At 42.3% G+C, this 113813-nt stretch overlaps 1 protein-coding gene across 1 annotated transcript; it reads left to right on the top strand.

The window, feature by feature from the left end:
• Nucleotides 1–35448: 35448 nt before the first annotated feature.
• Nucleotides 35449–95008, top strand: CYYR1 (cysteine and tyrosine rich 1). Its single transcript, XM_074928832.1, has 4 exons — nt 35449–35554; nt 37759–37861; nt 89149–89306; nt 92356–95008. The coding sequence occupies exons 1-4, from the start codon at nt 35482–35484 to the stop codon at nt 92487–92489; spliced, it is 468 nt and encodes a 155-aa protein (XP_074784933.1). The 5' UTR covers nt 35449–35481; the 3' UTR covers nt 92490–95008.
• Nucleotides 95009–113813: the final 18805 nt, after the last annotated feature.

Raw genomic sequence — 113813 nt, 5'->3', positions numbered from 1 at the left:
CACAGCTGCCTCACCGTGGGCTGCACCACGGGCTGCCGGGGAATCTCTGCTCTGGGACCTGGAGCACCTCCTCCCCATCCTTCACTGATCTTGGTGTCTGTGGGGCTGTTTCTTTCACATATTCTCACTTCTCTTTCTGGCTGAAGTAGTGCAGTTTTCTTTTCCGCCTTCTTAAATGTGTTATCCCAGAGGCACTACAACCATCACTGATGGTCTCGGCCTTGGCCAGCAGTGGGTCCATCTTGGAGCCAGCTGGCATTGGCTCTGTCAGATATGGGGGAAGCTTCTAGCAGCTTCTCACAGAAGCCAACCCTGTAGCCCCCCTGATACTAAAACCTTGTCACACAAACCCACTACACCTTCCCATGTCCATGCTCAGTATTAGCTAGTCCTCTCTTTTCACGAAGGCTATTTCTGTTCCTTAATTTGTGTGACTTTGTGAAATGTACAAATTTTTTTTTTCTTAATTTTATAAATGAGAGCTTTTTTTCAGAGTGATATTTTATATCTGGATAGTGGAAACAGAAAACGAGAAGGTGAATAAAAATAATGTTATATTTACTTTGTTTTTAAACTCTTACATACTTGTGAAGGTATGTTTATGATGCCTGAATAATTGAGTTGGCAAAAGCAAGAAAACACCAATGATTCTGTATTCTAGTCTCTTGTCTCCAGCCTCACTTTCCAGGTACTCTCTACTTTCCAGGTATAATCTGTACAACAAAAGATTGCAGGACTGAATCGTGACTTGACATGCATGGTACGATGTGTTATTTCAAAAAGAAATGTATGCAGGGGAATTATGTAGGGAGCAGGATTCTCTGGAAGGCTTTTTCTCTGTCAGTCCTATATAGGGTAGTAATTAAAAGCCAGGTTGAACTATGTTGAGTCTCCAGGCATGAGCTATCCTTTCCTGATTGCCACTAAGAAAGGTGCTAGCCTTCATTTCCTGGTTACTGACCTCCTGAGAAGTGGCTAACATTGATCCATATGAATCCTAGTGCCCCATCCAGACACTGAGTCTGCACTACTGAATATTACATCCTCTACTTCTGGCCTCATCAAGTTCTTCCATTCTCCTCTTCTCCCCAGCCCTTCCTCAGTTTTAGTCCCAGGCTCCGTCGGTCCCTGTTCTTCCCCTCCATCAGTTCTAACCTAGCTCTTTGTGGGTCATTAGGCAGACAAATGTTGCTGGGATGAGGGTGAGGAATCACTGAGAGCACAGGACAAACATTTGTGTAGCCTCCAAGCAGGGAGTTCTGTGCAGCCCTTGAAGGAACTACACTAGGGCATAATACACTAGGGCAGATGGAATGAATGAAGATTAACAACTGCCAGATGCTCTGATGAGCAATATGAACTGAAGTTTCCAAATCCACATAATTTCACCAAATTTGGGTAAGACTTTGCAGGGGACAACCCACAGTGTATGAATCCTTCTCGCCACATTTGAGCTTGTAGCTCTAAAAATACTAGAACTGTCAGATGTACTATTCTATAGGAAATTTTTAGTATAAACCAGGTAACATCTTTGTTCTTAATGTCCTTAGAAATAACTAAATGATTCTAAATGATGAGATATAGGGGACAGGCATACAGCACAGCATGTTTCAGTCCAGGAGCTTTAAATATGGCAATACTGTGATGCAATATTAACCTTTACATAAAAATCTATGTACCTCCAACAGCTGGACCACTGAATTCAAGTTCTTTACTTAATTACAAACTTCATCTATAGAGTCTTTCTGCAGATAAGAAGTATTAATGCTTAGGAAGCTGATCCAATCCCTTGGTGTTCCCTGGGGTGGGATCCATCTGTTCAACTGTCTAGGAGTTAGGCACTGAATCTCAGTTAGTCAAGAGAGAAACAGGGAGTCAGGCATCCTCCAGCAGTACGTTACGTCTCTGCAGCCAGCATCTCAGTCACATGGAGTAAATCATCCTTGATTGCTGCCTGTCTCTGACCACAGTAGGAATTTAGGCTGTGGGTACAGTTAGACATCAAATGTGTAAGTATCTGAAGTGAGGTAAGGTAAATCCTGGCAGAGGAAGCTTTCTATTAACAAGAAAGTTGGAACCGGCACTATAATACATTCTGGCTTTTCATCCAAGCTTATAATACTTCGAATCTCAGTCTTATAACAAACCACAGTAAAATCCAAAGCAGATTTTTAGAGGAGAGTGGAGGAGGCAGCCTTTCTGTACCAGAAGAAGCCTGATAACATCTTTTGTAATGATAAACCCAAGCCAAGATCTGTATCAGTCTTGACGGTTTGGCAGGGGAAAGTGTGGAGAGGATGTAGAGGCCTGTTTTTCACTCTTCCACTGAAGAAGCTAGTGTGGCTGAACCAACAGGAGGTAGTTACAGCTTTCTCCTGGTACAGGGCCAAAGCAAATTACCTTTTCCCAAGAAAGTGAGAAAGCAAGAAAAGAAGTTTAAGATTAGCTCCAAGAAGGTAGTCACCACCCTTCCCACACAATTGTCACTGTGGAAAAAATGCTGGTCTGTAGGACTCCAGGGTCCAGGCGTAATCAAGATGCTAAAAAGAAAAAGACCCGGTAGGTTGGCACATATTCTGGATGAACAGTAATACCCTATTTCTCAAAAGAGTAATTTTTTTATTTTGAGTTTTGATCTATTTTTGAAGTTCAAGGCATTATGAAAGAACATTAATTGAGTCCAGAATACTTAATCTCTGCAGGAGGGTATGTGAGTCATGTTTCTTTCCAGCTAAGAGAAGCTCAGTCTCACTATGACCAAAGATCAAGTAGCCTCAAATGTAGTGCAGGGAATATTATCTTATTCCAAGCTTTTTGAAGAGGTTAGATTAAAATTGTTTTAATATGTAATATTTTTTGAGTATTTGAACACTCCCAAAGACTATGAGGGATATTCTTGACTTCTAGTTTTCTTTATTCAGATTTCAAAAGAGATTGGACAATAAGCATAATAGATCTATCAAGGTTTGTGTTTGACCCTTCAAAAAATTCAGCCTTGCATTTACCCCTTGTATTGTAATGAGCAGTGACTCAGCTAACATTTAGCAGAACAGTTCTTTCCTTTAGATTTATTATAATTTGAGAATTACAGGTCATCAGCCATTGACTGTTCATGTGCGACAGGCTGAATGTCTTACTGATGTTTAGTGACAGACAGTATCTTCAAATAGTAAAACATGATGACATCAACATTACTGTGATACAGTTGACTGAGCTGAGTACTTGAGCTTTGAAAGCTAGAATCAAGGACACAGAGTTCTCACTGGAACAAGGTCGATTATCACTAATAATCTTTCCTAGAGGTTTAAGTGTTATAAACTGTTTCATACGGATGTTGTAAACTGTTTCCTAGGGTTTAGACCAGAAAGATCCGGTATTACCACCCTGAGATTTTTTTTTTAAGTGAGAAGCTAAGCTCAGTGCTTTGGCTATATTCTCTTCTGTGCCTCATATATATGTAGCTACTAAGTCAGTATAAATGATGACTTTGCTGCAGTAGTGATACTAAAGGTAGAGGGACTGGCTGGAATACAGGAGCTGTACACTATCCACCACTGCCTCTGGGCATAATCACTAAAGGAATGTAATACTGGCCATGCTCTGGGAGTACAACAGAGAGGAGGCTCCTCATAGCTCTTAGGATTTTTATCCTGTTCTCTTGAGGACCTCTGAGGAATACACTGAAAAGGAAAGGGCTGTTGTCGTTCCCAAGAATCTCCCATGCATTCAAGCAGAGCATTTGAATTCTTGGCTGAGAAAGAAAGAAACGGTATTTAGTAGTAGTTAAATCTCTTCCTTTGTATGTGCGTCACTGACTGGGTATGAGTAGATTATATTTTGTTTGGGTTTTTTTAATACACGTATTAAATTCTTCTAAATTCCCAAATTCTACTTTACTTTATTTTGCAGGCCAGACTGGTTCATCTTTTCCCTGCTGTGTTATTGCAGACCATGTCTGAATGGATTCTTCTGAATTTTGAACATCATTACATTTAACATGTATGAACTTAACACTTGACCATTTATTTTACCATTTGCAAGGAAATACAATTTTGAATGCAAGTGGTGTGACTCCTCCTGAATTTTTCAGTGGAATAGTATCCTACATTCACAGCATTAATACAGTAATATTACAGGTAGTTTCCAGTAAGGTAGGTCAGGTTCTGGCAGCAGTCAATCATGGTAGCATAGAGGTCCATGAGTTTCAGTTTGGTTGTTTCTTGTTTAAAAATAGCTAGTGCATCTCAATATAGTGCTGCAACTTGTTGTATCGACACTTCCTTTGACATCTGAACTCCTTGCTAGACTTCTGTATCTCAAAATTAGATACAGTAAGTCTATGTTTGTTTATATCTTTCAGAATCTATAAAATCAAGAAAAGGTTTCCATCTTAATACAAGATATAGGATGTGTTAATAAAGCAGTTAATAGGATTCTTTGTTATACAAGTTGGAATAGAGTTTTGGTTGTTTGGTGGGGGTTTTGCTTCTCAACTGAATTTTAGAAGTTGTGGGGTAAGAAACTGTATTTTTTTATAAGTTGGTTTTAAATGAAGAATTACAGGGGAAAAAAGTGCTAAAAATAATTAATCTAGAATTATATGTTTTACATATAATTCCTGGAGTTTCAGAACTGAAACCAAGAGCAGTGAGTCCAGACAAGACAATTTAATATAATGAATTCAAAATATCATTATTTTCTCTCCAGATTACAGCTCTATACTTCAGCAGATTAATAGGAAATATATAACTGAAACTAATCTCAGACTATTAAAAATGGATTATGAACTTTTCTATCCATTAAACTGTAAGGTTTCACATTGTAATCTGACTTGCATTTTGGTGAAAGCCTGAAATCTTTTGCAATTTGCTAGATGTCAAGGGATTTGTGACAATAAGTATGCAAGTAATCTTTTGGACTCTTCATCTCCCTTCTTATGACAAAAAATTTATTATGTTTTGATTTATAGTCCATGAGGGAACTTGATCATCCAAATGTATAGTCATTTTTTTCTTGTTTTCAACTAGTCAAGGAGCATTAATCAAAACTATTGAGAATCTCTTAACCTGCAGCAGCGACAAGCGCTCTATTCATAGCAAGTCAGTGGACATCAGCAGATTTCCCCATGACAGCATATGTATGGGTGTTTTGGCAGAACTGAGGGTTTCATGGTTCTAATTCTGTGAAATACACCATTCTAGGTATGGAAAAAATCTGAAACATATTCTGAACTTTCAACCCAGCAGATGGAAGGGCAGGAAAGAACATAAGCTTCCCTTCTTTCTTATTGAAATTTCTTTAGCCCCAGTGTTGTGGAGTATGTTTGCAAGGCACTGAGTCTAGTTACGAACAGAAAGACAGAACAGGTGATTTTTGTACAAAACACCTACCAGGACTTAATGTGGGGTGATGTTAACTTAGATTGCTTTTTGCTCCAAAGTTTGAAAGAGTGCTGAGCAAACAATTCCATTTTAGAGAGTATGTTGAGAAGACAAGGTTGGAAGTTACAAGCCCTGGGTTCTGTTTCTAGATCTGTTATTGATTTTGCTTATTATCTCAGTCATGTAATACTTGGTACTTCCATATTTCTGCATACTTACTTAAGATATTAATGCATAACTCAGGTAGTATGAGGTTAGAGTACTTTTAAGATCCCTGCCTAGAAGGTGCTGAAAAACTTGTAGCTATTGTTAAGGCCCATTGGCCTATTCCTGCTTGTGGTCTAACAATCTGTTATTATTTTGGAGGAACATAGTAATTCTTTTGAATCTGTAGGACTGTATTAACCATTGTGTAGTTGCTGTTTCAGTCTCTGAGTAATGAACGAGAAAAAGGATTAAAGGCATCTATACTATTTTCTACCTGTGGTCCATACACTACTGTCCACGTACTCAGATTCAAAGGCAAACAAGCCTCTCTGGCCTCCTAGGGAGGAGTTATTTGGATTCAAAATACTAGACTAGTATTTGGTTTCCACCAGTGCAACTCATCCGGCAGCTTCTCGCATGTGCATTTCAATATTTTCTCCTTGTTTATGTTTCCTGTGAAAAATTCTTTCAGAATTATTGTGTGCCTGCTACCTCCCTACCTATGAAGTCTAATGTAAAGTGCCAAGAACTAATATATAAAAGACAAGTTAACACAGTGACTTCTGGTGCTCACTTTCAATAACCAAAATAAAACCTAACTTAAGATTTGAATAAAAAAACAAAATATTTAAAAATTATTTTTAAAAAAACATAATTCAATATTGCAATTCAATATTATGGTGGTGCTTAGGATAAAGCATGTTCTGTGTGTTGGTCATTTGCAATACATCAGTGGCTTCTGGTGCCATGCACTAGCTTGCTAGTTGAAAATTCTGTCTGAACAAAGACCATAACTATATACAGAATAAATGAACAAACAGGTTTACACATTTGTCCACAAAGTTTCTGATAAGATTGTTGTGAGATTTCTTCTGGTTTTCTCTTTTGCTCACAAGGCAGACTGTCCGTCCTTATGCCAACTGCCCCAAAATCAACTGGTGCCTCCAATCCCCCTTGTTCAAACATAACTTCTTCCCATTGGCAATTTAACATCATCTTCCCTTTTGTACCTGAATAGCCCTGCATGCTTGTGTTTCTTCTCTCTTTTCCTTCAGATCTTCTTCCATCCTTGGTCATCCTTGTTGATGTTCTTCCTTTTGTAGGTATAATAGTCTGGTTCATATTATAACTATGGGAATTTATTTAATGGCTTCATGATTTTTTCTTTAATCAGTGAGGAATTGATTCCTTGTTCCCTGAAACACGGTATGTTAGGAAGAGAATAAGAAACTTACCAATGTGGAGTGGAAAAGTTGCTATCTATTTCCTCCCTGGAACCACCCCAAAAGATGGGGGGGTGATGAAGACTGGCAGTATGTGAGTGTTTCTTGTCTAACAGAAGGAATCGACCATGGGGAGAAGAGCACCATGCTGAGCTCTCAAAATAATAGGGCAGCATATGTGTTTGTAATGTGGAAGCTCTGTTAGGCGTTTCACTCTCTGAAGCAGCATGTTCCATGCCAAGCACACAATGAGTAAACAAACAAAGCGTGAGTGTGATTCCACACTAAAATCATGCAATGTTCCCACAAGTTAATTATGTTGTAGGACGAACCTGTACGGAGAAATGCACTTAGTGTAGCAAATGTTCTCCTTCTGTTTACATGTTTAGACTTTGCTTAATGATATTCTTGATTATAACATTTGTGGTTGCTTTTCTCACTCAGACATCTATGCTCCACTGTGTTTTTCATCCAGTTGAAGCTATGCATCATTGACCGCAAGTTTGCTATTAGGTCTTTTACTACATGGATGTTTGTCACTTCATTAAGAAACCCACTGTAGTATCACTTCCCGACAATACTCTGCCCACACAAAGTCTTTCCTTTAAACCGTTATCCACTTATTTGATTCATAGTAAGATTAATATATAAAGTAAGAAATTGCTGAGCTTTTGAAATGTGCCCTGTGAAAACCTTTTCCTTCTCTCCAAGGAACTATAAATCTGTGGGGAAAGGAGAAGTTATTCCAAAAAGGGTTTAGACCTCATGAAGATTAATATTCTAATAAGAGGCTGCTGTCTATATAATCACAACTGTACTGCAGGAGATTTTCCTTTCTTTATGTGTCTCTGCCTTACTGTCAAATAATTTTATTGAGAAATGCTTTTCATTGTTGGTTTTGGTTGGGGGAAACGGGATCCCTCTCGCATTGCTCTGCAGCAGCAATTCCAGGCTCCGCTCCACTGTCACCATACATGTACATGAGCACACACATCTCAGTGATGAAGCACAAACTTCTGTTTACATGTTTCATAGCTGAAACATTAGATTTCTCCTAAATGTGTCATGTTTGCATGATCTATCCATGCTTATTCTGGATAGACACTGAAAAGCAGCCTTGCTGGAAGGAATTTCCCTAGACAATTTGAAGACTTAGAGAGACTACTTCTTTTTCCATATTTATGATTTTAAGAGTTCAATGGCAATGAAAAATTTTTGCAAATCTTCCTTAACTTTGAAATCTGACACAGACCAAAACTTGTTTTTAATACAGAACTTTTATTCAGAAAGTTGACCCTCGGCCTACATTATCATGACTCTGCCTGGGTCATTGTCTCCCTGGGGAACAGCATACTGGGAATGGTGGAGGCTCCCCTGGGATGGCAGGGCCCATCCCACCACCCCAGCCAGGAGCAGGGCAGACAGGGGGCATCAGGCACTTCCCTGGCGACGGGATGAGGCTGGACCAAGGCATGGGCCTGTGGGTGGGCCCGGCTTGTGGGACCCATGGCCAGGCAGAGCAGGGCTGCGGGGAGCTGGAGACCAGCCCTGCTGGACATCACTGGGACAGGGACTGACAGCCCTTGTGGGGCTGAGATGGGGGCCTGGGCCCTGGGCAAGTGGTGGAGCCACAGGGGGGCCGGGCAGGGCCAGGCCAGACAAGCCCATTAGTGCTGTCAGGGCCCAGACATAAACTTGGTGACCACCACCATGGCTTATCCAATACCTCTTCTGGATTTGAGTTGGAGTGGTTTTAAATGGCAGAACTGTGAGTGGGATGGCTAATGGCTTCTGCCTGCAGCAGTCAAGATTTTGAATCATTAGGTAAACTAGTCCAAAAGACTCTTGTAACCAACCTATATTAAATGAACAGACATGATCACGGCAATCCCAGTTGCTTCTAAGCTTTCATCAGAAGGAGCAGTCTTTTTCTAATCATTGCAGTATGACTCAGTTTTCTGCATTTCATGTCCTTTGGAATCATTTCGAAGAGATTTTACTCCCACTAAAAATAGAATTACGGGGCTTTTTCAGTGTTGTTATTCTCACGATTCTCCTTTGACACATGCTGATACTGTATTTGATATGACAACAGCTTTGTGATAAAAGAACTTAATATTAGCCCTAAAAATTGCATTTCTTCAGCAGTGTATCTATCACACAGCTCAGGCACCACACTAAAGACGTAGTGGGCAGACCTCTCAGCTGGAGAAAATTGTTGTAGCTCCTCTGAATGGCAATTAACTCAAACTGAAAACTCAATTCTCAAATTTTAGAAAAAGTGGGGGAAAAAAATCCATCAGCTCTCTTCCTCTGTGGAAACACACTAATATCCTGTTCATGTCTGCTGGTACTTACTTACGGCCTTTTATGAATATGCTGCCTGTTCATCTTAGTATTAAAGAAAGGCTTTCAGACCTATTTGGATCCAGGTGTTACAAAAAAGCTATCTTTGGTGCATTTCCTTAATTTGGTTGTTGGTACTACAACCGGAGTTCTCTCTGCTTATCACTCTACCAACAAGAGAGAGGCAATATTTGTGTCCTACTTGCATAGCTGGGAAACCAAGGTACAGGAAGGTTCAGTAAGGTCTCCCAAGCCTCCAGAACTGGGAAAAAACAGATAGGAGATCCAAATCTGCATCCAAGACTAGTGTTTCAAGCACCCAGAGGCAAGAGAACAGCATGTTGTTACAGTAAGAACTGTGGTTTCTTCTTCCCAACCCCCTTTTTCACTATTATGGGAGAATCAAGTGAGGTAAATGATTAGGATGGCTTCTGAATTATACCAGGGTGCTGAGCAGCTGTAATAAAACAAAGCAGAAACTTTGTGGTCAGGTAGCCTAATTTAGATAGATACAGGGATTTGTCTCTGGCTGTCCTGCGCTGTCAGCATGAGACAAAGCTTTCATATATCCTAGTCTGTGACCCATAAAATACAAAAAGATAATGCGTTCGAAAAGGATAACAGCATGCTGTCAGAATTGAACTGGCTGTTAAAAGTAATTTTGAAATAAGCATTGTACAATCTTTGTGATTAATAGAAATAAGAGGAGAAGAGAGCTTAAAAAAGACTTCTCTGAGAACATTAGAAATCTAACTCTAATCCTTCTGGGCTCTGTGGATGACTTGGAACAGCCAAAACTGTACTTAGCAGTGTGTGTTTTCACTGGCTAAGCCATCCAAATAAATGATACTGAAACTCAATTAGCAATATTATTCTGTTATTGCTTTGTCATTGTCAGTGCTTTGCATGATACGGTGGCTACACCAAAAAAAATTCTTCCTTGACTCTTGAAATAAGATCTTCCCATGCCACAGGGACTTGACTCTGCTATTTGTTGGATCCAGCACTCTCATTTATCCTCAGCATCACAGACTGCACAACTGGATCAAGCAGTGGGATCAGTTACACATATTTCTGAAAACCCCTGTAATGAAAACAATCCTGTTTATTTCAGTGAGAGTATTTACCAGAGCAGGGAGCTGAAGAACCCTGTTCAGGCTGACACCTTTCTCAACATACTTCTAAGTCGTTTACTCCATGAACAGTCCCTTTTGCTTTATTAAAATGACAACTTACTTCCTAGAAAATAAAAAGATCTGATTGCCAAAGAAAGAAGCAGTTAACGGAGAAATTCATGGTGAGAAAAGCAAACATCAGGAGCAAACTAATCTAATTTTTCATTGTGGAAGGTCTTAATTTTAAAACCATAAAACACAGTGCATAGCTTTGGGAAAACATGAGATCCATATTCCATTTGTGTCTGCCTGTCAGCATTGTTAGCTACTGGAAACTGATTTTATCATTATATTTTTTTCTCCTAACAGTTGTTTCTGCCACGTTGAGCACTTTACTCCTGTCTTTTGAAAATATTTCAATGCTGTAAAAGAAATCGGCATCAGGAAATAAGCACTCTTACTGATTTTAAAGGACATGGTATATAAGCTTCAGCATATCATTTCAGAAGTGTTCCTCAGTTATTTAAATTTGAAGCAGGGGCAGGGAGAGAAAAATTAGAGGGAAGCTTGATGGTTTCTTGAGAATCGACCTATCAAGAAGGAAAAAATGTTATACCTGTGGTAATACTGGTCATTTCTAATCGTTGTTGGACAGGTAATGGATTATTACTGTCATATACTTTCCATATGCATTCATATAATTCTACTATTTAGAACTGGATCCTGACACCTTTTCTTGCACTGAGTGTGCTCTTAATCTGTGAGTTCCCCATGAATGCAAGTAAATGCTTGAGGAATAACATCTGAGTGTGACTGAAGTAGCAGAATCGAGATTATACTTTTTGAAAAGCAAACCCAAAATATCCCAGATCTTTCAGATAACTACCCCATGCTTGGGAGCTTATTACAGGTATATACCACAAAGTGATACTGGACAAAATACACATACAAATTCTTCAGTAGGAACACCATCTTTAACCCATATCAGAAAAATCTGGTATATCTATTGTGTCTCTTTGGAGTTGTGACATAGCACACCAGCCTACGCATACCCATTTCTTAAAAAAACTTGTTAGGACATTGTAAATATTGTTAATACATGGCACATATGGAAATAATGTATTTAGGCTTGTTCAGTTGGCCTGAATAGACGTTATTCTGTATTTTGGTCAAAAAATCAGATGATTCAAAGTCAACCTGGTATTCACTAAAGGGATCTAAACTGACTTAAGGGATGTTATCTCAAATAATTGTAAAAAAGGACAAGCCATGGGGTTGCTGGATCTCTCTATAGCTGGTCTTGGTTTTGTGCTATCTAACATTTGAAGTGTGACCTGTGAGGCTCTATAAAATTATTGTTAACAAAGTTTGCAGTGAACACGAGTGCTAGGACAGCAGCCAACAGCGGAAAGGACGAAGTCACTGATTCAGGGTCATCCAGGCAAGTAGGAAGCAAGCTAGAAAACCACCTTCCTCTCAGTATGGCATAGTGCAGCCACACATCTGGGAGTGGGGACTGAAGGTCACACTCCAGTAGGAGGCCATGGTGGCAGATGGTCAGCTGAATGTGCAATCACACAACCTGTGTAGCCAATGCAATCTTTAACTGTATCATTGGGGGTAGAGAAGAGTAGATGTGCAGGATTTTTTGGGATTTTCTTTAATGCCCAGTTTTGGTATCAAATATATCTGCAAATCTGAGGTGCTTATTCCTGATTAGAAATAAAAAAGCCAGGCTTTACAATCAGAAAGCCAAATGCCTTGGGTATTTTAGATTTAAAAAAGAAAAAGCAATGGGTAACTTAAATACCCTCAGTCAATTCCTGCATGGGGAAGGGGGGATGAAGCGCCGTCAGGACAGTGCGGTGCCCTCCTTCTCCAGCCAGGTCTTGTCTTAGGGGCCCCATCAGGGCAAGCCCAGCCCAGCTGGGACACCAGTGTCCCCAAGGACAGAACTGACAAATGCTGACAGAACACAAAGGTGGACATTTTCCACTGTGGGACATTTGTAATATCTAGCAACATTCTCAACTTTCTTTCTAAAACATATGGTGTGCCAACATAGGGAATTCTGCAGGACAACCTCACTCAGGATCAGACTGATAGCAGAGTGGAGTTAGGTTTCATGCATAACATGAATAGCATAAGGAACAAAACTGTGCTTCAGGCAAGCCATGGTCTTCCTGCGGTCTCATCTGATACTGACTTCTCACAGCAGCCTGTATGGCAGTTCTGGTTTCTTGGTCACTGCTTACTAAATAAAATTTGGCTGCTGACATGGACTTTCTGTTAAAGTGCAGTAGTGTTACCTGGGCATTTGTGGTGTAATTGCCAACAGACTAGTTGGGACACTGGCACAGTAATATGCCTTCTATGCAGCAATGGTAGGCATGAACTCTTGTTTCTCATTTCTGTTCAACTTCTGTGAGCCAGAAATAACACAGAATGAATTATATCACATAATAATCCCTATCCCCCAAATTGAACTACCGCCTGCAATATTTGGACAACAAATGCTGTTAATAACCTTTCTGTCTAAACATATGACAAGAAGATCTGCTTCTATTGACAACATTTTTCTGTAAGTGAAAATGAAATCTTCAAACTGTTGTCAGTAACATACCCTCAGATAGGAAAGTCTGTCCTATCTCTTATTCCATATGGGTCATTGTAACTCATCTCACTAGAGGTACCAGGCAGTCCGTGCCTGGCTCTGATTGTTTACTGGATCATTTTGTAATCGCTTCTAAGAGAATTCTGCAAATTAAGACAGATGGACCCTTATAAATTAACCCAAAGGTGAAATGAAAATAAAGGATATGTACATTTTCTATGAGAGCTGGTTTGCAATAAGGTGTGGACAGGTTCCAGAAATTTGAATCTGAAGTTTTATGTTTCTTAATAGCTACACCAGAAGAGCATCAAGAGCAGAGACAAGCTGTATGTCTGGTGTCAAATTATGGTTACCTCAACAACATTCCTGTCACAGACACAGTCAAGGATACAGACACACACCTCTTCTCCCTCTCTCTCTGTCTTTCTCTTGCTTATGACCAAATGTTTCCTCAGAGAATGCAGCTATGACATCAGGGTCAGACACACCTAATGCAGCCCTGTGTGGAGAGGTCTGACAGCTCCCATCTCCTAGAAAGGTCTGTTTCCAGCCTTTCTGGGCTCTTCCCTTTCCACTGATGCAGCCGACATAGGGTCCCACTCAGGTGGCATGAGACATCCCTCTGGGGCCATCTGCCTCACAAGAACTGCTATGAAGACAAGGAGCAGTGTGCCAGCCACATTGTCTGTGGGCACATCTCATCTATTAATTTACCCATAACATGAGAGCAGGTTTTCTGTTAAGTAAGGTGCTCTATAAGCTATGGAATAAAGGATAACTCTTTCAGTCTTAACAGACAGATGAACAAGAAGTTGAAAGGAGGAGGATGAGAACAGACTCACTGATGGACAGGAAACTCCAGTCCAGCATCCTCAAGGTCTTTGGGCACTTCTGTTCACTGGATGTCAGGTCCTTGAAAACTGTTTGAGTACATAAAGCTTGTGAGGGAGCCAGAAATTGAGACCACATCTGTTTTCCAGTCCAGGCTCTACTCAAATGGCTTCTGGTTAAGGGTCTACTGTTGCAGGGTGCAGAAGCAGTATGTCCTCTGAAAGTATGTTTTTACCAATAGCCTGTTGATTGTGCCCTGCCCACTGCAGTACTGCGGCTTGGTCTACCCTCTCTTACCTGTATGCTAGAAGTGATTGCTGCTCCTGAAGTCTGTTTTCTTTTAAGTCTACTTGACAGCTTCACTGTAGATGTAAAACTGGACCATGTGTGGAAGGGAAGGCTGAGGTTTGCTTACCTCAATTAGTCTCACAAAAATAAAGTTACAGAGACAGAGTTGCATGGCTTTTATCAGTAGCTATTTCTCCTGTATTTCCACTTCAAAACTAGTAAAGAGGATGGAAGTATACAAGTGAAAAAGAAATCTTGTGACTGCTGGAATCTCTACTGACTATCAGATGGAATATCAAAGAGTTTGAAAGGTGACGGTTTTTATGTTTTTTTACAGTTGTCCTTAAATTCTGTATGACTACCTCAGTTTATGTCTCCATGAGGTAAAAAAGACCATTAAGTAAGTTCAGTATTAGAGATTACCTTACAGCATTTGAGTTAACATAAATTGAGAACATATATTACTTTCTACTGACAGTGTATCCTGGAATATATAAAATCAGAAATAACATGGGGTTTTGTTGTTGGGAGACAGTCTAATGGTTATTTATTTCAAATTCTTAAGTGAAATGCTAAGAGTGTAGAAATTTTAACAGAACCTTGCTGATTTATACAGACCATGAGGTGCTGAAATTAAGTGGGTGTTAACAAAAGCAAAACAAAAATTACTTTTAAACAATTGTATTGAAACCCTATTTCACTGTAATAGCTCATTTTCTTGTCTCTTGTGCAGTCATGGTTTCATTAGTTCTACAGTGAATCATCCAGTACAGGCAGGATCTGAATCCTTTACGACAGACAGGATGGAAGGAAAAAATGAAGTAGCATTAATATATAAACCAGCCTAACTTTGGTCCAGCCTCTGAGAGCATCCCAAATGTAAATAAAGAATTATACAGAATTCTTTCCTCTGACCTAAAGCAAGAGAATCTTTCCTCTGACTTAAACCCAACACCCCTTTCTTCATCCAATATCTCTTAAATATGCAGCTGCTTTTGCTTTTTTTTTTTCCAAAGCATTACATTTTCAATGCAACATGTTGCTTTTGGTGATAATCTCCAAACAACACCACATTTATTTCTGTCGTGTCAGGTAAAGGAAATTTTCCAGGTCAGATTTTTGTATGTTGGGTGACTACTAAGCCATCAGTGAATTAATTGAACAGACATTTCCATATCATACATGCCAAATTATTACTGATAACACAGGGAAGAGTGTCAAAGGGGAGCTGCCATTTTGTGATTCATCATGTTTCCAGCTTTCATCCTGCTTTGTATGCATCCTACTGCAAGTAGCTGCTATTGTGTTGTTACTGATGCATTTTTCACACAGTCTGTAATCTCAGTCTTTGCTTGCAGCAGCAAACATTGTATTTCTATACTTTTTGCATTGTTTCAGAGGTCAGGCAACTGCAGATTTACATGCCTTGCTCTGTTACACAAAGCATGCATATTCACTAGAAAAAAAAAGTCGGCAAAGAAGACGACACTGTCTTGTAACTCTCATGCAGATAAAAGGAGCTGAATTCTTCTACATTAATTACACCAGTATTCAAGGATGAGAAGTCTCCATGGCAACCTTATTGTCATATGGCAAGCACAAATCTCCAAGTATCCTATGAAACTACTGTTTAGCTTTTTAAAATACTGAAGGACAGGGGAAAAGGCAAATTAAAGTGTGCTTCAGTAAACATCAATACATAGCTGTGTCCATAAATAACCAGAACAAATCTGAGGTCTTTACTGGTGGGATATTTTTAATCAGTCTTTGCTTGTGCAAAACTTTTATTCATGGCAGTGCTGTTTAGGATCTGCATGATGACTCCAAGGTCAGCCATGTCCTTGCATGAGGAGCTTCCTCATTCTTCTCATTAATTGCATCTCAGATTATCATTGTAAGGAGAGAATAGCTGTTGTAGGACCCCATCATACACTATAGCAGGGAGTTGATCTGCTGGGAAGGAGAATTTACCGGATGTGAGTCAGAGCAGAAAACAAAACATGGCCACTTCCTTTCCCCAACAGCTTTTAGCAGCATCATTTTTGGTTTTTTCTTCTTTTTATACAGGCAAATGAAGAACCTGGCCTGGGATCAGTGTAGGGCAAACTGACAGAAGCTGCACTAAACAACCAAATACACAAATGCACAGACATATGACATATGACTTTGGGGAAGATCACATTATTTTTTTGTAAAGACAAGTCATGCCTCACAAATCCATATGAATCATTTGAAGATCGAGTGGACTGAGCACAAAGACAGGCATCACAGGCTTATGGTCTACTTCATCTCCAGAAGGCTTTCAGCAAGATTTCCTCCTCCTCCCCAAGCAGAAAGCTCTTCAAGAGACTCAGTTGCTACAGACTAAAAGGAGGGAGTCCTCTCATGGATTAGTACTTTACAAAAAGGCAGGAAACAAAAGGTAGGAACAAATTACATTTTTGCAAAAGGGGAGACGTTGCAGAAATTGGTGTCTGGACTTATGCTGTCTAACATATCCCTAAATGATCTTAAAATGAGTTGAGAGTGCAGTGTCAGTTTGCAGATGATACTGAATTTTTTAGGGCAATGGTCAAAAGAAAAGAAAAAAGTCAATTGTGTCAGGCTGCAGAAGGTTCTCAGAAGAATGATGGGTGAATAAAACAGCACATGAATTTCGGTGTTTGTGAGGTGATTCACAAGAGGAAAAACAACCCTTGCTTTGCATATAGAATGATGGGCTCTGAACTAGCAATTACCATTCAGAAAAGAGATCTTGGAATTCTAATAAATAGTTCTGTGAAAATGTCAGCTCAAAGCTTGGCAGCGGTCAAAAAAGCAAACAGAACAGAGAATAAAAGAACAAACATCACTAAGCTTCTGTATAGATCTAGATGGTAGCTGCATCCTCAGTAGGATGCATAACCTTCATCCCCCCCCCCCCTTCTCAAGAGAATACAGTACTAGTAGAAAAGGTGCAGCAGAAGGTAACACAGATGGTTAAGGTGTGGGGCTTCCATACAAGAAGAGATTAAGCAGACTAGAAACCTTCAGCCTGGAAGATAAATGACCTTTATGATATCTATAAAGTCATGATAATGCAGAGGTAAATAAAGGATGATTATTCATTGCTTCTTAGTATAAGGACAAAGGGGCATAAAATGAATCACAAAATCAACAGGCTCAAAGCAAACAAAAGGAGTCACCTTACACAATCCATAGCTGGAGTGTGGAATCCCTTATTGCTGGAGGCTGTGAGTGCCATAAGTTTTCTAAAGGATTCAAAAAGAAATTCAGACAGATTCATACAAAAAAGATCCTTCAAGGATAATTAAACAAAACAAGTCTGAGTCTCAGTCTGAAGAAGCATTGCAGTGTGGTTTTGTTTCTTACTTATGCTCCATCCCATGTATCCCTTCTTAGTCACCATCAGAGACATAGTACCGAACAAAGCAGATCGCCACCTTGGCCCAGACCAGGCATTCTCATGTTAAACCATTATACCACCACATTAGAAGTGGAATAATACACATATGAAGCAAGTTTTCCTCTGTAGCATAGATCTATGTTTCCTATACAGTCAGGTAATCTCTATCTCAGTTTTGTATATGCTTGCTCCTGAAAGATATTAGCCTTTCCTAAAGAGTCTTGATCCTTGAGTTACAGATCTAGCTTATTCCTTTCTGACCACTGAAGGATATTCCTGAGCTCTTGGTGCAATTCTTGATTAAAACAAGGAAGGAACCTCCTTTCAGCTTCATATTCTGAACAAGTCAGTTGCGAGTGGAGAAGCCAATCCTCCATTCATTGCCTTTAACCAGCTACTGTCAGTGTTATGCATGCCTTTCCATAGTAAACTCTTGGGATAAAATAATCAAAAGCTGGCTGCAAGTATAATCCTTGTATTGCCTAAATGTATCTTAGACTTGTCACAATCTAGATTGGACTAAGACTTGGCACAATCTAGGTTGGACTAGAAAAGGAATTAAAAATTCTTAATGTTTGCCTTCCTGATGATGATAGAGGGCCATTTTCATCATTCTGAGCTTCTGTGCTCTTGGTCATGCAGTACCTGATGTGGCGAAAGTTCCTGAAGAGCGCACCAGAAGCACACTCGAAAGCATTGGCAATAGTGTCCTGGTGGACAGACACCCACACTCTAACAGTGGATGGTGTCCTGAGACCCAGGAATGTTGAGATGAAGGGAGATTTCCCTCATATTGCCAGAGCTTGCCAACCCCGGTCATGCAGTACTGTAGTGTTTCATCAGAAAAATGACATCTGTCCAAGGGTGTGCACTTAAATAGAGAAATGTACTGAATAGCTGGGGAGGATGGCAAGCAGCATTCTGCAATTATGCTACAAGGATAATTTCTTCCTCTGTCTTTCCATTCAGCGTCTGTATGAAGTCATGGTATGGACTCAGAGTGATAAGGTGCAAAAATCATTTATTTCTCATCCTTATAGTCCATTTGAAGAGTATGGACTGGGTGGGTGAACTGTAAAATGGGTGAAAAGCTGACGAGAGCATTGAGCTCAAATGATAGTACTTGGCAGTTCAAAATCTAGCTAGCAGCTGATTATTGCTAGTGTTCTTCAGGGCTGACTACTGAGCCCAACTGTTCAACATCACCATCTGTGACCTGGGAGATGTGACACAATTCAACTTTGTTGATAACACCAATCCAAGGGTAAGCAGTTGACCAGGTAGGGGGGAGACCTGCATGCAGAGAGACCTCAACAGCTGGAGAAACAGGCTGAAAAAGTCCTCCTGAAGTTCAACAAAGACAAACGCAGTCTTTCAGCTGAGATTGGACCATCCTGTGAAGCAGCACAGGCTGAGAACTGACCAGTCAGGAGGCAGCTTTGTAGAGAAGGATCTGGGGGTGCTGGTGGCTGACAGGTCAAATGTGAGCAGCAGTGCACCCTTGGAGCAATGCAGGCCCATCACATACTGGGCCAAGTTAGAAAGTGTAACCAGCAGATTGAAGGAAGTGATGCTTCTTCTGCATGTAGCTCTTTTAAGACCCCATCTGGAGGACTGGCAAGAGAAACACCAAAACACTGGAGCAAGTCTGGGGACAGATCGCTAGAACAGGAGAGGCTGAGGGAACTTGTTTTTTTCAGACTGGAGAAGAGATGGCTTGAGGATGTCCAGGGGACCAATTGCCTTCTTCAGCTATTTTCTGGGGTTATAGGAGAGACAGGTTCAGAGTGGTTGGAGGTACACATCAAAGGGACAAGGAGGCAATGTTCACAAGTCATATCAAGGGAAATTCCAACTGTAAGGTTAAAAGGTCACAATTATGGTGTTTACACAGTGGCTCAGGTTGCCGTCCTCCAAAATATTCAAAATGTGACTGTGTAAAGACTGAACAACCTAATCTGACTTTGAAGTTAGCCTTGCTTGGAGCAGGGTGTTGAGTGAGATGTACAGTACCTAGCTGTCCTGGGATGTAGAGGGATGCTGGGAATTGCTCTAGTCTTTTCAAAGAATATTGGGTGCCCCTGTTCATGTGTGCTGCTTATGCAGCTGCTCAGAAGATCTGGAAGGACTGTCTCCTCAAGGTCTTTCTTGATCTCTACCAAACCCCACAGAACATAAATACCTCCCAGCTGGCATGCCCATGTATTCTCTGTAGCAGAATTTGTCCTGCAAGGAGGGAAACTACTATATGGCTGGTGGCATTTTAAAGAAGATGTAAGGGGAGCTTCCTTCTCACCTGTGGCTATTTGCAGTTGGAACAATATCTGGAGAGAGACTGGGGAAGTGTTACTTTAATGCTTTGTTTTCTGTGAGACCTTTTTCATGTATTTATTTTTATGTAGTTACTTTAGTAGATAAAAATACCTTAATTTGCCCTTTTTCTGGTTATGGGTTTCTCTTAATTATTATTCTTCATGTCTGGGTAGAAACCAACAATTTTTACCTTTCATTCAGGAGACCAGGAAGGCTCCACCTTGGGTAAATACATATTTATTCATACTTAATAGAGCAAAATTACTCCCACCAGAGCTATTAATCTATCAACTAATTATGTAATTAAGCTTTTTTAAAGCATATTATGTACTCAGCAGACCAGAATGACAATACAGAAGTTACTCTAGTCTATCTGGTAAATAGGCAATTATACCTTTTATTCAAATATTTATTTATCATTTAAGAAAGTCATTCTAGTCTATTAAATTTTCTACAGACAATACTCTTCTTCATCTTTGTATGTAACAATGCTTCATTTATTCAACTGAATTGAACATACAGTTTGAACTGTTAGTGGGGTGTGCATGAAGAAATATATGTTATCCAGCATGTCATGAAAGTCTTAGTCATATAAAAAGTTGCACCTAGGGTGTATCCCATACTCTCTGTCTGTTGCTGCCTCTTTGGGGCTTTACCAAGCTTCCCAAATACCTACCATGAAGCATATATCAGCATTTTCAGAGTTATAAAAATCTGCCACAAAATTAATTTTCCTTAACATAAGAATGAAATATATTTATATGGTATTCCTTTCCTGACTAATGACAGGTTAAACATGCAATACAGCTAGTAGTAGCTCGATGTGAAAGCCTTACACTATAGGAAAAAAGAACATCCCAGCTTTTCCACTGAGATTTTTCCACTTGTTTTCAGGACCATTTCATGTAGGCTTTTATGAATTAAACTCATCCTTATTTAGCAAGTACTTATATACATGTTTTATGATTTTTTCATCTAAAGTGAACCAACATTAAGGATGGGTTTGAGCAGCCTGCTTAAGCAGGTTCTCAGTTTATATCAATTTTGAAAACATCAACACTGAAGAGTGATCTATTTTAAATAATTTCTAGAGACTTCTAAAATGTTTTATTAGACTTTATGTGTTATGTATGCAATTTAAAATGCCTTAAAATGCCACTTAAATACAGTAATTGTCTATAAAATATGCAGGACCACCATTACAAATTGATTGGTCAATGAGCAGAGATCTGTAAAGTAAACAATCTGGTAAAAGTTACAATTTTTAGGTGTTGATCCAGCAATGCTTTTAAGTACAAGCTGAAGTTTACCAGGTAGTCCCATACTAGTGGAAGTAATGAGACTATTCCTAGAAATATAAAAAATTAGGCTTTTTCATCTTTTCAGTTTTGTATGACAAAGAGTATGTCCAAATTGATGAATTCCCAGATTCATCATATCCTAGATACCTGTAAATGGCTTACAGCAATTAGACAAGTTGTTTACTGTCAGAAGGAAGTAAAGTTGTTATTTTTGACAAACAAGGAAAATACCATTGTAGATTTTAAATATTGCCTTCTCTCAGCATAATCAACTGCATTTTTATCGGGATTTTTTAAAGGTTTGTGCGGAATACAGAATTTAGATAAGATCATTTTTGAAACTATGACGATGGTGGTGGTGTAGAATTCGTTGTAGAATGTGAAGAAAGGACTGAGCAGGAATCCCTGTGCTCAAAGTAATGTGTTTTTTGTTTTTTTTTTTTTTTAACTCAGCAGAGAGAATGGCAATAAAAAAAGCAGCTCTTGTAGGAAACAGAACTTTAAAATCCAAGCCTATTAAAATCTGTAACATAACCTCCATTCTGGAAAATGTGGATGATGCTGATTCTCTTTTTTCCTCCAAATAACAAATGGCCTGGGATATATTCAGCTACATTCCAGCCTTCAGACGTGGATGCTACCATGAACTATGCATTCACTTGCACAGCATATCAGTAAAGACTTCTTTTATCCTGGTATAATAATGGAACAAACAATAAGAAAAAAAGTTTTTAAAGCTTTGGTTTTACATTCTCTGTTGGCAAGCAACAAAGATTTTTCTACTCTGAATTTTGGTTATGATGTTTCTTACTATAGCACAAGTTCATCAGCAACCTCTGTATTATCAAAAAAATCCATCTTTCTCTTACTGTCCTGTTGACAATGCAAAAAGTGTTATACATTTAATTTTATTACTTAGTGATTTATTATACCTGTAGAATTTGAACCATAAGACATAACTTACCTTCTATTACAGATTCTGTTGACATTTCTCAGCATGTCTCACAAAACAACAGTGAAGTAAGCGCTCTGTGGGTAGCTGCTATTGTCCAATTTAATTTATGGTTTGATAAACAAGGAATACAAAGGTTAGGGAGCTCACAAAGGAATTCCTTGCCACTTCTGAGAATAGCTCTCATTTTTTGCTTTCAGACCTCTGTTCCTGTCATTCTTTCTATTTCTCATTGTGGCTTCCAAAAAGTAATTGGGAATTGATCCTGTGGTTCGATATCTTCCCAGTTTACAAGTTTGCATTTATGTTTTCCTGCAGTTTGCACCTTCTACAAGCTTTGTGCATAAACATCAGGAGCCAGATCCTTATTTGGTGTAGACTGGTGTAACTGTTCAGATTTCAGTGGCTCTATGGCATTTTACAACAGCAGATGCTCTAGTCACGAATTCCAAACATAAGTGGCATGTTTCAAATATCTTTCATGAATTTAGTGGGGTTTTTTTCTGAATGCTAAAGCAGGATTTACCTAATCCTCAAGAACACTGCTTTTTTATGGGTATTTTCCATTTGTTTTTTATTATCTCGGGTGCCATCATGTCCTGTAAGGATAGCTCTGTCAAACAGGAGTTAGAATATCACTGTTTCCTGAAGGGGTCACTCCTTGACTGCTTGTCATATGGACACAGATATTAATGACTAATAATATTGCCTTTAGGATGCCAAGACAGTACTCCTTTTGAGAGTTATGGTTATGAAGACATATGTATTATACATGCCAACTGCTTTTTTAATGTTTCAGTAAAACTGCATGTGGGCAGCTGGTGTAACACAGTGGCTATAATTAAGACATCAGCTTTTTTTATAGGTAGAAATATTTTCTGTTCTGAATAGAGACAATATCAGTCGTGTGATAACTGTCTGCAAATCATAACTTTCCACTGACAACCACTTTATTGTAACTAATAACATGTAAGCTTAGGCACAGGTCGTGAAACATCTTTGAGATTACTTGTATTCATTGCTACTTTTTTTTAACCAGTGTTGTATTACTTGCTGAGTATACAACCAACAGTAAGAGAACTTTGGAGATTTTCAGGAGAGGAATTGATTAAAAATTACCTTTAATAGATTCAGTTTTCCAGCTGATTTCCCTGAAGTGACCCTCATTGGTCATCAACCAGTTACACTAATTACCTCTGATCACTGTAAACAGGTAAATGGAATTTTAAACTTGTGTTCTGTCACAGGAATGTCTGACAGGAAGAGAAATAATGAGTACAATGTAGAAGGCTGGTATCTTAGACAGACAGGAATTCCATATAGAACAAAGTGGAACAAAGAAAATGGAAAGGATATGCTCATTATATCTGTTGTGCCTTGCATAGACATCTGGCCCAATTTTGCTCTCAGAAAATCACCCAACCAGAAAAGTTTAAAAAAAAGGAAGTGACGGTTAACCCAGAGCCGTTTCCCAGTCCTCTTCAGCAGTCAATCCTGATGATTGCCAAGCCAGAGCAAGAGAAGGAGATACCATGAGCCAGATGGGAGCACGGGTGCACAACAAGGTGCCTTCTTTCGGGGGAAGTTGTGGTGTAAGGTGTTTGCAGGACTGAGCTCAGTTACAGCTGTCTATATTGACATAATGTCAGTGGTTTTCACAGGAATTGCCCTGAGTTGGTAGGAGAGTCTAGACAGCTCTCCTCTAAGTGAATTACATGATTGTATTGGTGTGTTCTAAGTAAAATCTCATACCTGTCAAATTTGGCACATGGACAAGGTAGGTGCTGAAGAGCTGTAGAGACACAGTTTTCCAACAGAATAGATTTTTAGCCGCCCAGCATCAACACATGGATATAGAGTTTCTCTATGTCCCTTCCTCCTCCATCGTCCACCTTCCTGGGACCATAAATAAGTCTGCACAGAGTGTTGCTTTCATGACATGGTGAGGACAAAGTCATGCTGGAACAGTTTTCACAAGCTGACCCTTTCTGGTGTCTGAGTAGCTTCAGAAAAAATATCCTGAGGAGTGGGAGCTGAAGTACTTGATAAAACATTGCCCCTACTGCATCCTTTGTATGTGGATTAAGACAAGAGAGAAGAATTTGCCTTTTCCCTACCCCTTATAAAAAATAGTTACTCATTGTATATTGGGTAATCCATTGTGTGATCCATTACAACAGGATAATTCTGGATAGATGCAATTAAATCTAAATATACATGGAGATGCCTTGCCTTCTGATTAAGTTGGTAATCTCTTGGCTTAATTCCTACAATCCATTCTACCAAGTCTTTCATCACTCTGAAAAGATCCTTTTTTCAGTTCCAAAATGGAATGTATATAGCTTGATTATAAGAGCCCCCCCTTATGATTATACGCCTGTGCTGTTCCAGCCCTTTGCTTTTCAGTTCCACATCTTGTGTCACCACATGACGAACTCTGCAGAATACAATTAACAGCTGTTGTGCTGCTGGCAAGGGTGACCTTGCATGAAAGTTGCCTCCAAATTCAAAAGAAAAACCTTAAAAAAATGTTAAGGGATTGAAAACCTTCCACCCCCAAAGTAAAGGCATACCATGAAAAAGTGGGCAACCGCTTGAAAATGGATCACCTGAACTGTTATGGTAGCTGGCCATAAAATTTCTAGAAATGTTTTCTTCTTCAAAAATTGTTCCTTAAACAAAAGTCTCTGAGCCTTGATCTCTGTAGGGGAGAGTGGGACCTTCAAAGACCCAAGTGTCTGGGAAGAATAAGGAAGGTACATTTGTCACTTCTTAGCCATGTTGTTAATGGTATTTTTTATTTGTATTAACAGCTCCTTGATTCCAGTAAATCCTTCTTATGGAAAGAAGTCATTGTGAGATGTCTGTGGGACATTTTTCAGAAGGGTGAGCTTTAATCTTCCATTTATTAGTCCTTGGCACTTACTTCTGAATTGCTTTGCTTTTTCTCTGTCTCCAGCCTTGTGACTTGAAGACTGTCAGATCTCAGGATTTGAGGAGAAAGCCTGTGGCCGTCTCACATAAGGGCTAGAACACAGTGCCACCACGGAAGAGGATGGGGAGAGTCTTTGACAACTGCAGTTTCTTCCTGTGAACCCAGTGTCTCCTATAGACATTGCCTCCTAGCCTTAGCCAGAAGCACTGGTTCTCCATGATGAGCATCTTGTGCTGCTCTTGTACCCAAAAGCCAGACACTCAAGAACCAGACCATACAGCTCTGGTTTACCATGCTGTCTGCTGCTGAGGAGACTTACCAGTACTCACTCTTCCGAAATCCTGCTGTTAATGTCTTGTAAGGCTTAGAAGTGAGGGTTAAGGCTTGGGATTACCCACCATCCACTCAACAGAATGACAGTAACTAGCATTAGACTGTCCCTTGTCCTCTTTCTGCAACATCCAACCACCCTTCATTTATAATATGGGTGATATGTATGAATTCTGCACTGCAGCTCAGCTTCCTTCCTCCAGATTCACTAAACTTCCAAATCACTAGTTTTTTCTGTATGCTTGTTTATCAGAACACAGGCTCATTTCCTATTTATATATATACATATACAACTATATATATGTGTGTGTGTATATATGAATGTAAAAATATTTATATATACACACATATATATAAATATATATATATATATGCACGTATGTGTGCATTTAGTGTATAGGAAAAAGAACAACATGTTCATAGCTTTTATATGGGTTTACACAATCTTTGCATTTTGAGCCAGAGCAGAGCCATAGTTCATGAAGCAGCTTTTTTCATTTATGTGTGTGGCCAGAGTGTGATAGCAAGGTATGGGCAGTTTTGTCTTAATCTTCTCACCAAAACCTGTTGATGAAACCAGTCTGTCTAAAATTTCTAGTGCTGTATTTGGGATGTCATTCATGACTTCACTTGAAGGGGCAGTTTAGGATCATTTAGATTAAAATCTTGCTTCTGTCACTGACTTCTCATAGTGGATTAGAATAGTCCTGTAGCCTCTCTTCCTTACAGACCAGGGAGGAGAACACCACTGTAAGAATACTGACAATATTTTTATTCTAATATCCTCTACTTCATGGAGATCAATACAAAGACACTTGTAAAGAGCATTGAAAACAGGAGACACATGTTGTTCAGCTGAGCTTTTTTGGGAAGCTGAAAAACATCTAATAATTGTGAGGATGTGTTTTTCCCCTGCCGTTTATTAATACAAATCACTTGTTTCTATTGCCAGTTCTAGTGAACTAGCAAGCTGCCAAGGTGCTAATGAGCATACAGTCTGAATAGTAATTCCAGTGCCACTGGCCATGATGATTAGGAACATTGCTGAATATAGATGGTGCTGTCTTGACCCTTCTCTCTCCCTCCAACTTGAATGAGTTCTACCCAGCTCCAAAACATTTGTCATCTTCTTTAATTGAAAAGTTTAGAACATTGTGTTTTGTTTTTCAATGAAAGCACGCTGCCACTTCTGAAACCAGCCTTATGTAAGACAGAGTAATAGCCAAAGAGTTGCTTTCACATCCTGAAGTTCAGGGAGGGAAGAGCAACTGCATTTTGTCTAGAGTAACTCAAACACTGAAGCTAATAAAAGTAGCCACTTTCAGACATCTTTCAGATATGTGGCTTTGAGCCCTTTCATAGTTGCAGAATTGTGATTATGGTAGCTGGGTTTCCTTCTCTTCCTCACTACCCTCACCACTCCTCATTTACCACTGCTGTGCCTCATATCAATCTATATATAAGAACTTGAGGTGTAGACATACAGGCCAAAACAATTTTGAAAGGCAAGGCACTGAGTCCAACTAACAGGGACAGGGTTCTTTCCTGTATGAGAGTTTAATAACATAATGTTACCAGATACAACTGTCCTGTTTCAATCCATGGAAACAGGATACTGAATGGAATGACCAGGCCCATTCACACAGGGTATCTGTTGGGGCAGTGGTGTTCCACCATCATTTCCATGAGCAGCATGTTGGACTGCCATCCTTTCAGACCACCTATGCCTATATTCCCTTAGGCTTCAAGAGTAAAAGTTCAGCTTTCTCCAATGTAGTGGTTCCTGTCAAGTCATGCAATGTTCACAAGCACTGGGAGCCACGTATATTTTCATAGAATCATAGAATCATTCAGGTTGGAAAAGACCCTTGGGAACATCGAGTCCAACCATCAGCCCTACTCTACAAAGTTGTCCCCTACACCATATCCCCAACATCTCATCTAAATGACCCTTAAACACATCCAGGGATGGTGACTCCACCACCTCCCTGGGCAGCCCATTCCACTGTCTGACCACTCTTCCTGTGAAAATTTTTTTCCTGATGTCCAGTCTAAACGTCCCCTGTTGCAGTTTAAAGCCATTCCCCCTTGTTCTGTCACTAATCACCTGTGAGAAGAGACCAGCACCAACCTCTCTCCAATGTCCTTTCAGGTAGCTGTAGAGAGTGATGAGGTCTCCCCTCAGCCTTCTCTTCCTCAAACTGAACAGTCCCAGCTCCTTCAATCGCTCCTCATAGGATCTCTTCTCCAGGCCCTTTACCAGCTTCATTGCCCTCCTCTGCACTTGATCCAGCACCTCAATATGTCTCTCATATTGAGGTGCCCAAAACTGGACACAACACTCCAGGCATGGCCTCACCAGTGCAGAGTACAGGGGGACTGTCACCTCCCTACTTCTGCTGGTCACACTATTTCTAATACAAGCCAGGATGCCGTTGACTTTCTTGGCCACCTGGGCACACTGCTGGCTCCTGTTCAGCTGCCTGTCAATGAGAACCCCCAGATCCTTCTCTTCCAGACAGCTCTCCAGCCACACCTCCCCAAGCCTGTAGCGATGCAGGGGGGTGCTGTGGCCCAAGTGCAGGACCTGGTACTTGGCCTGGTTGAAACTCATCCTGTTAACATTGGCGACTGATCCAATCTATCCAAGTCATTTTGTTGTAACCATAAGGATTAAAAGGATGTTCTACAAAAGATGGCCTTTCGAAAATAGCAAACAGCTCTCTTCGCTCAGGCAAATATGTAAGAGCACTACGGAAGACTACCTGTTTCAACCCTTGTAACTGTACGCTAGGGACTAAAGGATTGGCAGAATAACTATTTCCTCCCTCCTAAAGAATAACTATTTCCTCTCTCCTAAATGTAACAAGCCACAATTCCTACCCACTGGCTCCATTTGCCACCAGTCTTAGATGGTTTCTGCTACTTGATATTTCATCTTTATTCAAGAAAATAAGTGTATCAATTTGTAATCCATTTTACCAGGAGACTGAAATGAATAATCTATAGTCTGTTTCTATAGAACGTTTTCCTGTACAGATCTGTTTAGCAAAGAATAAAAGTAAATTTAGCAATATTTTTCACAATGACAAAGTTCTCTGAAGGTCACAAATACCAGCCAACCATCAGTAATTACAATGGAATACGGGAACTTGAGGCCACTCACCTTATGTGCTGGATGCTGCAGGAAAAGGTGACATTTGGCTGTTTGCACTGTACATTTCTTAGGAAAAATCATTTCAGTAGGTTCATTATATGAGGGGTGAAAAATTTCCAAACCCAAAGACCTTCCTACCACTCCTTCATTCTGCTCTTATAATAGGTGCTAACTAACAAACTGAAATAATACATGATGTATTGGGAAAACAGAAGATAGAGCAGACTTTGTAAGAGAAAATGTACCATACCAGACAGAGCTGTTCTTTGGACTCTAACACATCCTTCACCGCCAACTGCTGATCCTGTGAAACCTATCTACCTAACCCCAACATAAACTTTTAAAATTCCACTCAGCACCAAATGGTGGTGGTGTGACTGTGCTCCAAATGATTCTGTTTTAAAAAGCATTCTGTTTGGAGCAGGAACTTAAAGTTCACTAAGATCATTGTTTCTTAAGAGGGGACATTCATTTCCTTCTCATAAATAGTTCTTTAATGTTAGCCGTGTTTACAGAGGTTTTGCTTTGTTTGCATTGAATGTAACAGAGGCCAACACTTCCTCTGAAGTTTATGACATAGTAATATATACTTGTAAACAAGCAACTTTATTAAAGAGAAGATAATATTTAGTAATTTCTAAATGCTTTCTACAAGTATTTTATATCATTTTAAAATTCCAGGCCAAATTCTTAGGTGTAGCATCCCTGAATCAATGTGAGAGAGAGCTTTAACTCATATTCATGGTTCCCTGAATCCCGTTCTGCTGGATTTTTCCTAAGGCAGAAAACTGAGTATTAGAGTAATGCTAAATCTTGGCTGCTGGTAATAACCCCTGACAAACTATAGGGATTTACTGCTTTCTGGGGTACATCACTTTTCATGGTACAGAGATAATTTGGTACAGAGCTCTCCATACTATTCCAGTGCTTCCCTACGTAACTGAAGGTTTGGCTGATCATTTAAAAGGCTCTATAGAAGGAATGTGAAAAATAACAGTGACCAAGACATTGATACCACATTTTAGCTTGGTAATCTCCAGATTGTTGCTCATCCCTTTACATACCTTCCTCACTGACTGTCATTCTAAAAAGGGATGCTGTTCACAAAAACTTACCATTGTCCCCTAAAACTATGTGCAGGATAAAATTTTCCAAATAAAATTCCTGAAATTTAAAGAAAAGAAAAAAAAAAGGAGGATTATTAGATGATAAACTAGCTCTCAGTACCTTTTACTTTGATAGTTAACTCATTTCAACCACGGATTTTATGTAATGACTGTTTAATACCTAATGCTTAGTTTCAAAAGGAAATAAAAATCTACTTTGGGTTAAGTTCTTATATTTCTGATTTTGATCCAGTAAAATCATACATCGTCAAAAGCAATATAGATATTTAAGAAAGACTATTTCATTACTCAGATTCTGAATTCTCATACTGAATTATGAAAAAAATTGATTGATTGAGAGGGAGGGGATTTGGAGGAGAAAACCCATCAATGCTGACATCTAAACCCAAGACTTCCATGGTTAGTGAATTTTCCCCAGATGTCGTTGCTGTTTGCTAAGCTTCACCAAGCACTACTGATTAGTTTATTAAAGAAATGTTTCATTAAGGAAACCAATAAAGCACACACAAATGCCTGTATTTTTAAATAGTGTTTATCAAGCCTGAATGGAATTCAGCCTTTCAGCAGATGCCTACTGTTGGCATACGTTTATAAATCACTGGTGCTCTATCAGAAAGGATACAGTGTTTTTGAGACACTCCTTGCTCTTAATAGAAATAATGGGAAAGGTGTTCCACTATTCCCTTCCTGTAGGCAAATGCCTGAAGATGGTATGAATAGGGAAATTTCTGACTTGCAAATAATTAAAAAACATCTACTTATCTTCTGCTCTGTTGCCTTGAGCTTTTCTGTAGGCAAAACGTAGGTAAAGATTCCACTAGCTTTTACACAAGTTTACAAAAATAACGTATTTCTACCTATAGAATTATTATATTCTGTAGAACATAACCACTATACTGCAGAGATTTCATCTACCTTATCATGGTAGATACAGCTGAAGGGGCCATAAGATATGTTGAAGGGGCCATAAGATATGTTGGTTGCTGCCTAGGAATAATAGCATTCCTGCATTATGCTTTTTGAGCTTTACACAGCAACAGGGAGAAGTGTTGAGTGCATTCCTCATGTGACAGAGACCAGCAGTCTGCGCAGAGAAGAACGAGGCTGTCTCATAGTCTTCTAGGAGCTCTGTGATAAATTCTCCAGCGTCAAAGATAGTGGCAGAAATCAGAAACCCTGAAGGAGATAATAAAGTGGCTTCTGTGGAGATAAGTAGCAATGTAATGACAGACAACATTTTTGAAAAAGAAAGCAAGCATGTATTTTTTTGTGTTATAGTCATTAATAGTGTATGTGTAACTATATGCCAATACTACAATAGACCTGATGCATGCTAATTGAGTGGTCAGGAAAAGACATGGCACTCTGTCAAAGGAAGACAGAGTTTGATATTGAAAATCCATTTCAATATTGCATTTAGTATTCAGGCCATCCTCAGAAAAAGATTTAGCAGAAAGACCATCCCAAAGTGGCAATGAAACTGATTAGAAGTGCAAAGAGATCTCCCTTTAAAGGAGGAGAAAAGATTAAGGCTTTTTGACTAGTGGCGAGATAAGCAAATTGAGACAGAGGGAAATCAGAAATTAAAAGCCTGATCCAGCTAAAAGTGGAGTCATTGGGAAGCCTTTTATTAACCTCAACAGAGTTGGAGTATGCCCTCTGTCAGCTAATCCTGGTTGTTCTCTCATGGTACAGGAAAAGAGAAAATATTAAATGAAATGCACAATGAAATTACATTTGCCATTGGAAGTACAGTGTATCTGCTGCACTCCCTGCCTCTGGACACTGACACAAACAACCTACAGGAAAACAACGGTGATATTTACACTTCTCCCAGGTACCGGAGCAGATACAGGCACCACTCCTGACTGAGAACCGCACAGCTGAATCTTGCAAAGCTGTCAGGAGAAGGTGGTGCTCGGACGTGGCTAACACTCAGAAGATGAAACTATCCCTCCGTGCCATTACAGGATAACATGGGGCAGAGCTGAACAGACATCCTCTTGGCCACCCCTCTTTCCAGAATCAGCTGTTTGCCCTACTCAGCAGTTCCCCTGCTGCTGCAAAGTGTGTCCAGGCTCTTTTGGAGGTTCTCCAAAGTTAGTCAGCTTCTTAAAAGCTGGGAAACATGTAGAAGACTTGTCATTCCTCATGTTGAGCCAGTTAGCTGCTGAGTTTGACAATAGACATCTTTAGTATGGATATAAAGTATCCTGCTAATTGTTTTGAAGTGATTTCTCTAGAGGTAGTCTAGAGGTAAAGAAGTTTAAATGCTTGTCCTAAGCATGTGCCTTTCCCCCTATTAAGTCTCCTCTAGTGCTCTACATGTGATAATTACTGTTTCTAAACTGCTAATTAAGCTTCTGGAGACAGAGATGCCTGATTATAGTGAGTTTCAAAACAGTAGTGCTCTGGGAGCGGGATTTTCTCCTTGAACTGTGCCTGAAAATTAGCACTTCAGGGCTTGTACACTTAACATAATGTTATCAGTCCTGCATGCTTTTCAAAATCATCTTTCAAAAAATATTTCTGATAAGAGATGATTTTGCCATCATGTGGTACTGATACGGAGTTTTATAAGGAGTACTGTTGAGGCTGGGATCTTAGCTGTAATCTTTTGGGGTTTTTTGCTATGAATAAGTCTTCCTTTAAAATCTCTTTCTGAGAAAACAAAAGAGTTTTTGGTCCCAGAAGGCCCTCACCCCAGCACAACCAGACGATACCTCCCTGATATTGTTCTCCTTCTTCTTAGCTTTCTACAAATGTCCTCCTGTGATGCTGGAAGCAGTGGAAAGAGGGCAGAGTAGGAGACAAGATGAGCACGCCTTCTTCCAGCAGATTTCTTCATTTTCAGAACAGACAGTAGAGCTGGAATGATGAGTAGGCCCAGGGCTACGCTCCCTCTTCTGGGTGCTCTTCTGACCCGTGACAGCCCATAACAGGAGCCACACCACACTGCCCCAGGCTTTCTTACACCAGTTTACTCACGAGGGTGGGTTAGGGACTGATAACACAATGCCAGAGGATGAATTTTGTGAATTTTCCCAAACCCCCTTCTCTGGCAGGTGCACCCCCCTGACAAGGCTAGAAACTTCACGACTGTTGGAAAACTAGCACTTGGGATTTGGGAATCAGGCTGCCCAACCAGCAGGGTGAAGTTGCACGGTGACTGTGGTCAGGAGATGGGCCCTCTGCCAGTGAAATACTTCAGTCAAAAGAAACTTTTAGACTGTTAACCATATATGAGCAGAGATCAGCTTCAATCACATACAAATGGAGCTCTGCAGGAGAGCCATTTATTGTCCGTCTTCCTCAGAGTAGTGGGGCAGCAGCTGGGGACTCTGAGCTTGTGGTGGGATGTCACCTAAGGAAACTCCTCAAGGTTGAGAGCTCTCATCTTACAGGTGAGCAATCGCATGCTTTGAGTCATCATCCCAAGCTTAGGATCCTAAATGAGAATGTTGGGTGATTTTGATTAGAATAGACTTCATTTCTAGTTTGTCACCAGTTAATAAATTTTCCTCAAAGTAATTTTCTTTGTCACCCACCTAAATTGATTTTGTAAGCCTCCACGACACCTCCTCTCTTCCAAAAAAAAGAAAAATCCACTGGAGGAGGCAGGTAAAACCTGGGATTGAAAGTTTCTCATGGATTATTTTCAACATTAATTTGAAGATATATTCCCCTTTGTCAGATGGACCTTTCAATCGTTTGTCCAAAGGAGAGTACTTGGGAAGTAATAATTAGTGCTGGGGAGTGTTAGAGAGGTTCAAAGGACTTGTCCCCTGCTGACAGGAAAAAGTAACAGCTACAGAAGGTCCATAAGGTTGTTATGTGCAAATCAGTACTCAAGTCAAGCATGCTACGCTGGCTTATAACTATTTGGCAATTTTACCCAATATTTTTGGGAAATACTGAAGTGTGACTTGCTGAGAGCTATGAAGGGGAGGGGACTGCAAGGGAAGGAATCAACAACAAAAATGGAAGAACAGAAAATAAATGCCAGCAAAAGGCTTTTCTAAGACAGGCTGTCAAGGTGATTAAAGATGATTAATTAAAATGAAAAACCTGGAGATGTCAGAGATTCTGGGAGTTATCTACCAGATCTGAGTCTCCTCTATCTGACAATTTTTTTCCTTTACTACCAATGCTATCTATTGGCAAAAGCATATTACTTTTTCAAGCTTTTGTTCAGGGACAAACTGTGGCCTGTGACCAGATGAAGACACAGGGAGCAGATGTAATTTCCTTTGAAAGTAAGTTACCCACCTGGTCTGAGTTTTACTCTCAGCAGCTTACACACAACTGAAATTTCCTTTTATACATTTAATTCAGGCTGCTTCATAAACTAAGGGATACACACTGCAGGGTAGTTAAACACATGAAAAGTTGTTTTTCTTTGTTGACGCTCAGGTTCTGTTTGCATTTAAAAAAAACACTCAGCTGTGCATTGATAAACAAAACAACCGGCTTTCAAGTGATTTGGCTTGGTGGTTTGGGGTTTTGTTGTTGTTACTGTAGAATAGCTAAACCCTTTAGAAAAATTTCATACATGTTTCTGTGTCAGCCTTCCCCTCTAAGCTGCCAGCAGCAGGAAGCCCTTTATGAGCAGAAACACCTGTGGATGTTTCTCATTTTTGTGTGCATACTTCAACCTTTCAAAGGGCATTCCTCGACTTGCAGCTCTTCATGCAAAGTCAGAACTAACCCTTTTGTTTTGCGAGACCACAGGGTGAATATTTTGGCCTCTGGGCCCTGTCTGTGGGAATTCTCGCACAGAGTTAATTATGGCACCATTTAAACAGTTATCAAAAATAACTCTTGAAAAATACTTCAGAGAGAGGACAGTTCTGGCCTGTTCATGGAAAATCTCTAATACTGAACAGCACGGAAAAGCACATTTGGGGTTTCTAGCCAGCAGCGCGGTCAGGCCGTGGCTGCCTGCAGCAGCGGCCTGTGGAGCCAAGCATGGGCAGAGCGTGGTGGGCACAGGGCAGAGGCAGCAGCAGGCACAGGGCAGAGCATGGCAGGCACAGGGCAGAGCATGGCAGGCACAGGGCAGAGCACGGTGGGCACAGGGCAGAGGCAGCAGCAGGCACAGGGCAGAGCATGGCAGGCACAGGGCAGAGCACGGTGGGCACAGGGCAGAGGCAGCAGCAGGCACAGGGCAGAGTGTGGCAGGCACAGGGCAGAGGCAGCAGCGGGCACAGGGCAGAGCACGGTGGGCACAGGGCAGAGGCAGCGGCGGGCACAGGGCAGAGCACGGTGGGCACAGGGCAGAGGCAGCGGCGGGCACAGGGCAGAGCGCGGTGGGCACAGGGCAGAGGCAGCAGCAGGCACAGGGCAGAGCGCGGTGGGCACAGGGCAGAGGCAGCGGCGGGCACAGGGCAGAGGCAACGGTGTGGGCAGCAGCCCGGTTGGGCTGTCACCGCAGCCATGATGGCTGGCACCCCAGCTTTGCCACAGTGCGCCCCATCCCTCGCACTGACTCTGTTCATGCGCTTGCAAGCAAATCACGATTTTAATCCCGGTTTACAAACGATCACGATTTTAATCCCAGCGGAAAAGCCCCTCGAATACAGTCTCTGATCGAGGCAGCGGGAGAAGGAGGAGGAGGACGGGCGCAGCCTTTCCCGCCCCTTCGGGGCTCCCCCCGCGGGTCGGGGCCCGGCCGAGCGGGGCCGAGGCGGACAAAGGCGGCGGGAGGCGGGGAAGCGTGAGGGGCCGCGCCGCGACGGGGCGGCCCCGCCGCCGCCACCCACGGCGCCGCCGGGGCGGCCCCGGCGCCGCCGGGGGGCAGCGGGCCCGGCCCGACCCCGACGGCGCCGCCCGCCGCCGCCACCCTCTCCACCCCACCCCACCCCGGCCCGGCCCGGCCCGGCCCGGCCCGCCGCCTCCCCCGGCCCGCCTCCGCGCCGCGACGGGGCGGTCGGCGGCTCCGCGCCCGCCGCCGGCATGGAGGCAGCGGGGCGCCCCGCCTGGGGGGTGCTGCTCCCCCCCTTCCTCCTCCTCCTCCTCCTCCTGGCAGGTCAGCGGGGCCGAGCGGGTGCGTGGGGCAGGGGGGAGGCGCGAAGCCGCAGGCAGCGGGTGCGAGCGGGGCCGGGAGGGCGGCGAGGGCCGGGGCCGGCGGCGGCCCCCGCGCAGCCCCCCGCCGGCAGCCTCCGCGGGCGGCGGGGCCCGGCGGTTTAAGGCAGACGGAGGGGCTTTTCCGTGTTGTCGGTGGGTGAGCGGGCAGCCGGAGGTGGAAGAAGCTCTCCGGGATGTCCCGGCTGACCTCCCTCGGCAGGGTGTGCGGCGTGCGGGTCCCTCGCAGGCTGCGGGAGGTTTCACCCGCGCTCCTCGGGAGGGACCCCCTGAGGTGCCTTGGCCCCGCGGCCCCGGGCAGGGCGAGGGCCCCGCTCGGTACCGGCGGGTTTGGTGGGCAAGCGGGGGTGAGAGCTCTGCTGGTGCCGGTGGAGCAGGTAGCTGTGCTTCTCGGGCCCGTTGGGGGTAGAAGGGGAGGCACAAGCGCTCCTGCCAAAACCGGGTAACGGTGCAAAAGCCCGAAGCTGCTGGCGTGGGGAGTCCTGCAAGGGTGACAGGGCAAATGCATGGGGAGTCCCAGACGTGAGCACGGTGGTCGCCCCCCGTTGCTGCACCTTCACAGCCGGACCCATGCCAGCCACTGGCCTCCCCTCTCTGTCTGGAGATTGCCGCTGGGGAGGCTAGCCTTTAGACTGGTGGGTCAGGTGTTCCGCTTTTGTGTGTGTGTGTTTCATTAATACAGGGGTAATTGCACTGGTTTAAGACTCAGTGGCATAACCTGACCCGTGTGCTGCACTGCACCGCCCTCTCTGGCCCTCACCCTCGCTTGGTGCTTGTGTTCAAGCAGAGACCAAACACGGGCAGGCTCAGAGAGCTGACCTAAAATCCAATGAGCAAGATGAAGGTTTTGGGATGGAAGCAGCATGATCCCCTCACTACACAGTCAGTGTGCGAAGGAGCCTAGGTGCGAGGTGGGAACTTGCAGCCAGAGGTGCGGTGGGAATGGGAACCCAGCAGCAGCTGAGATGAGGGTAGGGTCGCCCGGGTCCTGGCATGCCAAAAGTTGGGCCAGCACAGATGAAAGGCAGTTAACAGGAATGGAGAGTGGGAACCCCTTAGCATGATCTGCTGCCTGGGGAAGAGAAGCTGCAGAGTATTGGGAATGCAAAAGCATAGTTTGCTATCTTTGTTTTCAAGTCTCTGCTGTGCCAGCATGTGTGTGACCAAAGAGGTCACGAAGGGTGATGGTGTGTGGAGTAGGGAGTCCATTTGGATTCATCCAGGCTGCAGCTGATGCCCTGGCAATGGGAAAGGAGAGCCAGGATGAGACTGAGGAAGCATGGGATCCCTGAGGACGTTTTTACAGTGCAGTGGCAGTACCCGGAAACTGTACAGTGTTATTTACTTGGGGGGACCTGACTTAGGGCTTTGAAAACACAGAGTCACGACAGCACAAGAGGTCAATACCTTTAAAATAGCTTCTTACAGCAATGAAAGGATATGTATTCTTCCATGCTTCTTAACTGTGAATAGCTCTCTTACTGTTGTTTCACAATTTGCCTTGTTCCTCAGTCCAGCAGACCATCGCTGCTGGCAACATCTGTGGCCCCAGCTGGGCAGGGGCATCTTTGGCAGCGGGGAAGAGAGGGCACCGCTGGCCCCATGCTCGGCGCCACCATGCCACGCTGGCCACGGCCCTGGAGCTGAAGCGGAGCAAGGGGAGCTGCTGCCAGCTGGCAGGGGATGAGGGAGCCCCAGGCAGCTCTAATTTACACCCAGGGCTGGGGCTAGGCAGGGACTGGGGCAGGTAGTCAGTTCCCAGACAGCTTGCTTCTCTCCTGCAGCTCAGCAAGACAGGCAGTCTGGCCTCAGGTTTCTCTCTGGACTCTTTGCTGGAATGGAAAAAGGTGATCCGTGGTGTCTTGATGTTTCAAAATGCTCTTTTTTATTTTAAATGCTTAACTACAAGAAGGAACTAATATGGCCAGGTAAAAAATAGCATACACAAAGCACCTAAATCTGAACTTCCTACAGAAATGCAGAATGAGTGGGAATGGGCTGCCATTAGGATTACAGGGTCAGGTTGTGCCTTGAGTGAAGTCTTGTGATTGTATAAAGCTGTTAGATTGCATTTTCTTTAAAGCTGCGCTGTGCAGCGTTTTGTTGTTGCTGCTGTTTGACCGCATGAATGTTATTTTTATTCAGCAGAAGATTGTCTGGCTCAGTGTGATAATGACTGCAAAGCTTACTGCTGTGATGGGACTACACCCTACTGCTGTTCATATTATGCCTACATTGGGAATGTCCTTTCGTAAGTATATTTGAGCTTTAGAAAAAAAACTGATGTGCTGTGCTCATGGACCTGATGTAAACTTGGGTTGGGAGAAACTGTTTTGTCAATAAACAGTGGCAGGGTTTGGGTTTTTTTGGTTTTGGTTTGCTTTTTTTTTTTCCTTGCTGGTAATAAACATCGGTATTCCTCTGAAGTCTCATGTTGCATATATTTTTAAGCATACCAGAAAGCTTGCTAAAATTGAGGGTTATGTTCTTAGCTTGTGTACAGTAATATAATTTGTGGAAGTAAGCTTTAGAGGTGGTGAGAACTTTGTTTCAAGCTCTTCAGATGAAAAGGACTGTGAATAGAAATCTTGTGGGTTTTGTTGAAATGATTTGTTACAATACCTGAGTAAAACCACTCAAATTACTTGTATTTGAGATTCTTTTTGCTTTGAGTACTTTTTCTTTTCTCCTTTTCTTTTCATTGACTTGTTTGTTTTTGTTAAATGGTGTTTTGGCTTTTGGTGGAATTTATTGGATAGATTCTAGGTGAGGGTGATCTGACTCCTTAATGCTGTGATATGAATAGCATGTTTCACAGTTCTTAAAAAAAACACACAGCAGGTGAAATGGAGTGGTTATGAATATTTCCTATCTAGAGAAAAATACAAGAGTAAACTTGATTAAAACCATAGGCTCCGGTGCATCTTAAACAGATGCTCTGCATCAGTGAGGAAGAAAAGCTTGCGTGCTAGTGGATCTGAGTAGGCCCTGGGCTTACGTGACAACCCTCAAGTATTACACTCACATGGGAGGACAAACCTAAACAAGACATAAAATGTTGTTCTTCAAGACAGGGCATATTACCGTCTGTTTTGTCAATGCCACAAGTAATTTACTTAACCTTTAGCATGCAGTCTGTAATGTATCTTTGGTTTATATTCTTGACTAAAACCAGAAAAGGAAAAAGGTATGTCATATGGACTGCTCAGTGTTTAGGGAGGAGTGAGTGGGAAGGTGGTAGTTGCTTCTTCTAAAAAGACTCCTCTGTTGCAGGTTTTGTTTGAGCCGTGGTACCTGGGGAACATGCCAGTGTTCTCTTCAGCATATTTTATAGCACTTTGAAGGAGTAGGCAGAGTGATGGTATTTTAATACAGAATTGATCCACAGTTTTTAAAGCAGATCAGACACTTCCTGGGCTAAAGTAAATAAAATGATGATAGAACACCAGAATCATCATTCCTCTGGGGAAAAAAAAAAAAAAAAGCGTGTACTTAAGATTGATTACTGTTGGAGAATGACAAGCGATTTTTATTTTTTTTTCCCACTCACCTAGGGAATGTCTGCTTTGATCTTTTTTTTTTTCTTATTCCAAAATTGTTTTTCCATTTACACGCATGGAAGGACGTGCTGTTTCTGAATCCCTTATTCCAGCTCACATGTGGTTAGAAACAATGGACACAATAGCATAGGTTATCCCATTATAAGAAGGAGGCTTCCCATAAAGCAAGTGGATTTCATCTCCCACTTCTACGTGAACATCATTGGCATTTGTCTAGCCTAGTGTCAGAGCTGTGCTTTGGGAAAGATCGACCAGGGGATTCGTTGGCGTGATTGCTGAAATGTTCAAACCATTCATTCAGCATCAGGTTGACATGTAGTCTTTTGTATGTTTATTTAACAAATGTAAACAGCTATTGAATTAGAGCTGAGTGCGAGTGGCTCAGGCACATTGGAAGAGTTTGTGTGTATCTGGATGGTTTTGAGTACTGGAGGCGTTTTACAAGTGCCATTTGCCACAACATATCTCAAAGGAGATATGAGATTCTTCTAATTTTTTATGCTTAAGCACTCCAATTTATGGACCCGAAGACCGGTCATTATACTCCTCTGACCTGACATTTTGCATGATTTGAGTCATAGATACTTTTTTTTTTTTTCCCTCCTAAAAGTTGTTTAAAGCGTGTCTTCTTTAAACATGTGTAATCTCATTTTGAAAACTTCAGGCAGTAATGAGTTGACCATCTGTCTTGGTAAACTGTTTTATAGTTAATTTACTAACATTGGTAGGAAATTTTGCTGGGAAGTGAAGGTTGAAATTCCTACTGTCAGCTCTTAACTTATCTGCGAGTTTGAAATGTGGCCCTAAATAGTCATCATGACAACTCTCAACCTTATTCTTGCTGGGTGAACTCTGTCAGCCTCGCATGTAAGATTTGCTTTGTTTTGCTTTGCCCTGCTCAGGGGTCAATTCTTTGGCCTTCCTTTGAGCTCCCTCTAGTATTTTCACTTCCTTCTTGAAGTGTGGCTAGCAGGGCCGAACACACAGTTTTGACAGAAGCCTTGCTAGGATTATTTTTTCCTGTATCTTTCAAGTACCTGTTTTGAAGCAGCTGTCTGTGATGATCACAGAAGACATAAATGAACTTACCAATTTGTTCCATCTCTGAGTCCTTAAGTCATGGTCTTCAAAGCATGTCTACTGCTTTAAGCCTGCAAACTGTTCTTTGCTAGGGTTACTATCTTGCATTTAGTTGCATTGCAAAAGATGATACTGTGACTTTAACTATGGTCCACAAGAATAACTTCTTTTCATTATTTGGCACTATATTGGTCATTTTTTTATGTGCAAGCTTTTCCCACAGAAGTTTCATTTTGCCTTACTCCCAAATGACAAACTGATCAAATTACATTAGAAGACGACACAATCCCTGGAATTGGGAAATGGCCACTTTCTGTTAACAACTGTGTATTGAAACCTTTTAAAGAACCATTTTTAATCCAATGAACTATGTGTCCACGTAATGCTCTTCCTTAAATATCCTTCTTTTCCCATGTCACCATTTTTGACCTTACTGTCTACACCAGACAATGGGCTGGATCTGCATGGGTGCTTTCAGAAGTGCCTTTTTTACTGTCTTAAACATCATTAGTAGTCCTCAGTGTTGTACTGTCTCCTCTGCTTCTTTAGAGGTTGCCTATGCTTCTTCATTCATTTACCACTAATTTCTCTGCTCTCTCCATTATTTATAAATCTCCATGTTTTTCTGAAGTTTCTGTTCTTTATCTTCTCTGGGATGGGTATTTTCACAATCATTACTCTCTCAGTTTTGGAAAGGCCTTTTTGGCGTGCAGTAAGTTCTTTTTAAACAGTTCTCTGTTTTGTTTCACACCTCTCACTCTTATCTTTCTAGACCGGTATGCCAGCAATTGTGCAAACAGACTATAAACACCAGGCAATAATGTATATACTGATTTTAAAACAGTGTGACTAGATCATGATCCCTGATACTTAAGTTGCTTGTAGCTTTTAGGTGATTAGTTAACTCTCTTCACTCATTAAAATGAGATTCAACATTGAGATATTCCATGTAGGGTTTTAGAATTTTCTGTTTTAAGAAATTGTCATCTTTTTAGGACACCGGGGAATTTTTTTTCTTTAGTCTGATGAGGTTTTCAGCAAACATCCTCCAGGCTGTGTGCATCTGTGATTAGCCTGTTTTTCTTTGCCCACATGAAGAACAGATGCAGAGTTACCGGCTCACTCTAGTATCAGGATTTCAAGGCCTGTAAGAGATATTCCAGTAACTCCATCTTTAGTTGGACTACAGGTATAATCTGTAACCATTCAAGGTCTGTGACTGGGTGATCTGTAATCCCATGAGCAACTCTAATATAAAATAACACATCCTTCCCCTCCCCTCCCCCCCCCCCCCCCCCCCAGCCTTTCAGAGCCAGTTGTTACAGCATTAATGTTCCAGCTATATTTCCCTTCCTACTAGTTTTCAATAGCTACAGCCTGTCATTATTTCCTCTGATGCATATGCATTTCCTCCTGTTTATTTGCTCAGCATCTAATAGTTAGCCCTTCTAAAAATGTTTTTTTCTTGGACAAATTACAGATTTATGTTTGGACTTGTGCAACATAAGAGCTGTGTCTGTGGGATGAAGGAAAAGGTGCAGGGATGCTTGAGTGCTCAGACTCTTCTTCCTGCCCACCTTTTCACTCCCTACCAGAAGAAGACTTGGAGTCACCCTTCTCAGCCTTCATCATCATCCTAGCTCTTTGACTCAAGAAACCCAAACTGCCTTCCTCCTCAGAAGCTAGTTTCTAAGCTATTAAATCATTTGTGACTGACCTTTTATCAGTTTCCCCATGCTGCATCTGCTTCTGCAGCTTGCTACCAGGCTAGGGACTGCGAGAAAAGCAGCATGTTTTCTCCGTGACAGATGTTCCAGGTTTGCCCACAACAACAGTATCTCCTTAACTAACCAACAGGCAGCATTTTGCCTTCTGTCACTCAGAGGAGTTGGAGACATCTGGTTATTGCCTTCAGCTCCATCCTCAAGCCTCACAGCTCCTCAGAGGTGGGAGTTGGTACAACAGGTGTTTCTTCTGCAGAACCCAAATTTGAGTGTGTGTTTCTGACAGTACTCTTTATATTTCCTTCTAATGGGCCCCAGATTGTCTGGCTCTCGTGCTTATCCTGGTGGCTGTGGGAATTTCTGTGGGCTAATATCCAGTTTAGTCTTTTCCACCATGTTGTTGTGCCTTGTGTTCAGCATCACACACAGGTGACTTCTGAGCTGTGGGAAGCTCTCTGGGCAGAGATGTCAGTAGTTGCGTGCTGTCGGGGGTGGTTCTGGATGCTGCCTTTGCTCTTTCACATCACTTCATGGCCAGCAGCTGTGAGTTGATGTGAAATAATCCCAGATTCTGGGTAAATAATGAAGCAAAGATGACAAATCGTCCAGCTGTTCTTTCAAATGAATAGTTGGGCCAGTGGGGTTCAGTGGAAGTGAAGGCACTTACACACAGATTTGGCCCACAGTATTTAAGAAAACTCACTGATAAAATATTCAGCCCTGGTGATTGGTCCGCATTTTCCTGGGTAAGTCTTTAAGGCTAGGAAAGTGCAATACTGACTTAAGCAGCAGAAGAAAGCTAAGATGCAGTGATGCTACACGTTACATTGCAAAGTGTACCAGGTTTCTTGGTAAATGTCTTCAGAATGACTTACTCTAAGGCAACTTTTATTTAGAAAAACAAAACAACATATGATTCCAAGGACTTCAAAAGTAACTGGAGGAAAAAGTAAATGAAAACTTTAGAGAACAATGATCTCATTACAGGTAGTAGATGGTGATTTGCAAGAGAGTAGGTAGAAAAATCTTACCAGAGATAATGAGGAAGCAACAGCATGTTCAGTGACTGCTGAAGTCTCAGGTGTTATTTGCATGAATTTAATGTATGTTGGAGGGGGTGAGTTTTTTGGGTGGTTTTGTTTTGTTTTGTTTTAAGTCTAGGGGTTGCACAATGTGGCCAGGAAGGAAGGAAGGAAGGCAGGCAGAGAGAATAGGAGGAAAAGAGGCAGAGAATACATTTAGCATAAAAATTCTGTGCGTGCCTCAGCCTGCAGAGCTGAAGAAAACGCCATGTGCAGTGTATCTTAACTGTAGCATTTGACGTGAAGTACTTCATATCCAGTAGTACTTTTGAGAAAAGCAGGTGACCTCGGAGAATGTCATTTTTGTTCATGAAAGGAAGAATGTTGCTTAAGCTGATTGACTTAATATAAGAATATGAGATGGAGGGTGGGTATGGAGGAGGAGTGCACCAAAGGACAGGATTACCATTTTAACAGTTAGGAATATAGAGATGTATCCTCTGGAGTTCATAGTGAATTAAAAAAAAAAAAAATCAGGAAGCTTGGCATTCACTGTAGATTCCAAATAATTAAAATTAGATGCTTTCAGGCATCCCACAGTAAATATGCGAAGCAGCATATGGGTTGGGGATGGTTCTATGTCTGCATTACACTTGTATGGTACTCTGCTTAAAATAAAATTGTGTTCCTCTTCATCAACATAGATTGAAGCACTTTGGGACAATATGTAAAACTGCAATTTACCTGGCAGTTGCCATTTCATGCTTCTGGGTCTGTGACTTCTGATACGATGCCAGACGTGTGCCAAAAGGCTGGCTCAATAATTATTTTTTACATTTTGCTTGAGCTGTGGCTTCTAATCAGGAGAGTCTTCCTGAACGAGCATGCAGAGCAGAGCCTGAGGATGCTTGTGCTGAGTGCTGGGGGCTGGCTATAAACCTGATATCAGTGAAGGCAAGACTGATAAATTAGACTAAAACTATTTCACTTTCATTCTGTCTAAGAGGTGAATAGCAGTTCAGCCTTTAATCCTTGGTCTTCAACATCTGGAGTACCTGTGGAAGCATGCTGTTTGTGCTTCAGCCTGGGAAAACCTCTGCAAGAGAGGCATCGAACTCTCTCTGTGCAGGAGGTTGATTAACCACAGCTTAGAGACAGATCTAGGACCATGTTTTCATTGTAACATCTACTGGAGAGAGAACTGGTATTTGAAATGTGACCTTTGCAAAGTGTTTGAACTTCCAGTTGTTTTTTGTTCCATGCCTATTGTCCCAGTTCATATCCTTTAGCTGAGACTGTGCAGTCAGATTTATGACCAGAGCAGTATCTGCTCTTGATGACGGCAGCAGAGGAAACCCTGTCAGCACCAGAATTAAAACATGGGGTGCCTCTTCTTTAGCCCTTTGTGTTTTTATTTCTGACCCTGTGTTGTGACAAGCAGCCCAAAGTGGTGAAAAAACTGTTTTACTTGCCAAACAGTGGCTCTCACAAGATAGCTCCTGCTTCAAGTCTCCCACCTCTTGTTTTTTTGGGTGTTTAACTGTCTTGAAATGTTTGGGACTAATGGGGTCAGATTCTTTTGTTGGATCGTCTTTGGAAGTTTAGGGGTTTTATTATAGTAGGTAGCCAGTTTAGTGAAAACTGGGTCTTTGTAAACATGTGAGTTCAATTGTTCATAAGAAAAAAGGCTAGCACAGTTCTGTGCTAAAACTTGAGTTGTTGACATCCCTGTGGATCATCTGTTTTTCATCATTTGAAAGATTGTTAGAATTTGGCCTGAAAATTGAAGCATTAAGGTATAAATCACTGAAATGCTCTCTGTGGCTTACAGAAAACTCTGAGGGGGGGGAAATAAACATTCATAAGGAATTCAGTGGAATTAGCTTGCTTATACTGCACTGTTTATTTTGAAAAGATTTTTCAGTGAGAAGGAGAGATTGTTTTGTGTTTATCACTTGCAGTGGTCTGTTTTGGAAGCCTGTAGGATTTTCCCATAAGGTTCGGTCATGTGAAAGATAAATGTTTTCTTAACACTCAGTAAGACTGATGTAAAGGCTGATCCTGGAGATTATGTTGATCACAAGAGGACTGTCCTTTCTTAATGAGAATTTTACCTTCTGTCTGTTATTTTATACCCCCTCACGCACTTTTCCCTTTTTCAAGTGGGGGAGAGGTCCACCTCTGAATTCGATAAGAACCTGTAACTTTGTTCAGTCATCTGTATATCCAAAGCTTTTGAGATAATTCAGGTAGTCTGCTAGGCACCAGTTCAGCAGAGTAGTTAAATGCATTTGTAACTTAAAGACAGTGAGTAGATGCAATGGATAGAGTCCTCATCTTGTTGAAATCAATAAGCTAATTACTTCAGTGGGGATTTCATGTACTTGGCTCTAATGGGACAAGTTGTAAGCTGAAGTACCTTGTTGAATCCAAGTGTTAGAAAAAAGCATTTTTTTCTTTCTTTTTTCTTTTAATCACCATGGTACCTTCCACATTCACTGCCACTTCATGCTCCTTTGCTCCCAGTTCAAGCACTGCTTAATAAGGTGTGTTGCTCCTGGAGTGTCAGGAGATAAACAGGACAAATCCCACCTCATCTGACTCATCCACTCCCTGCACATCCAATGCATATGTGCCTCCCCTACCCCCAGCTGGAGAATTTCTATTTTATTGGCTAATTCTGATATTTCACTGAGTTTATGGGATTCTCAGAGGATTAGTCTGTTGCATTTTGTAACTGGTTGTTCTGTACTAAGTATTGTCACACCAACTCAGAGCAGGGTCATTAATGAAGTTACTTCTGGGTCAGAAGCTGTGCCAGAGGGCCATTTGATGTTGATGCTGCACACAGTGTAATTGCAGCCAATCCAAAGAAAACCTTAGCACTAATTCAATATTTGAATAATATTGTCCTGGAAAGGTAAACTCTCATTCTAATCTTAATGCGCCTCTTTAAAGGACAGAAACAAAGTTCGGTGTATGTGACTGAGCTATTAAAAATTAAAGGAAATGAATATTAATTCACAGGGCAGCCACAAGTTCCTTCGAAATTTATAACCACAACTAGATAGAAATTCCACAGTTAATATAAACTTTAGAAATTCAGTGAAGTTTTCTCAATTATTATTCCCTGTTTAAACAAGAAAAAAGCTGTGACGTTTACTTTCAGAATCACTTCCGCTGTCATAAAAACTGGGTTTTTTTCCTGTAATGAATTATTTTTGTAAAGTACAGGATTTCTCCTGGGACTTACTCCGTACATAAGTATTTAGTATGGGATGGAGAGGCGCTAATACCACAAACTCGGCAGGCATGTTTCATCATTGTGTCTCCCTCTGTTGGCTCATCCACACAGATAAGAGATTTTTACTGCTGTTATTAAATGGAGTTATTCCTTTTGCTCATAAGGGAGTCTTGGTTTAATGCTGAATGTTCCAGCTTCTCTCTCTTTATTGAGGCCCATGGTACAGTTTGGCACAAGCACAAGAGGTACTAAGGATCTACAGCTATTGTTGAAACATCTGTTCATCAGCCAAGACTCAGCAAACCTTATTTTTAGGTGCCTTGTGGACTTGCTATGCTGCAATTGAAGAGTAAAGGGACTGTGCAGACTGTCTCTACCCCAGTCCTTCATACAGTCTGTGGTCAAGATGAATAATAAAGGTATAATTAGGGTACTGCTGCCCTGTAGCTATTTCCAGCTGCTGAGCAGCCCATAGGGCACCAGTGTTAGTGAACTAGGAATAACATGTAAAATGAAATCCCAAATGTGTGTGTTCATCCTATCACATTAACTGCAGTTTTGGTCTCTGGTACTATCTACTGATTATTCCTGTTGTGCCTGTGCATTTGATTTTTTCCTTCCAGCAGCAGGGTAAGAGAAGGCCTGGATGTAAGCAGTGCTCCTTTTCCTTTTCCTTCCCTTCCCCCCCTTTTTCCCCTTTTTCTCCCCACTGGTGCTCCCTCCTCATCCCCAGTAAAAGGAACAGAATAGAAATCCTCGTTTGGGACAGGAGGGAAGCAGTTAGCCTTGGAGGGTGGCACGTCCCTCCATGGAAGGGGAGGTACCAGCTTCACGAGCAGATGCCTTGCACTGCAGAGGTCAGAGCCCCCCAGGAGCAGTTTGCAACCCTCTGGGTAAGGTAACTTAAACTGGAGAGAACAGGAAGGTTGTCAAAGGAGAAGGCAGAGGATTGCAGCTGTTGCCTATTGTCTTTCCTACATGATGCGTGTATGTATGTACACATGTATATATACGTGTGTGTATGTATACACACAATTTTTATCTTATAATGTATTTTCTTCTGAAATTCTACTTTGCCATTTTACTACACCACTAAAACCACCTAGAGTAGTGTCTGGTGTTACAATCTTCTTCGGTATCTGTGTTATGGAAGCACCACATGGGCAGTGCCTGTCGGCAGCACTTGGCGTTCGGAGTTCAAGGCACCATGAACCTGTGAGACCCCCATGCCAGAAGCGCGCCAGGTTGGCTGGCCTCTGAGACTTCAGCTGCCGTGGTGAACAGGGAGGAGGGAGAAGCACTGCAGAGCATTTATTCCTCTGTCACGGTGCCTCTGCAGTAGATCTGCGGAGAAAAAGAGAAGCAGAAATATTCTGATAGCAGACTGAGGAGAATTCAGAAATAGAATACGAGCAGTGGAGAGACCCCAAATTAATTACTTATGTATAAGTAGCACTTATAATATGATGGTGTTTAAACAGTACATGACAGCAGCTCTTCATTCTTTTGTTTGGATCAAATCCTTCAAGTCCCTGAGCTTTTGGGCCTCTCCTCATCTGCTGCTTTGGAAATGTAAACCAAGAGGAGAGAAAATAAGCAGCCAGCATAAATTTAACACTTCATTTTTCATTGTTGGGACTAAAGCAACTCTTAAGAGTATTTTGTACAAGACCTTGTTGAAGTGTATCTCTTGGAATCTTTGAGATTTTCCTGGAATAGTAACAAGAATTTTGTGAGTGCAATATTTTCTATAAAGAATACAGCTTCTTTGTAAACATCTTTGCTTTCCACTTGTGTAGGATATTCTCTTCCAAGGGTTTCCAAATATTTATGATTGTCAGTTGTTTCAGTCATGCTCACAATATCCTGTCAGGCAAGGCAACAGTGTCTGGGCATTGCCTGTCTACCATCCGTGTAGAGTGTGCTCCTGCTGGTGGAGAGTTCCTCAGTTATAAAAGCAGTATAAACTACCACAAATAAAGATGAATTATGTGGGTTATGGACAGAATTTTAATTACTTGGAGCCGGGGTTTGATGTCTGAACATAGGCATTGAATATGTCATGGATAAGCATATTCAGATTAAAACCTCCTGGGATGGAGAATGGCCTTGTATGTGAGGAGTCCTTGTGTGCCATGTCCAGCACATAAGTGCTCAGCTGTGAGTGACCAGCCTTGGTGTTAATTAATCTTAGTAATATTTCCACAAACCTATTTTGCCATGTGCAAACATTGCATTTTTTTAAGAGGAGCTATTTTTGTCTGACTTTCTGTTTGCTGACATCTCTGCTCTGGGGCACAGCTTCTCCCACACTGCAGTGTGCCAACCACTTGCTATTCTGCGTGGTCCTAGTCCCCAAAGACCTTGGTACGGCTTTGTCCGATGATAGCTAATATATTTACATGGCTGAAGGCTAATATTGTTTGTTCAGTCCACGGCAGTAACCCTGTGTTTGGCTTGGAAATAGATGGCCTATTTACATAAACTGAAATTATGAAAATGGATGACAGGATCGCCAATCTGCTTACCTCGCATTGCTTTCCTCCAGTGGCTCCTTGCAGGGATAATTTGATACTAAATTCCAGTGGAGAGGGAAAGAATAGAGCTTCAAGGGGATGGGGGATGTATGAAAAGTTATGGCCCTTATTCTCCATTTTCAACAATATTTAAATTTGAAGTAAAGCACAATGCATCATTGTTCCTGAGCCTTCACGATTGTTGAACGAAACTTAATGATTGAATTAGCATATTTCCAGAAATGTAATAAAATACCAGCTTGACAATAATACTTTCAAAAGACTTACATGACAGGGGTGCTGTAAACATAGTGACATGTCTGCTGTATGCTTCGAATAATATGCTACATTAAGGTAACGTGCTGAGATGAGGAGGGAAGCTGGTATGTAAATGGTATTTAACGTTTGTATTTGGTAAGCTTATGTGGTCACTATCTTCTAGCATAATTTCTTTTGCATTAAAATCAAGAGAGGAAGTTTTTCCTGCTTGCTCCTCACACGCCTCCCCAGTCATCCTTTCTTCTGAAGTAGGTGAGAATGAAATGGCCTCTATGGCATGGGTGCCTGTGCTAGCAGGGGATGGATTTGATGAAGGAAGGTCTTTTCACTTTAGCCACAGGAGTAAGAATTTGTTCTGTTTTGGGCCTGGGCTGATCAGACATTTTGAAGCTATCAGCAAGCAGATAGGTACAGGGTCTCTCTCCCGTATTCCTCTGCAGTCACAGGCTGAGAGCAGCTGCTTACAAGCTGACCTTCAGACTGGCGTTTGCACAGCAGACAGTGATCGGTATTGTTTATCCAGTGGGGACAGTCGCCTCTGCATGTGAACTGGCCCATGCACTGCTAGGGAAACAGCCCCAGTTTACATCACTCCGATTTAGCAAGTTACAAAGCAACTTTGTTTTGGTTTTTGGGCCGTGAATCCTTGTTTAAAGGAGGGAAGGTCTTTTTTTATCTCCTACAAGGGAGGTTTTATTCTGCGTATCTGTGAGTAGTTACCCAGAAGGATGCCCCAGTAGCCATCTGAAGAGCCCTGCGATCCCCTCTGAAGGGCTGGGAAGCATTGCTGGGGCATCCCACTTGGGCAGGTGGGCGGTAGGGGGCTGCAGGGAGGCTGTTGTGATTGTCAGAGAGAAGCCCTGGGCTCTCTTAGAGTGGCCACTAGACTATCAGATATTTTTATGAGTCCAGAAGAATAACGCCTATAGCTTATCTCTATGTCATTTGAAATCTGTCAGGTACAGGTACAGTCAGGTACCTTTGAGACAGCATCAGTTAAGTTTCTGTATACTTCTGGCTTATTTTCCTTCCAGAGATTTGTTGTCATCACAGAGGTACTTACAATCCAAAATAACCCTGGGAACTTGCAACAACTAGGTTAGATTCTCATTAAAGGTTGACTCATCTCTTCCGTGAAGAAGTTGTATTACTTGGGAGTTCTTGTTGCTTAAAGCATGGGGAGGTTGCTCCCCAGGGAGGAGGCTTGCTGGCTCACCCAGAAAATCATGGGGACTCTTTCTGAAGAGCTTCTAGCTGCCCAGACTGCATGGGGGAGAGCAGGGCTGTGTCAAAGATGGAAAACTACTGCTTGGTACTCTCTTGCTATGCCTCGTTGTATACTGGGGTTTAAAGAATTTTTGATGGCATTTGTGCTCCATAATTGAAGGCAATTGGATTGGTAGCTAGAAGGTCTTCCCCCGAGTGTGTGTGCTTGGTGGAGGCTTGACACCCCTGCCTGTCCCAGGTGGATACCAGCATTTTGTCCTCCCTGTCCTGTCCATGGTGCCATGCTCCGGGGAGGGCACAGTTGTGGGTGCATTGGTCCAGCCTGGTGCTCAGCCTTTGCCTGGCAAATAGGGGATGGCCAGAGCGACCCCCCCAGGAGAGGCTGGGACCCCGATGGGGAGGGCATGGAGACCCTGTCGGTGGTGAGAATGTATTCCTGCTGCACCCGTGCCCTCTTGCACTTTCCCAGTGGGGTCCCAAGGCCACCCCATTGGGTTACAACCCTCGCATTGAGGGAAAACGCAGTACCTCTTTTAGCTAATATAAAAGCAATTACTTCTCTGTGAGACTGGTAACTGGAAAGTAACTTACCAGTTAGCAGCCGTTGTTTAAATCTGACGGAGCTACAACTCAAGTCAGGGCTTGCACTTTGGCTTCGTTATGTGTCAGTAATTTAATGTATGTTGCAGTTGCTGATAGAGCTTTGTAATGAGATGCTGTTGTTCTTCCAGGCTGAATACTTGCTGTGCTCACAAAAAGCACAGGATATGTGGATATGTGAAGCAAGTCAGCTGATTTATTCCTATTACCTGTCACTTGCATTGAATGGTTTTAATAAGTGCCAGAACTAACAGCTCCTTCATAGCCCACCGGTACTATTGCTACAGCTGTTGCTATATTTTTATCACTCTCATTTTTTCCTCAACTTGTGTCAGGAGGTGCAAACTGTTAATTAACTGAGCAAAATCATAGAATCATAAAATGGTTTGGATTGGAAGGGACCTTAAAGATCATCTAGCTCCAACGCCCCTGCCATGTGCAGGTTCCACCAGACCAGGTTGCTCAAAGCCCCGTCCAACCTGGCCTTGAACACTGCCAGGGAGAGGGAAGCCACAACTTCTCTGGGCAATCTGTTCCAGTGCCTCACCACCCTCACAGTAAAGAATTTCTTCCTTATATCTAATCTAAATCTACCCTCTCTCAGTTTAAAACCGTTACCCCTCGTCCTATCTCTAAACACTCTGTTGAAAGAGTCCCTACCCATCTTTCCTGTAGGCCCTCTTTAAGTACTGGAAGGCTGCTATAAGGTCTTTCCAGAACTTTCTTTTCTACAGGCTGAATAACGTCAACTTTCTCATCCTGTCCTCATAAGGGAGGTGCTCTAGCCCCCCCATCATCCTTGTGGCCTCCTCTGCACCCGCTCGAGCAGGTCCATGTCTTTCTTATGCTGGGAACAGCACTGCAGGTGGGGTCTCACCAGAGCAGAGTAGAGGGGGAGAATCCCCTCCCTTGACCTGCTGGCCACACTTCTCTTGATGCAGCCCAAGATATGGTTGGCTTTCTGGGCTGTGAGTGCACATTGCTGGCTCGTAGTCAGTTTTCCATCCACTAAAACTCCCAAATTCACTACAGGTCTGATCTTAATCCACTCTTTGGTCAGTCTGTATTTGTGCTTGGGATTGCCCCAGCCCATGTACAGGACCTGGCACTTGGCTTTGTTGAACTCCATGAAGTTTGCAGGGTCCCACCTCTCAAGGCTGTCCAGGTCCCTCTGGATGGCACATCCCTTCCCTCCACCCTGTTGACCGCATCACACAGCTTGGTGTCGTTGGCAGACTTGCTGAGGGTGTGCTCAGTCCCACTGTCCATGTCACCAACAAAGGTGTTAAACAGTGCTGGTCCCAACACTGATCCCTAAGGAACGCTACTCATCACTGCTCTCCATTTGGACATCAAGCCATTGACCACAACTCTTTGAATGCAACCATTGAGCCAATTTTTTATCCACCAAGTGGTCCATCCATCAAATCTGTGTCTCTCCAATTCTGGGACAAGGCTGTCATGTGGGACAGTGTCATATGCTTTGCACAAGTCCAGGTAGCTTACATCAGTTGCTTTACCCTTATCCACAAATGCTGTAACCCTGTCGTAGAAGGCCACCAAATTGTCAGGCATGGTTTGCCCTTAGTGAAGCCATATTGGCTGTCACCAATCACCTCCTTATTTTCCATGCGCCCTAGCATAGTTTCCAGGAGGATCTGCTTCATGATCTTGCCGGGAACGGAGGTGAGACTGAAAATCCCTTGAGCCACTTGATTTATACTGACATACACTGTCTGAAATTATAGTCCATCATGAGAAGAGCTTTGAGATTTTCCTCCAAAACTGGCAAGCGAAATCTTTTGGGCTGTCTCTGGTCCATTCCGGCGAGTGTTGCAGCAGCTCTGCCACACTAAGGGTACCTTGTGCTCCACTGGCCACACTCAGGTGTGAGAAGTAACTTTTTCCTTGGTTTTGTCAACAAAATCCTCATATTGGCTTTGCAAGAGCAACACAAACCTTTCTGTCCAGGTGCCTATGCTATAAAACAGGGATTGGAGGTTTTTGCCCCTGTGAATTTAGATCTTCAGCTCTAGGTTTTGTGCTCTGACCTGTTTAAGAAGTTGCTTGAGGCTGAACTTTGAACTGACCCCTGTTTTGTAGCCAAGTGTTTCCAGTCCTGTTTTAGTCTTGTGTTTATAGCTGCTGCTTCCCCAGAAAGTAGCTGATTTTACTTATTGTCTCTGTCCCACCTGCCTGGCCTGCCGGTGAACTTGGAAAGCCCTAATGTTGACTGCAGCAACACAAAAGCCTCAGCTGTGAGCATGTCACTTGGAAGAGCTACCCTCACCAGGCGTTTACTCTTCTGCTGTGGCAGCTCCAAACAGGCCCAGGAGCCAAAACTAAACCAGTTTAGGCTAGAAAGTGCAGCTTGTCAACTACAGGACCGTAGTGGTTCAGAGGGAAAAGCTCTCCTTTCTGTTCTTCGCGTAGGCTCAGCGTCATAGCTGTTGTGCCCTGGGGTGTGTGTGTGTGTGTGTGTGTGTGTGTGCTGTGCCTCTCATGCTGTAGGGATGCATGGAGGTATGGATCAGCCATCCTGGGGCAGGTTGGGCTGTAGCCTCTGGGTGGAAGCTGTCGCTATCGCTACCCAGGGAGCTGAGCTGCAAGCAAGACATCTCTTCAGAGGAGATTGTGCACTGCAGTGGTGTTACTCCTCAGCCCTAAATGCAGGCTGCTGCTTCTCCCAGGCCGGGAGCTCCATCCTCCCAGAACATGTTTGCCCCAGAGCTGTCCGTCCCTGTGAGCAGGATCCCAGCCCTTTTCTCTCTGCCACATGCCAGGGAAGTGCTCTCAAGGGACAGATTGGTGACCTTCCACAGGATGATGCCATTGTGTAACTACTCCTTCATTAAGAAGTTAAAAGGATTAAGAAGTGGCTGACATGTCAGAAAGTGGAGGCAGCAAAGAATTATCGTGTAATGAGGGTTGTTTGCAGTGAGGTTCTTCAGGGATTAGTACTAGTACTGAAAAATTTTCCAGTGCCGGTTAGGACCTTGGATGTAAATGCAAAATCCTTGGTCGTAAATGTGTGTGTGTGAGAAAGATACATTTTAAATGAATGCACTTTGGAAGTTCTCAGATGACAGATTTAAGGGGGTTTCTGTGACCTTAATTTATTCCTCTTTTGTATACTTCATGGAGCAGCGTTCAATTATATGTATTTCACGGAGTAGTCGGTTTATAACATTTATATATGTCTTCCATGGAGATGTTTTCAATGTTTAAGGGCATGTACATCTCTGTATAGATTGAAACTTGGCCCCTTAATGCATTTTATGTATAGTAGTGTAAAAGCCCCTCTCTGGTCTTGATATTCCAGACCTGTAAGTGGCTTGGGCCTTTGATGACCAAAAATCTTTAGCAGCTCACATGAAATATGTTGCCAGTCTCATTCCAGCTGTTATTGATTACAACCAAAATTCATCACAGCTGGTGCCAGGCAAAATACTAGTTGGATAGCTCAAACCAGAGGCACAAGGGCCAGAGAATTGTGTGTGCTTTCTCCTTGCAGAGGCAGTACCTCCTGGCCAGGACAAACAACTAGCAAGGCAGTGCAGGGATTCTTTTTCTCTTGTTTTCTGTGGCATAACTTATCTGAAAACAAGATGTGTTCTCCTGTGATGTTAGCATGTTAAAAAAGACAGTAAAAATTTCAGCATACTAATGAAGTTATGTTTCAGGAATTCAATGACAATACAATGAGAAATGATCTATGCAACCTAATTAAAAACATAATAAAGTGCTTTCCAGCCCCTATGATCAAAAGTGTTTAGGGATCCCAGATCCCCTTTTCATGTATCCAACCAGAGGTTTACTTCCAGAGGAGAGGTTCTGGGAGGCTTCAGAAGACTCAGACTTTCTGCAGGTAGTCTCCTGTGGAGTCATCCCTGACTTTTGGGACACTTGCTTTCCATGACCAAGATTTTACCCCTTGTATTGGAAAACTTCATGTCTTTGTGTATGCTGGCTTCAGTGCACTTCCTGACTTTTTAGTCTCGGCACCATGGCTCTTTCCTGTTCCTTTTTTGAAAAGAAAAGAGAACACACATGTACACCTCGAAAAGCCCTTGCATTCTCTTCTTGATTTACTCTGATTTTTGATCCTTCTATACTTTCACTAACATCTTTACATAATTTCTGCTAAACCATAAATATAGCAAATAAACTCATAAGCAAATGTGACTGCATTCCTATTTTTGAAAGCTGTCCAAGATGGTGAATTAAATGGGGGAAGGAGGAGGGGTTTGGATTGCACTGTGATTTCTGATAGTTGAATATAGATTGAAAACTCCTTTGAATTAGTGCCATCAGATGTTATAGAAAATATTACCTAGAGTTTCAGGGCATCTTCTCAAATAAAGGTCAAGAATAGAGTGAAAATAAGCTCTATCCTGTTTTAAATAGATTTCAGTAACAATATATTCACTCTCTTAAGCTACTTAGCATATTTTTCATAGTGGTGTTATACTATGAAATGGGATTTTTTTAGTTGTATTTTTAGCAAGATACTTTCGAAAAAATCTGCCTTTGTATGTCTGTCTCAGGCTTAATTTCTACAGTCTGAATACAGATTTCTAATGGTCATGAAGATGCCAAGTTGATTTATCTTGAAGTCAACAGGAATCTTGTTGAGGCTGTAAAACTGGACTGGTAATAAATGCCTCTGGTCCATGTGCACAGCGATGGTTGATGCATGGTTCATGTGTACCATTTTAATCTCTGAAATAAAAGAGGTGGAAATGGTGGTTGGAGCCCAGTTGTCATAGCAGTGCATTATCAGTGTTGAGTCTTCGTGGCATTCTTCCATCTCTTTGTGAACCAGGATGCCGTACCATCCAACTTTGTACAGTGAGTGGGCTCTAGAAATTTGTCCAGAGACTGTCCGTTGAAGGGGACTACCTTCACCATGGTTTACTGCACAGATCTAGCCACTTTAAGAAGACATTGGCTTGATTTAAAGCCTCTTCCACCCAAAGACAGGATCAGTTTACTGTTTTGCTTCTTTTTAAGTTCTCAAAGTGTTTGATTATTCCCTGGCAGGTCAGTTGTTGCCTGCATCTTGCCATTTAATAGTTCTGTCGAGTGATACTGTGTTAGCTCCTGGTAAGCTGTCTGTCTGGAGGAGCTCACAGAGGTGGTGGCAGGGCTCAGCAGGCAGGTAGGAGAAATGAGGGGTGATGTTGAAGTGTGTCTGCCACCTCCAGGGGTGCTTCGTGCTCAAGAAGAGGGTGGAAAGGGGTAGCAGAGGTTGTCATTCTCCAGATATAAGCACCAGTTCCCAGGGATGTTTCTTCTGTCTGGCAGAGTGACCTGCAGAGTGTGGAAGATGAAAGGGGTTGTAGAGGAACATCATCCACCTAATCCCTCTACTTCTGGAAGCCTGGCCTGTTTTCAGGATGTGAGAAACTGGCCAAACCCATTTGATGAATCACCTCCTCTTTCTGCCAGGTTGTTGGCACTCTGACTGCGTGCACAGCATGTGGAAAGGCAGCTCGCTCCTCCGCTTGCTCAGATCAGCCATGCCCACCTGGAGGTGACCACATATCCCCAAGGTCTCCCACCCCACCTTACCAGTGAGGAGGAAAAGGGGGAGAAGACAGCATTTTACTCTAGTGGGATCATCAAGGCAGGAGGGGATGTGCTTTCAGGTAGCCCATCGGGTGGGTTCTTGCAAATAACAGGGCATAAGAAAGAAGCACTTACTGCAAAATACAGTGATGTCTGAACCTAAGTGACATTTACAAGTTTCTGAAAGCCTTTGTGTTTAGTGGGATCCAGAGTATTTTTATACTAAGGCATGTTTTAACATTTCTTGAATCATTTTACAAGGGCCAAAGTGTTGTTTAAAATACTGTTGATTTTGTAAGCACAAGTGATTGTGCTGAGAGTGAATGGATTTGCTGTAACCCATGTAGATGGTTTCTTCTCGTTTGTTTCATTTGTTATGAACATCTTTTAAAAAAACATCTGCTTGGTTTGTAACCTGGGTCCCAGTTCAGCTCCCAGGGAATCCGCAGAAAGTTTCACACTATTTCATGGGCTGTGGTGGAGGAGATTGGAGGACTGTCACCTTCCTAGTGGTCATACTACCCTCTCCTCCTACATCTGAGCAGAAATGGCATTTGCTTTTCAGTCCTGCTGACTCGACCAGTCAGCATCACAACTGGCATCGGTTATAGTGGTTTAATAGCCAGTTATGGTTATTGGGAGCTGGATCCCTTTCAGTTCAAAAAGTGGACTGAAGCTATCAAATAATTTTGCTGCTGATCTTACAGCAGTATTTCTGAACTGATCACATGAAATACATTTTACTCAAGCTCACAAGCAGCACATTTAAAAATCGGTGTAATCTCCATTTAGAACCTGAAGGAAAGTCATATGCTAAATACAAGGCTCCAGAGTTTGGCTCCAAGAGAGGCGCTTTGATGTAAAGCTGATAAATTTTGAATCTATTCACTTAATGCCAGGAAGCAGGACAGCGGATACTGCAATGCATAGTCCACATCTGACAGTTTCCAGTGAATTAGTTACATTGCCACGAAGAAGGCTGTGTGTAACAGAGGCAACGCCTGCAAAAATAGCTAATGTGCTGTCGGCTTTAGGGCTCCATTTAAAAGGCAGGGTGATAATGGAAGCACATAATGTTGCTCAGACATGAATATCTACTGCTGTGGTCTGCAGGTCATGCTGTAACTGCTCTCTAAATTTAAATAGGTACTTACTGTGTGCGTCTGCACCAGATGGCATAGGTTTAGCACAGCCTGTGCTGCACTGAGTGAAATGGAGCCTTTTTTGTTGGTGGTGGGAAGGTTATGTCCAGCAAGACAGAAATAGATTAAGTATAGAGTTTTGTTCCCCACATAGTACCTTTCACTGCAGTATCTGCCAGTGAAGCAGATGATGCTTTATAGGAATGAATGAACAATGGAGAGTGATGACTCCAGGTGGGAGAAGAGTTATCAACTTGAGCAAATGGTTCATTTCCTGAAAGATTCCTTGTACTGAGATAAGTGGTTAAAGCCAGACCAGCTACCCTTAATAAAGTTAATCCTTTTAGCAACTCACTTTATTACTCTCCTATTATCACTTTAGTAAAGGGATGCAATGTCTTGTTTCAGAGAATTTGCGTCTGCTGACTTAACTGTGGTACATCTGTCCTGCTGTTTAAACAGTGCAGTTTCCAAACTAGGAATTTAAAACTCCACAGATAATTCAATTTATTACCAGTTTTTAGTGTTATATCACTGGGCTTAAGCTTTTTTTGTGGTCTGTTTAAACCAGGACACTTAGGAATTGCCCATTCCCTCTGAAAGCTGTGCTCTCCTTAGCTGGCAGAGGCTGCGTGGCATGCTCGGTTGCTCAGCTCCACGCACGTCTCTTGGCTCCCTGGGCTGGATTCACAGTGGTCCTGGCATTTACAAGGATCTCTGCAAATGCAGTACTTCCGTAGAAGTTTATTTATAGTGCAGGCTTGAAGGAAATATAAATCAAGGCATACACTATCAGGTGACAAAGATAAGGACCTATTTTAGGGCTGAGTGGAAGGCAGGTCAGTTAACCTTTATTTTGCCAAATAGGAAATACAAAAAATATATATGAAATCACTCCATGTTTCATGAAAAATAAAAGCAGTTAGTTATTCTGTAATCACATCAGTTCAGAAATGCTAGGTAGTAACAACTGCTGTATTCCTGCTTGCGAGGTGCTATGCATCTGGAATTATTTTCCTGATGTTTCAAAGGAAGTAAAATTGGGTTTGTTCTCCTGAGAGTCAATTAGTTCTCTGCTGGTAAATATTTCTAAATCTGTACATAAAAAAAGAGTAAAGCTTCATCAGTATTATAGAGAACAGGTCAATTGTGTAACTGCTTCTGCAGAATTCGTTGGCGAGTAAAACGTCAAAGCAGAAGGTTAATTTGCAGATATTTGTGCTCTTCAACCCCAAGTCCTCCAAGCTGTAATACTGCTACACTCACTGAGGACCCTGGTGTCCACAGGAGACCAATTTACCTGCACCTTTTTTGAAGTCCCATCTCTGGTTTCCAACTAAAACAGGAGTTACATTTTACAGGTATAATGTGGTAGAATGAGAGAATCTACCTGTCAGTGGCTTATTCCACTGACTGCTTTATATTATGGGAGTACTGGTTTGGCCCTTAAATTGTCAGATTTGCCACCACCAGTCTCTTATGGCTTTCCAAGGATCAGTTTTGTGACAGTGTGTCACTGTAGATTCTGACCACCATTTTAGTTTCAGAATATAAACTGTTGCCAAGGGAAAGATAATTATGATACAAATTCTGTTATTTTTTCTTTTCAACAAAAAGATGTACAGGTGTGGTGTTGAGAACTAATGTAAAGAAAAGCAAAATTAGCCCTAAGATATAAAAATACCTGCTTAGTCTAAGTTCAGTTTTTAAAGAGAAATCAGTTACAAGGTGAAATCTTGGCTCCTTTTGTATAGATGAGGAGTAGGGACTGGTCTGTTAAATCCAGGATGTCAGACAAGTTGAAGATTCTTACAAGTTGCTCTCATACATTTAAAAAAAAATTCATTACACTTTTTAAAGAAGGAGTCTTCCCCTGTTCTCCAATTTATAAATATTTCATGCTGAAATAATGCATGAGGTAGCAAAGCTCACACCACGCTGCAGGGCTGGAATCGCTCTTTTCGGATTCTGATTGAAGTGGATCACTGGGGAACTGCACGTGTGCTGAAGCCAGCGTACCCAAATCTGCCACTGCAGAGTCTGGTTCTCAGCAGAAGCATATGAGGGAAACCATTTGGCTAGCAGGGACTGAGTGCAGTCTCTAGGTTGGTACAGAGGTTGAGCTTTAAGAAAACAGGGAAAAAAAGTAATGTTGTGTCTAATGTTATTCTGTAGAGCAATTAACAACTGAATTGCCCTTTTCACCAGATAGTGGATAAGTGAAAACAGTGCATGACATTAAGAAAAAAGCTGCCTTTTCCCCTTCTTTTTTCTTATTTTTACGTTTTCTGGCCCAGAGTTTCAGATTTTGGACTGCTGGTGGTTAAGTAGGGTAATTAAAGAGTTAGTCCCAGGAGGCCATTATGGGAAAGAAGGAGAAAACCTCCTTTCCTGTTTGTGGCTTTGGGGTGGAAAGGTAGATTCCCTGAGCATCCGGTTGGGAGTGCTTCATGGAAATGGGGTTTGGCTGCAGCAGCGTGTGGCAGTGGAAACCACGAGCAGGTGAGCTGCCCGCACGCCAAGCATCTAGGCAGTGGGGAGCCCACAGCCAGCACTCCCTTCGCAGAGCTGCCCGGCACCCCTGGGAAGTGATGGCTGCTGGCCTCCCCACAGGGCCTGGGGAAATGAGAAATGAAGGGGGATGCCATGCAAGGAATGCATGAATGCCCACTACAGCTCGTCATTTATCATGGAAATTAGGTGTACAGGGCAGACTATATAGTGTAATTTAGTACTATTTGTATTCCGCAAGTCAGCGCATTTTATCTACATAAAACACTTAATTTCCTGTGCTCTGTCTCTCCTAAAACTCGATTTTGTCATGAGCCCCACAGAATATGGAGTTTCCTGGAGGTCATGTGTTTCTAGTTATCTGAGAGGGAAGGTGTAAAAGAACTGGAGCCGAAATAAACGCTCTGTCAATTAAAATATTATATGCTTCCTTTTTCTGAATCGCTAGTAATTTGCATGATCTGGTGAGAACTGCTGGGACAAAGCCCTTGGAGAAATATTACAAAATGCCCAGATGATTTACATATTTAAACAATTTATTCAGCAATCTGTTAAATCTTAAACGATCTGTTGAAACAGAAATATAAATCACCCAATATTTTAGTACAAATGAGATTTCTTCATCGAAAGATAAACCTTAATTGTACATTGTGCTGTTTGGTTAGCGGGATTTTTTATCCCGTTAAACCTTTATAAGGTCAGTAATTAATTGTTTTACCAAGCCAGTGGTTTGTTGGGGATTGTCTGCATCGTCCCTGTTTCTGATGCGTGGGAGAGAAACACATGTTCCAGCCAGACTATAGTTTTTGTGATTCATCAGAATTATCTCAGCTAATACTGGGATTTCCTCCCTCTTGGTTCATTTTGTGAAAGTATCAAGGGGGGAATTCAGGCTGAAGTGCTGGATTAGGATTAGTGAAAGTCACAGGTTAATTCTTGGCTCTGGCACTGACATCCCAGGCAGCTTTGGGCTAGCTGTCATCAGCTCGGCCTATAAATGCATTGAAGGAATCAAGTGTTCCCAAATCTGTGAGCATGTGTCTCTATAGTCTTTTTTATTATCTGTTTTTTCCTGGATGAGTAGGTTCATAGTCTTGGTTGAAACCCTGTGGTACTGTTAGTCATAATAAAGAATATTCCTTGTTTACTGGATGCACTTTGACAGAATTTAAGAGTGAAATTAAATCAGAATTACCTCCACATTTTATATCGCCTGCAATCCCAAAGCTGCTAGGAACCAGATACTGCTTTACAGTTCCTTTTGGAAGTAGCAGAAAATCATTTCTCCCCCCTCCCTGTGTTTGCAGTGAGGCACCATGAGATGAAGTGAGTTGTCTAAACGTTTTAAATGAGCAAGGGATGGAATTATATTACCACTCGCAACCCATTTCTCCTGATCTGGTCCCTTGTTCCACTAACTGTATCTCTGTGCAAGTCTTTACCAGATACAGATTGGCAGGATCTGGCATAGCAAATGGTCTGGGTCCCTGATCTTACCCTGCAGAAAGTTGGCCCTAACGTTGGAATTTGTTTCTTTAAAAGTAATTTTCATTGGAAAGAAGCGGTCCGTTCTAGCTGCTAACATGGGACACTTTGAAACCAATTGGCAAATTTGAATGCAGAAAACAGGCTGGTTGAAAACCAAGGGCATATGTGATACCGGTTGTTTTTAACATTACTGTAATCAGCTCATTCCTGGTGGATAATGAAGTATTTGGAGTTCCTTTGTTTTGCATTAGCTGTTTCAAGCATCAGGAACAGGGTGGTTGTTTTTCTCTAAAATGTTTTTTCACTAAAAGCTCATAATTAGGTCAGCAAGTAAAAATACTGACAGAGTGGCAAGGAAGAACTACAAAATGTGAAACTTTGGTCATGGAAAAAGGACAGCATAGGTGCTACTACATCAGCAGCCTGAGTTGTGCCAACATCTCCTCTGTTTCTGTGGTGAATTGACCTTGTCTGGCTGCCAAATTCCCACCCAGCCGCGCTCTCACTCCCTCTCTTCAACAGGTGAACAGGTAGAAGAAAAGATGAAAAAGCTCGTGGGTTGACATGAGGACAGGGAGATCACTGTACCAATTGCCATCATGGGCAAAACAGACTTGACCTGGGAAAAATTAATTTCTTGCCTTTTAGAATAGAGTTGGATGGTGACAAATAAGGACAAAACCTAAAACACCTTACTCCCACCACCACCCCTTTTCCCAGACTCCATCATCCCCAACTTCTCTGCCTCCCCCCTCCTCCAAGTAGCACAGGAGGATTTTGGGGAATGAGGAGTTGCAGTTGTATCATAACAGCTCCTTTCTGATGCTTATTCTCCGCACACTTTCCCCTGCTGAGTGTGGACTCTTCATGGGCTATGGTCCTTCAGGACGAACCTGCTCCAGCATGGGTCCCTTGCATGGACTAGAGCTTGCTTCAGGGCACATTTTGCTTCAGCATGGGGTCCTCCATGGCTGCAGTGTGGATACCTGCTCCAGTGTGGTCTCTCCAGGGGCTGCAGGGGATCCCTGCTGGGGCACCTGGAGCACCTCCTCCCCTCGGTGCTCTCAGGGCTGTTTCTCAGACTCTTCGCCTCAGCGCTGGCTGCGGGGCAGCGTTTTGCCCTTCCTTCCCCAGGCTTTCCCTGAGGTGTCTCCATCATGTCTGCGGGGCTCAGCCGTGCCCTGCGGTGGGTCGGTTGGAATCGGAGCCCCCTCACAGCCGCCCAACTGCAGCCTCTGGCCATCCCCAGGGCACCTGAGTCCAATATAGTTTCAAAACCTAAATCTATTCAGAATCTAAATTAGTTTAGGTCCTCAGAATAAACCCTGCAGGGATAATGCAGCATACCTCATCCAGCTTGGGAGGGCTGGGTTTCAAGGATTAGCAGTGTCCAGATCTTGGTCTTTCGGGTAGCAATAAACTTGATGGTAGCCTCCTTACTGAAGTACAAGCATCTCTGGTGTGAAGATGTGCCGGTGGGTAGCAGTGCTATGAACACTGTGAACCGAGCTGCTACTCTGTGGGTGGGTTTGGAGGTGCCCTGACCCAGACAGGGATAGACACAGAAGAGAAGTCCACCATAGTGAAAGCGTCAGGAGGTGTCCTTGGGTTCATCAGTCTGGAGACTGCCATGGTCTGGAGGCAGGTGTCCCAAACTGTGCGTTGATCACCCACCAGATTGTTTCCTTCTCTTACATCTGCTGCCCTGGTAGCAGGGAGGGGGGACACAGCTGGATCCAAAGGAGGAGGTGGTCTCCCATCAGCCTCTCTAGGGCTAAGAGCTCTGGCTGTTTCCCTGCTGTGGCTCAGGAGAGGTGGTGATGAGCAAGCAAAGGAGGTACTGAGAAAAGAATTTGAAGACCTCCGTGTCATCAATGTTTCTTCTGTTCCAGCACCCACCTGTTTGGAAGCTGTGCTCCTTGTCTCCCCTGTCTCCACGGTAGGCAGCTGAGGCTTTTCCAGACAACCTTGCTCAATGGCAAGGCACCCTTACTATTCCAGTGGCTCTCACTGATGAGGATGTGACGTGATTCGAAATTTAGGAGGCAGGGTTGCCTGATTTTTAATCATGACATTAAAATTACATTAATTGGATTTACTACAGAAAAATCCTCAAAAGCTTTTAGAAGTGAGAAATTAGATTTACAAATCCTTCCATGCCTTTACAGTACAAATCCTGCCAATAAATCCTAAATACGCTTTCAAATATAAATCCTTTCTTTACCCTTGGGATGGAAATCACTGATTCGTGAATCAGAACGGTAAAAATCCTGAGGTTGTATCAGGTTTACAAATCCTGGCATAATTTTTACATGGAAATTCTGGTCTTGAATTTCTGTGTTTTGTGTCACTTTATTCCTGGAAGAACAGTGCATGCTTTACATCTGCTTCTACTTCTGCATGTGCTGGCATAGGTCCTGGGTTTTTATTTCAGCCCGGGTTGTCAGTAAGGAACGTCTTACTGGACATGGTAGGAAGGAGAGGTTTTTTCTTTCTCTGGAGTCTTTAAATGGTTACATGTGAGAGGCAATGGAGTGTGATTTGTTTGCTGACCCTTCTTGGCCATGGCATGGCTCCCTTTGGCTGGTGCATTTAGAGGTCGACTTCTCCCAGGGCTGACGGTCCAGGCCACCCTCTTGCTCCTGATCCTGAGATGAGAGGCAAGAGTGGTAGAGGTCCTGTGAGGATCAGAGAGGTGGGGAGCTCAGCAGCAGCCCTTGGCAGGAGATTGGCCTGGCCAAATGCAGAAACCAGCATAACAAATAATCCTCAACGGCTGCTCAGAAAGAAAAGTCACTTTTGCCAAAACAGTAGGGGAGACTGTCACATCTTTAAAGCGATTTCTGATACAAGACCAAATTTACTTGTGAATAGAAGGGAAAATAACTTCTGCACGTAAAGAAAGTTCTTTTCTCCTCTTCTGGCAATCGTGTTTGTTTCTTCCTGCAGACTGCTCTGGTCTCCATCTTCTGCACTGTTTTCCTTCATTCTTGCTCCGGAAGGCAGGTTGTTTAGGTCCTGACAAAGAGAGAAGAAAACATAACTATGCCGGATAGCTACAACTGTCTGCTCACTCTGCACTGATGCAGGCTGTTGCTCAGGGTTGTATGGCTGGCTTTCTCCACAAATCCATTGCACTTGACTGTTTTCCTTTGAAAAGTTTTCTCCCTGCAGCCAAGGGCACAGCCACAGCTCAGGTAACATAACTGGGGGGTACTGGCTCAGCAGTGGCAGCACTCGCTTTGCTGCTTTTGCACTTTGAAAAACTGAGTAACTTTCTGGAAGAGCTCCAGAGGCTCCCTTGCCTGAAACTGCATTTTCAGAGGTGTTTGCAGAGGTGGCAGGCGCCTCAGTCAGCAATGGCTGTTATTGCAGCCCATCCCTATAAGGGAACAGATGCTTTCAGATGCTGACTGCCTTCCTGTCCTGTTTAACCCCATTACCCCAGGACCCTCACAAAACTGAGCACAGGAGCTTCCAGAGCGTGCAGCGCTGTTGCAGCCTGCAAACTCGCCTTACATGCTGCTGCTCTGGTGCAGATACAGCCCTCCACAGCTGTGATATGCGGACCCAAGATTGCCATCACTGAGTAGCTCCCATGAAATAGCCATATCATCTTTCTATCATAGGCTTTAATTGAGCAAACACCTACACGCAGGGATATAAACCGGGAGAAAGGAGGTGTAGTGAAAGAAAGGAGAACTTAAAGCAACAAGGAAATCTTTGAGCCCTGTCATTGGAGATTCTGAAGTGAAAGCAGACTGGACTTGGACAGGTACTCTGTTTAAAAAATCACAGTGGTGAGATGGGAAAACCAAATACTTCCCTCCATCAGTGGACATATTATCACTAATGGAAATCTACCCTAAAGAGCTCTTAGCTCTATTTCCTTATTTTGAAACTGCCAAGAAATTGTCATGATATTTTGCATAATTTGCTAGTACAAATGTTGTCATTGTACTCCTTGTACTATCATTGTACTCCATATAATCCTTGAAAGAAGTATTGACTTGGATGTGATTAACAGTGGGGGGAGAACCTGATATACCTGGGTCAGAGGCTTGAATGCTTGGTAGGGCCATGCCAGCAGCCATTGCCAGCGTGTTTTCTGCTCCACAATTTAATTCTGCATATATCATGCTCACTGTACTATTATCTAGTACAAAGCCAAGAGTTTAAATCATACTGACTTCCTCAAAAACACCTTCATGGAAGCACATTAAAAATAACTTTGATCAGGTGAGTAGTCACACTCCCATGTGGCCAGTGGGACAGCTTAGAAGAACATGGTTACTGGTTGTCTTTATCTCAAAGGCTGAGTTTCTTCTACTGCTAGCCCGTAGAAATTATATGAATAATTTTAAACTAAAAGAGGGTAGATTCAGACTGGGTATAAGGAAAACATTTTTCATGATGAAGGTGGTGAAACGTGGGAACAGGTTGCACAGAGAGGTGGTAGATGCCCCATCCCTGGGAAATATTCAAGATCAGGCTGGACGGGGGGGCTCTGAGCAACCTGATCTTGTTGAAGATGTCCCTGCCCATGGCAGGGAGGTTGGACTAGATGACCTTTAAAGATCCCTTCCAACCCAAAGCATTCTCTCATTCTATGATCTGTCAAAGCCATCTTTAGCCATTCTTCTGTCATGCTTATGGAGTTGAGGGGTAGGGACAGGCCATCTTAGTGCAGATGTGATGCTGGGTCCTAGGACTTCCCATAACCACGAGGATTTCCACTGCAAACACCCCATGGGATCACCTGTGCCTAGACATAAGAACTGTACACAGTAAGGCCAAAATCTCCATAGTCTGCAAACCTCATGAGCAGGCACAGAGACTTGGTTTGAAATTGTTTTTCCTGTGTATCTGCAGCACTGTTGTGTCCAGGATGCACTGTCCTTACCACATGCATGCAAAACATTATGTATGCCCATATTTCTTTGTGAGAACAAATATTTGTTTTCAAGGTGGTTAATGAGAAGCTTAGGTTCAAAAAGATGACAAAGCAAAGCTCAAATGTGACACTGTCTTGCCTTATGAAAGTGTGAAAAATATTAACAGAATGTAGACTTACGGCTTTCAGAGGAAAATTACAGGCTTACCTCAGAGTTGCTTCCGGTTTTATTTTGTTAGAGCTAGAATTACCCCAAGAATGACTGATACATACCTTCTTTATAACACATGCTGTTACTTGTACTGTGGTTGTGCTTGTTGTAAAGCATGCTCTCTGTTAATGTCATTTTGAAGATAGTTTATGAACAATGCAAACAAATTCAAAACTTTATGAAAAGGAAGAACAGGAGTAACTCTTATACTGATGCCAAACTTTTCAGTGCTCAGAAATGGTATTGAAAAACATAGTCGAGAGGTCTTTCTTCACAAGAGATGCAAGATTTTTTTTTTTTCTGTTTGCCAGGAATGCAGAGCTTCCACGACAAAGGAAATAGGGAGTGATGTCAGTAATCTTGTGTCCCAACTCCAAGATATGTATTATGTATGAATAGTTTTGCCTGGCAGGCAGTGAATTTCAAAAAGGGTTGGATTTACACCACATAGATAACACTGAAAGAATTATGTTGTCAATGCCATCATGGCTTCCAAAGCTTCTTATGTTCTTGCAGACTCAATGCTGAGGCAAAATGTTTCCAAACACCAAGTCCTGAGCCAGGAGCCTGCCTGATTCCTGAAATGAAAGAAAATGCATTAATAGTTCCTGGTTTATTTGAAACATGGGGAAGTTGACACAAAGATTAAAAACACTGAAACGCTGAAGTGGGAAAACACATTGGCGGGGATTTTGATCAGACTTGTTCTACAAAAGCTCACTTACATTTTATTACATACCTTCTTGCCTTTTCTGCCTGGTTCAAAAGTGCACAGCAGTGCCATTATGATTCCCGGGGGAGCAGGTACTGTCTTCTTGTATTACATTTCTGCCACCATTTCACTACTGGTTTTTAAGGTCTGAGCATGTAATCAATGATCTCAGAAATGCGTGTTGCTTGTCAAATCACTCAGTCTCTGCTACAGCACCAGTTATGTGAAAGAAGGAGTATCACAGAGACTGACAGGGGTTTAGGGCCATGCATAGCCCACAGGGGATGACAGGGTTCCAGCATAGCAAGGTCTCAGTGTTGTGCTTAAAAGGCTCTTGTACAGTCTGCCATGAGGATTTCATGGAAGCATTACAGCCTCCTTTTCCCTACCACTTCTACCATGAATGCCCAATTTACTTCCCCCCCCCCCCCCCCCCCCGCTTTTTAGCTTTTTATCTTGCACATTTATACAGGAACAAAGTGCGTGTAAACTCCTACCCTTCTAATTTACAGACTTTTTACTGTCATTTTGCATTAACATAAATGGCCATGTTGAAGTGCAAAACCCTGTGAAGAATGGCATGTGCTACTAGGTTTTTCTGTTTATTAACAGATAGTTGAGAAGACCTATGTCTTTTCTCCTGGAGAGTGACTTCATTTCAGCCAGCTTCTTGTCCCATTACTTAGTGCCAAATAAATTCTGTATTTTCTGTATTCTGTAATTACATGGACCTCAGGAAAGCTGGAGGTATTTTCCCCCCTTCTACACAACGAACAAACCATCAGAATAACTCTTTGCCTTGGATTCGTTTGTTCCATTCATCCTCCCATCAAAGAGGAAGCAAAATTCTAAGAGTTAACTGTACAGAAGAGGGGAAATGCCTGAAGTTTACTACTTCTAGCAGCTACCCTCAGCTTATCTTCAGCCCTCAATGCTTATGTACTGAGCACATCAAGAGTTAGTGTTTCAGTGAGCATCCTGTTTGCCACAGTGCCTGAGGCAGGAGAAGCACCCGATAAACCCCAAAGTCTGGTTTTGAATAGAGATGCCTGGATGAGATTGAAACTACTGCACTTCTTCATTTATTGGCAGCCTTGCTCATATATCAGTGCCCTGGCCCATAATTTCTTCAGTTTCTGTTAATATTTAGCTCAGATCCAAACTAACGGATCGTGGAAATTTGCTGGTAGCCACAAACTGCTGTACATCTATTTATGACTGCCAGCCTCTTCGGGTGAGAACTCCTGGCAAATGGTGAAGGAAATTAAAGCCTGGAGTCAGACTGAATCACTGGAAGGCTCTTCAGCTCAGCATCAATTTCTGGAGCACATTCTTTCTGTGTTAGACCCTTTGAATGCATATGCTAGGGGAAAGGATATGATCCTATAGCCTGCATGAAACTCTGCATTTCTGTACAGATCTTTGTGCTCTGACTGTTGAGGAAGCCTCTAGCACTGCTTTTCAGTATCTCCTCACGAATCAAGTAAAAACACTTGGAAATTATAAGGCTTTATTTTGCAACAGGGAGATGGATACCTGTGGGAAATAGCTAATATGTATGAGGATTGGAAATCCTGGGTTATTTTCAGGAACTGATGCAGTTCAATCTCCTGTGCCTCCTTTCAAAAAACAGGGTAGTTGTTTACTTACCTTACAGGAGTGCTTTTATAAAGCTAATTTGCTGTCCTAAACAAGATTTGTAAAACCCAGTTAAGGACATCAGCATCAACTTCCACAACTTAAAAAATGTGATTTCTAGTGTTTATCTTGGCAAAGCAAACCTGCTACATAGGAGTGAATGCATAAAAAATATTTTTCTTTTCAGATAGTGAAGAGAAGACAGGCACTGGAGGCAAAATCCGGCCTGTGACCTCTAGTTTGTTCAACTATGCTATCCCTTCCAGCATGACATCTCCATTTTATTTGATTGCTTCAGTCAAACGTACTCAAATCCTGTCCCCAGGAGTGGAGACTGGTAGGGTGGGAAAGGACTAAATATCACCCACTTCTCCCTATTAGATCCAGGACAGCAACAAATTTTCTTTCTCCCACCACTGTAACTTCTAGGCTGTGATTTTCTTGGCTGCATTTCCCAGCTTTGCCCTTCTCGCACTGACTAATTTCTTTACAACTCCACATAATAGGATGCTGCACACATACTAAAAAAAGCACCTAAGGTTTCCCTGTGGAAGTAGGGTGAGCGCTGGTATTTGTGAGAGGTGTCATCTACCTTTATCTTCATAAATTTAGATGATACACAGGTATTTGCTGAGTTTAGCCTTAAAGACAGAGCTTCCTTTTCTTTTGTAGTGTTGGGGTTGTCTTTATTTTTCTCTTTCCACATCAAGTCATGGAGATCTTCATATTTTTCTGGAAATGATGCTCAACCAGCTACTATCAAGTCTTCTTAAATGTTACTGGACTGCTTAAATAGAGGGGTTTTTTTTCCCCTTATTCTATTTTTGCTTTCTATTTAAACTGTTGTCACTTATCTCCAGTGTTTCAGTATGACATTTTAATGAATGGCCTGTTCCCTCAGCGTGGTGCACAAAAGCTATTCTGCCTCTGATTTTATGTCATGTCAGCTTGAGACCAGAATAGGTGAGTTTAACCTCTGAGCACCTGTGTGTGTGTGTTACATTTTTAAATATAATGTATTCTTTGCTGTTCTGTGCCAGTTCTGATATCTCTATAGTGAATTGCTTTGTATGGGCTCTCACCAAGCAGAAAATTTTGGAAGAGACAGAACCTTCTACTGCCTTGATTCGGAGGTCACATTAATATGACCAAACCAGAAAAAAGCCCAGATATTCAATGAAAAACAACCCCCACACCCCCACACCCCCTTGCCCTAAAATGGCAGTCAAGCTTCATGAAGTTATGGTAAACTTGCTTCAGTTTTGTGTTTTCTTAATACATCAGGCTGTAATTTGTGGCAGTTGAGTAAGTAATTAGCAGAAACCTTGAACAGTCCCCGCAGTGTGGATGGGAATCTCAGGAGAGGAGGTAGCGTGGGCAGCAAACTGCCAGCCCTGGGGCTTTCTAAGATAGATACTCCTTTCTAATCATCTAAAAATCTGACTCCTCCTAGCATAGGTGCTGGGTACTTGGATATCTTGGAACATCTTTCTCTGAGAGCCTGAATCATTGAAGAATATTAGATTTAGGGATCTACATTATTTATCTGCTTGGTTTGACCTTAGATGGCTGCCAGATGCCTACCCAGCCACTTTCTTGCTTCTCGTCCTGAACATGACAGGGAAAGAAAATAAGATGGCAAACCTGTGGGTTGAGATGAGGACAGGGAGATCACTTCCCAGTTACCATCATTGGCAAAACAGACTCGACCAGGGGAGAACTAATTTAGTTTCTTGACAATTCATATGGAGTTGTATGGTGACAATCAAGGACAAAAATTGAAACACCTTCCCCTTACCTCCTCTCCTCCCCCAGACTTTATCCCAGGCTCACTTCACTCCTTTATCCCCAACTCCTCTGCCTCCCCAACCTGAGCAGCACAGCAGGGATGGAGAATGGGAGGTGTAGTGTGTCCATAACAACTCGTCTCTGCTGCTTCTCCCTCCTCACACTTATCCCCTTCTCCAGTGTGCACTCCTTAATGGGCTGCAGTGGGGGTACCTGCTTAGTACAGTGCTGGAGGAATTGGAGAAACTCTTTCTTCTCTTGTTGACCATAGTTTTACACAGAGGAAGTACAGTAAGGGTCATCTGAATGCTACTGATGAGAAATTATTCTGAAACCCTTTGAGCTAGGTCCTTGACTGGTGAGGATATTTGTCAGCTTTCATAGACCTACATTCTCTCAAGCCAGCTGGGGATCTGAAACAACTTTTTTGTCTTCTGGAAAGAAAGGAGAAGCTATTTTCCATATTGTGAATATTGTCACACATGCATAGTGTTGATTAATTAAAAAGAGATGAGGCTCTTCAGGAAGCTGGGAAAGACATTTTCTCTCTCCCTGCCTCCTGCTTTCCCTCACCCTGAGATGTCTTGTTCACCTGAGGCTGAAGGTCCAGTAGTGGGACCAGAAGCACAGTGCAAAACACCAGTCAAAGACAGTCAGAACCCCTATCTTGGTGTGCATCTCTGAAAATCCAGCACAGTTGTAAGGCTAGGAAAAGCAGAGTATTTGATCATTACATCTGTATTGGATATGCATTTAAACTCTCACTTCAAATCAGACCTAACTGCTTGCCAATAGTCTAAACTGCCAATGATTGAGCATGATTTAAATTTTGGGTTTGTAGAGTTTAATTCTGTAAGGAACTAAATAAGCTAAATGAAACGGTTTTCTGTGCATTTAGTAAATGAGGAAAAGGCAAAATTAAAACATGGTTGTTCCTTTTGACAATTAAATAGGAAGAAAGGAACACCATGGTTTAAATCATACAAGCTTTCAGCTAAGCCTCTCATTAGTAGTGAAGACCTTTTTCTCTGAAATCTCCTGAACCCTGTTTTTGAAGGGGGAAAAAAATAGGAAAAAGCACTTTGTCAAATTGCTATTTTGAAATGGAAGGATTTAATTTATCTCTTTCTCTGTTTCCCAAAAGTTAGTGTTTACAACAGGGTCTCCAGACCACCCATAATCGGGTAATGGGTCTAGCACATCCTTCAGTCTCTAAACAGATGTTTGTCTGAGCATTATCTGATTCCCTTGTGGTGGGAGGGTCTGTTCATAATCCCCAAGCCCATTAAAGAAATGAGGGGGTTGTAAAAACATTTTGAAATAGATGAAACACTTTTCAAGATAAGTTGCTGATAAAGGAAAGCAAAAGCACAGTGGGACTGAAATGATTCCTTGGATACTTCATGCTACTTCTTTGTCAGCTTCAATATTTATATCTTACTGTGGTGACTGTACTGTGAGGCACGTACGATACAGTAGTTTTGAAATAAATATCTTAGAAGTTAGAAATAGAGAGACTACTTTTTACTTTCTTATAGTCCCTTTTAAAAAATGCAAATTGCTTCTTAAAAGTAATGATGGTTTCTCATTGATGCAGTCCTGTTAGAAGCTTTGTCATCTTTGGAGAGTGCAGGAGATGAAGGCTGAAAATCAAGTGATATCCCGATGTTTGAAATTAAGGTCTTATAAAACATGTAAGCATGTATGTTACTTTGTCCACATGAGCTCTCAGATCAGAAAAAAGCTGTAAATGTCTCTTTCTAACTATCTATGTGATAAAGCAGGGTAGAAACACAATGTGGAAAAAAGGATTATTAAATAATCCCTAAGCAAAACCAAACTACAGAAACATCACAATAATCAAGTAGCTAGAAGATCACATCCTTCATTACTTACAAGCTGGCAGGTCATAAGGAAGGCACAAGTGCATTTTTATGGCAGGAAATACATCCTTTAAATTATACCATTAAGTCATATACACTGGTCATTGTATTCTCTTGCTTGATGGCTTTCGTATCGACTTTACCTTCTATTCAGTGCTGTAGACAAGAGGGTAGCATTAAAGACAGGCAGATAAAAATGCATTTACCTGATTGTTAAGTCATGTTTTTTGTTCAGGCAGACATACATAGCTGAAGTATGAAATAGTGAAACTGAAAAAAAGTGTAAGCTCTCTATTGCAAAAGCCTGAAGATGCAAACTGTATGATAAAACACCTTCATATTTTTCCCTGTTTTCTCTAGCTTCTTCATTATACACAGTCATGTTTTGCCTTCCTCCTTTTTTTGAAGGCTTAAAATTTTTCTTTAGTGCTCCTGGTGGTGCTTTGCTTTTGTGCAGTGATGAAATTTCCTCAAATCCAAGAGTCGCTGATTTGATAATTAATGCAGCTGACACCTTACACAACTGCTGTTGTTCTCCATTGCCCTTTTTTGTAGTTTGTGCTTGGATGAATCTTCATCGTGTGGCCAGAACGTAGTGGCTTCCCACGACAGGATCTCATTCTGTGATGGGAGTATGTGTGTTCCAGATGACACAGCTTTGGGTTTCCGCTGCATTTCTCATACTTCTGGACACTCTTGTGTCAGGCAGCTGGAATTTGGACACTCTCTTTGCCCCCACCCTCACTCCCACAACACATGTGCCATTGCTGTCCTGTTCCTAAAGTGTGCCTGTCCCAAACCTTCAGTCTGGTTGAAATGTTCTCTATTGACATAAAGGGTGAGAAGCAGCAAGGCCACTGTTTGAAAAACGAGGAGCAATCCAAAGGTAGAGCACCACCGCTCATAAAACTCCGTTCCATTTTAGAGAAATCAGTGTGCCTCATTAGCTTCACTTCAGGATTAGACCACCTCAGCCATTATGTCAACTAGGCTGTTGGTACTTAAAACCCTGTTAATTCTTAACTCTGTTCCCAGCCTCCTTCCTTTTCAGCTCATGTCACGTATTAGACGCAGTGCGTTCTGCTGCTTCTGCCAAGTCCAACATACTGCCACTTATTTTCCTGTTCCTGCTTTCCTCGTTCCCCTTAAGCACTGAAGTCCCAGTGCCACAGAGCATTTAAACATATGTTCTACTCTAAGTGATGAAGTGTTTTGTTGAGTCAGGACCTTTGCATTCAACTCAGCCTGTTTGAGTGTGAGTAGCCTTTGAAGTCTGAAAGGCACAAGGAGAGATGCTCAGTGGCACAGAGAGAACCAATTAATTCTTTCTTTTATTGGTCTCTTTGGTCTTTCGATATAGTTGCTCCTAGACTGCCATTTTTTTACCCTTTTTGCCTTATTGTACCATCTGCCTTTTTGCTTCATATCACTCTGTTCTTCTTTCAGTTACCACTTGTCTTCCCCAGAGTTGGGGAAGCATAATTCTACTTTGTACCTCAGAAAATTTGCTTTACAGTACAATTAGTTTAATTGAGTGGGCAGTTCAGATTGGCTGGTCTGTGACATGCTTCTGGTACCGTCAGGCAGGGGACCAAGAATGCCACTCCCATACCACGAGACCCGCCCGAGGGTCCTATCTCACTTCCGTTTGTCCCAACGGGATAAAAATATCTGTGCTGGAGTAAATGTTTGCTTAATACAAGAGTGTTCCTGTGTTTTGTATGGGAACAGTTGCTGCATGCAGCTGCTTCAGAAAGAAAAGAATTGATAATTTAGAGAAGTTTGGAATGGAGGCTGCTAATTAGATCCCTCTCTCAATCTCTGAGCCCAGAGCTTTCCCAGAGCTTTGGTGACTTAGCACTGACTCAGAGAGACGTGAGTCCTTTTGATGTCTTTGCCTATTTTTTTTTATACCTACTGCAGCTTAGCTCTGAATTCAGAACTTTTGCTTACATTGCACTCCTGGGTCACTGTGACCAGGCTCCCCACTATCACAGGCAACCCACCAACATGATTGCTTTCCTAAATGCACCAAGCTCAAATATTCACACCTCTCAAGTAGCTAACCCCTGCTGCATCTACTGGAAGGCTGTTCCAGATCATACTCTCCTGATCCTCGAAAATCGTATCTTTTGCAAGCTTCCCCTACAAGTATTAATTCTAGTAATTTATCTCTACATTGACCCTGCATATGCCATTTTGATCTAGAACTGTTAAAAAGCTTTTTTGATCCCTTCTTAAGTGATGGTGTTTCCAGACTGGAGCCATTTCGGGAAGCTGCTCTGTGGCAGAGTATATGTCCTTTCACATATCACAGTGTTCCTGTATTAGTTAACTGTGTCGGCTAAAGCACGTTTCTTCATTCAGGAGAGTAATTCTTGTTTAATCAGTGGAGTACATGGTTCACTTACTCCAAGGGACAGAATTCAGTCTGTTTCCTTGGGAAACATTTTTCTGTGTCATGGTGCTGTTGACCGACCTGCTCTTTCTAACATTTGCATGTATGTCTGAAATGACTGTAATGGACTCTGACACTTGGAAAAAAAATTGACTCCATGAGCATATATCTTAATGAAAACAGTTATTAATATGTGGTCTAGTGGTCGTGGATGCTTTTGATGTGGAGTATTTTGCAAGCCATATAACCCCATTCAGTCACTTCCTTCACACTGTTGCAAAATGGTGTAAAGTTTAGATTATTAACAGGTCGTGACATAACAGCAGTACTTAAAGCCTCAAGGAAGACTTTGCAAAATGTTATGTTTACAGATTGTTCTGTCAAAATAATTCAGATTGTCGCTCTATCTCTGTTTTTGCTGCCAAGGATATTTGCATGGATATGAGCCCTTCTGGCTTGTGGATGCCGTTGTTTCACAGAGCCATGACGAACACTCAGCCCTGTGACAGAGCATGAACTTACTAGAGCGTGCAGTATGGCAAAGGACACCTGAAGGTTGGCTGCGCTTTGGTGTTACTGGTTGTGTTTAACTACTGTCAAATGTGATAATCACAGCATGGGAGAGCCTTCTGCCAGGCTTCCTCGTGTTTCTGAGAGGAGGGAGCTGAGCGTTTCTTTTCAAATAGTCGAGTGAGCGTCAAAGCTGTTACCTTAGGCAAAACTAAAATGGAAGGATAACATTTTAATTGCCTGACAGACAGTGGATTTAGGCTTTTATTCAGCAAAGCGCATGAAGTCTGTTGACTTCATTGGGAGCGTGATATTTAAACCTAAGCATATGTTTAAGCTCATTCCTGAGGTTTCCTAGTGAGGCCCTTGGGGAAAGCGCTTCTCACCTTCCCTGCATGAGAGGGGAAAAGGCATTGGGCTCTGTGCCTAAAGAAATCAGGGCACTTTATTTGCTACATCTCATTAGTGTAAAAAGCAAAGTAAAGTGACACTGAAACTGTGAGGAAGGGACCAGGGCAAAAGGGTGTCTCTTCTGCACAGCTCTTCAGAAATAAGTGACATCCCGTCTCTGGGAAGGGCGAGGACAGGAGTAGGTATTCAGTCTGCTCTCCCTCACTGCTCAGTGGGGCTTCCCTGTCCTTTGTCTGGGCCATGCAGGCAGATGAGCGAAGATTTTGTGCACTTCCAAGGGAAGTTATCGCTGACTCACCAATAACTGGCTCTTCTCCAGCCCCCAAACAGCTCCTGAGGTGGAAGTGGTCAAATCTAGCTCAACGTTACTTAATGTAGCGTGTGCACACATTTTTATTGTGCGGTGCCTTGTGCATCCTCAGCATAGCTGCCTTCAGATAAAGCGACGTTCATCATTTTATGGAATCTGTAAGAGCCACAGCATGTTTTTGTAACTGCAGTTTAATTTTCAGGTTTTTTTAGTTTTCTGACTCATAGTCTTTTTCTCCAGAAACATAAAATGATTCATATACCCAAGCACTTAACTCCTTTTACATTTGTAAATGGCATTTCATGCATGCTTAATAAGGGTATTCCAAACTACTAAAACCATAATTTGCTTATGCAACATAATAAGGTTTGAATCCTGCAAAGACTTCTGTAAATACTTTCACGTTCAATGTAGGTTTTTGCAAATGGTGACTTAGAGCCAGAATGTCCACTGGCTTAGACTCAGTCTTTGTGGTCCTCATAAGTTCTGACACAGCACCTGGGAAGAGAGAATGAGAAAGAAAAATGGAATTGATGCTATAAATCTGATGCAGAAAAGAATGCAGAAGAGGCTCTTTTATTGCTTTCACAGGGGTAAGAGTTGAATATTAAAGTACATTAGAAAAAGGATATGGAAAGAGAAGATGAAAAACATTCTTTTTTTCTTTCACTCTGCTCCAGAATTTCTAAAATTAAACTCTCGGTGTCTTATTTTTGTTGGAAGATATGAGGGAAAAATCCCTATGCTGGATAATTCAAAACCCAGATAGATTTGTTTAGAATCAAAATGTACAGTACTACCTAGCACTGCCTTTTTTAAAAGCTATTGCACTGTTATTCAGGCAGTGCACATAATTTATGATTTTCTTTTTAAAATTGAATCAAATAATTTTTGATGCTGGGTTTTTAGTCTTTTAATCCAGGCTTTTCCTCCCAGATTTTCCAGGAACCAATTCAGATTATCCAATATCAAAAAAAATCCTACATCTTTTTTCATTTGTCTATTTAACAGATAGAATTCTAAATGCAGTGAAATCTTCCAATTTGAGTTGGAATTTAATAAATCAGAAACGCATTTTGGGGCCACAGTTTATGTTCTGAGAATCAGATTTCTGAAAAAGTCAAAAACCTTTTTTTCAGGTCCATAAAGTAGTGTTGTTTGCAGGCATCTGTTCATTTTCAGATATTTTGTTGCTTTGTTGTTATCATGAAAAAGGATTGTTGGTTACAATCTTTGTTGCATAAAGTGCAAAAAATCTCTCCTTCGTCCTTCCACAATCTCCACGAATTAAAAAAAAAAAAAAAAAAAAAAAAAAAAAGAAGAGTTAATAAGCTTCCGCTCCAGGAGTAATTTATAGCTCACTAATGTCAGTGTAAGAGTACAACTGAAACAATGCTATTAGCTAGGAAAATACCATGAATTGCATATCACGTGCACTGAGCTTTGCAGGAACTGGAAGGAGCTTGGCTTTTCACCATCAAAGCTGTTTTCTAGTTGCAGATGTAGTAACTAGGTAACTGGCACCAGCCCTGACACTGTGCTCCCTCCCTCATGATGCTGGTGTCCACATGACATTCCATTAAAAAGAGCAGGAGCATTTCTGGTCTTTCCAGAAGGTGGAGGAGGGAGCCAAAACCTCCCTACTGTTTCTCTACTCTTCAGATGCTTTTCCAGTGATGATGTGGATAAATAGTTTGCACTCCTGGTTTTGCTGCCTTCAGGTGTCTGCTGAGCTCTCCCAAGACAGTACTTATTTCAGAGAGAGGCAATTAGTGAAGAAACAGTGTGTTCCTGAAAAGAAGTTACTCTGGATAATCTGAAGTCCCATACAATTTTTAAATAGGTGATGAGGATATATCCTAGGATGAACTCCTGAAAAATGGGCAGAATAAGCAGGGAGCATTTCAGGGATGAGGGTGTCTGATGCTCTTTCAGTTCAGCTCGCACAAGATAGAGCTGCAGTCGGTTTTGTAGTATCTTGTTTGTGGCACTTGCTTGGTGGCTTCTCCCTCTGCACTCTGTGGTTTTCATTCCTCTGAAAGCTCGTATTTGGCTTCTGCTGCCTCTGACAGGAGCTGATAGTGCGCTTCTTTGCAATGATTCACCAAGTGTTTATTTAGGGGCTACATTGCATCTAGGCAGAAATCTTTCAATATTAAAAATATGTCTTACTTAGTAATTTACATAAGTTATTAGACTGGCATCTTTTGTCTTCAGAGCTGACCACCGAGAAGAAAAAAAATGTTTCTGTTGGTCTCAACTTTTCCATAATTGGGAAGGAGATCTTAAGTCAGCAACATGCAATTTTCTATGAAGCGTGGACTGAATGCAAGATACCAAGTTTGGGCTTGCCTCCATTAGAGTAATTTGAGACTGAAGGCTTGCACCATGGCCTTCTTTGGGAGCTCCTGAGGAGAACCTAGAAAGTCCAGGGTCACAGTCTAAAAGAGACACATTTACATAATACAAACAGTTTTTTCATTTGAGTAAACCAATTATTAACACTGGTTTAGAATTATATTCAGTGGTGTTTTACTTCTCAAAGACAACCCTGTCATGGAAAGGATTTAACTGGCAGGAAAATAACGTGCGTTTACCTCGATTCACTCAGTCATGGAGTTTCAGACAGAGATACGTGGCCAACTGAGTTTGGTATGAGTTTGTGCTGCCACCAAGAACAAGCTGAGGAAGTCTTTTCCAGCACTGACCTCCTGAGCCACCTGGCCCTGGTCTCTGCTGTGCCAGTGTGAACATTTCTGTGAAATGCATGGAGGATGCCTTGTCCAGGAATCACGTCCCAGCTCTTAATAGCTGAGGAAAGTCACCCTGATCTTGTCCTCTTTCACCCTGCAACCCAAATGAAACACAGAAAGGAGAGTGCTACTACTATTTTTGTTGTTGTTTTTGTTACTATTTTTCAGAAATGGCAGTAAAAAGGTGTGGTTGTCATGTTAAGAAGTAGGGGGTTTTCTGCCAAGAACCAGTTCATCCACTTTCATTGGTTTCCTTGTTCCAGCTAAAGGAAATGTGGCAGCAGAGCTGGATAAAAATATACTCCAGGTGCATGCCTCAGTAAAACTGGACAGGTTTGACTGTCAATAGCTCAGATTTCAAGATCTGACACTCAAGAGGTCCAGAAGTCACAATGGTAAGTCAGGTTCCTACAGCAAGAGCTTCCCGGGGTGGAGCTGCGGGATTCTCCTGTGCTGAGCTCATGCAGTGTGCAAAGTCAAGCGTTTGCAGAAGCTTGTATAAATAAAATCACTCTCAGAAATAATATGTTAAGAATTACCGAAAGATAATATTCCTGTAATTCTCCTCCGAGTGTTTATATCCAGTAACACAATGCCAAAATTGAGCTATTAGTGGGGGTTACTGGCTTTGTGGTCTTCTTGGAAGCTCACCGTATCATCCTGACTTCTTGTGCTTTGATGCTCAAAGGGCTGGAAGTTGGGCAGCAATTTCAGCCTCTCCTGTTGCTGTTGATTTAGAAATTGTTTTAAATGGCAAGCTCAGCCATCAATGCAAACTGCAGACATAAAAAGAACAAAAAATCCCCAAATTAAAGCAGAGGCTACATTAGGTACAGTTATGCCATAATTTTCTATTTAAGTCAACATCAGGTTGGGCCTTGGATTCATGAGCATAATGAGGAACATTTTGGAAAGTGGAAATTGCATTATGGCTTCTGTTTCCTTTCCAAGGAAGCATGTGAAGCACATTACAGAGTGAGGGAAGGTCATGACTGCAGGGAACAGCACAGGATGTCTGAGAGGGAAAGGTGGGGCAAGAAAATCTGCTGCAAAACAAGGACAGAGAAGCAGCAGGAGAGCACAAGGGTGAAAAGTGGTAACTGGAAACCTTATATCTTAATCAGAATTCTTCCACATAAAAGGTCAAAAAAAAGCGCTTCTCTCCTTCACCAATTACTTCTGTATTTCTGACTTTTAAAAATCTTTCTTTAATTTAAATATGCGCGGGGGGTGGGGGGGGTGTGGGGGGGGTGTCATTACATTCTAGCAACGTTCTGGAATTTTTGAACTGCCAGACAGTGTTTCAAAACCAGTATTTGCATGTATGCACACACGTATTAGTCTGATGAAAATGCTGGACAGGCTGGGACTGTTCAAAGTGTATTTGCTTAGCCATGATCAGTTAATAACACCACTGTATATTAAGTGTTGTGCTTGCTATACTGTGGCGTGCACCTCCCAGCTACATTTCATGCATCATTCCCTCTGTCCATAAAACTATTTCTGGGCCAGCCCTGCACTGAGTCTTAAGCAGGAAGGATCCCTCCCTCCGCCCCCTCTGTCTAGGGCAGCAGGAGGCTCTCAGGCCTGTTGTACACAGGCAGGCAAAGCAGTTTGGGACCCAGCTAGAGGGACAGCTCACTTTCTCTACTCTCCTTTTACTGTAGCAGTTATGATGGCCTTTCCAGGATCTCTTATTTGAAACACTTTACAGCACTACTGGCCAAGCAGTACCTCTGGCGGTGTGGTGAGGAGAAAAGCACATAAAGAAAATAAGCATAAAATGTCTACATATTTCTCAAAAAGCAAATTGTATGAAAAGTCTGTTCGACGTTAGCCCAAACCAGAACAAACTGTAATTACATATCCTTTTCATTTGCAGTTTATATGTTTTTTTCTCTGGTTTTGCAAGTGTGCCACAGTTACAGTTCAGTGGCTCAGCAGCCTTTTAACAAGCTGCAGAAGGTACCCTATTGCTCAGGCACTGGCAATACTAAAAGACAGAATGTACTATCCTTTAACCCTTTGCAAGATTATGTAGCTTAACGATATGAGCACTCTCAAAGTGATTACCTGTCCTCAAGGATCTGTGAGGAGGGAGGTCAGGATTTGGAATGATTAACCACTACCTTTTCATTGTGCAGCTGCTACTCAGGATATTTTGGTGCTTGAGTTAATAACCTTGAAAATATAACAAGGTAGAGAGGGAATGGCACAGAGGAAACTATTTGGAAAGCATCAATCATTAACAACACACCTTAAATGCAACAGAGTAGGAGCAGAAGAAGGGAAGTAGTGTCCAAGTACAGTATGTACCCAGATTTAACAAGCAGGCGGGATTTGTTTACGGAAGCAGACAATCATCTCCTTCCTCCCTGTGGTAAAACGTGTATTTAAAGGAAGTACTAGTCAGAATTTTGTTTTAGGTACAACTTGCAAAGTAAAGCCTCAAAGGCAAACCTGTTCCATTTTACTTGCTACTCTATAAACTAATAATTTAATTTAAAAGAGGATGCAGCAGCTAGCTGAGTATTTAATTGATTCCCAAGTTGGATGGCTTTTCAGTCTGTACTACGCTGGTGTCTGTTCCAGGGCTGTAAAACTCTGTGGTGAGAAGCCTGCTGGGTCAGCCATGGGGTACGCTGGCTGATTCAGTTGTTCTTCCATCAGCTTTGCCGTGGGGTTCTCAAGGTACCCTGTCCATAAAGCCAAAATGCCCTGGACAGCAAAGCCAGTCTTGTAGAGGATCACTCACTACGTGGTTTTGTCTTAAAGAAGATAAAAGGGCAAACCCCACAGAAGAGGTCTGCCTGCTCCAGCAGAGGGGGGAGAAAGCAGCGCACAACCCCGCTGCACTTTTGCTGCCGGTTTGAGTAAACCAGGGTTTGCCAACCAAGTTAAATAAATAGCCCAACACCTCCTCCCTTCAAGTAACATCAATTCTGATTAAGAGTCCAGAGAGTACTTTTTTCAAAACATCAGTGTCTGGATCAGAAGATCATTGATTTCTTTTTTTTTTATTTTATCTCAGAGAATGAGTTTTTTAAAATCCCCTATCAGCTTCTTTTTGAATGCTTGAAAGGGGAAAAAAATAAAGGGTATTTATTAGTATTATCAGTAGTATTCTAAAATGTTTTGCATGCATTATTATGAATATTATTCTGGAGATGCAGTGCCAGCAAATCGTAGATACAGAGAGTTAGCAATAAATTAATTGGAGAACTAAAAAAGTACTGGAAATTAGGAAAGATGATGAGATGGAAGAGATCAGCTGAGCAAAGTGAAGATTGAGAATGGCACGTCTTTCTTGCACTAATATGGTAATGAAATACAGCAAAGGCAGAGTGGGAATACTGATCTTCACATGCTTCTAACAACTTCTTGCCATACTCAGTCAAATTGCTGAAAAATTGCTAACATGAGCTATTACAGGATGAAAAGACCTTTATGCCAGTATAAATGCATTTCTGGTGTGGAGCTCTGTTGCTTTTGCAATGATAGTTTCTAAATTGATACAGTATTACAGAGTCAGCTGGGCTTTGGAAAAACTGGTGGTTTAAGTTTACCCGTGCTAGCTTTAGCCTGTGTCCTCCGGTAGAGGACACAAGCCCAGGCACCATGGCAGGGAATCCAGGGCCTACAAACACTACATGATGCATACAGGGAAAAACAGCTGAAACTCCCACATGAATGAATGGGCTCTGGGCTGACATTACCTCTCAGAAATGAGACTTGGTGTTATGGTAAATAGTGCCATGAAACCTTAGTTCCCGACTATTTGACAGTCAAGAAAAAAACAGATCTAGTACCATGGATCATTTAAGAAGAAAATAGAGAAGGAACCAGCTGATATTATTGTGCCTCTGTGTTGTACAGACTTCTGCTGCAGCTCTCAGAAAACAACAGAAGAGAATGAGAAAAAGTGCAAGGAGGGGTGACCGGGGTGATCAAGAGACATAAGTGGTCCCTGTATGCTGAACAGCCAAGTAGGACGGGGCTCCTGCAGGGTGGGGAAGAGTTGGCTGCCCGGCGTGATGCTAACGGTCTGTAAAATCATGGGCAGTGCAGGAAGGGTGGCTGGCAGCTGACAAGCTGAGAGCTAGGAGCCATGGGTGAAATTACTGGGCATTCAGTTCCAAATAGACCAGAGGAGACAGTTCTTCAGATACATAATTAAACTGGGGAGCTAATTTCCACATGAGACTGTGAATGCTAAAATTTACAGAAGCTCAAGATGAGGCTGGGCAGGTTTGCAGAGGAGAAATCCACTGAGTGATACAGTTAAAAAACAAACCAACCTGTCTGGGTCAGAAAGTTGCTGAGCTGCAAATCGTTGAAAGACAGGAGAGAAAGTTTTCTCCCTTTTCTTATGCTCTCCCCAAGGTATCTTTTTGGCTACTTGCCCCTAGTGTCTTCTCCAGTTTAAGAAAGCCTTTAAAGGTGTTCCAGGGAGGGGAAGGACTGAAGGAGAACAGGAATCCAGAGGAACCATCTGCTCGTGAAGGACAACAAATGCAAAAAGGGCAGGGGTGTGAGGGTCGCACAACCTAAAGCTGAAGAGTCAGGGGTGTGGGGACAGCCAGTGGATGCCAGGCAGCATCCGCTCCCCTCAAGGGACCCAGGAGGAAAGGGGTGCTGCTGAGTGGGGATGCGGGAGGACGTACAAATGAAAACTGTCCCCACAGCATCCTTGGAGGAGAATGGTGCCAGCAGCTGGGGCTGTCCTGGCACACTGAGGAGGTGCAGGTGTGGAGGCATGAGTACAAACATAAGGGGAAGAGGGCAACCCAAGCCTTAGCAGGAGGGTTTTGGGGAGACGCTGAAACAGCACTGAGATGCTGGACATCTTTGGTGCAGTGAGGCCCAGCTGGCAGATATCTGGCCCCCTGTGCCTCGTCTGGTTTGCCCTGATCCATAACTGATGCCAGACCTGTGTGTGCCCTTGTGCTGAGGACACCTCAGAGTCAGGAGGAGGCCAGGGGGACATGGTGTGCAGCATCCCTCGGCTGCAGTGATGCGGGGAGTTTTTGGGACATGCACTTTGCTGGGGATCCCTGGGTGAGCAGACTCATGAGGGACTGTCTTGTTGGCAGTGGGATTAACATATTTTTCATTACAGTGTGTGAGCTTTCTGGAAGAGCTGACTGAAAAGTTTTCTCTTTGCAGTTTTGTACTAATAAACCAGGCCCCCTCCCTGGCAAAATGTAATGCTCCACACCATACCACCTGTGAAATTAGGGCAGCACCCAAGAAGGAAGAGCAGAGGCCAACAGACTGCAAAGTCCCTGCCATACAGCAGTGCAGGCCATGTATACCTGGCTCCCAAACTTTGGCAATGCATTTAAAAATTGATGCCTATTCAGTAATCATTTTTCCTTCAGGAAACACTAGCCTACTGAGCCATAAGATTTTTCAGCCTCCAAGATCCAGTGTCCCCAAAGTGAAGATGACCACAGAGGGGGCATACATTTTGAGCAAGTTTGACATCCACTTTGCTTGCCTAATTCCCAAAGTAGTAGCCTTCTGGAGGGTTAAGGGGCACTAAATGAACTCCATTCCCACTCATTAAGACCTGAAGGAGCAGAGCTGCTCTTCAGTGTCTCTCCTTTTCTCCAGTCATCTCAACCCTAGCTTGTTGCAGGCTGGTGCAACTACTGGTGATGCCTCTTGCCACTTGTGTAAAACACCCAACTTAGCAGTTCCCCAAGGGATGGGTTTTCTGACCCCAGGCGCCTCAGCCATACCAACTGCAAGCGTGGTGAGAGCCCTGCCTGGCTCTGGCATTGCTATGGCCTTGGTGCCACCCAGCAGTAGGCCTGATCCCCTGCACAGGGTTCTGCTGGGCCAGAAATATTAAGTTGTGAATGAGTTTTGTATTCTTTCCAGCACAGTGCTGTTAAAAGTAGGTGGAAAGCTGCCTCTTTGAATAACTGATTTTTACCCTGACAATGTCTCCTGACATTTCTACAGCTTTAAAATTACTTATCCCCTTTTCCATCTTTACTTTTCTGTGTATTATTTTTCTGTGGCAGTGTGTAAAGGACTTTGCATGTTTTCCTTCAAATTGTTCCATTTCAAAGTTTTCCCTTTATTTCAAACTTCCTAGTTGCTATGTGACTCTGCTGTGTGACTTCTAGATCTTCTTTTGCTTTACAATGTCCTTTTTCTCTTAGGCACTTTCACTTGAACAGGTTTATAGTGGTGATAGCATGAAAACTCACTGTATCCCTCTGTGTCTCTATACAGAAGTCTAACGTATCAGTGAGTGAAAGAGAGACAGAGCAGGCATTTTTAAATATAAAATAAGTGTTATTTATTATAGAATATTTATGTTCAGAAATTCCCTAGAAGCACAAGGAGAAACTTAACCATTTAATAAAAAATAGATGCTTATTTTTCTTCATACATTCTAGTCATACCATAAGCTTTCCACAAAAAGAACAGGCATTTATTTTTGTGCTGTGTGCCCAGAACAGCTACTGTACAATTTGTCGTCCTGCCAGTATTTGGTGTTGAGAAGTTGCAGCCTGATGTTTAGAGACAGAGTGCTCCTAGTTTTACTGGGGGCCATTGTTAGTGGCAGGGACTGCATGTGTCTGAATCAGGATGGGTTTACACTTTGACTCACCATCAGTGAGGAATACATCATTATATATATTCTTTTAGATATATTTGGGAGAGTACATCTCCTGAAGTCCTCTCAAACAGATCCTTTTCAACTCAAACACTTGATTCCTGGAAGTTTCACGTGCATGGCACTGGGTCTGTTCTGAAGCCCACCAAGGCCAGCAATCACTTTTCTGCTGGTACTCAGGCTGTAACCAGATGTAAAAAGTGACCTACATCTTTTGCTCCATATCTCAGGCTCTCTTTGGGTAACCATCCATAGGTGGTCTAAATTTACCACTGCAGTGTGAAAACCTGAATCCACAAGCAGTGGTGGATATAGCTATTTAAACCTCTTTTTGTCCTGATTCCAGAACCATGAGCAAGACTTGGACATAGTAGTTTTTTAGCAAAGCTAAACTGGTGAATATTTTCTTGGGTGACTGTTTTTGTTTCTGGTTCATGGCTATACCATCAGGAACTACAGTGCGGACCAGCAAAAGAATGCTTTAGTGGATATTCTGTGTTTTGCTTACTGACCTGGGTTTGCTAGCCTGACAGAAGTGGTTTTTGCTTTCCAGTATATTTGTGTTTAGACTGAAAGGCCTTTTCCGACTTGGAAGTTTTGCTGATGGACTTCACCCCTTTCCAAATTTCAGATGGAGGCAGATACAGAGGGTCTTTCAACAGCTATGTCTTGCCCTGCTGCTGTTTCTTTGCAGTGTCAAGATAGTGCCAGTCAGCCAACACCACCAAAGGGTCACTAGGAAAAGCTATAGAACTGCAAGTGGGTCCTCGGGTCACCCGAAGCAAGCTGGCAGGTGTATTCCTTAATATCTCAGGAAAGGTGGAAGCTCCTTTTGAAGATGGTATCAGACCTTTTGTCATCTTTTTTCCCTTCCTTATGAATACTTTTACTTCTTATGTAAAGTATCACAGATTCATCATTTAAATTAGTGGAGTGATACTGCTTTGGAGCAGTTGCTGTTCATGCAGAAGGGGAGAGTGGGCTTTGGGTGTGAGGCTGGGGTGTCCAGTAGGCACTGGTTAATGAAGAATGCAACCCATCACTCATGGCAGATGACCGAACAGCATCTGGCTGACCACTTCTGGAAGAAAATGGGACACCTTTGCCTTTGGAGACAGCTGATATGAACTATTTAAATTGTGTTTCAAATGGGATTTATTAATATAGAACTTTTAATTTGGTAGTGGGAAGGTAACATGTGCTGTATGTTACCCACTTCTGTCAGCCTTTAGGGTGGAGGGTGGCTTTTCCTCAGGGTGCAGCCGGCTAGGAGTGCAAGAAACTGTTGTGGTTTCTGGGATTTGAGCCAATTAGGCAGAGCCTACCTGGGATGCGGGAGCTGGGCAGCAGTGGACCGTGTACAAAGCAGAAATGCAGTGTGTAGGACCCGAGGCCAGTGGTCAGCAGTGGCTGGTTCTGCTTCATCAAGTTGGGAGAGGGATTATTTCAGCATAACTGAGTTCCCCGCAACTCTGTGGTGCAGTGCTCCCAGCAAAGGGCACGGCGGTTCATCCACTAAGAGGATGTAGCTAAAGCAGTAGCGATTCAGTGTTGTTTGTAATAGGGGTACCATGCATTATGCCTGATTTTTTAATTGGGATATTATAAGAAAACTTTCTGGAATTAAGAGAGTATTGTGTTAAAAGTGTCTTCTGAGTCAAGCTGTGTTCTCATGCAACAGTTTCTCTCAAGGTAGTGGTAAAGTTCCCAGAGAGAGCAGGACAGGAAAACTGGAGGTCTTTTAGTCACATCTTCCAAGAGCATTGGACTTTCTTTTTGTTAGATGCAAACTATAGAGGATGTGGAGGGGGTGGGGAGGTGTTTCTCACTTAGTCATCGTGGTTAATACCAAAGCACTTGATCACATCAGTGTTTCGAGTTACTGGTTTTACTGCCAGGTGCTTGCTGCCATGAGTTAGGGGGTTTATAAATTAGGCCTTTGTATATTCTGCAAGATATTAACAGGTTTACTCTCACTGCACACTCTTCATTCATTGCTACATAACAGCAGAGAGCAATTTAGCTCTCTGGCAGTGTATTTTAGTAAGACAGCAAATTATCTGTGTTTACTTATGCTATATAGTTCCATAATTGTACTGCAGATCTTGGCCAAGTTTCTGAATAGTTGGGGCCTAAAAACAAGCTCTTAAACTCATATTTAGGTTCCTAAATAGAAGGTCTGATTTTTCAAGTACTGAGTTCATCCTGACTGTTGCTGACTCTTCGGAAGCCAGTAGGCTATCAGCATTTTAAAAATCAGGCCTGATCTGTGTTCCCACACTTGTATGGAGAGGCTAAACTGTGATTTAGACTCCTTTTGATACTTGTCTTTGTAGTATTGCAGTGCCTGTTTTATTCTCTACATTGTAATAATTCCTAGCAGAGCTTATTCACATTGACAAACTATCAGTCTGGATTGATTAAGATGTGCAGTAAAAAAGTTGCCAGCAAGGTTGCTCTTTGAATTCTTTGCTGGAAGATGAAGAGATGCACAGAGTAAGAATATTTCTGCAAGTCACTGGGTTTTTTTCATGAAAGGATAGGCTATAAATACCATCTTTCATATAACATATGTTTCACTGCCTGTGCCTGACAACAAACCTCAGTGAGCTAGGGTTCATCAGAAAGGCTGATTTTGCCCTCAATATTATTGGGAGCTCTTATGTGCCTCTTGGTGAGTTTTTTCTCCCATGTGTCAGTGCAATAAGGCTTCCTTTCCTTTTTCTGTATAATTTCAAGGAAAGTCTGATTCATTACTTCAGGGGCTGAGCTAAATTTTTTTCCTTTGGACCGTTTTAAAAGAAATCGTTTAAGCCTCAAATACTTGTGCTGGCTGCAGCAGCAGCAGATGTGTGAAAGAGTGGGCATTCACTTTGCTTATTGCTGCTCATCCTCAAGAAGAGGAGGTTCTCCTTAATCTGTGGGCTCAGAAGCACAGCAGAAGGACTTTTTGACCTAAGACAAAACAATGACAAAACCATTCCTGTGGAAGTAGAGCATGCAGGCATTTCGGGACGCTTCTGGAATATATTACTGGGAATAACTTACTCTTTCTTTTCAAAAGAAAATAATTCCAATGCCTTTAGGAAAAAAAAAAAAAAGTCTTGTGTGATGAGAAAGGGAAGAAATTCTTGGTAATATTTAGAAGTTGTTAAATTCAGATGGCCCTGGAATGGGAGGACTTAATATATGGTAAATCAGCAGAGTGATCTGGCACAATTACAAAGGCGACTTTGAGAGAGTTTCTCATTTTCATCTCGGAGATCTTTCATTTCTTCTATTCAGATGCCCTGATGGATCAAAAGTTGCAGCATTTTCAGTAATCAATATGCACTTTTCTTCTCAAATGGGCACCACTCCTGAGAAAATAATTTTTTGTTTTCTAAACATTTTTTGTCTGAGACTGACTGCATGTTTCCATTCCCCTCACAGAGGCACGGCGATAGCTGGAATTGTTTTTGGTATAGTTTTTATAATGGGAGTGATTGCTGGGATTGCCATCTGTATCTGCATGTGCATGAAGAACAACCGTGGGACTCGAGTAGGGGTCATCCGAACTACGCACATCAACACTATCAGCACGTACCCAGGTAAGGAAGCGAAATGACACCCCTGCAAGAGTGCCTGTGCTCATGTTAGGGGCGTATCTTTGGATAGTTACGGCTCCGCAGTAAATGGAGGATATGAGTACAGCAGGAGGCTCTTCTTAGTCCAGAGGGGAACAGCACAACTCCCTGCTGATAAACACAAGGCAGCTCTGTGTGTGCAGTGTTCATCAGTGCAGCACTCTGCCTCTGCCTGGGCTAATTTATTCAGCTACTCAGTGGGCTAGTGAGATCTGGCCAGGTGCCACATTCACGCAGCTGTATGGCTTGCGGTGCCTGCAGTAGCATGTTGAGACCTCGCTCAGGGCGGTGCTGCATTGTGCAGGATAGACCTTTTCCCTGTCACCAGAGGCTCTCTGGTGACAGATCAGTTGTGCTTCTTTTGTGTTTTGTTTTTTCTGTTTGCTCTTGTTCACATGCAGTCAGCTCTCATTGTCCAATATAATGGGGGCCCAGCATACCGCAGAGAGGGGAAAACCTGGACAATAAAGTCTGTGGATCGTAGAGCAAAGGCTTCAAGTGGTGCCATGTGGAGTCTAATGCAGCCTGAGCTGGCTGATACTCAGCCAGAGTTCACAAGCCCTGCTGGGTGCTGCAGAATCCCAGATGACTTCTGCAAAGGCGCATGGGCGTCTTTGCAGGGTGTTGTTCTCTGCTGTGTGTCACAGGCGGGACTGCTGGCTGCCATGCGGTGCTGGATCTGAGCTAGCTCTCTGCATCCACCTGGCACCATGACTGAACTGATAAAAACTTGGAGCACAGTGCAGAGATGCCCATTGTGCCTTGGTCAAAGTTAGCTGAGTGTTGAACGTGCTCAGTGCAGGCTTCTCTGTGGGTTAACATTGTTTTGGTGTAATGGCTTTTCTAGGTGCAGGGCAGCACCAGGGGAGGCACAGAGCCCTAGTCAGATCTGGCACAGGTTCTGGGGCACCCCAGCAGACAGTAGGGACCCCTCATGGGTCTGCTTCAGTTGCAGTTGTGCCCACAGTGATTGGCAACTGGTACACAAGGCTATATATGAGATAGCTCTGTGCAGAGACACTCTCTACACCACACTCGTCAACTCATGCCAGTCTAGGATTGGGGTACAGAAGCACTAAAGGTGGATCTGCACTGATCCAGATGGTCTGCAAGGCTCATTTGTTTGGACTCCACACCACCTGAAAGTGGCCATATTGTTGAAAAGCAAATCTGACCCTGGAAGCAGCTATGTCTCTCCTTCAGTTGCATTGTTAATTGCAAATGCAGGAGTGATTGCCTTGGGATGACTTGCGAGTGCACTATAATAAAAGGCAATGGAGTTTCATGGATGAACACCTTTCATCCCACTCTTAAGAGATCATCTGCCTTTATATTCCCTCCTTCTGCAAAGGTTGCAGCAAACCCTAGGTGCATTATGTATACTTATAGGCAAACTATGCAATATTTATTATGTGTTCCTTTACACATTCACTGCTCTCAGTGTCTTTTTTCTTCCTCATGCTCTTACTTTCCAGTTAAACTAAAACCATCTGTAATCATCCTTATCATTGCAACATTGTTTTGCATAGAGAGATGAGTAATGAAAGAAAACTGCAATATTCTCAACCATGAATTGCTGAGGAGCTACTTCAGAATCTAATAGTCAGTCGCTGCAAGCTGTAAAAACAAGAGCAAAATGAAGACTCCGGGGCTGTAGCCTTTTCCTCTCCAAGTCTGCTCCTGGAATGACTCACCCCTGTCTCTCCACCTACAGGCAGTTTGACTCTGCATGCTCCTCGTTCCTGGTGCAAACATTAGTTCAAGCAGTTCTGACTCTGAGCAGCAGTAGTTTTTGGAGGAGGGGGAAGCTCTCAAATGATTTCTGTGTTTCCCACTGTCATTAACACTTCTGGAGTAATGACTGACCTGACTTTGGCTGTGGGGTTTGTGACCAGCCCTCCTCCCTGCCATTACCTGTTTTGGACAGGGGCTGCAAGCAAGAGGATGCCCTTCCTTTGGCCTCAGCCACAGCAACAGCCAGGTTCTCAGAGAGCAGGGAGCGCCTTTCATGGCATACTGGGATTTGAGTCTCTTCCTCCCATCACAAACATCCTAGGTTTCTGTTTCCTTTCTATTCAAGTGCTGTTTCACTGCCAGTCTGCTTGAGACATCTAGGGAGGGGATAGGAAAGCATCCATGGTGACATAAAGAGACGTGAGCGGACTAGACCTTAACAGTGACATGGTGACATGAACAGACTCTGGACTTTAAAATTTGTAGAGACTACTCTTATAAGGTCTTGATATGGAGCCTTCAGTTCCTACCATGCTATCATTTTGCAGCATTTACTGTCTTTTTGATCACTGAATTAATCCTTCTTCTCTAAGGTTAGTAGAAGTAATTGATAAAATGTTTTCAACTGTTTGTGAATATTTTTGTTGTTTCCTAAATGCCTGACCCAGTTTACAAATGATGGGCTCTGCTGAGATGTCTCAGCAGATGTTCTTGGGGTGAACAAGGTGAAAGCTTTGCTATTCCTCAACCTGAGCCCTGGGAACATCCTGGGAAGAAGGCTGACATTTGTCTTGGGAGGTGTGATGCTGCCGTGTTTGGCATGGCGTGTCACACATCTCCTGGTGATCCAGAGGGTATTTGAGAGGTCTGTGGAGATCAGTGAAAGCCCTGGTTACCCTGTCATTTTGAGACAACATAAATCCATGTTGCTGCTGAAGGGGGTGGAAGAGAATGGATCTGATAAAAACCCATCCTTCCTCCCCTGAAAAAGTTTAGCTCTGCCACATCACTGTGATATCATCTGCTATCGTACGGCCACTCAAACACTCTTACCAGCACAACATGTCGGTGGGCACACAGCTAAGCAGTGGAGGAAAGGGCAATAAGCAAGGATTTGCATTGACATAAAGTGACTGTATAATGATGGCCTAAAAAAAAAGCGAGCGCGTTTCCATTTACGTCTGTTGTATGGAAGTCTGATTGTCAACTAGAAAATACTTGGGGGCCTGCATCTGAAAAAAAGATTTTTTACTATGTCTTCTTTTTTCTCCCATTCCAGTGGCTCCACCACCATACAGTTACGAATATGAAATGGAGTACCCAGCTGACCTACCTCCACCTTATACTCCAACCCCACAGACTTCAATACAGTATCCCCCGCCCCCTCCATACCCTGGATATTCAGGGAAGTAATTACATGGCTTCACATGGATATTAACTGCCTGTTGAAACAGCCAGCACCGTTGGGACAAATATTACCGGCTCAGGGACAAATAGGATGGGGTCTGTATCAACACATATAGCCAGGTGTTGAAATAACCTGGGAGAGTTGTCACGGCCCAAGATGAAGAAAAATACTGTCCAGTCTGGACCATCGTGTTTCTATGATTAAACAATATGTGACCAAAGAAACAGTTCCTGTAACTTAGTGCCTGATGAGTAGCACGTGGCATCAGTGCTTAAGCTTCAGCACTGTCCAAGTGTGTGCAAATGGTGCAAATGGTTCAACAAAATGTTTCCAAAGCACAAGAGGCAGCTGCTGGGACTTATTCTGAGGGAAGACTCCAACTGTTATCTTGAAGTATGTGTTACACCTTTTCTTGAAACAAGGGGAATAAGGAAGGACAAGGGAGACCGAAGCTATTTTACATTTCTACTTCAGGCTGATAATAATACCAGCTGTGCGTGTTGGTCTGATAAGCATATTGCGGAGAGAAGTGCTGTTGGAGTTACTCAGTAACCAAAAAATGATGGATATTATTTTTGGCCAAATACAGGTTGTTTTAAGTGCCTACTTTTAAAACAGTTTGTGAATGTAGTTTGTGACCTAAAATGTAGACATAAAGAGCATTTTTATATGTGGAATACACTAATTTATAGCTGATTTACTTTCATCTGGACTTAAATATAGTATACATTGGAAATATGCTACAATGCCTTTTTTATCAGCAAATGATACTTTGAGTTTTTTAAAAAAATACTGAATCAGGAAAACTCACAAGTGGGAGAGGAAATACAAACCAAATATTAAAACATCATAGATTTGTCTTTAATTGAATTGCGTAAAGACTATTTTTTAAAATAAGAATAATATTCTTTACCAGTAATAATGATATTCAGCCTAACCAAAGAGAAGAGTGTAGAGACTGTGAGCATCAGATTACTTTTGAATGTTGTCTTGGACATTTTAAAACTGTAAGTCACCAAGTAATACTTACTGCATTTGTCACACATATTGTTTAAAATTGCTTAATCTCTACTCTATAAAGTACAGACCTTTATGATTTAAAATGTTACATACACTTATGCGGCTAACTGTAATTCAGCAGCAGCTATTTGACTTCAGAACAGAGTATCCCATTACCTAAAGCATCATCCTTCAGTGGTAAGACTAATGTTTTTCTCAGTGCTGAACTTTTAAAAGTGCTGAATGCTCTTAGTTTAAGTTGGGTGGCTGGGCTGTTTGAGAATGCTACAGTCAAAATAGTGGAAGGTGACAAAAATACAGCACCTGGAGTTCAGGACAGCTGTGGCATTGGGTCCATTTCAGAGGAAGAGGCTGCACATTTCCGCTGATTCCCGGAGATTAGAACACATTTAAACGTTTTCTGGTGTAGCTCTCATCTTCTTTTCAGGTGTATCAATGTAATAATGTATTAAAAAAACAGTTTACAAAAGGTGATACCATATCCCAGTGAAGTCAACTGACAAACTCTTAACCACCCCCTAAGTCTGATACTTTCGGCATTCAGTCCTGATTGAGGGAAGAACTCAAGCAACCTTTTTACTTCGAGCACAAAAGTTATTCAGAGGCTTTCTTGTAAACAAGACCTTATTGACTGTTCTTGCTCAGATTTCGTAGTTGTATTTGTCCTTTCCAGGCTGGCTAAATTTCTTTTGAAACCCCACTTGAAAGCACGGATGACCTCAGTCCTCACCAGTGTAAGTGCAGAAGATCTGTGTTGTGGCCCTTGGCCAAACTGAGCCTTGAGTCAGAGGCCCATTAGCTGCCTGGGCATTTGTAACCCACTCAGAGGAAAACTGAGCTGTGTCACGGGTTTTGGTTGCTGCTGGTTCCTTGTAGTCTTCTCTAAGGAAGGAGAATTACGTTCTCATTTCTGTTTTGCTGCTCAGAGGTGACAAGTCTTGAACTAGCTTATCGTTACAATTACTTCTGCTCTGGGCTGTGCCCTGTGACATTTCAACTGGTACCCTGACCTCTCAAGAGGTGGATGTTCCTCAGCTGAAATCCTCCCATGAAGGGCAACCTTCTGCACGTGGTGCTTTGTGAGTCCCTGCTCAAAACCATCTGCTGGGGTATTGATGTGCCTGCCAACATGGTGGCCAGCATGAAGAACAGAATAAGCATAGTTTTCTCTGCGGGAAGTCCTGTTCCTACCACATCATTCTGTGCTAATACCTCAGCACTTTCCAGCTGATCACACCAGATGATATTTGTGTGCCAAAAAGTTACCTGTAGATGAAGAGTATTGTCATTTTTCCTGTCCTTGTATTTCATTTCTTTGTGCTGAACATGCAGACACACAAATCAAAGAGCAGTTTGTATTTGATGAATCCAGTCTCCTGAAAAATACAGAGAAAGAAAACTATCCTGTAGATCATAAATCTTTCCTTAGAGGAAGAATTTCTCCAGCTGTGACATTTGTCAGAACAAGTTATAAAGCATATTTCTGAAATAAAAAGGCATTTCTGGAAAATAACGAAAAGTCTTTGATCACAGAGTACTCTGCTTTTCAGCTTTGTGATTGCATGTTGCCTTGATACTGCATGAAGGTCATAGTAACCAAAGTACCTGCAACGTATACATGACTTATTCCAGGGGAAAATTATGGAAATGGGAAACTGAGAATTTCATAGTGATAGCTATTTGTTTGCTTTGAAAACACTAGTGAGGATTGTGATTTTAGTGTATTAATTAATGTTCTGCAGATCCACATATATTGGGCCATACCAGACAATGATTTTATTCTCAAAGGACACCACATCTCTTGTCCTTACTAAGGGCATAAAACATAAAGCTGTTGCCCTTTTAGCAAACCACAGAAAACTAGTACAGAGTAGCCTGTTTTCAAAAAGAGGTGATGATTGCATTAAAAATACTAAAACAGCCAGAGAGCAGGGAGTCTGAGAGATTTATAAGAGTGGAAGAATAGAACAAAGAAGTTGCTGCATAAACAAATGGAAGCATTTGCTAATTATAAAGTTATATTTGTTTAGTTGAAAAAGTTGAACTGTTGTTTTATCTTAAGTATTAGTTTGTTTGTGTGGAAACATGTAATTTGTTCAACACCTCCATATTCAGAGTTCCTGCAGTGCAGATATTGCCGGCCAGTAGTCATTTATTCTGTTTCACAAGGATAGCTTGCAGATGAGTGGGTTAGTACAAAGAGTTTTTACTTAGTCACACTGACTTATTTCAGTCTCACTCTGTACGTTATTTTGTAAAGAAACAAAATAGGAAAAAGCAATCTATGGCTGAGAAAGGCTAAACGATCTTTTGTTTTTCTCACTTGCCAGTGAACATTATCACTAATTTGGTCGGTGAATGTAGCGTTGCCCTGAGCGGTTCATATACTTGGACCAAATGCTACTGATTTTCTTGTGCTCTTAGGTATCTCTGCCTTTGGTTCATGATTTCTAGAGTCAATTGGGGAGACAGAGAGCGAAGGTCACCACGTCAGGAGTACAGGACCTGGTCCCATGAGCCTTTTTCCTTGGTTTCCTAGTTTAGCACATTAGATGACTGGTTGCACAATTGCTGTTACGGATTGGAAGCAGCAGGAGTTTCAGGTGCTTACAAGGACACATATGCTTGCATACGCTCTGATGCCAGTCCTCTTTTGTGGAAAAAAAATAATTCTGTGTGATGTCTTAGTTAATCATGTATCGGGGATATTTCAAGCCATGATTCATTTCACAAACTTAATTTAATCTGGCATTTCCTTAACTTTTTTTTTTTTCTCCCCAGAAAGAGCTACTTCGAAACCAGTTATCTCTCTGACAGCCCACTGTTTCTAGGGTATATACCAAACAGCAGGAGAAATCTATTTAAGAGCTAATGACCCATTTGGGAGACTTTACAAATTAGGTAATAATCAGTTGGAGGAGTTAAAAGGCCAAGGCAAAGCCAAAGGAAGTTAATGTGCTAGGCTGCCATTACCTAAATGACTCACTCTGATGAAAGGATCGTTAATGCTATTATAAGCCTTTTTTAATTAATGAAAAATGTAACGATTTGCTTCTTTAATGTTGGTAACTTTGAAAGATGCACTTTTGCCAGTGCATGGACCAGATTTTCAGTAGTGCCACAATGAAAAGATTGGATTGCTCCATAGAGCAGCTGGATTGATACTAACAGTGTTCATGGTATAGTAGAAATAGAGTCTTTCAATTTAAAGCAAATGTTCTCAAGACCCTTTGTAAAATCACAATGATATTTTTTGGATGTAACAGAATAGTTCATAAAGCACTGATGGCTATCTATTAGAATAGTAAATGTTTAGCATTTCTGTATTCACTTTCATCCTGGAAGCTCTCCAGATGCTTTAGTAACTAGAAAAATAATTATTTTAGTTACTTTGTAATAAAACACAACAGGTATTTAACAGCACAAAATAATAGTATGGAACACCAAGGCAGAAATTGCACAAAAGAATTAAGGGAAATTGAATATATTTCTTCAGTTTCACTAAAAAGTCAGTGCTTGGACAAAACACCATGAGAAAATAATGACCAGGACCTTTTATCAAGTGGTCCCTATTATTACTTTCTAATGGGTACACCCAGTCTAGTGGTGGTTTTTATATTGCAGCCATGTCTGAGGTCCAAAAAGCAGAGCCCAGGTCCAAGTCGGGATTGTAGTGCACCCCCAGTAAAAACATCCCTCCTGTTCTGTCTTGATTTTGGTGTGCCGCCAGAAGAGATAAACAAGCAGAGGACTAAAGAAAAGAGAAGTAGTGGTCCCACACTTTACAAAAGGGAAAGAGAATCAAGACTTTTCTGGTGCTGTTGCTGGTGACTGTCGCTATGGGAAGAGCAAAAGCAATGAGCACAGAGCATGCTGAAGAGATGCCGCGCAGTCAGGAAAACAGCCCAGAGAAGGATCCAGGGGGCTCCGACTCAGGGATCATGTAACTCAAGGTGCTGGAGGCAATAACTAGAGCAGAAACATTTGTCTGTCCAGTTTGCTGTGAAGATTAGATGGTCAATATTTACACAGCACTGGAAATGGAAAATGTTCATTATTTTTGTTTTGCTATGCACTGTTAGTATTTTACATCCTTCGTGGAGAGGAAAAAAGGGCAGGCTTTGGATGCCATTGCTATCACAGTGATGACTAAGAATGGACTAAAACCAAGAGAAACAAAGGGAAAGCCAGAGACTTAGGTGTTTCTGAAGAAAGTAGATTTTTTTTGTCAGCCTAGCATATGGAGCTGGTTCCTTCATGGAAATGAGCTGGCCTGCTGCCCACAAAGGCAGCTGATTTTAAGCAGCTGAAGCCTGCAGGAGAGGGGCTGAAGTGGGAACTGTGTAATGCTGGTTTTCCCCAGGCCTGAGACTTCACCTGACCCCTCTGCTCACTTGCAGGAAACCTGCTGGGGGGGAGACTTCAAGGCAGTCCTCATTTTCTGCTTTAATGCCAAGCTGGCCTTCTTAGCCCATTGCAACACATTTAGGATATGTTCATTTTCAGGAACACAAGCAAAACCATTTTTTCATGGCCAGTAAGCAATCTCCATATTTCTCTCAATAGATCCCATGTTGTATTGATGGGAAGTCCTCCATTACAGGAACTAATCTGGAGACCAGTACCACCTTTTGCCAGTTTATCAAAATTGCCTTGTCTTTTTCATATTCTAGCATATTTACCGGTGACTCATCTCATTGCTCTTACTGTATATGCTCCCTCATGATCCCTCAGGGCTGTGTCCTTATTTTACTGCTGCTTGCCAAAGAGCTTTTCCAAAGAGCGCTGATCAGAGGGAAACATTTCCAAGCAGACCCCTTGCCCTGCCCCCCGTATCACCGTGGCTAGGAGCTGCCTGGGGAGGTTGGGCTCTTCAGAGTCATCCCTACAGTGGTTTTAAACATCGCCTTCTCTGCAGGGGAGGAAGGCCAGCTGTTTGGCAGCTATCCTGAGATCACCCTCAGCCCAAGCTTTGCTTGTGATGAAACACCACTGTCTCCGTTTCCAGAAATCCAAATGTGATCAGTATGTTTAGAAAGAGGAAAGGGAAATGGAAAAAGAAGTCATGCCCACATCTGCTTTCTGGTTTAGCTCAGCTCTGAGGGTTGTCTTGCTCTCTGTGTATTGACAGCTATCAAGTTGATAGTATGCCTCCTCTTTTCTGAATGTTTCTTCTCTCCTTTGCCATAGAACATCTTTAACAGGAGAGCAGGGTGTGTTACGAGCATCTGTGCAGCTGTAAAACCCAAATATTCCCTGGGGCTGCTTTGTGATTTCGGTACCTATAGCCCCCTGCTTTGCATCTGGACCTTTATGAACAATTGCTGAACTGGGAAATTGTTTTTACCCTTTTAGTTGAAGTATGATACACTTTCTGGCTTAATTTTTAGATGTGTCCCTTGGTCTTATACAGATAGTAACTTGTTGGTGACAAGACTGTGCTTAATTAAACAAAATGTTAGTTTGTGGCTGAGAATCCAGTTAACCCATGTAGTGGGACTCAAAATTCTTCCATTATGCCCTGAAACCTGAACAATAACTCAACAACTACAGATTATATAGATTGCATGGTGGGATATGTGGAACATACATGTGGAATAAATCTGTATACTGGCAACTGGCCCTTGTTAGAGGCTGAATATCATAGCAGTGAGCCGCTTTGTTATGGGAATGGGCTTGGGGTAGTTAGTTACTTGCCAAGGCAAAAAGGGATACCAGGGTAGCTGCAGTTTATTGACAGCTAAGAGACAAGATCGCTTCTGTACCTGCTGCCTCACATAACAAGAATTTATGAAATCATCTGAGGCTGCATGTGTCAATTATCATCATCATCGTTATTTCTGTGTTTATAAAACAAGGCAGAGTTCTTGTGGGCATTCATCGAAGAAGTGCTGTGGTAGCACAGTCTCCACTACTGTGCCTCAGCTGAGACTTCATCAGCAAATTCTTGAGATGCAGAAAAGAAAATAAATGCATACATGCTGCCTTGATGTTCCTCATGTGGTGGTGCTCTTTCTTTGAGGTGAAAGGTGTGGGATCAGGCATCTGATACAGGATTGGGAATGTGTGCACATAGTGATAAACTTGGAGACAGACCATCCCAGCTAGGTGATAGATTGGGGCTCCTTAGCGACAAACTGTGAGCCTGTGTTTGAGAGGTCTGCCACAGCTATGTCCCTCTTCATAATCTGGAAGATACTATAGTGAGGTATAAATGGTCCCTGACACATCTGAGCAACTGATAGAGTCACTCAGATGTGACATTTCCATGAGCTCTCACTACGATCAGACTAGGGCAATTCACTAATGAGGGCTCCTTCTACCCAGCCATGAGGCCTCACACCCCACTGTACCAGCGGCTGCTTCCTGGTGCTGCAGGGTGGCAAAATCAATGGGGGACATGGCAATAAGTCAGCTCGGCAAGAGCCAATACTTGCATTCATTGGAAAATCTATCACTAAAATCCACATTTCCTTTGGTTGTGTGTCTGTGTTTATTGCTGATGATAATTTCTGGTCAGCTTCTGTGAGTGAAATTGAGGACAAGCTGTGACCAGTGATGTGGTGTAGAGAGGGGATGTTCTATATCTTAAGGATTTGAGTTCTGTGGAAAGGTAAGATTGACCTGATAATCAAGAAGCCTGGGAAAAGCCACAACATAAACATGTAGGTTTATTGATGGTTCTCTTCAAAGCCAGAAGAGTAGCATCCTGATGTACCTTCTATCCCTTCCACACCTGTCATATTAATTTTTAAAAAGATCAAGAGCCCAACATATGTTCTTTGTCTAGCTGCTGACTGCACAGAAGTTCCTTTTAAAGCCTGATCTTCTCAGTGGTAAGCTTGTACAGTGATCCTTCTGACATAAATAAGGATAACAAAAGGGAGCAGTTCAGATCTTCAATCTCGGCTTATGGGAAGTGAGGGAAAACAGAGCATCCCACTAGTTGGAGCTCAAGATTCACTGAAGTTTTAAAGCACTTCTCCATCCATGGATAGTAGACTTATTCTAGTCATGACAGTTTAGGTACCTGAGAGTTTTCATAAATTAAATACAACAACAGTGATTGGTTCTGTCTGCGACAGAAGAATAATTCTGGTCTAGGCAGAGCAGAGTGTCAGGTTTCCTGGTGCCCTGTTCACCACGATACTCACATAAGACTCCTGCATGATGAAGTTGGATTTAGCAAAGTGGGATCTACATCCAGAAATACACTTACTCATTTTATATCAATCGATGAGCTGGTATTTTCAGCCTTTGCAATTGAAAAGGGCAATTAAGTCTCTGCCATTCGCTTCTTCCGTGCCTCAGGAACAAGAAAGCAGAGTAGAAGCTGACCTCTGGCAGTAGCTCTGCCTACCCTTGCCCTCCTGCAGAGCCTGGTGACAGTGCAGACAGAGGGAATGGACACAGCTCTGAGCATCTGCATCCAGCCTTGGGAACTGTTAAGCAATTATCTGGCCAACTCTGCGATCTCTAGACCAGAATTTTTGAGACAGTATAGTCACTTTGTGTAAGCTGTTCATATCTGAGTGCCTGCCTCAGAGTTGAGAATATTTTGTTTGACTTCCCATCTTCTGAAAAAAAATCTTCTTCCTGTATGAATGATATATTGCTATGAAAGGCCAATTCCAGCGGATCTAAGGGCTAAACAAACAAAGTGATAAATCTTCCTGGGCTTCACCTGAAGACTTCCTCACTTTAGATAATTAGCTCCAGTCCACCCTGGGTACAAGGGCTGGAAAATGACAGCCAAGGATTTCTGCTAAGGGGAATTTCTCATGCTGGGCAGTGGAAGTGACTTTGGAGCTGTTTCTTTAAAATATGCATAATGCAATCTGTAATTTAGAAATTTTTCATTTAGCCTTGTTATGAAAAGGAAACAGGACAACAGGAGGTAAGTGAAATTTTCAAGTGCAGATAAATCTGTTCTTCATATCTTAGAGGTCAGTGTTTAAAAGTAAGAAGCTGTGGATAAAGATCTTCAGCCATTTTCAGACTTTTCTTGCCTATGTATTTCCCAAGTGGCTGTCAAGTGTTATTTCTTCCTGGTGTTGTCAGCTTCTATTGCCTGGTAAATGATATATATTTTAATTGACAGCCAGTAACAGCCATTCCAATCATAGTGAAAATAGTATTTTATAGCCAGTGTGGATGGAAGTTGTAACTCGAGAATGTGTCAATTACTTGTTGGAAATATAAATAATTGATACTGAACATAATACCTTTTCACAGTCTCTATTAGAGACAACACAATCACAAAATAGTGGGGATTTTTTAATGGTTTCAGTTAGGTATGATTTGCTAGTCTATGCAATTCAGGAATAAAATTACTCAGCATCTGTTAGGGTCTGAGTGAAGACTTGAACTTAGAAATGTAATCGGTCATGACAAAATATTCAGTTTTGCCAACAGAAATATTGAATACAAGGTCGACAGTTAAAGTGACTTGCTAGCATCGTTCATTGAAATGTGCCAACAAGACTTCAGGTTAGGTCTGCGTGTCAGTGTGGAAGTGTGGTTTTCACACATTGTACACCTGGCAGGGCAGCAGAGAGAACACAACAGTTGGACCCACACTGGGGAGATACACAGAGGCTCTGGAGAGACTGCACTGCACTCCAAGACACCTGCTGTAAGCCCCTTGCCCTTGCCCCCGCGTCTTTGCTGTTGCTGTTACTCATGTTGTGACTGGTAAATTTGAGTTGGGTGTATTGAGTTGAGTGAGATTTGCTATCCCACCAAAGGCAGCATGAGAATAGAGTATGGTAGGAGAGATAATGCCTTTTAAAGAAACCTTTTGGTCTGGGCATCCATTCACACGGAAGATGAAGCTCCTATGGTGTATTGGGCTTCACTGGCAATTAGCATGTTATCTGTTTACCTGTGTGGTATTTCTGATCTTGGCTAAGGCTCACCATTGACTCTGTCATTGATCTTGAAATTTAATTTTTCCTGGGCTGGAGTGTGGTACAGAGATTTAACTATCTAAACCTTTTGCTGAGACCATGCCACTGACATCAGTTCTTGTGATGACTGCAGGCCACCAAACCTGCCCTAAGCCCCATCGTGGAAGAAAGCATCATTACCCTTGTACACACTGTTGGGGTATCAAGACCAGAAGGAGTTTAAAACCATCTAAGTGGGTTGGAGCCATCCCTTTTTTAAACTTTGTACCTGATGTTGTAGGTTATACAACAGAGAGCCTACAAGAAGGTTGTCTTTTGATAAATGAAGGGTGAATACCAGTTGGATAGGACAGTTTAATTTGGTTTGTTTACCAGATTGATGAGCGGATGGCCTGTGATTTTGGGGAGTGTTATTCGCCCACTTTGTTTTCCGTCATTGAATGCTGAATAAACTTTCAAGACCTGGAGACAAAACCAATTAAATCAGTGTAATACAGGAAAGCTTTCCACCTGCTCTGGGTTTGTAGCCTGCTTGAGTCAAGATGACCTCGCCTCCAAGTTCTCATCGTTTTTTCTGTGTCTTCCTTATTCACCCAGAGGGTTTTTCTTGGCAGATTTTGAGGACTTGCCGGGGCTTTGCTGGGAATACACAGCAGACCCATTGAGGCTACCACGCAAGAGTCACAGGCAGGAAGGCTGCCGCCAGCCACATGGCTGCCTACACACCCCACAGGCCTTGTGGGTCTGGGAAGGGGCAGAGAGGTCTTCAGCAAAAATGCTGCTGATTGCTTGCTCCTTGTGGTAAATTAATTTTATCTTTGAAAAAGATTTACTGCGTATTTGCAGAGCTTTCCAGAAAAATCAGATTTATTTTGCGTGCAATCATATTGCTGTCCAGGAAATCTCCAGACTTAAATAAAGGTTGCTGAAAAGAAGGAAGAAAGAGAAGATGTTTTACCACAGGATAAGCTAATAAGCAGTCCTAGTTATCCTATTGCAAAATCAAGTGGAAATAAAAGTCAGGGTTGTGTGTTTTAATATTGACAGCAACTTTCCTCAACCACACTCTACAAACAACAGGAGTCACTTCCCCCCCCTCTCAATTATTCAGTAAGATCATTAGCTAGCTCACAGCTTCAAAAAATAGGCAAATACCCATCTTTCACATAGCGAAGATACAGTCTTTTAAAAATCTCAGCTGAGCTGAAGAAAGGAAGAGCTCCCTTCCCATTTAAACCTGAACCGAAGCTGTTAAGTTCAATTTTTATGCAGAAAACGGGATGGATCCTGATGGCTGCCCTGTTGCAACAAGGCACAGCACCACAGTGCCTCACGCTCTGTGACGGTGCCATTGGTATCTGCGTTTGGTGGGGAACCCATGTATTGTGGCAGGAGGAGATAGTGGAGCTGGTCTTCAGTGCCGTCGCGCAGCCATGGGGCAGGCTGAGTGTCCCCACCAGCCCCTCTTCTTAGACTGCCCTCCATCCCTGGCGGCTCGCATCTCCTGTCCAGCTGGGATATGCCAGCTTCTTCAGGAAACATGGCCGGAAATGTGAGTTTAATGAGACTGAAGACAGCAGGTAGTTTGGCAAATTATCTTTTTATGTCGGTAGTTGATTTTCACACATCAGTTCCCTCTCCCTTTCCTCTGAAAAGCTACATGAGTAAAAGTCCCTTGGCTCCAACTCTTCTGGTGTAAGGGTAATTCTTCCTCTCGGTAGGGTGAGTGTCTTTGAGGCATTTGTTTCTCTTTCTGAGAGAGGATGGTGAATGCACTGGCAGGTGAAATCCCCACACAAGATGACTGGATCGTACACACGTATGGTCCTTCATTGTGTCACATCAAAGCAAGCACAAGTACCAAAAAATCCCCTTACTGTTGGAAATATTATACAGTAAAACTTGTGCTCATTTGCTGTTACCGGGCAGTCTGCTCATGGGTGCCCAAGCCTAAATCATGGCAATCTCTGGAAGAAATGACAGCCAACACATTTGCTCTGGCAAAGAGCTCTCCTCACCAGCAAAGCAGGGACCACTGGTCTGTGATTTGGGGGCTACCCATCACCCAGCATTCAGTTCTCCATGCCATCAAATATCTTCTTTCTGACTCCATACTTCAACTTGTGCTGAAACATTCCTATTTTATTTTAGTAACTGGGATTTTTTTTCCTGTTTTCTCCACTTCCCAACATATAATTAGGGTTTCTGTTGGCATGAGGATGCCTCGTCTGACTACATCGCACTCTTCTTCCTAGGTGAGAGTAACTGTATGGGGATTAAGTACCTTATACCATAGTTACAACAAAGGAAAGTTGTACTGCTTCACATGTACTGTCAACCACTTAGTTGTAAATGCTTCTCAGAAAGGCAAGGAAACTCTGTATATCCCTCTTGTGTTAGTCTCCAAGGCAGAGCCCTTTCCCCTTTGGGGGACCTTGCAGATACAAACCTAAAATACCCCAAGCTAGCACAAAAGCCATCTCATTGCCTTAAAGGTTGTTTGACTCTTCTAGTGAAAACAGTGAATAAATAACTAGGAATGATCACAGAATTTCAGAAATAAAGGACCTGATTTGTTATCACTAATAGCAATTTATTGTGGGTTTTTTTCTGTAAGCTCCCTGTTCCCAGAGAGTGCTGTGAGATGAGTTTGTTGAGGCACAGTGGTGCTGGGGGTCAAGATGAGTAGTGGAGTAGGCAGAATCCCTCCGTTCCTCCAGAGAGGTGCTTGCCTTGTTTGGAGTTCAAATTCACAGGGTTATCTCTTCTTCCAGAGCCAGCTCAGTCTCTAGTGGCTTTGGGTTGATATGTGCCAGATGAGAAATTGGCCACGAAAACAAGGTAGGGCACCACTACAAGTACAATATACGCCAGTTGCTTCCTTAATGACGATTTAAACATAAATGGTTTTTTAAGAAAAAAGAAAAATATTTTACACATTTAAAAAAAAAATTGTTACCCATATTTTAAATATCTTACCCATTTTTCAAAGCGTGGGTAAATTCTTATTAGGTGGTATTTCCCCAGGGACAAAATGTTATGTCATTATCTTCAGGCAGCTGCTGTTTCGCTGTTGTATGAAACTTTAGAGCAACACCCAGGCTAAGTAGGAGTTCTTAACAGAAATAGTGTGTTATGAATGAGCATGGGCAAGCCTTGCCCACTGTAAGGGCCCAGAATGGGTGCCTTTTGCAGGGCAGACAGTGTACAGCATAGTCCACCCACCAGCTCTGAATAAAACCTGGTACGTTTATTTGAGTCATCTTTCTAGGAAGGACAGTTAACTCCATGCCTTTAAAAAAAAACAGCTGTAAAGTTTAAAGGATAAAGAGCTTCTCTGATGCTTAACCTCATTCTTGTCACCAAATAATAATGGTGCATTTCAGGATATCTGCAGAGCTTGGCAAAGGAAGGAGTTTTTCAGCTGACAAAAAGAAGAGACGTTTCCATGAATGCCACATAGGCATGAGGTGGTGTAACCTCCCTGCATTTTAAGGAAAAAGTATTTCAGAATCTTTTTTTTTTTTTTCATATAGATTCCCCACAGGTTTTCTAGGATAGGAGATAATTCTTACAAATAACCTGCTAATGACAGCTTTCCTTGACTAGGCACACATGGGCAAGAGTTTTTGGCATCCAGGGTAGGCTGGGGGTGTGATACTAATCTCCCCGACTCTGATACACGACAGCTCTGGGGCCAACCTTTCTGCTCCCTGACACAGAGGTGGCATTACAACTGGGGCTGCCTGCCTGCTCATGCTTCTGCCGGTGCCCCCATGCCCCATGCAGCACCCCATCTTCCAAGGGCAGCCTGCGGAGCGGTCCTTCATCTCTCCTGCCTCCCACCACCCCGGCACTGGACTATTTCTGAACACCAGCAGTCCTTCAGGTTCTCCAGCCTATGGAGGACGTGTCACAAATCTAAGGATTTCTGAGCTGTACCTTGCTCTCCTCAGCAGACTGGACAAGACTATTACATCAAGGTTGAGGCATTCAGAGGCATGAAGCTGGAATAACTACTGGGTTGCTGGTGACTTCAGGAGGGGCTTGGGAAGACATGTGCAGACTGGCAGGCTCCAGCACCATGGACATTATTAAATAGTTTTCTTGCCACCTTGGAAGAAAATTGAGGTTTCTTCAGAGGCAGCCTGCACAAATTCCTCCAGAGCCCAGGGTCTTCACAAACCTTGTTTCCATCAGGGATGAAATGTGTATATGTTAATTAAAGAACCATCTCCTAAAAGGCAGTGCTAGTGTAAAAGTGGGAGAACAGCCCAACCCTCGTAACACTGGTTTGTGTTGCCCTGGGGGGGCTGCGCTATCAAGAGCTCTGTTCTGGTCTGCAGGGGAGAATGGCAGTCCCCCAAAACCAGTGGAAATACTCTCACTGCAACATGTAAAGCATGTACCTTGTTTTTTCATGTATGAGAACCTGTGGTTATTACACTGCTTTCTTGATGGCAATCTTAGTTACTTGAAATGTATCATTCCTCCAGCAGTAATACACGCAGTCCTCTCTCTTCTGCATGCCATTTCTCATAGTTTCAGATCAAAAAGCTTTTGCGATAAGCAATTATTTGTTACATGTACATTACGTGCTGATGTGAAGTCTAATTTCCCCGCAGCACAGAGAAGAGGTGGAATAGTTAATATCCCCTCGCTCTGAGAAAGGCTGCAGAATAATAACACGGAAAGCTGAAATAATCATTCTGCCATCAGTTGTTCTCCCCTGGGCCTGCCCACAAGAAGTCATATGGAGAACGGTTAGAAGCAGGCATCGCTGAAGATTGCCTGCTAATTTTACACCCTGTAACATAATCTGTTTATTCAGAAGATGCACTCTATCTTCGCTGCTGTGATTCAGAAGAATCTTAATCTGATGTGATTTCTTTCATTCTGTCTCCTAAGTAATTAATATTGCTGCACGAAATCCGAGGCTTACTCTTTATTGCAAGCAATATATTATGAAGTGATTCTTTTTGCTCAAGAAAACATAATCTATACTTTATTATTAACTCTCTAAATCTGCTTTTCTTTTATAATAATAGTGTTGTCTTGGGAGATGGTAGTTAAATATCTACATTTTAGGGTTTATTGCAAAAGAAAACTTGATTAAAATGGGAGCAGAAATAGTCTAGAAAAGTATAGTTGATATAATTATTTAAATACAGCCTTTGTTTGAGTTCCAAACAGCTTCCCAAAGGGGAGTATCTGTTGATAACCCTATTTATGAGATACCCAGGGGACAGTGGCTCTAGCTCACTTTGCACAATGGCTGGTTTTCCTTTTCTTATTTTGCTGTTCTTTTTTTTTTTATGTTCAAATTGAGTTTGGCCTGAGTTTCTGAAACTCGAGTGCCTGAAGCTCTGAGCTGTTTCCTCAGAACAAAGATCTGACTCCAAGTGCCTCAGTTTGAGAAAGCAGTACCCAGAGCTGCATGTGCTTGCAGTATTTAGAAGCAGCTGGCCAGTGATTGGCGTTTAACCTATTTAGAGGATATGTTCCCAAACCACTAACCAGACATTTTCTTCTCGCTGTCCTGCTTTTCTCTTTTCTGCTTTCCCCTGGGGTCCTGGGTCAAAGCAGATATTGCTCTCTCATCCAGTGTCCCTTCTTGTTCCCATACATCCCACACTTGCAGCAGCGGTTAATGAAATATGAAATTTTGCCCCAAATGCCATTTTAGTTATGCAACAGGGGACATTCTCAGGCAGTCAAAATGGAGAGCAATTGCCCGATTACCCTGTAAAATCAGTTCATGATAAATCTTTCTTTCCCATGGCTCCTTTCTTTCGGTTAATGTCTCCTTCCCTCATTATTTTACCCTCATTTTCCTCTCCAAATATATAACTGTTAATAGGCTAGTTGGATGAATAGGACACTCACCTAGGATGTACTTTGCTTTTGCTCATAACTCTGCTGCAGCTGTGATTTTCAACATCTGATATTTGCTGTGCTTCAGTTCCCTGTCTGTAAGGTAGGGATGGCATTTCCCTGTAACACAGGGGCATTGTAAAACAGAACCAGTTAAAGTCAGCAAGGGGTTCAGGTATGGTTCTGGTGAGGCCCTTAAAGAACTTGAATAGATTAATGGAGTGGTGTGCTCCTGTCTGCTAGCCAAAAAGCCTTTAGGAGACTGCCACTCGCATCATCTGTACTACCTGTAACAAAGAGGAAAAAGGGACTATGGAGGTGTATGTGTATGTGTGCTCATGAAAGACAGACCATACAGAGGTCTTTGCAAAGTATGAAAGACCTGTGTCTTTAACCACAGCAGTGGATAGACCTCTGTGGAAATCTGCCAGATAAAGACAGAATGATTCTGACAGTTTTAAAAAATTGCTTTTGACAAAAAATAATTGTGAATTCCCCAGCCCTGGCTTATGAATGGTGGGAGTTTTGCAGAGGAAATCATGTTCCCCAGCAAAAACTGAATGACGCTCTGCAAGCTCTCTTAAAACTCCCTCGAAGCCCCGTCTTGCCTCAGGATGCTCCCTCTAGGATGGACATTTCTCACCCAAAGGAGCGTTAGAAGGCTGAGCAGGGCCTGGGTTTGCCTAGGCTGCCCCTGTTGAGTATAAAAGGAAAGACTTTAGTATCAGCGTTGGAAAAACTAAATGAGACTCCCCCAGTGAAAAACTGAGTTGAGCTTGTAGCCTGATGAAACCCATCATCAGCAAGGCCGATTCATGGGTCAGTTCCCTTGGCCAGGTAAGTCCCTGTCACAGTGAGTTGTCCCCGGGTTCACTTGAGATCGATACAGTTGTGTGGCCCCTCAAAAAATGTCTTCTCTCCTTCTCGACACTTCTGACACACATAATTGCTCACACAGGCAGTTGTTCTTCTACATTTGCAGTACGATCTGCCTAAGCATCATAGTGGCAACACCAAGGACTTAATATTTCAGCCAATCCAGGAACAAATTACTGTTCAGGACTATAAAAAGGGAAAAGATAGGTGGTTTAACAAAAGGTGGTACAGCTCTGTGGGCCTTTTGGAAGAATCGCTTGGAGGGTAACCAGAGATACCCTTGTTTTGCTTGACCTTAAGAGTCCTGTGGGGGTAGATTTTTTCTTCCTGTCTTTAGCTCTATGTCATTATTTTCATTACCTTATTGTCCTTAATTTGCCTTCAAAACCAAAGCATGCTGCATATGTGATGGCAGAGCAAATAATAATAAGACTATATTTTGTGGGACATACACCCTAGTGAGCTGGGGATTGCTCTGTAACTGTGTATTAGCACTGTAAAATGGTTTGCCATGTGACTGTCTTGGCTTCAATCACTCAGAGAGTCTGAGGAAACAGGCATAAAGGAGGGGAAAAGGCCTCTAGATTCTGGATCCTTTGAACCTGCAGGAACTCATTCTTTGATGGCCCAGAGAATAGAAACAGGGAAGAATTATGGGGGCTCTGACAGATGCTAAAAATTCATCTTCCCTCAAGGAAGGTGATCAGCTAAGGGACCAGACTAGTGCGTCACCTGATAATGAGCTTCTAAATCTAACAGAGCAATCCATGGGGGTGGTTTGTTCTCAAGTCCTTTCTCTGTATATCAAAATGAGTTGACCCTGCTTTTCAGAACAATTCTTTGAGTTATACCACACTACACAGGGACTATTGCAGGGAAGATCAGGACATGCCTGAACTCGTGCAGATCTGTTGGATCAGCACAGTGACTACACACCACACTTATGTCAAGAGCACAGCCGAAGTGGTAACGTGTGAGATTGCTCCAGGAGCAGATCTCAGCCGTTTGGTGGCGAGGGGAGATCAGAGGTGAGGTAACGCTGCGGAGGCGGGGTTACACCCGCAGCCATGCCACATGGGTCACTTGGCTGTGCAGGCTGGCATAACTCCTCTAGGAACTCATTTCCAAGATGAATGTTCTTGACAAGAAGTCTGAAATTCGTGGAAGGCAGACAGAACCAGTGTAACCAGCTGAAGTCTTAGAAAATATGAATGAATATTCATGCAAAAATGTGTTCATTGCTTGACTCGGCCAAAAACCTTGCTCTGACTTTGTTCTCCTTGTTGAGAAAAATGGGTTGCAGTAAGCACAGCTTTTCAGATTACAGTTTCATACATTTGTGTCATTCTTTGGACTTGTAATTAAATATTGAAGAGACAAAGGAGACTTGGCAGGCAGTCATACTCACAGCAGTCTAATGTCATACAGTTTCTCTGAAAGAAAAATGTTCTGAAACAGATGAGATAATGTACTTAACTTTGGAAAAAAAGCCACTAAGCACTCACTGGACAAATACTCTCATAACATTTTATCATCGGTACAAAAAAATCAATACTTCTAAACATCTGACTGTGGCAATGGCAGCTGAAGGTCCGTGTCAACATTAAACCAGATTTTTGCAGTGCAGTTCTGAGTTTTCAAGGGCCACAATTTTTCTGTTTCTCTCCAACCAGATTAGGCTCAAAGCAGTGGGAGGCCAGCTTGCAGACATCTCTTGAAGAGTGTATTACTTTTATGCAGTGATAAGTAAGTTTTTTCAGTTCTCCTAGCTTGTGGTGAAAGGCCATCTTTTCTTCTCCCTCCTATTATGATTTTCAAAAGAATCTCCAATAAAACTGTACAAACAGAACTGCAATAATTATATCTGTCTTGGTAAAAATAAAGGGTTGCTGTCTTCTTTTCCCAGAAGAAGGGATAAACTTGGTGCTTTCCTAGAAGCTTTTGATTATTATGCATCCATGTATCCCTGACCTCCCATTTGCCTTCAACTGAAATTGTTGAGACTGAAAGAATGAATCAATAAACAGAATTTTTAAAAAAGTTTGCAACTACTTGAAATGGCCCTGTCACAAGCAGCCTCCAGATAAAACACTGTGAAGGGAGAGTTCTCTTACAGTCTATTCCTTTTAATTGGCATAATTCTTCACACAGATTAATCAGGGAGTGAATAATTCCAGAAGCTTAATTCTAAGTAAAATATGACATATTTGCATAACGCTTTCTTCCCTAGGATTCAACAAGTTTGTGTTTCTGCTCGTTTTGTGCCTTTTCTCAGAATTGGTTTCCTTCAAAAGAAAAAAAATGTGCTTCCTTGTTCCTGACTGCAGGAACCAGTGTCTGACCTGCACAACCACACACAGCTCAGCTGATGTCCCTACAGATAAATGCCTTCCCAGTCCAGGTCTGCCCCATCCTTTCCGGGCTACAGGCCACCTTCCACGTAACATGAGGGAAGAAGCCAACTTCTTCCTTCTCTTTTAGATCCTCAGTAACCCTAACATCACTTGATGACTTAACGCTGCATCAAGTTAAACCACTAAAAATCAGCTGAATAGGACATTGCTTACACTGAAGCTACTTCTGCAACTTTTTAATAAGATCAATTTCTTGGTTTGGCAACATTAATTAATACCACTGCTGCCAGTGGAAGTGGCTGTAGTTAATAATGTTCCTCCTGTTTTTTTTCTGATTATCAAACTTGAAAGTCTTTTATTTTTCTTTACATTACAGAAATTTAATGTCTGGACTCTCTGAAATTGCATCAAGCTGAATGCTGCACTTCAGTCCTTTTACAAAGAGAAGGTTGCTTCTTTGGGCAAACATGGACAGACATGGCTCTTGACCTCTCTACAGAAAGGCAGGCAGACAGCAAGATCATACTAAACTAGAGACAGAGACAAAAGCCAGGTTTCAGATTTACCTCTGTGGATTCAGAGGACATGGGCCGTGTTAGAACAGCTCAACAACCTTGACTCTGACAGTCTTTGATCTCTGTGCAATGCCTCTCGTAGAGCTATGTACTCTGTGAATTCTTTTCTCGTAAACCAAATCTAAATTTGAGCTTCTTATACCCGATCACTTAAACTGTCATCTGAAGAGAAGACAGTGTTTGTGTGACTTCTGTTCTGTGCCATAAATTAAAACAAGACAGAACACAGATTCCCATAGCCAAAATGATACACACTATTTGTAGTACTCAGCAGTAAGGAAAACTATTTCCTCATTTTCTCCCATCTTCTCTGATTCAGTAATTTCATAATTCCATCTTGGAAGCTAATCATATTAAGTAGCTTGACTTATAGGCACGATGGTGGGCAAGCACAAGTAAGTCTAATACCCAAATTATTCTCAGGGAGACGATCCATTGTGTCAACTAATGATCAAAATGTCCTTTTATATTCACAATGCTATATACAAAATTATTTCATTTCAACATCTATTTTTTAGCCATAAATGATTATGTGATAAAGAGATCATTTGGAACCTAAAAGAGTGGCATCACTGTAAATATATCTCCATGTCTCAACTTACTTAATAAGCGATGTCTAAAACCTGAGAAGCTGTGACCTAAAATGGTTCCCTCAGCTGCTTGAGAGAGAGGATACAGGATATCTTTACTACGTTTTCAAAGGCACATATAAAGAGGGAACACTGTTAGAAGTGATCCTGCTGTTCTCTGTCCTCCCTGGAGTTGTACTCCAAACATAGGTATTTTTATATTTCTGCTTTATACTGTAAACCTTGTTTTAAATAAGCAGCCCAAGGAACCAAAAGCTCTTACAGTAAGCTTTTACTTTGTATTTTCTCTCTAAAATAATTAACTGGGCTTCTTTTCTGAATAAGATTTCACATTTAGAGTAGAAGGAGGCATCCTCTTCACAGGACACCGCAGAATTGATTGATATTTTGGAAGTAAAGAAGACAAAGTTTCTGTGAATTCTGCGACAAAGTATTGTAAAATAACACTGGCTTTTTCTTAGCCGTTACTTGGTTAAATAAAACATCATCTCTGCTAAACACTTACAGCACTTCTTTAGTCTAATAGTCAACATTTGCCCCCAAATCCCAGCCTCAGTGAGGAAAAGATCAGTCGGTACAGCTCACATGTATGAAAATCTTTTGTAGACTTTGGTTAGTATTCTTGTGTTCACATATAGCAAGAGTTGAACATCCTTGGCAGTATTAATTTTGAACAGGAGAAGCAGCTATAGAAAGACCATAAAAAGGCTTACAACAAGCCAAGGTATTCTTGAGATACTAGCACTTCTAGAAAATACTGAAGAGAAACATGTGCGTCTTTCTTCAACACAGTCACAGATTTAATTCAAAACTTCATTTACTTTATCTCATTTGTCATCTCTGAGCACAGGCAGTATCTGTGGCCTTTTATGCTGGCTCCCTTTCAGCGGTAGCCAATGCTGAAAGTCTGAATACTGATGCAGATTTTGGGTAGCACCCAGCTGAGTTTCAGGGTGTGAAGAACATCCTGCTTCCCCAGCACACAGCTCTCTGCCATTTGCACATCTGGATCCTCATCTTACTCTGGAAAATCTTACTGTTCTCTTTCCAGATGCTCCTGTTGCAGGTGCCTGGCTCTCAGGGGGAGCAGCCCTGCCAGCACCAGGGCTCAACACTTGCAGTTTGGGTCCT

The sequence above is a fragment of the Athene noctua genome, chromosome 1 (genome assembly GCF_965140245.1).
Source record: "Athene noctua chromosome 1, bAthNoc1.hap1.1, whole genome shotgun sequence".
Lineage (NCBI taxonomy): Eukaryota > Metazoa > Chordata > Aves > Strigiformes > Strigidae > Athene > Athene noctua.
Note: the sequence above shows the minus strand (reverse complement) of the source record. Positions and strands in the feature narration are given on the sequence as shown.

Excerpts from the sequence above, each read along its gene's own strand:
- CYYR1 (XM_074928832.1), top strand. The coding sequence starts at position 35,482 with ATGGAGGCAGCGGGGCGCCCCGCCTGGGGGGTGCTGCTCCCCCCCTTC. Across the intron at positions 35,555-37,758 it reads CCTCCTCCTCCTCCTGGCAG|AAGATTGTCTGGCTCAGTGT; the intron begins GTCAGCGGGGCC and ends TTTATTCAGCAG. Across the intron at positions 37,862-89,148 it reads TACATTGGGAATGTCCTTTC|AGGCACGGCGATAGCTGGAA; the intron begins GTAAGTATATTT and ends TTCCCCTCACAG.